This window comes from Leopardus geoffroyi, chromosome C3 (genome assembly GCF_018350155.1).
Source record: "Leopardus geoffroyi isolate Oge1 chromosome C3, O.geoffroyi_Oge1_pat1.0, whole genome shotgun sequence".
Lineage (NCBI taxonomy): Eukaryota > Metazoa > Chordata > Mammalia > Carnivora > Felidae > Leopardus > Leopardus geoffroyi.
Genome location: NC_059338.1, coordinates 137989828 through 138134006, shown reverse-complemented (window position 1 = coordinate 138134006; position 144179 = coordinate 137989828). Strand labels below are relative to the sequence as shown.

At 39.0% G+C, this 144179-nt stretch overlaps 2 long non-coding RNA genes across 2 annotated transcripts; one reads left to right on the top strand and one right to left on the bottom strand.

Annotated features, from left to right (window-relative positions):
* Nucleotides 1–44998: 44998 nt before the first annotated feature.
* LOC123586147 lies at nt 44999–90050 on the bottom strand. Its single transcript, XR_006706627.1, has 2 exons — nt 89741–90050; nt 44999–45191 (listed from the first exon to the last, which is right to left on the bottom strand). It is a non-coding gene; the product is annotated as an uncharacterized LOC123586147 (long non-coding RNA).
* A 778-nt stretch (nt 90051–90828) lies between these two features.
* On the top strand, nt 90829–129069 carry LOC123586146. The gene is made up of 3 exons (XR_006706626.1): nt 90829–91027; nt 105735–105775; nt 128332–129069. It is a non-coding gene; the product is annotated as an uncharacterized LOC123586146 (long non-coding RNA).
* Nucleotides 129070–144179: the final 15110 nt, after the last annotated feature.

Here is a 144179-nt window from a genome sequence, read left to right as displayed (position 1 = left end):
TCTTTTAAAGTGATTCTTTCAATAAACATTTATTGAGTTAGACTTTGGGGATAAAACAGTGATCTAAACAGTCTCGAACTTCTTTAAAAGGTTCACATTCTGGAAAACTGGACCAAAAAAGTCAATAAATTTCAAGGACATGAATGCTATGTAAAGGCATATACAGTGAGAATAAACAGAGAAACCTAGGATACTGGCCTGTTTATATTATACTAAGATTTTCAAATATTTAACTCCACAATGGAGAATTCCTGGAAAGTGAAAATATATTGGAAAAATTGGTCCATCCATTCAGAATAGTTCTTTTTAAGCAATTTAACCAATGATGCAATTACACTGGTGTCACATCATCTTCCAGGCTAATATGCATGGTAGTTTGGAAAATGGCACATACAAAATGATTAAAAAGGTGTCTTGGTGTTATTTATATATACATTATGGAGAACATCAGTAAAAATATTTTAGAGAATATTATTTTTAAAATCCTGAGATTTACAACTATTACTTCAGACTCTATGGAAATTTGAGGCATGCCTAACTGGCACTGAGAAGTATCTGAAATGCATGACATGATTTACCAAGCATGGTGCTCAATGAACATTGTCCCATTCCTCCCTTAATAGTAAATATTAATGCTAGAATATGGTGGTAAATATCACACAAAATGATCTGAGTTCATAAATCAGCAGTAAACATATTAACCAACATATATTTGTTGATTTAAGGAAAAATTAAGGACTTTTCACTTTTCTTGGATGGTCTTGATATCCTCCACACGTCATTTTTCCTATTCACTTAATTGAGGAAGGGTAATAATGTCTTGGGGGGGGATTGTAAACCAGGTATTATATAAATTGTCCATATTACAAAGATAAGGAATTTACCAATCTACTCTGGGGAGTAAACCAACTAGTACTCGAGTAAAGATGGATACTTAATGACCACCAGATTTCACCTACACTGGTGTACATGTGTAGAAATAATTTATGACATAATGAAGACATATATTTTGACCATCTACAGTTGATCATCTGGAGTTAAGGTCTTGATAAGCACGTAAAAGTATAAAAGATGAGTAAAAGAATAATATGAAGTGAAATAGAATAGAAACATCCTTTTTTTTTTAATTTCAGAGCTCATGGATGTCTTTAGACATATCAACCAGAGAAGAAAATACAAGTTTCTATTCCACAGTTCATCCTGATTGTTTCCATTTAATGAAGTTTTGTTATTCCAAACGTGTGTTCAGAATTTACACTCTCAATTAATGGGTTTTATTCATACAACAAAGCCTATCTCTCCTCATGTTCATGGAAATGATCAGTGAGTGGAAAATGGCTCAAAATTTTTAAAAGACAATATTAGAAACTCTCCAGCTCCGTTCCTTCCCTCTTCCTCACTCTTGGATCTTATTATGTAATGTAATGTTAATCAGAAGTTGGGAGTGTTCCAAAGGTCCTGACGCCATGGTTGGGATGTCTGAGGTGGGGAGGAAGAAAGAAGGTGAAAAATAATAATTCTTTACTGTAGCATGAAACTTTAAACTCAATTCCCCTTCTCCTCTTACAAAGCAAATAACACCAAGTCAAGTTGTTTAGTCAAAGTGACATTTAAATGGTGCCTAAGGATAGTTTCTGTGGCACTGAGTTGTTTATTGCCCAGAATCAATATTTTCAACCAATCAGTAGGTGGCAGGAGCTAGCTGAGTCAGGTGGCTAAGACACTGACCCTGGACCAGCCCAACAAAGGGAGGAACGGACTATAGCAAGGCATCCAGCTAAGTCCTTACTCATGTCAAAGGCAGGACCATAGGACCCCCTTAGCCTCCTGCATTTCTCTAGCTCGATCTTTAAGTTAATTTTTCTTTTTCAACATTATGTTTAAAGTTTGAAAGAAAACTGTAATAAAATTGCTGCTCCAATAAAGAAATGATGTCAAAATTTAAAACTAATAATTCTCTGTGATATAACTCTAGAAACGAAATTAAATTGCCATACCAATTGAAGTCTCTTTAGAGTGGAGTACAAAATATCTAACAGGAGTCTTAAAGAGCCACAAGTTAAGAGAGAGCTGAGATCTGAGAAACAATGCTATAGATACACTGCAAAATAAGACACCATTTATTTTTAACTAAATCTGGTTAGTAATGGAATTAAATTCATACTTTATCTTATATCCACAGAATGTACATTTATGTCTCTACATAACTTTATGATTCATGTGGGCCTAAATGAAAGCATTCTGTGACCCCAGTGGCAATGCACAGTGGAGAAAGGAAGTGAGTTACATCGATTTATATTTTCATTACTGAGAGAACTAAGAGAGTAGTATATGAAAATGATATAGATAGGCACTTGGAAGACAGTCCATGAAGTAGCAATACATTGACATAGTAACCCACATCCCAGTGTCTAATCCTCAGCTTTGCTGGTTCTCAAACGCAATTTGGTCAAAAAACCTACAGTCAATTGGTTTCCCAGGCCCAATGTACATTTATTAAACTCACAAGTGACATCAGAACACCAATTTATAAAATAAATATTCTTCTACTGTTGCAGTATTTGCCTTCTCTAGAGTGCCTATTTTCTTTTTTCAAGACATTTTGGGGGCTAATTTCATAACCAGAAGGTTCTTCCTGTAACCAGAGAAGTTGCATGGTCAATAGGGGTTATTTTATTGTAAACTTTGAGGAATGATCTTTGGCCATCAATGGAATAACTAGATATTTTTCTTTCCCCCTTTGGTAATGCTGGATAAACAGGGATAAATTCTTGTTAGATTTTCCTATTCTAGATATATTGTAGGTTACTCTTGTCTCTCTCCCTCCCCCACCCAATGCATAATTTAATTTGTTTCCTTTTACAAAGAATCATACTTTCCTAGGACCAGTCACCCTCATGAACCCACTAACAAGCAACATGTATGTGTATTTCTGCTCTGAATAGCTTTTAGGTTCCTTATTACTAGTGATGCTCTAAGACCATCTTACCTCCAAATTATTAGGAAAACTCATTTCACTCATGTACACTGACTACATGGAAAACAAAGGCAGGGAAACTAAACTTGGCTATAGAGATGATGCATCAAATGGTGTCTCAGCATGATATCCAAGCTAGTCCAATCTGGGAGTTATATTAAGGAAAGAAAAATTGTAGCCAATGGAGATACTAGAAGACAAGCAGGAAGCAATCAATGTATACCAGGTCCAGTGCTCCCAGGCAACAGGTGAAGGTGAAAAACAATGGAAAGAAGAAAGCAGGTCAGACACGACATCCAACAAAATGAGCTGAAATTCAGGGTGAAGTTCCAATCTCAACAGGAGGAATCGAGAGCCAATTAGAGAGCCACAGCAGAATCTCAATCACACTTTACAAACTAACACAATGGAAAAAAATGGAAGAATTTGATTAGATTGGTATACGTGTGTCCAGTGACACCAGACACTGAATTTACCTAGGCAGAGTTACATGATGGTTAAGGCATGGGCTTTGGAGTTAGAGAAACAAACAGGCTATCCTGGCTCCACCACCTACCAGCTAAGTGCTAATAGGAAGCCTCAGCTTTTTCACCTGTAAAATAGAAATTATATATTTCAATAGTAAAGCACTTGGCACAATGCCTAGCACTTGAAGATGCTCAATGAATGATAGATATTATTATTCTAGCTTCCAGTTGAGAGGCTGTTGACAGATTGCCTGCTGTGGTAAGGATCTGTGAGTGTTTCTGAGTTAGCAGGATGAAGACCATGTCTGACACCCAGAGGGTCTGAGGAAGGCAAGGACCAACTGGCCGATTCCTCAACATGTGAAAAAAAAATCATGATGAAGTGTGATGCAAAGGAGAGAGTAGGGGCTTTGGAGGACAATAACCAGAGTTCAAATCATGTCCCTTGCTCTTCCACTTACTAGATATATAAGCAAAATATTTTATCTTTTGAATCATTAAACAATTTTTCATTTGTAAAACAGAAGTAATAGTTACCTCATAGTGTCAAAATAAGAAAGAAATGAGATAATGGCTTTTGAAAGTGCTTAAAACATAGTAGATATTTAAATGTATTTCCCTTTCCTCTCTCTTTCCAACTTGTTCATATATGAAAGAAAAAAGGACATTGTCAGATTTGTCAATGATTGGAAAGTATATCACCTCATGTGCAAAAATTACTCTTCATATGGTTCACATCATTGAAGGATGACTGGAGGAAGTCATAATTGAGGGAGATTTAATAGAACAGGCTATAAATACTAAAGTAGGAGAGAAGTATTACAAATAGTATCAGGAAAATGTTGACGTCAGAGCGGCAGAAGTAGAATATAAAATTTCTAAAATAAGATGCTTAATCAAATGTATGGAGTTTTTTAGTTACAGACTGATGAACACTGGGAGAGGAAGGATATCCAGGGGAACAACTGACTTCGTAATATACATATAAGTTCCCTCCATGTCGTTTCATGGTTTAATAGCTTATTTATTTTAAGTCCTAGATAATGTTTCATTGTTTGGATGTACCACAGTTTATTTATCCATTCATCTGCTAGAGGACATCTTGGTTGCTTCCAAGTTTGGGCAATTATGAAGAAAACTGCTATAAATATCTGTGTGCAGGATTTTGTGTGGATATAAATTTTCAACTCCTTGAAGTAAATACAAAGGAGCGCAATTGCTGGATCATATGGTAAGAGTAGAGTTTTGCTAGAAACTGCCAAACTGTCTTCCAAGGTGGCTGTACGATTTTGCATTCCCACCAGGAATGCACGAGAGTTCCTGTTGCTCCGCATCCTTGCCAGCATTTGGTGTTGTCAGTGTCCCGGATTTTGGACATTCCAAAAGCTTGGGTAGCAGCATCTCGTCGTCATTTTAGTTATCTCACACTGTTAACAGGCAGTCACCATGGTTAGATTCAAAGCGTTATTTCTGCCTTTATCTTCTGTAGGCAATAGTGTGCATTTCAGTTCAGTTCTCTAACCCTTTGCTGCACTGGTTTGGCTTCAACTCAGATGAGCATTATTCAGGGACTAACTGGAGACTTGTGTGAATGTTTCAAATTTCATTTCTGCTCCTTAAGCCTTTGCTGTGTTGCTTGTCTCTGTCTCCTGCTTGTATCACTCAGGGGTTTGACTATGTCTTGTGTGGTTTCATAAACAATTGGAGACCCATTCTTCAGCTTTCTCCCCTGCTATGTACTCCTCCACTCTCCTGCCTGGTTCCTCTGGCCAGAAAGATGGGTTTCTCTTGGAGTTTTAGCTGCCTGTGGGGCTCCTGTGCTGATCCATGGCTAGGACACGCCCTTGGGGAAAACTGCTACAGAAGAAGCCCAGCCTGAAGATTGATTTCCTTTCACAATAATGCTTTTGTTTACTTTTCAGAGGTCACAGGTGGTTCGTTTTGTGTTTTGTTCTGTGTTTTAGTTGTAATCAGCTGAAGGAGTAGGCTGTAGTGGGTTTACTCCACCATATTGGAACCAGAACCAAAACCTTTCTGGGAACTTTTACAATAACACTAATAGAACTAAGGCAAGAGTTGCTGCCTATTCCAATTATTCCAGAGCAACAAAAAAGACATAATTTTCACAGCAAAAGACAGAATGTTTTTTAGGTTTATTTATTTATTTTGAAAGAGAGAGAGAGAGAGAGTGAGAGCAGGGGAGGAGCAGAAAGAGACGGAGAGAGAGAGAATCCCAAGCAGGCTCTGCACTGTCAGTGTGGAGTCTGATGAGGGGTTTGATCTCACAAACTGTGAGATCAAGACCTGAGCTGAAATCGAGTCAGACACTTAACCGACTGAGCCGCCCAGGCACCCTAAAATGATAGAAAATTTTTAAATGCATGACATAATATACAATGACAGAACTTCTATCAACTGGAAAAGTATGGGGTGCCTGCGTGCCTCAGTTGGTTAAGCGTACAACTTTAGCTCAAGTCATGATCTCACAAGTCATGAGTTTGAGCCCCATATCAGGCTCTCAGGCACATCAGGCTCACATCAGTGCAGAACCCCTCTCAGATTCTCTGTCTTCTTCTCTCTCCCTCCCACATGCATGTTCTCTCTCTCTCTCAAAAATAAACAAACATTTAAAAAATTGGAAAAGTATGAAAACTAATATGAATTTATACATATAAAACTAGGGGCACCTGGGTGGCTCAGTCAGTTAAGCGTCCGACTTCGGCTCAAGTCATGATCTCGCGGTTCGTGGGTTCGAGCCCCACGTTGGGCTCTGTGCTGACAGCTCAGAGCCTGGAGCCTGCTTCAGATTCTGTATTTCCCTATCTCTCTGCCCCTCCCCCACACATGCTCTGTCTCTCTCAAAAATAAACATTAAAAAAATATTTTTTAAATACGTATAAAAATAAATGGTTGGACAAAGATACTTAATGAACAACAAATCAGAAACAGCAATAATGTTAGCCATGTAGAATTAATTTATTTTTTCACAGCTTTATTGAGATATAATTCACATGCCATACAATTCACCTTTTTAATATGTACAATTCAATAGTTTTTAATATATTCAAAGGTATGTGCAACCATGACCACAGTCAATTTTAGAACTTTTTCATCATCTCAAAAAAAAAAATCCCATACTCTTTAGCTATCATTTCACCCAACCCTCCAAATCCTCCACCTCCACCCCAGCTACCATTAATCTACTTTCTCTGTAGATAGATTTCCATGTTTGGCACATTTAATATGAAATAAATCATATAATAGGTGGTCTTTTGTGACTGGCTTCTTTTACTTAGCATAATGTTTTCAAGGTTCATCCATGTTGTAACATGCATCAGTATTTGATTACTTTTGAAGGTCAAATCATATTCCCTTGTATGTATACATCACATAATTATTTTTTTTTTTACCCAATTGATGGATACCCAGTTGGGCTATTGCCACCATTTGGCTGTTATGAATACTGCTGTCACAAACATTTATGTCCACGAATCTATAAATATCTCCATTTGTGTAGATATGTTTTCATTTCTCTTGAATATATAACTAGGAGTGGAACTGCTGTGTCATGTAGTAAACTGTGTCAGTTTGAGCAACTGCCAGAGTGTTTTCCACAGTGGTTGCACCATTTTCCATTCCCACCAGCAGCACATGAGGGTTCTGGTTTCCCACATCCTTGTCAACACTTGTTTTCTGACTTTTTGATTATACCCATCCTAGTGCATATGAAGTAGTACTTACTGCAGTTTGACTTGCCTTTCCCTGATGACTAATGAGAATATTTTCATGTACTTATTAGCCATTTGTATATCTTTCTTTGTCCGTGTTTTAATTGGGTTGTCATTTTACTGTTGAGTTATATAAGTTCTTTATATATTCTGGATAGAAGTCCCTTATCAGATATATGATTTGCAAATATTTTCTCACATTCTATGGATATGTTTTCACTTTCTTGGTGATGTCCTTTGAAACAAAGAAGTTTTTACATTTTTAAGTCCAATTTATCTTCTTTCTTTTGTTGCTCATATTTTTGGCATCATATCTAATACATGACAAGTACAAGGTCATGAAGATTTACCCCTATATTTTCTTCTAAGAGCTTGATAATTTTAGCTCTTACATTTAGATTTTTGATCCATTTTGAGTTAACTACTGCAAAAGCCAAGTAGAATTAAACCAAAAATATTACATGAGATAAACAGTCCATTGAAAATATTTTAAGAGTTAATACAGATATAATAACATTGAATTTTTTTGGACAAATTCTGTAACAATTAAATGCAGTTGTTAAAAGGTTAAAACTATACAGATAAGTTTACATAAATATAATCCTATTGATAAATTTTAGCATATAAAGGTTACTCTTTGCCATCAAAGGAAAATAAGAATATAGAGGATAGAAACACTATATATAACGGGTCAAAATTAATATATAAATACCAAATTTTACAACTTAGGGACATACCTTTCCTATATTTGACTGTACACAAAATATTTATAAATATTTATTTAAATTTTCAACCATTGGAGGATCCTGGGAAGATGGCGGTGTAGGAGGACGCTGGGCTCACCGCGCATCCTGCTGATCTCTTAGATTCCACCTACACCTGCCTAAATAACCCAGAAAACCACCAGAAGACTAGCAGAACGGAGTCTCTGGAGCCAAGCACAGACGAGAGGCCCACGGAAGAGGGTAGGAAGGGCGGAGAGGCAGTGCGCACTCCATGGACTGGCAGGAGGGAGCCAGGGGCGGAGGGGCGGCCCGCTGGCCAAGCAGAGCCCCCGAGTCTGGCTTGCAAAAGCAGAGGGGCCAGACAGAGTGTGTTCCGACAGCAAGCGTGACTTAGCATCTGGTAGGTCATAAGTTAACAGCTCTGCTCGGAAAGCGGGAAGGCTGGAGGACAACGGGAGGGAACTTGCTTGCACCACGCAAACACCCAAAGCTGTGCTTCTGTGGATCCATCCTTCCGGCGGGTCTGACTCCCGCCCGGTGCCACAGGGCCCCTCCCGAAGCGGATCTCCGAAGGAAAAGCGAGCTGAGCCTGCCCCTCCCGCCCCTGTGCACCTTGCCGATCCACCCCAGCTAATACGCCAGATCCCCAGCACCACAAGCCTGGCAGTGTGCAAGCAGCCCAGATGGGCCACACCACCCCACAGTGAATCCCGCCACTAGGAGAGGGGAAGAGAAGGCACACACCAGTCTAACTGTGGCCCCAGTGGTGGGCTGGGGGTAGACATCAGGTCTGACTGCTGTCTACCTGACAGCCCACCAACTCCAGTTATACACCACAGCACAGGGGAAGTGCCCTGCAGGTCTGCACCACTCCAGGGACTACCCAAAATGACCAAATGGAAGAATTCCCCTCAAAAGAATCTCCAGGAAATAACAACAGCTAATGAACTGATCAAAAAGGATTTAAATAACATAACAGAAAGTGAATTTAGAATAATAGTCATAAAATTAATCGATGGGCTTGAAAACAGTATAGAGGACAGCAGAGAGTGTCTTGCTACAGAGATCAAGGGACTGAGGAACAGCCAGGAGGAGCTAAAAAATGCTATCAATGAACTGCAAAATAAAATGGAGACAACTACGGCTCGGATTGAAGAGGCAGAGGAGTGAACAGGTGAACTAGAAGATAAAATTATGGAAAAAGAAGAAGCTGAGAAAAAGAGAGATAAAAAAATCCAGGAGTATGAGAGGAAAATTAGAGAACTAAGTGATGCACTAAAGAGAAATAATCTATGCATAATTGATATTCCAGAGGAGGAAGAGAGAGGGAAAGGTGCTGAAGGTGTACTTGAAGAAATGATAGCTGAGAACTTCCCTGAACTGGGGAAGGAAAAAGGCATTGAAATCCAAGAGGCACAGAGAACTCCCTTCAGACGTAACTTGAATCGATCTTCTGCACGACATAGCATAGTGAAACTGGCAAAATACAAGGATAAAGAGAAAATTCTGAAAGCATCTAGAGATAAACGTGCTCTAACATATAAAGGGAGACCTATAAGACTCGTGACTGATCTCTCTACTGAAGCTTGGCAGGCCAGAAAGGAATGGCAGGAGATCTTCAACGTGGTGAACAGAAAAAATATGCAGCCGAGAATCCTTTATCCAGCAAGTCTGTCATTTAGAATAGAAGGAGAGATAAAGGTCTTCCCAAACAAAAAGTGAAGGAATTCGTCACCACTAAACCAGACCTACAAGAGATCCTAAGGGGGATCCTGTGAGACAAAGTACCAGAGACATCACTACAAGCATGAAACCTACGGACATCACAATGACTCTAAACCCATATCTTTCTATAATAACACTGAATGTAAATGGACTAAATGTGCCAACCAAAAGACATAGGGTATCAGAATGGATAAAGAAACAAGACCCATGTATTTGCTGTCTACAAGAGACTCATTTTAGAACTGAGGACACCTTCAGATTGAGAGTGAGGGGATGAAGAACTATTTATCGTGCCACTGGAAGTCAAAAGAAAGCTGGAGTAGCCATACTTATATCAGACAAACTAGACTTTAAAATAAAGGCTGTAACAAGAGATGAACAAAGGCATTATATAATAATCACAGGGTCTATCCATCAGGAAGAGCTAACAATTATAAATGTCTATGCGCCAAATACAGGAGCCCCCAAATATATAAAACAATTACTCACAAACATAAGCAACCTTATTGATAAGAATGTGGTAATTGCAGGGGACTTTAACACTCCACTTACAGAAATGGACAGATCATCTAGACACACGGTCAATAAAGAAACAAGGGCCCTGAATGATACATTGGATCAGATGGACTTGACAGATATATTTAGAACTCTGCATCCCAAAGCAACAGAATATACTTTCTTCTCGAGTGCACATGGAACATTCTCCAAGATAGATCACATACTGGGTGACAAAACAGCCCTTCATAAGTATACAAGAATTGAAATCATACCATGCATACTTTCAGACCACAATGTTATGAAGCTTGAAATCAACCACAGGAAAAAGTCTGGAAAACCTCCAAAAGCATGGAGCTTAAAGAACACCCTACTAAAGAATGAATGGGTCAACCAGGCAATTAGAGAAGAAATTTAAAAATATATGGAAACAAATGAAAATTAAAATACAACAATCCAAACGCTTTGGGATGCAGCAAAGGCAGTCCTGAGAGGAAAATACGTTGCAATCCAGGCCTATCTCAAGAAACAAGAAAAATCCCAAATGCAAAATCTAACAGCACACCTAAAGGAAACAGAAGCAGAACAGCAAAGACAGCCTAAATCCAGCAGAAGAGAAATAAGAAAGATAAGAGCATAAATAAACAATATAGAATCTAAAAAAACTGTAGAACAGATCAACGAAACCAAGAGTTGGTTTTTTGAAAAAATAAACAAAATTGATAAACCTCTAGCCAGGCTTCTCAAAAAGAAAAGGGAGATGACCCAAATACATAAAATCATGAATGAAAATGGAATTATTACAACCAATCCCTCAGAGATACAAACAATTATCAGGGAATACTATGAAAAATTATATGCCAACAAACTGGACAACCTGGAAGAAATGGACAAATTCCTAAACACACACACTCTTCCAAAACTCAATCAGGAGGAAATAGAAAGCTTGAACAGACCCATAACCAGCGAAGAAATTGAATCGGTTATCAAAAATCTCCCAACAAATAAGAGTCCAGGACCAGATGGCTTCCCAGGGGAGTTCTACCAGACGTTTAAAGCAGAGATAATACCTATCCTTCTCAAGCTATTGCAAAAAATAGAAAGGGAAGGAAAACTTCCAGACTCATTCTATGAAGCCAGTATCACTTTGATTCCTAAACCAGACAGAGACCCAGTAAAAAAAGAGAACTACAGGCCAATATCCCTGATGAATACGGATGCAAAAATTCTCAATAAGATACTAGCAAATCGAATTCAACGGCATATAAAAAGAATTATTCACCATGATCAAGTGGGATTCATTCCTGGGATGCAGGGCTGGTTCAACATTCACCAATCAATCAACGTGATACATCACATTAATAAAAGAAAAGATAAGAACCATATGATCCTGTCAATCGATGCAGAAAAGGCCTTTGACAAAATCCAGCAACCTTTCTTAATAAAAACCCTCGAGAAAGTCGGGATAGAAAGAACATAAAGATCATAAAAGCCATTTATGAAAAGCCCACAGCTAACGTCATCCTCAATGGGGAAAAACTGAGAGCTTTTTCCTTGAGATCAGGAACACGACAGGGATGTTCACTCTCACCGTTGTTGTTTAACATAGTGTTGGAAGTTCTAGCATCAGCAATCAGACAACAAAAGGAAATCAAAGGCATCAAAATTGGCAAAGATGAAGTCAAGCTTTCACTTTTTGCAGATGACATGATATTATACATGGAAAATCCGATAGACTCCACCAGAAGTCTGCTAGAACTGATACATAAATTTAGCAAAGTTGCAGGATACAAAATCAATGTACAGAAATCAGTTGCATTCTTATACACTAATAATGAAGCAACAGAAAGACAAATAAAGAAACTGATCCCATTCACAATTGCACCAAGAAGCGTAAAATACCTAGGAATAAACCCAACCAAAGATGTAAAAGATCTGTATGCTGAAAACTATAGAAAGCTTATGAAGGAAATTGAAGAAGATATAAAGAAATGGAAAAACATTCCGTGCTCATGGATTGGAAGAATAAATATTGTCAAAATGTCAATACTACCCAAAGCGATCTACACATTCAATGCAATCCCAATCAAAATCGCACCAGCATTCTTCTCGAAACTAGAACAAGCAATCCTAAAATTCATATGGAACCACAAAAGGCCCCGAATAGCCAAAGGAATTTTGAAGAAGAAGACCAAAGCAGGAGGCATCACAATCCCAGACTTTAGCCTCTACTACAAAGCTGTAATCATCAAGACAGCATGGTATTGGCACAAAAACAGACACATAGACCAATGGAATAGAATAGAAACCCCAGAACTAGACCCACAAACGTATGGCCAACTTATCTTTGACAAAGCAGGAAAGAATATCTAATGGAAAAAAGACAGTCTCTTTAACAAATTGTGCTGGGAGAACTGGACAGCAACATGCAGAAGATTGAAACTAGACCACTTTCTCACACCATTCACAAAAATAAACTCAAGATGGATAAAGGACCTGAATGTGAGACAGGAAACCATCAAAACCCTAGAGGAGAAAGCAGGAAAAGACCTCTCTGACCTCAGCCTCAGCAATTTCTTACTTGACACATCCCCAAAGGCAAGGGAATTAAAAGCAAAAATGAACTACTGGGACCTTATGAAGATAAAAAGCTTCTGCACAGCAAAGGAAACAACCAACAAAACTAAAAGGCAACCAACGGAATGGGAAAGATATTTGCAAATGACATATCGGACAAAGGGCCAGTATCCAAAATCTATAAAGAGCTCACCAAACTCCACACCCGAAAAACAAATAACCCAGTGAAGAAATGGGCAGAAAACATGAATAGACACTTCTCTAAAGAAGACATCTGGATGGCCAACAGGCACATGAAAAGATGCTCAGTGTCGCTCCTCATCAGGGAAATACAAATCAAAACCACACTCAGATATCACCTCACGCCAGTCAGAGTGGCCAGAATGAACAAATCAGGAGACTATAGATGCTGGAGAGGATGTGGAGAACCGGGAACCCTCTTGCACTGTTGGTGGGAATGCAAATTGGTGCAGCCACTCTGGAAAACAGTGTGAAGGTTCCTCAAAAAATTAAAAATAGACCTACCCTATGACCCAGCAGTAGCACTGCTAGGAATTTACCCAAGGGATACAGGAGTACTGATGCATAGGGGCACTTGTACCCCAATGTTTATAGCAGCACTCTCAACAATAGCCAAATTATGGAAAGAGCCTAAATGTCCATCAACTGATGAATGGATAAAGAAATTGTGGTTTATATACACAATGGAGTACTACGTGGCAATGAGAAAGAATGAAATATGGCCCTTTGTAGCAACATGGATGGAACTGGAGAGTGTGATGCTAAGTGAAATAAGCCATACAGAGAAAGACAGATACCATATGGTTTCACTCTTATGTGGATCCTGAGAAACTTAACAGGAACCCATGCGGGAGGGGAAGGAAAAAAAAAAAAAAAGAGGTTAGAGTGGAAGAGAGCCAAAGCATAAGAGACTCTTGAAAACTGAGAACAAACTGAGGGTTGATGGGGGGTGGGAGGGAGGGGAGGGTGTGTGATGGGTATTGAGGAGGGCACCTTTTGGGATGAGCACTGGGTGTTGTATGGAAACCAATTTGACAATAAACTTCATATATTGAAAAAAAATAAAAAATAAAAAAATAAATTTTCAACCATAAAAAAAACTGTAAAAGCAGAACTTTTATATCTTACTTTTTGAAATAATTCAACAAAATAAACACTATAAACTTTCAATATCTTTGAAAGGTTTAACCCTCTCTTAAATAAAATCACTGAAAGAAAATGAAAAACACACTACATCACAAAATAAGAAAGTTCAAAGTTATCGCTGTTGGGATGGGTCAAAAATGCTCACAAAGGTAAATTCATACCCATAAATCCTTTCATTGGTCACAAATGAGAAAGTTAATTCAAATTAAACTGAAGCTTTAAGCAAAGAGCAATAACAAAATCTCTAAGGAAAAATGGCAAAAGTAATTAGAAAACAAATTAAACAATGAAATTGATTATTACTGCCAATTAATTTAAAATTCATAACTAATACATTACATAAACCTCTGTTAAATCTAAATAGAAAAAATACAAATTTTAAAAAGCTATACATAGGAAATCGCAAAATATCATACATAAAAACTTTTATTACAGGAGAATACACAACTGTATGCTAGTAACACTGAAAACATCTAGAAAACATACAACTTTCCATAATAAGTAATTAAGTTAAAAAAGGACATACAAAACAGGTATTATGAAGAATTAAGGAAGTCATCAATAAGTGACCTCCATAAAATGGCTCCTGCCTGTAATGCATATACTATTGAACTTTTTTGAAATTTAAAGAGATAATTTTCATTTAACAAAAAAGATGACAAACTTTGTAACTTATTATGTAAAGTAGATAATACTGATTCTAGGAATTCCAATATTGACAAATCCAATATAAGAAGAGCAGAAGTAGAGAACAGAGCAAACAGAGAAGAGGAAATTATTACTGAATATAAAAAGGCTTCCTAGCGGGGCGCCTGGGTGGCGCAATCGGTTAAGCGTCCGACTTCAGCCAGGTCACGATCTCGCGGTCTGTGAGTTCGAGCCCCGCGTCGGGCTCTGGGCTGATGGCTCAGGGCCTGGAGCCTGTTTCCGATTCTGTGTCTCCCTCTCTCTCTGCCCCTCCCCCGTTCATGCTCTGTCTCTCTCTGTCCCAAAAGTAAATAAACGTTGAAAAAAAAAAAATTAAAAAAAAAAAAAAAAAAAAAAAAAAAGGCTTCCTAAAACTGAAGAGCATACATTCTCAGGAAAATAAAAGTACTGCTAAGCTCTGGGTGATAAAAGTTCCATGCATCCTCATAAAAATTTTAAATACCAAAGTTTTAAAGAATAGTATGAATAGTTGCAGGTAACATTTATTGAACATTAGCTATACCAGCTACTCTTCTAAACACTTCACAATATTAACTTATTTAATCCCCATAACAACCTTTTCAATTAAATAGGACTTTCTCCTATTTACAAATGGAGAATGGGAAACACAGAGGATTTAAGTAATTGCCAAGTTCATACTGATAGTTAGCAGTGAAGCTGGGATTCAAACCTAAGGCAGTGTGACACTGGAGGCCAAACTCTTGGCCATTAAGTCCAAAAGAAACAACAGGTCCTTCTTTTTTTTTTTTTTTTTTTTTTTTTTAATTTTTTTTTTTCAACGTTTATTTATTTTTGGGACAGAGAGAGACAGAGCATGAACGGGGGAGGGGCAGAGAGAGAGGGAGACACAGAATCGGAAACAGGCTCCAGGCTCTGAGCCATCAGCCCAGAGCCCGACGCGGGGCTCGAACTCACGGACCGTGAGATCGTGACCTGGCTGAAGTTGGACGCTTAACCGACTGCGCCACCCAGGCGCCCCAACAGGTCCTTCTTAAAGGGTTGGGAATCATATCTGCATCAGGTTTCTCATTATCACTGGCTTTTTATTTTTTTTTATTTTATTTAAATTTTTTTTTCAACGTTTATTTATTTTTGGGACAGAGAGAGACAGAGCATGAACGGGGGAGGGGCAGAGAGAGAGGGAGACACAGAATCGGAAACAGGCTCCAGGCTCTGAGCCATCAGCCCAGAGCCCGACGCGGGGCTCGAACTCACGGACCGCGAGATCGTGACCTGGGTGAAGTCGGACGCTTAACCGACTGCGCCACCCAGGCGCCCCTCACTGGCTTTTTAAAAGACACCTCTGGTAGTAGTACAATTCTAATGCTCTAAGGGAAAACTATTTTTAATTGTATAAAAATACAATTTAGCTGTCTACCCAGCTAAACCATCACCATTTCTGATAACAGAATGACATTTTTAAGCATAAAAAAGACAGAAATTTTCTTGCCATGCACATTCTCGTTACTTAAGGGTGTTTGCCACAAAAATGAAAAAAAAAAAAACAATTCATGGAAAGGGAGAATTTATCCCAAGAGAACCAACCCAGGATTTAACACAATATCCCAACACCACAACAAGTCATTAGAGCAAGTAGGTCACTACAGAACAAGATAACTGATGGTTGTAAGGAAGAAATACCTGGGATAAAAAAGTACATGATTCAGTAATAGCATGATTAAGAAGATGGAAAGACTTGAGTGTATTACAGATATTTTATTACAGAAAAAGAACGTCCAGAAGAACAAATAAAAAAACAATACACAAAGTCATCGTCTAAATGTGAAACAAATCAGAATATGGCATAATTTAAAGCAAATAATAAAATGTAAGAACATTCTATCCATGTTACCAACAATAGGATCTTTCTCCTTAAAATGGACATTGCTTCAATTTACATGAGAGTTGATATACTGGTCAAAGCTGATAGAAAGTGAAATTAAATGATTAAAATTTGCAAAGGCAATCAATTGAAAAACAAAAATAATAATACAGTTGTCTGAACTTGGAAGGATAAGGGCAAGAGAGAGGGTGAAACTAGAGGAATCTATCACAGAGTAAATACTTTCTACCAGCAATTAACCAATGAAAAGAGAGTACCTTGTAGAATTATAAAAATAAATGTTAAAGGTGTGGGAAGTAAAACTGACAATTGGGGTGGGGAACAACATCCTCTTGCTAATATTGCTTTAATTGAGAAGGACTTCATTAGTGAAACACTTCCCCCTCTCTCCACTCTGGTTCCTGTGTTTCTGAAGAAGTGGACACTAGCATAGCTCTGCCCTCTTTTGTCTTTTCTCTCTAAGCAAAAGCTGTACACTGAGAGCTTGCATTCCTCTGCATTCTCCTCCTGTTCTACGGAAAGGTAGAGACCTTTGGTGGTCGAGCACTGCTTATGACTGAGTGGGGAACTGTCTAGTTCTGGGGAGCAGTGTTAGGAAGACCATTTGCCCACAGATGTAAGCCACATTTCCTACATCAGTTTTAACACTTATTGAGGTGTTACTTTAGTCCTATTTTACTAGGTAGATCTGTTTCTCAGTTGCTTAATAACTCAGACAAGTGTAAGGGTGTTATTTATTGTCTCCTTTTAAACCCTAACCATTGGTATCTCCAAGGAGCTACACTATTATCTGTGGGTGGTGAGATTTAGATTTCTGTAAAAATGTTCTAAGGACACCACAATGGCAGAGAAATGTTAAACTTCGTTTAGTGTTCTCATTAGTGATAATATTAGCATCTTCGTATTGCAAAGAATCTTTATTTGTTTTGTCAGATAATGAAAATAAGAAACTATGCTAACGGTGTTAGGAACCAATAGCTTTTACTGAAAAAAGATCCAAGCATAAGATCCAAGAAGTTAAAATTCATATACTTTTTAATTGATATTAGAAATATTGAAAAGAACTCATTGTATCTTTTCAAAAATTCATATTTTGTTACTTTTGCTACTTGTCTCTGTCCATTGAAAAGACCCAGAAGCAAAGACTGGCAATGTCTTTTCTCAAGAAAGTAGGCTTTGGTTATGGAGAGTACTCTGAGCTTATTTCACTCTCATCGTTCTTGCCTTCCCCCTGCCAGGCTCCCAGGAGTTTCTTACTCTCAAGCTAGTTCACTTCAGCCGGCAGCAGTTAATCAAAATTATGATTTGAGTGTTCCTACCCATTAATGGCTCTGGCAGCTTCAGCTACAGATATGTAGATCATGTGTGTGTTACTCTGGATGCCCCTCTCTCTCCAGGTTTCAGCATGGCAATTTGCTCTGCAACCCAGTTCTCTGATGAGTCCAAGGAAACTCATTCATATTGTTTGTCCAGTTTTCTTCTTGTTGTAAGGATGGGACTGACAACTTCTAAGCCCTTCACACGTTGGAACTGAAGCCACATGTGACTGCACTATTTGCTTTTGTGTGTTTGAAATCTGTCATCTTTAAAACTTAGCAAGAAAAAGATGGAGGGGCGCGTGGGTGGTTCGGTCAGTTAAGTGCGCAACTCCTGATTTCAGCCCAGATCATGATCTCATGGTTTGTGAGTTTGAGCCCTGCATCGGGCTCCTTGCTGACAGTAGAGAGCCTGCTTGGGATTCACTCTCTGCCCCACGCTCCTCTCTCTCTCTCAAAATAAATAAACTTAGAGAAAAGAAAGATTGAGGAAGAAGATATAAGAAATTTCTCTGAAAATAACCCCAGTGCCTGAGAAGCAGTATAACAATATAGTACATTGATTAAGATTGTTCTATCTTTTAAAACAAGCATGCAGATTCATGTAATATTATTATGTGATATAAAGTCTTAATACGGTATTCAAGTATATACGAGCTATAGTCATGCCTGTGTAAACTATGTGCACATATAGGAAAACAACTGAAAGAAAAGACACAAAGTATATTGATAGGCTTCCTATATGGAGTGTGTGTCTCATTTAACATTCCTTATTCAGCAAGTGCTACTGATCAGAGTGCTTCCTGTCCTTCAGGCGCGTGTTACTGGGGGGAAACACTTTAGAAATACCCATCTAGAGCCACTGCTTCTTCCTTTGGCATATGATTGAGACTTCGGTGGTGTTACTACCTTTGGCTGTCCTGAGCACAGTTGCATTCGTATCTTCTCGGCAGTACAAATAGGGATAGTCAACCTGTTTACCCCAATAAGCGTAACACAAATCTGTAGCTGTAATTAGATTTATTAACGAAGGGCCCCCGCCCCTGTAAGTCTGTGTTCTTAAAATTTTAAAATTTCCCACCGTTTCAAATATAATTCCTTTTTCTTTGATTCAACTGAACACATATCTGCATCACGACTGTGTGACAGGCTCAGTGACTGGATTCTGGGAGAAATGAAAAGATGAAGAAGCAATGTCTGCCCACAAAGGCTTCATAATATAACAGGTTAAGAGAGAACTAGGCAAATCGCTAGCAAACGAGGTTGGATAATACTTAAAAAACAGGAAGCGATTACATCCGGAAAGTCTCTGGGAAAAGCAGTGACATTTGTCATGGGCCTTGACTAATAGACAGAATGTGAGCAGACAAAGATGTGGAAGGGTAGGATTTCTGAGAGAGAGCCCTGAGCACAGACACAGAACCAGCACAGTTTGAATAAGCTTGGAAAGCTAAAGTGATTATTCTTTTTATTGATCGAATTTAATGACTGAGATTATTTTGTATCAAAATCCCAAAGCAGCCACTTGAAGAAGGTTTAACAATTTAGTCACTTTGAAATAAACTTTACCATGAGCTCCAAAAACTAAATACGTTTCTCAATTCCATCCTGAATGGAATCACACAAATTCAATCTGAGGTATATTATAGAAACAAATGAAGAAGAATTCAGATTAAAGTTCCCAAATCCTGATCCTTATTCCTTCGTTCAAATGACACCTACCGTTTCAAACAATGTGTTCTCTAAATGCATTGTATTATGTTACCACAGACCTAATAATTCTTGCTTAGAGTATGAACACCTTGCAGAATCTGAAAAACACCAAGAAGATCTTGGAGCTGGGGTCAGTGAGGATACGGAATAGCCGGAGATAGGCAGACTTGGGCAAAAATCTGTTGTCACATTTTCCACACTTCAATTGCTAATAAAAACTTGGTAATGATGGCAGAAGTCTTTTCTGGAAACACTTACGACATCGGTAATGACCCATACTGGGGAGATAAATCCAGTATGTAGCCATGCTTAAGTAAAAGAAATTCTTATTACCTCATTTGTCTACTAATAAGTGTGTCTTTGGAGGGTTCTTTAAATATTATTGATATAGTGAGTGATAAAAGAAGACTGTTATTGCCTGAAAACACTGAATAACTTACCTTCATTATAGCACATCCACTGGAGGTTTTTCAGTTTGCGTGAAAGATAGAGTTCAGAAAAGTCTGCTTTTATTATGAAGAAGAAAATCATGTCCTTGATAATTTTTTTAAATCATCATTATTAAAAGATTTCAGCTGCCTTCTTTTGTGTAGTTGTGATGTCAGCTTCCAACATCTAATTTAATACAATCTGTGTCTCTTCCACCCTCTTCTTAGACTTTGAGGGATGACGTACCTTGACTTAGAATTTATTCATTATTTGTCACATATTTGCTAAATCCTAATGTATGTCCTGCAGTATGCTGGATGACAGGGACTCAGCTGGAAACAGTTCCGACAAGAGCCCTGCCTGCTGTCAAGTTCTCATCCCAGCACTACCAGTACGACTCCAATATCTCTCTTAAAGTATAAGCTCCAGCACCTTTTCATACTGCCTTCTCTCCGGTGTTAGCACAAGGCCTTAATGCAGGTGCTTGCTACATATTTACTAAGTAGAATTTCAACTTACATTTTCTATCTCACATTAGAGTTGATTGTGTCCTAGTATCCTTCCTAAGCTAGTGACTGAGGAGAGACAGGGTGGCAGAGAAGAGCTACTCTTCTGCTGAGACACACAGCTAGACTACATTTTCCAGCTTCCTTTGCAGTTGTGACCACATGACTAAATTCTAGTCAGTAATGTGTGAGAAGTGACACTCTCGAAGTGTACCACCTGTGAAGCTAGACATAAAATCCTCTCGTAAGATACCCTCCATGCTGTTGGATGCTGACCCCCTCAAAGTCGTCAGGAGCCAGACGAGGACACAGAATTAATGTGTGGAGCAGAACTCTCCTACTCACCTGAATCTGTCTTGGACTGTTGATAGAAATGAGAAATAAACCTCTATTATGTGTATGCCATTAGTTGTTTTTAGTCAATTTGTTAGAACAGCAAGGTTATCCAAATTAATAAATGTCTTTGCACATTGTACAGAATAAACTTTAGAATGCTAAGTGATGGGACTGAATTTAGAAAAAAGGTCTCCTCCTCTGGTGTCAGAAACCACTATTGTCTACAATTGACATGTGACTGCTTTGACTAGAAAACATCAAGCCCCAGAAGTCACAGGTTTCACCTTTGTTTAGATGCTTAATAGTCAAGTAAGTGATAGCAAAGGTGAATGATGATTTATATGAAGTACTTTTTTCCTCTGTATTATAAATTCACAGTTGGGAGAGAAAACTGAATGTATGTATAATCTTCCCAGGCTATCATAGGCTCACTGTTGACACTGAAGTTTGTCTCGACCTAACCAAGATACTTGTCAAAATTTATCAACATATCTATTTACTTCTCTTTTTACCTATAGTTCTCTTCACCTTCTACTAGTTTACCTCAAAAGACTAGGAAGATGCCTTTCAGAGTCCCTTTCACTGTATCCAAAATACAATTAAATGTATTTTGCTAGAAGTAAAGATAAAGCGGACATATCACACATGCACACACACGCACATGCACACACACACGCACACACACACACACACACACACACACACACACACGCAGGATAGCCCTATGCTAGCTCACCAATAAATGACATATTACTCTCTAAACAGAGAAAAACATTTATTTCGGAAAAGACTGCATATTTTTTCTATCACTTTGTGATTTCAGAGTAAGTGGATATGATTTAGCTAGAACACTTGGACCAGAAAATAAATGACTCCTGCTCATCCTGTGGGTGCCAACTACGTTCAAGCATGAGGGGTTGCTGGCCCGCAGTGCCAACATACAGCACCTTCGCAGGGAGGCCAAGGCCCTCATGCTCCAGCAATACCAGACGGCGCTCCGATGAGGCGGGCTGCTTCTGGCAGGTGGTAGCACAGGAGGTAGTAAGTGAAAGCAGCTCAGCATAAATAGTTCCAGTGAAATACAAGAATAATATTCTGGCGTCCTCGACTCATTTTCTCTCATTCATGACTCACAATAAACGCATATTCTGATGGGCAAATGGCTAAACTACCCCAAAGAAATGAAGATTCATCTCTAACCTCTAAATGGAAACTCTCCACTGATCTGGAAACCTTTCCCCCTCAAGTTAAGCAAAGTTTGAACAGATACGATTCTCTCCTCATTGACCTTGGAAATTTGTCCCAGGCTGTCAGCCATTCTGGTCATCTCCTCTAGACCAGCTGCTGTCTTCCTATCAAGGGGGATTTGGAGCATTCCATGGGTCAGAAGAAGGTAATGTGTTCTGGGCCATTTCTAATCCCTGGAAAGCCCCCGGTGTATAAGATTGCACCAGCCAACAAGAGAAAGAGGGGAAGACACAGAGAGGCAGAGACAAAGACAGTATTTGACCCGGGGGGGGGGGGGGGAATGAAAAAAAAAATAGACAACAAACAAATTAAAAGTGTAATAACTCTAAGAATTAGAGTTTCATGGGTGAAAAATGTAATTTCAGGGTTTTACTTCAGGGAGATAAAAATGAAAATTTACAGAGGCCCTTCACATTTATTTTTTTTTTTTAATTTTTTTTTTTCAACGTTTATTTATTTTTGGGACAGAGAGAGACAGAGCATGAACAGGGGAGGGGCAGAGAGAGAGGGAGACACAGAATCGGAAACAGGCTCCAGGCTCTGAGCCATCAGCCCAGAGCCCGACGCGGGGCTCGAACTCACGGACCGCAAGATCGTGACCTGGCTGAAGTCGGACGCTTAACCGACTGCGCCACCCAGGCGCCCCGAGGCCCTTCACATTTAAAATACATTGTGTTGAAACTTGATGATGGGTGAAAAAGAATTATACTATCTGCTCTCTAATTTTTCACAGATTTGAAAATTCCCCCATGAAAATTACAAAAAAAAAAAAAAAACTACTTAAATAGTCCACACCGATTAACAAGTATTTCTCACCCATTTACCATGTTTGTAATTCTATTTCTACTAAGTTTCATTTTTCAAAAATATTCCTATTTCCACAGACATAATTACAAAGAGGTTATATAACTCAGCAACAATAAAATCCCTTGGTAAGCGAGAAGGGGGAAAATTTAAAAACTTGGAAGAAATTAAAAGTTTCTGGAGTGACTAATCATGAGCTGTAGGAATTGCTGGGAGTGGAGTTGTTTCATTTAGAGCTCCAAAATTTGTCAAGAATTCACAATTTGTATCCGTGTGACAGACTAAATGATACAGGGCTAGGCACTGAAAACAACTGCATGGAATGGAAAACTCTGCCTTTTAATCTACACTGCAAAATGTACCAGGTCTGTTCAGGTAAATAGGCTCCAAAATGATAAGCAGCGCAAACATCAGAGGCTTTAAACCTCGTTCTGTTTAATATAGGTCAGAATTTCAAGTTTGATTAAATTTTGCACTCCCCTGTGGCCTGATTTCTGTTCAGCCTAGACTAATTACTTTCAGGACCTTGCTAATTGGGATGACTATCAAAGACAATTTATCGTGTGGCTCATTTTTCGTAATATTTTCAATATTTAGTGTTCAATATTTATCAAGTTATAGTAAATTAGATTAGTTTTCACAAAAAGTCAACATGCGGTTCCCACAACATAGCATTTCAAGGTCATCATTGACCCTCCAATCTTCAAAAAACCATTTGAGATTATGTTACTAAATTCTGTATGTAATTATAACTTGGCCATAGAGAAGTTTTTCTCCATAGGGATTCCTGGTAAATTGCTCTTTCTTGGCATTCTTTTTGCCCATGAAATGAGGAAAGCTGAAGTAATTCTTCCTTTAAATTGAGATGCCCCTTGAGGTGGCAAAAATCCTAACAATGTGGGCATAGCAATCAGTAGGAAAAAAAATGACCAATAAGGGACTTTGGTCTCAAAAGTTGAGAAAACATATTTCTACACAAACCTACCACTGAAATCAGACTTCGAACTTCCTAGGTGATGCCCCTCAAGTACAGGGGGATGCTGCCACCATCCGTCACTCTTAACTAAACATCACGGTATCCCAGGGCTTCAGAACCTGAGACCCAAAGCCTGAAATTGTTGGAATATTTATGCTACTCTGTGATAGTCCTCCTGGAAAAGCAGGTAATTGATAAGTGAATGACCTCCTCAGACAATTAATGAAATACACACATCAAACACTGGTTTAGTAAGATCATATGACTCCTGAGGCTTCACTATATGCCTAGAAATTTATATCCAGGATCCCATTTGATCCTACCGGCACTGTAAAGCAGATGTTCTTATCTCCAATTTTATAATAAGAAATTGAAACACCGAGATATTAACTAACTGGTCCAAAGTCATAAGCGGCAGAGCCAGGATTCAAACTTAGATGTAGTAAATGCTGTTGGTGCCTTGCTGATATCCTCATAACCCAATCATTAACTTCCAATTCTCAGTACAGAACTGCATTTCTTTTCCTGGTGATTTCTCCTATGTCTGTTGTCTGCTTTGCCAGCTCTTGAAGAAAGCCAGAAATGTCTAGGAAATAACTACCCTCAATGACTGACAGGAGCTAGTGTACAAATACCCCAGCTCTCCCTCCTCAGGGGGAGTAACACTGGCTCCTGTTTCCCTAACGTCATCAAGCTCATTTCCTATACTGATAACTTATTTGATAGCATGCCCTTTACTACCCAAACGTGTACCCCCACACTTCCACCAGGGTTTCCTGGGATCACCTTGCAAATAAACTAGTTATCCAAGAGTCTACTTCAGAAGTAACCTAAAATATGACACAGAGTCTGTCTGATTCTAAGTCCTTATGATTATTCTTTACTCTTTATCCTTCCACACTGGGAATATGGCAATTCAGGAGAGTGACAAATGCCCAGGATCTGACATTGTTAATAATGGAGAAAAATGGTTGTTTAATACACATAGTCTTTCTTATTGGATAGTAGGCTGCTTAATGCAACGGCCTGATCTGTTACACCATTTGCACCTCTGTAGTCTGGCATATCGCTAGTGGGTCCAAAATATTTGTCACTCTTTTTATTTCCAAGGTTGATTATACACACCAGAGTTGGGGGAAAAACAGACATCCCCTTTCCTCCTTGATTATTTCTAGCCCTTTCACTGTTGACACTACATATTTTATCAGAGAGGTGATTATTCCCGGGGGTTAGAAGACCATTTTTTCATTCTGGTAGTGTGAGGAATTAGGCTTCCCTGTTACACCTCTAGATTAGGAACTCACTAAATATGTGTTAGGCTTGAATATAAAGTACAAACTGATAACAGACACATGAAAAGATGCTCAACATCATTCAATCATCAGGGAAATACAAATCAAAACCATGATGAGATACCACCTCACACCTGTCAGGATGGTTAAATTAACACAAGAAACAACAGGTGTTGGTAACAATATGGAGAAAAGGGAACCCTCTTGCACTGTTGGTGGGAATGCAAACTGGTGCAGCCATTCTGGAAAACAGTATGGCGGGTCCTCAAAAAGTTAAGAAATAGGGGGCACCTGGGTGGCTCAGTGGGTTAAGTGTCTAAGTCTTGGTTTTGGCTCAGGTCATGATCTCATGTTTTGTGAGTTTGAGCCCCATGTCCTGAGTTTGAGCCTGTCTGGGATTCTTTCTCTCCCTCTCTCTCTCCCTGCCCCTCCCCCCCCCACCTGTCAAAATAAATAAATAAACATTTTTTTAGTTAAAAAATAGAACTACCTATGATCTAGCAACTGCACCACTAGGTATTTATCCAAAGGATACATAAATACAGATTTGAAGGGGTACATGCACCCCAGTGTTTATAGTAGCATTATCAACAATAGCCAAGCTATGGAGGGATGAATGGATAAAGAAGATGTTTGTGTTTGTGTGTGTGTATGTGTGTGTGTGTGCAGACACACTAACAATAGAATATTAGCCATCAAAAAGAATGAAATCTTACCATTTGCAATAATGTGAATGAAGCCAAAGTATATTATGCTAAGTGAAATAAGTCAGAGAAAGACATACCATATGATTTCACTCAGGTAGAATTTAAGAAACAAAACAGATGAACATATGTGGGGGCGGGGGGAAGAGAGAGGGAAACAAACCATAAAACACTCTTAAAGACAGAGAACAAACTGAGGGTTGATGGGTTGATAGAGGGAGGTGGGTGGGGGATGGGCTAGATGGGTGATAGATCACTGAATTCTATTCCTAACAGCAATTTTGTACTGTATGTTAATTAACTGGAATTTAAATAAAAATTTTGAAAAGAAAAAATATATACACAAGTTGAGATTAATCAAAGAAAGATGATTTGGGGTCAAGAGAAATTTATTAGAGCCGCAGTGGTCTCACAGAGAAAGAGAGAATCCCAGGTAGGCTCTGTGCTGCCAGCACAAGGCCTGACTCGGGGCTGGATCTTATGACCTGTGAGATCATGACCTGAGCCGGTTTGAAGAGTCGGATGTTTAACCGACTGAGTCACACAGGTGCCCCTAAATCTTTAAGAACTTAATTGTGCCCTTATTTTGTGTTACTTAGTCTGTTCTGCTTTGAGGACTCATAGGTGGGCACCACACAAGCTGTGGCTCTTAGAGTCCCCATTCCATTGGTGATGGCAGATTATAAACCAACAGTGATGAGAAGTACACCTGGAGAAATACAAGAAAAGTGAAGTGTTGAAAGTGTTCTGTGATTGGGAGAGGGTGGGAAGCATTCTTTCTGTGGTTTATGGGGAAGTGGAAGGATCTGAGAGTCTTCACAGAAGGTGACAGTTGAGCTGGATTTTGAAAGACTACAAAAGTAATTTATGAACAGAAAAAGATGAAATAGTATGGGTGGTTTTGAGGAGAGAGGTTTAACCCAACATTTGGCCTCTAAGGAGGAAAAAGAAATATTTCCCCTCAAAAATCAAATGTTTGGAGATGCAAAGTTACTTGTTTTCCTTCTCTTAGCTTGATTGGTAACTTTTTTAAAGGTGGGCAAGAAGATGCTAGATGTCTAAGACACGCCTTGGTGACCATAAATGCTTTTATCTAATCATTCATTCATGAGACACATATATATCAGCACGTGCTATGTGTCCAGCACAAGGCCAAAGACAGTGAAAAGAATGCTACACTTGGCCTCAGAAGTTTCCTGGAGTTCCATTTGTTAGCTCTGTGACCTTCAGCAAATCATTTGGCCTTTCTATGAGGTAAGAAGATTGGACTAGATCACATTACTGGGATTATAAAAGTCCTGTCTAATTCTAAATGTTATTGATTCCTTGAGTCAGCCTGTATTTCCTGGGAGACTGAAGCTCGAGGCCCCTCTTCTTCACTGTGTGTTTGCCAACTCTCTCGTGAGTCTTCCCTCAGCTCCTTCTCAAACACCCCTCCTCATTCCATAAATCTGCATACGAAAGGACCAGACAGCTGTAGCTCTCAACAGCTTTGGTTTTCATCACTGCCTGTGTCATCCTGCTTGCTGAAGCTGCTTTTTAAAGGGGCCAAGCCTCCTTTAAACAATTCTAAATATTTTTGAAGTTACGAACCAGAACACAACAAGCTTACAAATAGATAAAACAGTAGCGTTTTCCCACAGGTGGTTATACTAACAAGAGGACCTCTCTGTGGGAGCCATTCTGTGATGCTGGCTGGTCGTGGAGGGGGCCAGAGCAACACTGGAGAAGCTATGGTAATGTGAATCAGAGAAGCTCCAGGGAGAAAGTCAGCATCATGATAGGAAGCAAGAGAAAGGGAAGGAAACCCACCTTAAGAGAGGACATCCTGCCTGCCACGCACTCTGCCAGTTGTGCTATTTATATCAATTTAAATTTCCCCACACGACCGCAAGAGTCACAACTGTGGTAAGCAATGATACTTAACTGAAAAGAGATCACTGCTAGAACAGCAAAACTACTCTGGTCTTGCTAAATATAAGGCAAAGGCAGAGGAATAGATACTCGCACACTCACATACTCCCTGTTATAAATCTTCTTCTGCTAGCCTTACTCCCATGTCCCATCTTAGGTTATGTCACTGATTTAGAGATGATGAATTGTTCTCTGGCAGCTGAGGTAAGCATACAGGTTCCAGGCATTGCAAAGAAATAGCAAGACAATAGAAACAAAACCGCCAAATACATCAATGTTTTGCTTAATATTAATACGAGATTTACATTTCAAAGTCTAAAACTCACAGTTCGAGAATGATCATTGTCTTTGACAGGACCTTGAGACACCACTGCCAGAGACTCAGTCCTGCAACTTATACCTCTGCCTCTTCCAATTGCTCTGAATAAATGGTATTTTCCTTTTGTGACAGTGAAATCAGAACACCTCCAAACTCTAGGCACTTCATTCATTCATTCATTCATTCACTCATTCATTCATTTTTACCAGCAAAGAATTTTATTTGGGAACAGCAGAGAATTACAATCCAGGACACTCAAGCTACATCAAAACCATAGGTAAGTCCACAGAACAAAGGAGAGGAGACTCTTTTATTTACAAAGAAGGGAGGGAGCTGAAAGAAATTCTTGTGAACTAAAAGTCCATAGAGGAAACTGGGAGTCTGAAGTATAGTGACTTCTCATTGGCTGGCCTGTGTCTGTATCTCATTGGCTGGGCTGTTGCCAGGGCAAGAGAAAACCTTCCTTCCTACACCTGGGGTTGTAAAGGAGTATCCCCTTGCATCTCTTCCAGTTGGGTCTGCAGCTGACCAGGAGTGCTGGTCATGAGAGCTCCCCCTGCTGGCTTCCCAACTCCATTCTAAGGAGGTCTTTGATTATTTTTCATACAGGTCTGGTATCATTGCAATGTATTCTAAAGAAAAAATTCTGACACCTTTTCTTGATTGATTTCCTGCCACAGAAGACAATTAATTTGGGTTTATTTGCCACCTATAAAAACAAACACCTAATGTCACAGGAGGACAGGGGTAAAAAGGGAGGCTGAGATTTTACTAAGTGAAGGTGGCACCTATTGCAGTGTGCAGAAAAGAAGGGGACCAGCACCTTCCTTGTTCAGGGACACAGTATGGATGATGCCAAGGCTCAGCAGGCCAGCTGTCGAAGCAGCAGGTGGCAGGGTATGGCGTAGCCATAGGGAATGGGCATCAAATGCCTGGTGGGCATGGACAGGTTCACATTTTCTTCCTTGGCATCTTGTTCTGGGGGGAAGGGACTGTCTCTTCTGCAAGGGCATGATGTTGATGAAAGAGTAGGGGTTGACTCTTCTTGGGACCCAAAGTGTAGTGGGCTCCACTAGCGCGTCTGTGTCTGTTCTCATCCTGATTTCACCTCCCACTGCCATCCCTCCAAGCCCCTAATCCTGCTCCACCTCTGCAGCCCGGGATGTGCCCCAGACCCCAAACAAGGGGCACTTTATATTTCCGACACTGATATATTGTGATGTCTGACCTCTTATTGATAAATAAACTTCACTTTTTAGTCCTTTTCATCTTGTTGTTATGCTCACTGACCTATCTCCTAAAAGAGCTGAGCCTTAGTGGAAGAAATAGTGCCATCATATTTTTTTTTTTGAAGGAAAAGATACAGAACTTTATCAAGAGTTCAGCACTTAGAGCTATTTTTATTTTTTTAATGTTTATTCATTTTTGAGAGATGGAAAGAGACAGAGCATGAGTGGGGGAAGGGCAGAAAGAGAGGGAAACACAGAATCTGAAGCAGGTTCTACGCTCTGAACTGTCAGTACAGAGCCTAACACGGGGCTCGAACCCAAGGACCACAAGATCATGACCTGAGCTGAAGTCGGACACTTAACCGACTAAGCCACCCAGGTGCCCCAGCACTTAGAGCTTTTAAGAGTGATCAAGTTCAGACTCTGTTCACAGGTAAATAAAAAATACGGTCAGTCACCTATATACTTTGCTTGTATGATAACAGATATTCATGAAGGTTATAGGCTGAATGTTTCTGTCATCATTTTGTTGATGGACATCCCATAGAATAGGACCCATGGGACAGTAGAAAAAGTATAATCTTTGGAATCTAGAGAGCTGGTTTTTAGCCCCAGCTTATCCACTTAAAAGTTGTGTAGCTTTAGTCAAATGAATTGATCTGTAGGGGCCTCAGATTTCCTTGTCTATTATCAAAAAGAAAGAGGAAGGGGTGCCTGGGTGGCTCAGTCAGTTAGGCATCAGACTTCAGCTCAGGTCATGGTCTCACAGTTCATGGGTTCAATCCCCATGTCAGGCTCTGCACTGACAGCTTGGAGCTTGGAGCCTGGAGCCTGCTTCAGATTCTGTGCGCCTCCCCCTCAAAAATAAATAAACATTTTTTTTTAAAAAGGAGGAAAAGAGAAGGTAGAAAAGGAAGAAGGAGAAGAAAAGAACAAGGAAGGAAAGGAAGAAAAATAATGAGAATAATAATATACTCATATAACCTATAGGGTTACAACTCACAACTCATTGAAAGCAGTATATACAATGTAAAATGTTAATAAATACAGCATTATTGGTAAAAATTATACTTTAGATATTGTTAAAGTCTTCTGCATATTGAAAAAAATCCAAGAAATAAGCGATGCTTCCTAGAATAATTAGTTAAATCATCACCTTCAGATAACAGCAAGATCTCCATCCTAGCACAACTGCAGTTTGCATTTGTTGGTGGCAGTGTAGGTCTGGCTTTCTGGGGCACTCAGCTCAAACCCACCCCCTCTAAAGAATGTCCTTTTTCATCAGCATCTTTCACAGATTACAGATTTCTAAGTTTGAGTCTTCAGACTTCCTGTATCTTGAAGTCCTGCATGGGTTAGAACACTAGCCATCAGACTGTACCGTAAGTACAGTCCCGTTGACAACAGCCCCTGAACTGAAATAGTACCTGATGAGTGTATGGTGACTGTCTCACTGCACACTGGAGCTGTTAGTTATGGTTTGGTATTTGGTAAAGAGAATATGAATCAGGACATGGAGTCTTGCAATAAAGAGGAACTAATGGAGGTAATTAGGAAAGAACACCTGTCGGTGAGAAATTGTAACCTCTACATTGGCCATAGCCAGCCATTGCTCCCAATTGTTATTCACAACAATGGAGAGCCTCTGGACTGTGAATGTGAGCAATGATGGACGGCAATAAAATTTGCAAATGAGTTTTCACATTGTCTAATAAAATTCTATGACTTTGTCAATCTGTGTTGACACAGACCTACACAGGACTAGATGATAAAACGTTGTAATGGGAAGCTAATTGTTTCCTCGGGTTTATGCATTTGTCTTTTATCTCTATGGTTCTAGATGCAAATTCTGGCTTTCTTATAAATGACCATGAGGATAGAAGTCAATGTTGAGTCCCTAGTGGTCAAATACCCTATTGCCCAAACCATTTCAAGACAAACAGGGCTACAAATGGGCAGCAAAATGAAATCCCCAACACATAAATCTGAATATAGGGGTATGTGGAATCAGGGTAGCCTCAAACATGGCTCAGAATTGTGCATTTTATTTTCTTCCCTGTTTTTCAATTCAAGTATCATTAACATACAGTGTTTTATATTGATTTCAAGTGTACAAGAGAATGATTCAACAATTCTATACATTTCTCAGTGCTCATTGAGATAAATATACTCTTAATCCCCTTCATCTATTCCCCCCACCCACCCACCTTCCCTCTGGCAACCACCAGTTTGTTCTCTCTATATAAGAGTCTGTTGCATTTCTATACACTAATGATGAAGTAGCAGGAAATGAAATAAGAAAACAATGCCATTTATAATTGCACCAAAAATAGTATCTGGGGCACCTGGGTGGCTCAGTTGGTTGAGCGTCTGACTCTTGATTTTGGCTCAGGTCATGATCTCACACTTTTGAGATGGAGCCCTGTGTAGGGCTCTGTGCTGACAGCCAGAGCCTGCTTGGGATTCTCTCTCTCCCTCTCTCTCTGCCCATCGCCATTCATGCTTGTTCTCTCTTTCTCTAAATAAATAAATAAATAAACATTTAAAAAAAATACCTAAGAGGGGTGCCAGGGTAGCCCAGTCAGTTAAGCGTCTGACTTCAACTCAAGTCATGATCTCACAGCTTGTGGGTTTGAGCCCTGTGTCGGGCTCTGTGCTGACAGCTCAGAGCCTGGAACCTGCTTCAGATTCTGAATTTCCCTGCCCTTCCCCCACTCACACCCTGTCTCTCTCTCCTTAAAAAGTAAATGAACATTAAAAAAATTAAAAAAAAATACCTAGGAATAAACCTAACCAATAAAGTGAATGTTCTGTTCTGAAAACTATTTAAAAAAAAAAAAAAGATGAAAGACATTGAAGATGACAAATTGGAAAAATATTCCATGCACATGGATTAGGAGAACAAATATTGTTAAAATATTCATATGACCCAAAGCAATTTACAGATTTAATGCCATCCCTATCAAAATACCAGCAACATTTTTCACAGAACTAGAACAAATTATCCTAACATTGGTATGGAACCACAAAAGATCCCTAATTGCCAAAGCAACCCTGAAAAGGAATAAAGCTGGAGGTAATGCAATCCCAGATTTCAATATATACTACAAAGCTATAGTCGTCAAAACAGTATGATACTGACATAAAAAGAGACACAGATCAATAGAATAGAATTGAGAGTTCCAAAATAAACCTATGTTTTTATGGTCAATTAACAACTAAGGAAGCAAGAACATACAATGGGAAAAAGATAGTCTCTTCAACAAATGGTGTTGGGAAAACTGGACAGCTACATGCCAAAGAATGAAATTGGACCACTTTCCTACCATAAACAAAAGTAAACTCAAAATGGATTAACGACTCGAATGTGAGAACAGGGCATTGTAAGTAAGCTAATAAACAAAAATTGGATACTGTCACAGAAGTTTTAGATTAAGGATTGCTTTATACCTGTTCCAAAGATGCCATCTTAAAAAAAATAAATAAGAGCAAATAACATTTTACGCTTAAATTAGCCTCAGAAAATAACATTTTAAAAGTTTATTTCAATTCACAAATAGCTTTGGAAGTTGTAACCTGGGAAATGGAAATGGGGAATAAAAGCAAAAATTCACAAAAGAAGACCGTTTTTGCAGATATGCCTCATATTTATTTGCCTTTACATGTTCAGTAAGAAACAGCTGAAACAAACAAATAATTGTGGAGGGAAAGGGGAGCAAGGAGAAAAGGAAATTATATCTATATACACATAAGCTCTATGTGGTCAAAAAATTTGTTTAGTTTACTTGATGGTTACCAGAAGGGAGGTGGGTGGGAGGGATGAGTTAAATAGGTGACAGGGATTAAGGAGTGCACTTGCTGTGATGAGCACCAGGTGTTGTAGGGAAGTACTGAATCATTATATTGCACACCTGAAACTAATATTATACTGTATGTTAACTAACTGGAATGTAAATAAACTTAAAAAAAATTTGTTTAGTTTGCTACTCTACTCCCATTGGCTAGAACAGGGCAAGCTTATAATAAATGTTTGGTAAATATTTCCTAAATAAAAACAGCATATCAAGTTTTGTCTTGTTGATTAGTAGACAAGATGTTCATCTAAGTTATCATTTTTAATGCAGCCTCAAAAACTATAAAATTGACAACTCTCTTAAGTGTTCATTCATTGAACATCCCACAAGCATGGACACATAAATATAGTATAGCTACCTAGTCATTTTCTATATTAAAGGTGAGAGGAAACATTATCTATTGAAACAACTACCTACTAATGTCTGCTTACTAAGTATGTATCTATTGCACTTTACTTGGAAAAGTCCTTTATTGATCTTTGCTCCATTTCTCTGAGATAGTAATTGAGGGTTAATTATACTTTCTTCTAGACTGTCTCATAGAGGCTTATGGAATTAAAGCTAGTAGCATATTTTGGATTTCTGGAAATAAATTAACATAATAATGATTTTAGAAATAAAAATTTAAAAATTGAGAGAAAATCACACTCAGATTTCACAGACACTTAAATCTCATTAGCATCAGTTTTGAAAGCATTTTAACCAATGGAACCATAGTTCACAAGTAAATATAAATCAAGTGTGGAAGCCAAAATTACTTCTAATTTCTTATTCTCCTTTTGTGCCAAAATATATTCAAAATCAAAGGATAAATTTATGGGATACTTAAGTCTTTCCTGACTACACAGATTCAAAGTTCTTGAGTAAATTAACTATGTTGTAGGACAGAAGAATATTTTGTGTAGGATTTTCACAGAGGATTTTTAAAAACATTTAACAATTAAGATAACAAAAAACATATGACAAATTATCTTAAGTAAAAATAAATATGCTAATACTATAACAAGACATGAATGCATATGATATATATAATATATAATTTTCACTGTGGTTGGAATTTATAAAAGTGAAAATTTGGAAAATTTATACACAGACTCTCATTAAGGGAGGTTAAGTGATGACAGGTTCTTGGAAAGAAAGAACTGGCAAAGGTTCTCAGCCCAGCCCCCTTCCAGATTATAAAAGACAATGAGGTGCCCCCTGAATCAAAGAGGAAAAGTAAGTCTCTTGAATCCAATCAGCACTTAGAGAAATCTCTCAGCACTTCTGAGGACCTCTCTTTGTGGGTTCCTTTCCAATTTCTCTGGACAGGCAGATGAACATTAAATTATGGAGAAAGGGAGAAATACATTCAGTATGTTGGCCTGGAAGACAGTCGCCACATGAGTGCTTACAGAAGGCAGGTCAGGAATATGAAAAGAGTGCCCCACCTGGGCATGGTGGGGGCTGGCCCAGACCAAAATTGCCCAGACTGTAAATCCAACAGAATTTGCCTGGCCTCTACTCTTTGGCAGCCCTGCCTTGAAATGCAATATCCAGTCAAAGATAAGGAGACTCTTTATTCCTATGAAGAGAGATTCCAAAATGGTGGAGATATATATTCAGAGCAGCTAGAAGAACACCGCCTTGAGAACAAAGTCCCTCCTCATCCTACCCAACTAACAAGATGCCACTTGCATGTTTCTCCTCTATGCCTACAAGGTGACCAGTGCTTTCTATGAAGGCTCTAAAACTTCGTCATCACACATAAGAATAAAGTTCACAAGCATTTGTCTTTTCTAGCATCTCAAAAAGCTCTTACTCAGGCACAAAACTTACTCTCTAAACATAGCTATGATCATGTCACCCTCTTATGTAAAAACCACAGGAATACTTGCCACTCGTTGAGGAACCATATGCCTTCATACATGCAGGCTTTCGCACAGGATGTATCTCCTGACTGAGACACCTTTCTCAACCTCAAGGCAAATGAGGTTCTCTTCCTCATTTGGCCTCTCTTCCTGAGATCTTCATCAACACACATTTCCTCCCCTGCCCAGGTTCAGCAATGCCTCATCCTGAGTGTACATATAGCACTTTGCATCTATCCCTATCCTATCTGAATTCTATCTGAATTCAAAAATTTATTTATGTGTTTAAATAATAGCTCTATTGGGGCGCTTGGGTGGCTCAGTCGATTGAGCGTCCGACTTCGGCTCAGGTCATGATCTCACGGTTCGTGAGTTCGAGCCCCACATCTGGCTCTGTGCTGATGGCTCAGAGCCTGGAGCCTGCTTCGGATTCTGTGTCTCCCTCTCTCTCTCTCTCTCTCTGCCCCTCTGCCGCGCACGCTCTGACTCTCTCTCTCAAAAATAAACAAACATCAAAAAAATTAAAACAATAGCTCTATTTACTAACTTGGTATGACCTTGAGCAAGTTATTTTACCTCTCTTGGTCTCAGTTTTCTGATTGTAAAATTAGGAGGTGGAATAGTTAGTCACAGTTATATTTTGATGCATTGTTCTTGGTCCTATGTTAGACTTTTAGAATAAAGTGGTGAACAAGACTAGAGTTTTTCCCTCCTCATCTTATATCCTACTAAAATGGAGAAGATGACTAAACACATAACAAACATGAAACTTCAGATACCATTGGGAAGTGCCACGATGAAAATAAAAGAAGGTGATGCTATAGATGGTGACAGGGAGGGAGCTTCTCTTGCCAAGGTGGAAAGGGAAGGCCTCTCAGAGGAAGGGAAACTTGAGTTGAGAATGGAACTGAGAATAGATGGAGCCTTTGTACCCACATTCCAAGTAGAAGACACATCAAAGAAAGACCCTATAGCAGGCATGATCTGCATGTGTGCAAGGAAGATGAAGCCGACAGCAGTGACTGTGGTCAGTTAAACATGGGGGTGGGGAAAGGTGAGGTCAGACACATGAGCAAGTGGCAGATCACATGGGACCTTGAAGGAGTTTGAGACCGATTCTGCTACAACAGTAAAACATCAGACAATTTTAAGCAGTTGACATAATTTGCTTTATACTTTAGAATGATCAATCTGGCTACTATAAGGTGGAAGGATTTTGTGGGAACAGGTAGAAGATGAAAAGCAATTTAGGAAGATATTTCGATAATATAGGTGAGTGATGCAGCAGCTTGGACAGTGTTGCAGCAGTGAAATTATAGAAGAGTTAAAATGAATCACCCAAGCTACTAGAGTAAAGGGTGAAAAAAATAAATTAATCAAGAACGATTGCTAAGAGTCGAGCCTGAGCAGCTGGATGAACATGGAGGTAGAGAAGGCCTGGGCAAAAGAGTGTATTTGACTGTAGAGGTTTCAGCCTTGTTAAGACTGAGAAATCACTGGACATCTGAATGAGGATGCAAAATGGGCTGTGGACTAGATGAGTTTAGAGCTCACAGGAGAGGAACTGGGAGTTGGCTCTTGAATCCGTAGTCTCCTCTTGAGAACCATCAGAATGTTGACAGAAAAAGCCATGGAATTAAATGAATTTGCCTAGAAAAGAGTGAATGTAGAGAAAATGTAAGAGCTGAAGAGAAAATGCTAGGGCCTGTCAATATGTTGATCGAGAAGAAAGCATCAGTAAAAGATGCGGAGTAAGTGGAGAGGAAGTGAGGTAGGAAAAAAGGAACAGGCATATGTGGTGTCCTAGCTCTGGATTAAGAATGTGGTCCAAGAAGAGAGGCAAACATTTGCTGTTGAATGAATGAGAGACTACTGAACATTGGCTTTGACAAGAGGTAGGTCATTGTTTTATTAGTCTTCTTAGGAACTATAATGTCTGACAGTTCCGAGAGCCTAGTTGATATTCGTGGTCATAAAATGAGTTTTGACTATCCTGATGGTGTCATTTTCTCCATCAATGTTCAGCTACCCTGGTTAAGGTAAGGCAGGATGAACTGTTGAGTTTAATCAGGATATAGGCTTGCTTGGCAGAAAGTCAGAATAGGTTAAAGTTTCTGCTGATATCTAAAGATTCACAAAATAAAACTGAAGTTTTATTTTATTTGAATCTAAAATATCAAATGAACTTTTTAAACTACCCTTTCATAAAATTATCCAAATTAAGGTAATTTATGACTGCATACAAAATTTTGACAAGGAAGCAATGAGAAGAGGGATTTTTAGCTATCTTGCATGTTACTAAAATTACAAATATTGGACTAAGAATATGGATTATTAATCCAAAACAAACAGCATGGTTATTCTTTCAATATTTTCCACTTATATTTGGCTTCCCTTCCTTTTCCAGTTTCAATCCTTGGGAAATTTAACAGAATGGATTCTGGGGGAGGTGGGTGACAGGATGGGCTAAACAGGTGATGGACATTAAGGAGGGCACTTATTGGGATGAGTGCTGGGTATTATATGTAAGTGATGGACTACTGGGTTCTACTCCTGAAACTAATACTACACAGTATGCTAACTAACTTGAATAAATAAAATTTTTAAAAAAGAATAGATAACAGGAAAAAAAATTAAAAGAATGGACAGGACTTGATGTCCTGCCAAGTGTGGCCAAGAAATACCCGATGTCACAGTTAGAGTTGCCATAAAAATTCTTTTAAAATAAGACAAACGCAAGGAATTTATATATTAATAGAAATTATTTATCCCAGTGAATAATTCAAAGATTAGCTATTCCCCTAAACTCTGACATCTTATAGAAGGCAGCATTTGTCTTTTTTTTGTTTCATTTTAGGAAAATCTAAAATTAAAACCTACTTTAAATTCTAAAAATAAGTGGTTTAACTCCTGAAAATTTATTCACTCACATTTTAAACTCCAACATACATATTTCTAGACTTGTAAACATATTTGCATTCTTTTAAATTTAAATAGAAATAGATTTGTTAAAATCCGGTTCTCTGAAATGTTCAGGAGAATATCATCTGGCTTGATTTTTATAAATTACATGTAATGTTTTTAATAAAATACTATGGAATACATGCTACTTTGGAACAAGAATTAATGATTGAACTCTTTTCTCACAGACCATTAATTTTTTCACAGTGTCCACGCAGTGGACAAAAATAAGTAGCTGTCAGTTTCAGTATGAAGCAGTGTTTAACTCTTGCTAAATTCATTTTGTCATAATAAAGAAAACCAACTTGAATCCCAAACATTACAAGTGACAAAACATTTTAAGGAGTGTTCATTTTGTATGTAGACTGCACCTGAAGTACTCTGCTTTAATCTAAATGAAAAAGCCAAAGTGGAGTCAAAAGTTATTTACTGTTGCTTCTTCCTTGACATTTCTAACAGGACGTAACAAGCTGGTAAAAAGGGAAGTCTGGACAGACAGGCCTCCCTATGCGTGCATTCAGTGAGCTCCAGCAGTATTCCTCACACAGGGCCAACAGCAGCAGCATCTCAACAAGAATAGCAGCAATGCCTTGCATTTATACAATGCTTTCTAGTTTACAAAGTGCTTTTCATATTGGGTTTGTTTCTTTTAATGAGAGGGAAAGTTATGTGGAGGATTTTATTCCCTTAGAATACAGGAGACTTTTGGCAAGATTTTGAATCTTTCCTCTGTGGCCAATTAGTGACAATTCCACTTTTACAAGACAGCCGTCTCCCTGTCCAATTTGACAAGGCAAAGCAAGAAGACTGGCACTGAATTCGATGCCAACAGTAGTTCAAAATCTCACCACCATCAAAATAGGAATTCGGATGCAAAATTCCAGGGCTTGCTTACTAGGCTCTGGCCGCCACAGAGGCTGAACCATAACCAGAGTCCACTTCTGAAAGAAGCAGGTCGATGGCAGAGTAATTGGTATAATATCTCTGCAGAGGAAGTCTGGCAACACAGTTATGATGAATGCAAAATTGCACAATTGTGTAATCACGTGCATACCATTATGTTTGCTTCAACCTTGTTTATAGCAGGAAAAAAAATAGAAATGATGATATTAATCAATAGGCAGTGAGTTTACAATAGTTAACTGGAGTACTATGTAACCAATAATGAAAATACAACAGAATGCCATCTGGGGATGGATAGAGTAGACCAGAGAGTGTAGGACCTTGTAGGCTATGATAATGCAGAATTTGGACTTTTTCTCAATGTAAATTAGAAAGCCACTGGAGATTTTTGAACATAGGAGGGACAGGATTTGACTTACATCTTCAAAAGATCGCTCTGACTCAGGGTTGGAAAGAGACCAGCAGGACTGTGGGAGGAAGAGACGAGGATGTGCCAGGGGAGGGTTATCATGACTTAGAGCAGGTACTACCAGCAGGGAAAGTGGGGAAAAGAACCTAAAGTCTACAAACAGTGAAGGTCAGGAAAACAGGATTCTCTAATACATTGGACATTGGGTGTGTGAAAAATTAGAGTCAAGGAGGACCCTCAGGATCTGATTAAAGAGATGTGTTTATGCACGAGTAAACCAAAGTACAGGAAAATGCACCCTCAAAATACCAGGGTTGTTGCTGAGTAATTGGTTTAGAGAAGATCTTTATTTTCATCTTTATACTTTTGTTTGGGATTATGCAAGGAACATGTGTTACTTCAATAATTTAAAAGCTATTTAAAAAAAAAATAAACTAATGCCAAAGAGAATAAGAAAAAATTTGCCCTGGTATGTATTTCTTTGGTCAGCCACCCCTTGATGCATGACAACCAAACCCCACAGAGTAGCAAGCAACAATTCTGGAATATGAAACAATATCTGACCCCCAACCTGCCCAGTTTTAGGATTCATAGCAAGTTGCATCTCTTTATCTGTGTCTTTTCTAACTGAAGGAGAGAATTCACTAGGGCCTCCCACACAATGAACCTGAAGATTAACACCACGGAGTCAGCACACCTGCCAACCAAACCACATAAGTAAACCTCCATCTGTGTAGTGAAATGACTCATTCTTATTCTCATTAACCCTCAGAGTTAGCATATTTGAGCCTACCTCTCTTTCAAAATTTTTATTTTGTTTATATTTTCATAGGCCTTATGACATACATACTTTTTTTTTGGTAAATCACTTTGAATACTTTTTTAAACATGTGGGGTAAAAATAAATACATACATAAACACTTGGATTTTTTTTCTGCACACACCCCCCACTCCGTTCCAGGTATATGTGCATGATTTCTGTCTTATTCAAAATCATGCTCTTCATTCCCCTACCTGCCTCCCTCCTTACTGCATGGTTGTCAGAAGTCATGAGCAGACCCATGCAGTTAAGAAAAATACTCATGTAAAGATCTGTATACAGCGCTGAGCCATTTGGAGAAAAGGTACAGGCACATCTAACACACAAATAACGCACTGGCCCTGAGGAGCCATGTATGAACGTGGACAGATACTTCTTCAGCAGACACTCAGCACAATGAGCATGGGTGTACCTCTGCATGCGAATCTCTTCATTCAGCAGTGGAGATTAACAAAACGTGATCGTTCCCCCCATATTGTGACACAATGCACTACAAGATGAACAAAATTGCTTTCGTGGCAGTGGTGGGTCTTCAAGCACTATACAGGAAGACTCCTGACGTCTTGCATAACACCAGATCCCTCCTGTTTCCTCACACATTCCTTCTCCACTGCAGCTGCACTGTTCACTTTCTGTCCTTCAACATGTGCGTGCCTGGAACCCAATGAATCGATGGTGACTGCAAGCTGTGTTTCTATGATGGGGACTTTTGCATTTCTAGCTCATCTCATGGCGAATATTCGAACACTTGGAATTTAAGCGTGCAGTCTGTGCATGTACTAAGCATGTGGCTTTCTGCATATGTCTGCACATCATTTTTCAGGAAACTCTATTTCACACTACACCAGCTTGATGAGTAGCTGTTGTTCACACCCACTGAGAAATAACTCCATGTGAGAATAATACCTTTACAACTTTGAAATGTCCTCAGACAGACTTCTCATCTCCAGGCCATCAACCTGCTGTGAACTCTCATCTTGACTTTTCACACTTACAGGCAACAGTCATGCAACATACTGTCAAACAATATGAAGGTTTGAGGAAACGTGAAGGAGTGCAAAATTAAATCAGAGCCTCAACATCTTTTTAGTTCAGTGTGATTTTTATAATTAAAAGAAGTCCGCTACATATACAACTATATTCAAACCCAGGGTCAACTTAAAATTTCCACTCTGTCTTCGAAGCGTGTTTACATTTCTGATCCTCATCTATATTCTGTTTGTTGAAAGTTGGTATATGAACTCAGCATCTGAAGTCCCTGTCCTCAAGATGCTTTCTACCTACATCTTCCTCGAAGTAAGTATTCCTGGTCAAAAATCTCAATCTTTACTTTAAGCCACAATTACTATGATACCAAGGAAACTGAAAGCCAGTGTGTGTATGGTTCCAACGAACTGAATTTTCTCTTTGAGAACCATCCAGAAATAATTTTACCAATCCTGTTTGTTAAAAACCCAGCAAAATGTAGGCATTCAATAAATATGTTATAGGAAAATATAAATAAGCAACTCTTTCATTCCACAAATAATCACTGAGCCCCTGAGATGTACCAGACTGTGTTGTGTTGCATATTCAAAAGTGAATCTAATGTGAATCTGGACCTAAAAGAAATCCACTCATGCTCAGTAGAAGAGCTGACAGGTTGATTATACTTTCCCTAATTCAGCAGGAACATTTTTTAAGAAGGGCTAAAATATACACATCAAACCTCTCATTAATTTTTAGTTAACCAGAAAGTTCAGCCTAGTGAAAACCAGCTCACTCTTAGTGCTTAATTCTTTCAGGAATGCCCAACTTGCTCAACATCTGGAACTCAGTTCAATCTGACAGATGTATTGAGTGAATATCTAGACTCTGCACAGGCCAGGCCCTGGGGATGCAAGATGGGAAGAAAGAGGCTGGGAGGAAGAAGAATGAGTTAATGATAGTCCACCCCCAATCCTGGGATGGAAAAGTGAGCTAAGAAGTGTAAGAGGAACAATAGAAGAATATATGAGATATGGGAGCTGATCGTGGGGGTGACAGAAAGTGACAGGGCACAGGGGAGTGCATTGGGGAGGCTTCTTCCATATGGGGATGCAAACTTAGAAGGTCTGAATGGGCTGGGCCACTGGGAGACTGAGTTGGTTAAGCTTTTGACTCTTGGTTTCGGCTCAGATCATGATCTCACGGTTTGTGAGTTTGAGCACCACATCGGGATCTGTGCTGTCAGTGTGGAGCCTGCTTGAGATTCTCTCTCTCCCTCTCTCTCTCTCTTTGTCCTTCTGCTGCTCACTCTCTTTGTCTCTCTCTCTCAAAAATAAATAAATAAATTTTTTTTTAATTAAAAAAAGAAGAAGGTCTGAATGGGTACTAACCCAAGACATCTTCTAGAAGTTGTTCTTAAAATTCCCAGTGTCAGTTTGTTTCCTTTTCATTTGCCCCTATCCTGAAAGGTCAGTAAAAGGAAAATATAATAAGCCAAATCTTCTGAGTAGCTTTATTCTATTTAGTAAAAGTTGTCATAATTATACATCTTTAATCTCTGTATTTACAAGATGTTTTTGATGTAAATTATAGTTTGGATGGGAAACTAAAAGAATTGTGTGTGTAAGTGTATACATAAAATACACATCCTTGACTAGATAGGAACATCCTTGACTAGATATTTGCTTATATTTGCTGTTAAACATTTAAATAATTATCGATGCCAAATATTAATAAGAATAGTTTCACCTCTAATTTAGAATTTGTACATAAAGTTTAAGAAATGGCATATGGAAACATATAGCCTTGGGACATATGTGGTCAACAAATGAATGGAATAAGCCTCATGGCACAATCACTATAAGACTTGCTTCTAGATAATGTTTCTTTCAAATTTCTCAACAGGAGTGACATTTTCTTCCCCAGCTTAGCTTGGGAAAATGTTTTAACGTACTTTATGATACATGAGTAGACACGTATCTCAGGAAAATGAAACTAGTTATCATCATTTATGAGTTTAAGAAAGCCATGTAAGGTAAAGAGAACCAAATTTCCCAATTAAAAATTAAACCAGTGAAATTTCATAATAGTAAAAACTGAGACACTGTATGAAATGGTCATAATGTAGTCAACAAGTCTTACGAAACTCAGCATGTGAGCTGTTTTACCTGTGAAAGATTTCCAAACGAACTCTGCACACCAGGATGGAAAGTGAGCCAGGAACCATGATGCCATTTGCCTGTTGCCTCTCCACTAGTATTGCCAGCCTCAGCACAGCCAGAGAGACAAGAAGTGGTAGGTGTCTAAGACATCCCTATTAACTGACTAATAAACTCTTTGACTAAGTTCACCAATAGTTATGTCCCCTAAAAAAAGGCAACAAAATGTGGGGCTCCTGGGTGGCTCAGTCAGTTAAATGTCCGACTCTTGATTTCAGCTCAGGTCATGATCTCATGGTTCATAGTATCGAACCCCACATCAGGCTCTGTGCTGATGGTGTGGAGCCTGCTTGGGATTCTCTCTCTCCCTGTCTCTCTGCCCCTCCCCCGCTCATGTGCACACACTTGCTCTCTCTCTCTCTCTTTCTCTCTCTCAAAAATAAATAAGTAAACTTAAAAAATAAAATAAAAATAAAACAACAAAATGAAAATACAAACTTTCCCATTAGAAATGTAGAGATACCAGGTACTTCATGAAACAAGTGATTCTACTAAACAGATTCTCCTCTTGTACTTAGATCTATTGACCCCCAAAGGCATGAAGGAAATAATTATGAGACAATAATTCTCTTAAAATTCTCAATGCTCCTTATTAGTCCTTCTGTGGTAGGAGTGAATTATCAATTTTTCTCAAAGGAGACATAGAAAAATTTCCAGTAAAAAATTTTTGAGAACTCAGAGTGGGTCAGGTAGAAGTAAAGGGCAGTATTGGCTGGTTTCAGTTTCTGAGTTACTTATCTACAATTGATGGTTGTGATAAAACCTGTCCATTAGAGCAGGATGTCAACATGATCCTCTTTTCTAATATTTAGCTTTTAACAAAGATTGATCACAAATTTTTCTTTAGACAATTTTGTAAAATAATCCAGAAATTTTTAGCTAATAGACACTCACTAAGAAACTTCTCTTGCTCAGCACTGTGTGGGGTGGTGGGATATACAGCAGTGAGTGGGTTGATTGGCACTCTGCTCTCAGCAAGCATCCGATGGGACTGCTAGGCACTCATGGCCACCACTAGATCTTTACTGTATTAGTATTTAGAAAAAATATCCTTGCTTGTAAACGAAGGGTTTGACTTACCTGTCACCTCTTTCCAGCTCTAAGTTCCTTTTATTCCTTTGACACTAGGAATGTGCACAGTGCTGGAGATATAGATGATTAGCTCATCAAATGATTAGCTTGCCTTCAGGGAGTTGAAGAACCAGGAAGATCAGAAAATATGTATCAATCCAAGAAAGTATCTGTTCTATTCCATAATTTGGAAAATGAGAAATTCCCTCTCTCTTTCCAATCTGTCATTCACCTCTGCTTACCCCTTCTTTTATTCTGATTGATTATAAAACCTGCACTTTGGTTATAGGGACATAAATTAATAGAATTACTGTGCTAAAGATTACTCCCAGTAAATGATTCTTGCATCTGCATGGTTTTTCTCCCTATCTATTCCTATGAGTTATTTCAATGATTCTCAGATTTTTCCACAATTAATTTGCTCATAAAGGGACATAATTCCAGCTAACACTTAGCACCTCCTAAAGTATATCACTACTAGAGTTCAAAACAGTGCTAGATGGCCACCTAAGTTTTAGAGATGTCTAGTTTATCAGAACTGAGCTGAAGAAATAAGCTGACCCTGCCAAATGATGCTTTCAAATGATAGAGGCATAACTTTGCAACTTTTTCCTTTGGTATTGGTTGAGTCCTCTCCTCTGTCACTTGAAAATGACAATTACTAAGAGACTATAGATCCAAATGATAAACACCCAGCACTGGGGAAGTAGCAAATCTCAAGTAGGGACCAACCCAGAAACCTTAGGACCATATATACATATATTGTATTTTTTACCTCAAAGAGGAGCACTATTTGTCCCTCAGTCTATGATTTGCAGCCTTGAAGCCTGTTTCCAAGTACTGCATCAGAATGATGTATTCAGGAAGTGATACACAACCACCAATGGGGGTGGCATCTGTTTCATAGTAGTGTATGTCTCTTCCAGGCCATATCATTTATCTGAAACAGCAGATATGGAGATATGGATTAGAAAACATGTACTATTCTTTGAATGACTAGACTGCAGAGCCACTTGGAGATTAAAACAGCTATCTAAAGTATGGATCAAGTGCTTAATGACAACCAATAATCTGGGAAGTTTTGCAAATGGAACTCTCTAGTGATCCTCAAAAATATCTTTGCTGTAAAGCAAGATTCTTTTCTACAAATTCAATGAGTAACTTTTCCAACAATGATCTTCTGGAAAATACATGGGGATTTGAATGTTCTAAAGAAATGTTATTGATCAAAAGGATAAAACTTCTCTGTTTTATAGAGTAAGAAGTATTTTATGCCTTCTGAGCTTATAAAGACCACAAATTTATGTGTCCACATGGATAGTTTATAAGTGTACCTGTTTTAATATCTGTGAGATCACACACCAACATTAAAGGATAGCAATATAAGAATATGCCAGCTCTGTGTCTGGCCTCGTTCCTTGTAATAACTCATGACTTTCATGTGCCATTACCCATTAGCAATTCCTTCTTCAGTTCATCCTACATATCTCATCTATATTGGAAACACAGTGATAATTTCATGTTCAAAAGAGGTAGGAGGCCTAACCATCACGCAAGGTTTCAAAACCATTTCTCAAAAAACAGGGATATGACACGTATGAGGCACCCCAAAGAACAGTTTCTTTTGGTGAACACAATGTGCTCAAGATTTTTAAAGCCCAAGTAACCAGAAAACAAAAAAATAAATAATTCCAAAGAAAAGACAGATTAAAAAAGTAAACTTACCATCCCTCACCATATTTATTCTAGTAGGGAACCAAAGCTCGACATAAGTTGTCATCTTCCTCCATAAAACCCTGCCTTAGGAAAGTTAATTACAAGATCCCACTGAGTCTGACATGTAGTGGGATAATGAAAACACTTTGGTTCTGGAGAATAACAGTACAGTACACAGTGTTCACAAACAGAATGAATAATTGAAATCCAGAGCTTTTATGCTTCAATGAAAAAAAAACAATATTTCATGGCACATAAATTTATTCAGCTTATTTGCATTAAGGTTGAATGATCAAAGCACTGTCCACAGGAAAATAGTGATGGTACCTTGATTTAAGTGTGATAAGCATTCATAAATATTCTTAGGAAGCAAGATGTACCTACATTTAATCAGCACTTATTAAAATTTTATTCCCTATAGTTATTCAACAGGATCTGTGGTATAAAAACATAATTACAAAAATCAGATTTGAGCTCATTTGACAACAGAAGGGTTTTATGGTGACCTATCTCCAAATGTTCCTATTTGTAATTAAATGCAGCGATCAGCAGTAAGGATTTTGAAGCTGTTTTAGTAGTTCCGCTATTCTGCTTAACATGTGGCACCCGTAATAATTAAAATGATACTAACACATGCACAATTTTATGGCCCTTATGGTGCAACCCATTATGCCAAATAAGGGCCTCTGTTTTCACAGCATACTGCACATGGTCTCATTACACCCACTTTTCTTTTCCTGTCTTCACACTAACAACTGTTAAAGTGAATCAACACACGAAACGTACTATAACAGCTTAGTGTTTATGATATGTGTGCTGTTAGTCAGTGAACAGGAAAATCTAAACATTTACTGTTTATGTAAAGAATAGCGTTAGTGTTAGCGAATTGCTCGGGTCTGCTTACTTTATTATCTAGATCACAAACGTAATGATGGGTTTCAATGGCATCTATATTTTCGCTTTGTTTTGTTTTTCAATGCAGATGTCTATAAAAACCAGAACAATTTAGCATTTACATATCTTAGAATATTTCTTCTCAACCATAAGATAATTTAGGGATCACTTAAAAAAAGATAAATAAGTCAGTATGTCATTCCCTTAAAAAAAAAAAAAAGGAAAAAGAAGAAGAAGAAGAAGAGTGAAATATTCAAAGGTATTTGGAGATGATTTTCCCGACAACATTCTGAGGCTGGATCTGGTTTACCTAAGGTGTTAAAAAGCTATAAACCATTTTTATGTGGTTCCACACTAAAATTTACAAGAAACTGGGAATTTGAGATCAGTGCCATTTTATCATGAATAATTTTGTAATTAAGAAGCTCCTCAAAGACCTCCTACACTCATTTTACAGTCATCAGTTCCGAATGGCGTTCAGTCTTTTTGTTCTGGGACACAGTCCAAAGTAGGTCCCATCGGCAGAACACCAACGGATTGGGCAAAATCTCATGTCTGCATTTTACACTGCCATTTTTCTGAACATTAGTCGAAACTTCAGATAAAGAATAACAACCTTTCTTCATTTTTTTCTTTTTAAGTCAAACTCAATTCTGTCCATTTAGGAATTTTGCCGTATTGGCGATAAATGCACGTAAGCTGAGCTGAGTAGGCCTTGAATGCTAACGGCTTAATAGCTCAATTGATTGCAAAGATACAAAAGAAAAATGCTCACAGATTGCAGCCTTCACATGGTTTGGCTGCGAGATCTCATCAACAGTGTGACGTCGACCAGTAGAGAACCATGTGGATGCTGTATGAGGACCATGCGCTCGTTACAGAACTGTGAAAATTTGTGGGACCGCAAAATGAAAATTATCAGCCAGGAAAAAAAAAAAACAGCAAGATGAGAAGTGGTGGGGGAAAGCAGCTTGAGAAAGACCTAACACATTCTTCTATACAAGCTCCTTAGTAGAAAGACTAAGAACATTTAATGTTATGTAAATATCACTGTAGGTCCAACAAATCTGTCAGAGCCCTAGCAACCCCAAGCTCAGAGTGTGCCACTCAGACACCACATGGGGAAGATTTCATCCCTGTCAGGGTGCATTCTCCAACCCTACTACTTGCAAAAACAGAAACACACCCTGTTTCAACAATTAAAGAAGGCATAAAGCTTTCTATCTGAACTTGAAGGAAGTTGCATTTCACAAGCCCTATTCTTTGATCAAAATAAGCATTTGTGATCAGCATTAGTGTTTACTACCCTATGATCAAAAACAAATAACCCACTTTGTTTGTTTCTTACTGCAAATGAATTAAATTAGAAGCCATTAGGAGGACTTGCTGTTTATATCCTTGTTTCGGCAGTGGTAGTATTTGAAGTTTCCTGCGGTAAGTTCATTACTCGTATTTTGTCCAGAATTAGTGAAGCGTGCTGAAAATTGCTAATGACAGATGTTTCTCCACTCTGTCACACTTCTTGTATCATTTGATTTGGAAAGCAACATACGGTGTTCTGCTCTATCAGTATGTCACAGACTGTCTGTAAACAGCTGGTCATAACTCAGTTCAGTGAAAACCATTACTTTCCAATGAAGGGCTGGACACCCTCCAAATTGCATTTTGGCATGGCCTCGGCTGCATAATGCACAAAGTTCCTCTGTTCAGAGGTTACCTAAGGAAGAGTTCTTACTTTCCCCGTTTGTTTTTATGTTTCAGAAAACCAAAGTGTTTTCTCAGCAATAGACAGAAATCAAGAGAATATGAAAAAACATATAATGATTATATGAAGCACTCAAAAAAATCTGTGAATGGTACATTGCAAAAGACAACAAAAGTGTATCTTATCAGTTCTAGTTATGTCTCCAATTAAAGGGAGCACGGATTATCAGGGTCAAGGTCCACAAGATGATATATTTAAAAGTCCTCTATAGAATAGTCGGTGGTATTTGCACACAACCATGTGGCTCTTTCATGATATCTAGTCACAGTGAGAAGTACTAAAATCATCCCTCTGTCATTTATACAGTGGTGAAATTCAGAGAAATTGTTCCTGCTTTTTTTTTCCTGAAACTCATCAAGACGAAACCAAATATAAAAATCATGTAAGTACAGGGCCACACATCCTACTTTTTAACATGATATTCTAAAATATCTAATGCCAACTTATCTGAATAGTCAGTATATATTGAACACCAAGATCATTAGCAACACCTTTCAGAAATTATGGAATTTTGTCGTCTCCCCATGGAAATAAAATCTCTCATTGAAAGCCTCTGGATAGAGCAGAAAGATAAATAGAGATATTGAATACCTTTAAAGCCACTTGGCACTTGACAGATTCATGGAGGCTTTCTGACATACATGAAGGATCTAAACAAAATGAATTGAGTCCATTTGAGGGACTGGATGATAAAGGAACACGCGCATCTCAGCTCAGCACTCATTCAATCATATATCCATCAACAAAAATCAAGTACTTACACATGCCAGACAATTGCTGGAGATACTCTTAGGGGACTCTTCTCTATGCATGAGGGCAAAGGCTAATCCACACTGAACTCTAAAAGTATGCTTTTTCCACCTGGGATACCACGCTTCCTTGTAGATCAGGCTTCCATATCACCTCTCTGAAGCCTTCTCTGACTCCCCCAGGCAAAAGGGGCCACATGTGGATCTTCTCCACACATTTCTGGTAACTCTACTATAGTTTTACACATACGGTAAAACTGGAGCCCATGAGAGAAAGCAATTCATCCTGTGAGAGTCAGGGGACACCTCAGATTAGGTGACATTTTGTCTGGGTCTTGCAGAATGACTCACATGTGCAAAATAAACATTTTAGAACATCCCTATTAAGAGATACACAGACACACACACACACACACACACACACACACACAGAGGTGTCCTTAACTAGTAAAAAACAAAAAGCAACACTTTTTGAAGATCAATTGCCACGAGGGTAAAAGACAAATTCATGAGAAAATTCCAAGAAATAAAAAGTATATGCACCGTGATGAATCTCTTTAAAACAAGATATTTTACCTGGATTTATTTTTCTCTCTTCTAGGCCAGAGGTTTATTAGGTATCCTTTATCTCTCATGCATAAAATCAATATATCCTGTCCATGAAAGGATGAAGGATTCAACAATTGGCCGATCTTAAGTGAAAACACATGTACTTGAAGAGTCATATCACTTAAAAAATAAAAATGTAAAAAAAAAAAGTCATATCACTAATTAGACCACTGAATACAATTGGTTTCCCAAAGCATTAGTATTGCAAAGTAATAAGTAAAGGGTATTTCCATATGGTTCTTAACATGAAACCATTCCTGAAAAGTACTTTACATTAGTCTTGCGTATATTAAAAAAAGAAAAAAGGGGGGGGGGGAGCTGCCTTACTGTGGGATGTGGCATTCCTTTTGAATAACAGGCTCTTCACAGTTGTTATATTGTAAGTTTCCTGGCTTAGCTTTACCTGCCCAAGTGAACTAGGCTGCACCATTAAAAAGTTTTATCATCTGTAAACACAGTAGCAGGAGTTAAAAATGGCATTTCCCCCTGCCAGTAGCAAAGGGCTTATTACCTTATTAAGGAATGTAACCAGCTAAGAAAACCTGATTGATTCCTTTAGCTGCTCAAAGCTGATGAAAGAAAATAAAAGGGAGAAATGTTTTCGTTGTTATCCTTTTTCCTAACCCTCTCTGCTCTCTTTTTTTCTTCGAATATTTCCCTCTATTTATGGTGAATCCCCCCACCCCCACCCTATAGAGCAACTCACTCCTTTGCCTCTGCTGACGTACTTAGTGAAGGGCTATTGCTTTCTTATCACAGAGAAATACTCTCACATGCCATTAAAAGTAAGTGCCTCGTCGTTTTTTCAAAAGATGGCACAGGAATCTCTGTAGACTGATTATGCCAGGTGGCAATAATACAAAAATTAGGACTTTTGCATGAATATTACAAAGTGATTTGTCTTCTTTTTTATCATTGGATTTGTTTTGTTATTTCAATGATGGCCTTTTATTCTTCTTTTTTAACTTCCATTGATGGTCTTTTTTTTCTTCACTGTAAGTAGTGCTACTTCTAAATATGAGCTATGGCTCCTAGAGCAGATGGGTGAGAAGAGAAATAATTTCCACCCTATAACTTGTTAGAAGAGCTCAGTGCCTTGCCAGTTGGCCAGGAGTTTCAGTACTCAAATACAAAATACACAGATTCTCAAAGGTTGGTCCTCTATGTGGTTCTTATTTGAGTCTCTTGAAATCCGTATAGGGCCAAAAAATTATTCATTGAATTTTTGACTAATGAAAGTTGCAAGTTATGGCCAACATCCTATTGGTGGTCCCCTGTTGTCCTTCTGATCAAAACCTTGGCCAGAAAAAAAAATGCTAACATTTCTGTCCAATATATCTGAAGAAATCAAGGCCACCAGTGGACATTTTGCCTTAATGAACATATTTTTTTTAACCATTTCAGTAAAGAAATGCTTTGTAACAATACACAACTAGAGCTTTACAAGAAATAGTAGTAGCAAGGATGAGGAGGCATAAAAAATTATTTAGTGTGAAATATGTAAAATTTGTAGTGGCATACTGGCACCTCCCAGTTTGTGGATCAGAAGATAAACCAACACAGATTATCCCTGATGGGACAACTTAATTTGATTGCATTTTATCCAATTCCATTGAACCAATATTTATTGAGTGTCTACTAAGTGCAAAACTGTTTGCAAGGCATTAAAAGAAATTAAAGATTAGTATATTCTCATGTGTGGAAGAGTATTCCTAAGGAGGCTAATGGAAATACTTGAATAAATTATTTAAATTGTTACTCAAATTATTCAAATAAATAATTAGAATACAAGGCAGTACTATAGAAGTGCTTTGTGTGTGTGTGTGTGTGTGTGTATGTGTGTGTGTGTGTGTGTGTGTGCATGTATATAAAATCTTTAAAAAGTGTTAGTATATTTTATAAGTTCCAATTTAGTTAGCTATATCCCCATTTTCCACCAAAACAATACAAATACCCTAAGTCCCTGCAATTAAATTACAAATAGCTTTTGATCATTTAGGGCCTGATTAATAGAGTGCCTATATAATTTATCATCCAAACAAGGACACTTTGAGAGTGAAAAGTGATGCTATTAATAATTATGCCAAGTCAGTAGGAATAAACTAGGATTATCCCAGACAAACAGAGACATATCACCCTATTGATTACCTAATTTTAGTGTGACCAAGACTATACTGTTCTACTTTTTCTGCTTCTTCCTGCTACCTGCCTTTAGTATTCCACAAAAGTTTAGCCAGGAGTAAATTACAATATTGGAAAATCATATATATTCATAAAACTTTTAAATATTTAAAAATAATTTTTAAATATTTTATATTATTTTGAAGTATTTAAAAATTGTTATGTTTCTACAAATAAATGTTTTTAAAACATTGAAGTATATATGGTAAGATAAGGAGAAAAAGTAGTAGTGAAATAATTCTTTTGTAAATGCCTTTAATTCAATTTCCCCCACTTAGGAGTTATGATAAATTCATCCAGAATGTCCCTTCCTACTTCTCCTTTTCTCATTCCCACTTCTCCTTTTAGTTTTTTCCTCCAATTCTAACATAAAAGATTATTGGTTGAGATAGGACATAAGCCATGCATGCAAAATTACAAGGGCATGGCAAAGGTTTGTGGCAGACAGGTGCCTGGGTGGCTCAGTTAAGCATCCAACTCTTAATCTTGGCTCAGGTCTTGATCTCAGGTTCTTGAGTTCAAGGCCCGCATTGGGCCTTCACTGGGCATGAAGCCTACTAAAAAAAGGGGGGGGGGGGAAGAAAGAAAGAAAAATGGTGTGTGGCAGAGGGAGCAGTCCAGTGTTTTTGTGTCCAATCTGAAATCCAGGTTTCAATGGCAAAAATATACGCAACAAGGTAAGTCAAACTGAAAAAAGACACAAGATCAGTTCCTTAGGAAACACTTAAGGAGAGCTTTTAAACTGTACCTATAATGAGAAGGAACTATTCTGTCAAAAACAGAAAAAGCAGAAGGGCAGAGCTCTAGGGAGGCAACAAGTCATGGGGGAAGTGGGGAGCATATATGGAACATGGATGGCAAACTCAAGTGCCTACAGAAATGGGCAAGTGATCCAGGCACAAGATGGTCAGGAACACATTATGGAATGGTGTGGACTGTGGCAAATTGTGGAGTTATGGTCTAACAGTGGCAATAGCTACTCAGCAACAGCCAATTATTATGTGAAACTGTGGATCCAGTGTAGCCAATTCTGCCAACTTTCAAGAAAAACTAGAAAACCAAAATTAAAAAAAAAAAACTTTTTATTTAATGTGGCAATGAAATCAAATGGAAGCTCTGTGAAGCACACCTGGTCCTCAAGCCTGCCACTCTGGGACTTCTGCAAGAACATCTTTTACTGGCACATGGCTGCAGAAAAACAGGACTTTCCCTCCCATATACAGGCATATTTGCTTTTGTCCTTTCACAAAGGAAATCTTTTAAGAAGAATGTTTGTGTGGATGTGATATACAGGCCAAATTTGGAATATTGTATTTGAAATGCATGTTCACTATGTATTTTTTTAAATGTATTCTATCATTTAAATGTGAAAAACTGTCATATGGACAATTAAAATCAAGTTGAATAGTACTTAAATGTGAAGTTCCCTTCAAGGAGTCAACAGTTCTATGAATCTTAGTCCACTTTTCTTTCTGTTAACAAAGTCCATTTCTATTCGTTCGTTCATTCATTCATTCATTCATTCAACAAACATTTATGGCACATACATCCTAGATACTTGGCTCTATTTGAGGTGTTATGCATACAACAAAGCACACAAAATTCCCTGCCTTCATAAAACTTACATTCTATTGGGGAAGAGAAACAATAATTAAGCTTAAAAAGCAAATTATACCACACATATAGGGAAGGAATATAGTTTTCACTGGACTGTAGGTGGGATTCAGGTTCAGAAGTTTCTGTTCAAGTGTCTAAAACTAAAATATGATCTGGCCGGTGTTTTGACACATTTTTAAATGTTAAAACATTAAAATAATATTGTATCACAATCTCCAATATTCTTTAGGAAGTGACATAAAATGTTTAGAGCACTGGAAGATAAATAAGGAAGTGAATTATTAAATAAATGATTTAGGAATAAGAGAAGAAAGACTACAATCATGATATTACTATCATTGTTATATTACAATACATCATTCAATCATTTTCTAAAGTTGATAAAAATATTGCTTAAGTTCAATCAGTACAGAAAAGTATCAAGAAAAAAAATCATCCAGAAATAGGTATCGTTAGTATTCTACGAATTTCATCTCTGTTTATATAGAAGGATGGATGGATAGATGGATGCTTGGATGGATGGATGGATGAATGGATGGAAGGAAATACTGGATTTTAATAACTCTGATCCAACTACACGTACATAGTGATGTAGATATGTCTGGGGTTAAAATCTTGCCTCTGCCACTTTCTAGTGAGTTTATGTGACTTAACCACACTGAGTCTCAGTTTCCTCAATTGATAATGAAGAAACTACTTACTCATAGTATTTTTATGGGTATTAAAGAAAGTAATCAATACATAACACTTAGGACAGTGTCGAACTTACTAAATGCTCAATAAATGGTAGCTGCTTTTATTATCTGCTTCGTTAGCTCGTTAATGATACTGGGTTGATCCTAAAACTATTAAGTCTGCTATTTCCCTTTCCTTCTCATTCTGTGTTTCATCATCATCTTTGAGCTATTTATTTTCTAATTAGGTTGTTTTAAAGTAGGAAATGCTCATGAAGAATTATTTTTAGTTCCTTGCCAGATCGCATTCGGTGATCATTTCTTCCCTCCTCTCCCTCCTCCTCTTTGGAGCACTCTTGCCCTAGCTGCCTTGCTATCCCTTTTCATGTGGCCCATGCTTAGGTCCTCATTTCTGTTTTCTATTTTCTCTGCTATGGCATGAATGATTTCCCTTTGATGTGTCTTCTGTATCATCCGTGTTCTGTTCCTTTTCCTCACACTAGGATTGGAATGCTGAGTGTTCAGTGTTCTGTGCATCCTTTCATAGCCCAAGCAGGGTATGGAGGGAAGAGGAGGGAGGAACAGAGGCTCTGTGCAGACCTGGCTGGGGCACTTGCTCTCTGCTCTTCCTTCTTAGATTTCAGGAAATGATCTGCTGTACTTGGGCTCACTCTACCTATACGGACTGGAGAGAAGGAAGAATCTCATTCCTGCAGGGATGCTCTCTTACTTCAGATTATCTCCCCATTCAGTATGGAGTCTGGGGGTTTTCACCACCATCTGATTCTGGCCCCATTTTTCATCCCTCATTTTTCCAGGCTTTACCCACAGCCATTTCTCTTAATGCTTCTTCCTCCCCAGAGAATGTCAGCTCAGTTAGCACTACTGCTGTAAAATTCTAAATTATGCCTTAACTGATCAAGGGTACCCTTGTTTGCTTTTCTAACAAACAGTGCCCTCTTCTGCAAAGAACATTCATGCAAGAAAAAGGATTATTTGTCTTACTTGTCAGTGACAGAAAAACAAACTTAGAAACCAAATGCCCAATAATAGGGAATAGTTAACAATGAAAGGAACATCCTCTCAATAGAATATAAGGAACTATTAAGAATTATATTGACAACAAAACCTTTAACAATATGATGTCAATTTTGTAAAATTTATTTATACATTTGCTTATTTATTGACAGCGTGGAAAAATATATTAAAATATTTAGATTGTGGGATGATGGGACATTTTTGTCTCTTCCATGTTTTATATAATTTTCAAAATTCCTAGACCATATGACTTAGAAAATCAGTAAGAAGGATCCATAAAACATTATTTAAAGAAAAAAAGTAATTTTGTCCAGTGTGGCATTTTCAAACACAAATTAAGACAGAAATATATAACTAGAAAAGAAGCACCCTCTCACACCAAGCCTGAATCTCATTTATTTTTCTTACAACACATACACTTAAACATTTACTTGTTACTAACCTAGGCATCATAACCCACAAAATATGAATAAGAAAAGCCCTTTGTATGACAAAAGTTTCAACTCTGTGAAACCGATGATGACTTTTAGTAAGAACTAACAGATCTCTGCCAATATAACCTCCTCTCCATTTGTCATGCAGCTAGCTATTTGTGCTTTCAGAGGACTGTTTTTACCCTGAGGGCCAATTCCATTTAAAAAAAGAAGGAGAAGAAAATATGCAGATGAATTTTATGATTTTCCTGCCTTTTTCTACCTCCTGAAAATCAAGTCATGCAATGCCAAGGCTCTACCTTTTAGGGGTAGACATAGATTGCCCCCACACATATGAAAAATCTCAGACTCTGCCCAGTCATGAAGAAAGCTCCTGCTTGTCCAAAGAAAGGCATGAAATCAGGAGTTGACAGAGATTCTCATTCAGGAAAGAATTGTCACCATTTTTGCTGTGCTCCGGCCAGAACAACATATGGCAGCCCAGCTGACAAATATAATCTTTTCCTCTTTTTTTCCCATTCCACATGCACATTTCATTTGTGGAATATTAAAACTTCACACAAAGTGCCTGTTAACCCCTTGGCACCACAGCATCCCTCGTCTGGGATGTGCTATTTCCCAGAATCCTCCCATCCAGCTGTGAGAGGGTTAAGGCCAATAGAAAGAGAACATGTGGTCAGAGGCCTTCTGACTTCCCTGCTTACAACAGGAAGGGATGGCTCTCAGCATTTGCAGGCGGGGTTGTCTTTATGTTAGGAAATTCAGAGCTTCCTGGCTTCAATATAAAGGCCTCATTGCCCTGCATCCCAGATTTCCATTTCCCAAACCAAGGTATTTTCAGACACAGTTGTGCTTGCATCTTGCTGTCCATGGGGGGCCCCGGGCAGGCCCACTGTCCATTCCATGAGCACACTACTGGCCGAGGTCCTAAAGGAAGAAAGCCTGCACATGGGATTTAAATAGAAAAAGTGACTTCGTTCACTTCACTGCCTCCCCAGATACAAGCACTGGGTTCAGGTTTAGATATCTTTGTTGACAGAGGCAGGGTAAGAGGGCTGTTCACACTCACTCATTACACTGCAGAACTCCCCAGGCAGCATAAACACACTTCCAACAAAATGTTTCTACGTATGTGTCAATGTATGACTTCTCTTTCCACTCACATCTTTATATTTTGTTTTCCTTCTTTTTATTATTTTATTTCATTATTTTTTAAATTTACATCCAAATTAGTTAGCCTATAGTGCAACAATGATTTACTCACTTAGCCCATTCCTCCTCCCACAATCCCTCCAGTAACCCTCTGTTTGTTCTCCATATTTAAGAGTCTCTTATGTTTTGTCCCCCTCCCTGTCTTTATATTATTTTTGTTTCCCTTCCCTTGTGTTCGTCTGTTCTGTGTCTTAAAGTCCTCATATGAGTGAAGTCATATGACATTTGTCTTTCTCTGACTGACTAATTTCGCTTAGCGTAATATCCTCGAGTTCCATCCACGTAGCTGCAAATGGCAAGATTTCATTCTTTTTGATTGCCGAGTAAGACTCCATTGTGTAGATACACCATATCTTCTTTATCCATTCATCCATCGATGGACATTTGGGCTCTTTCCATACTTTGGCTATTGTTGATAGTGCTGTTATAAACATGGGGGTGCATGTGTCCCTTCGAAACGGCACACCTGTATCCCTTGGATGAACACCTAATAGTGCAATTGCTGGGTCCTGGGTAGTTCTAGTTTTAATTTTTTGACGAACCTCCATACTGTTTTCCAGATTGGCTGCACCAGCTTGCATTCCCACCAACAATGCAAAAGAGATCCTCTTTCTCCGCATCCTCCCCAACATCTGTTGTTGCCTGAGTTGTTAATGTTAGCCATTCTGACAGGTGTCAGGTGGTATCTCATTGTGGTTTTGATTTGTATTTCCCTGATAATGAGTGATGTTGAGCATTTTTTTCATGTGTCGGTTGGCCATCTGGATGTCTTCTTTGGAGAAGTGTCTATTCATGTCTTTTGCCCATTTCTTCACTGGATTATTTGTTTTTGGGGTGTTGAACTTGATATGTTCTTTATAGATTTTGGATACTAACCCTTTATCTGATATGTCATTTGCAAATACCTTCTCCCATTCTGTTGGTTGCCTTTTAGTTTTGCTGATGGTTTCCTTCGCTGTGCAGAAGCTTTTATTTTGATGAGGTCTCAATAGTTCACTTTTGCTTTTGTTTGCCTTGCCTCCAGAGACGTGTTGAGTAAGAAGTTGCTGAGGCCAAGATCAAAGAGGTTTTTGCCTGCTTTCTCCTTGAGGATTTTGATGGCTTCCTGTCCTACATTGAGGTCTTTCATCCATTTTGAGTTTATTTTTGTGTATGGTGTAAGAAAGTCGTCCAGGTTCATTCTTCTGCATGTCTCTGTCCAGTTTTCCCAGCACCACTTGCTGAAGAGACTGTCTTTATTCCATTGGATACTCTTTCTTGCTTTGTCAAAGATTAGTTGGCCATACGTTTGTGGGTCCATTTCTGGGTTCTCTGTTCTGTTCCATTGATCTGAGTGTCTATTTTTGTGTCATATATTTTGTTTTTCACTTAGTAAAATTGCCTAGCATAAAATAAGGCACTCATCTATTTGTTAAAAAGTTTCAAATATACAAAAATGCAGAAAGTAATACATGACCTATATCCATGGATTCACCAATGAATCCATTATATTTGCATCAAATGACTCTCTCCTTTTTAAAAACTAAGATAAAATGTTTCAGGAACATCTGACCCCACTCCACTTCCCTCCTTAACAAGGTTAACAACTACTCTGAAACTGGTATGTATCATCCCGTTGCAAATGTGCTAATACAGATGCATGTATCAATAATACATGCATATGAGTAGTTTGTTTCTCCAGTATTTTCCATGAGTAGTATCATGGCATATATAATATTTACATATATTTTGCACTTAACATGTTTCTTTGTGCAATTTATTCATGCTAATACCTGCAAATCTAGGTCACAATTTTAATTGCTCTATATTTTCCCATAATTTCAATAAACAATACTTTATACATTCCCCTAATAAGAGACAGATTATTCCATGTGTTTGCTATTACCCACAATCCTGCTTTGGCCATCCTCAATCACATCTCTTACAGACGGATGCCATATATTCTCTAGGGTAGACACCAGGAGATAGAACTACTGAGTCGTAAACTCAGCTTCTTCAGTTTTACTAGATTGACAAATTATTTTCCAAAGCAGTTATATCAGTTCTTGTTTTCATCATAAACTATAAAGTTCCTGTTTCTCCACATTCTTGCCAAAGTTTGGTGCTATCAAGCTTCTTCGTTCTTGCCAAACTGGTAGATAGTAGCCTGTTGTTGAATTAGTTTTTAGCTCCCTTCTTTTTAGTGGGGCAAAGCAGCTCTTCTTATACTTATTGGACATTTGTTTTATCTTCTTTGTAAATTGTCTTTGTTTATTTTTCTTTCAGACTGTTTGCCTTTTTCTTAAGGATTTGTAGAAGTTGTTTATAAATAAAATCATTATCATCATTTTCTCCAAGCCAGTCAATAGCTTATCTTTTTACTTCATTTTTGTATCATTTCTGCTATATGTAAAGTTATTATTATTATTATTATTATTATTATTATTGAATAATAATAGTCAAATTCACCCATGCCTTATACTTCAAACTTCTTTTGCCTTATTTAGGAAATTTTTTCCCTACCACAATGCTAAAAAAATATACTATCCTATTTCTTATACAGTCGGCTTGGCTATAGTATTTGTTTTGAATATGCAAATTTGTTCCAAGACAATTGGTATAATTAGAAAAAATATGAGCATAACACAAAACTCCAATTTGCTTATGGCAATTTTGTCAGCAAAAACACTAGGTGAATGCAGAGAAAGACATGCAGTTAAATCAAGCTGTGTTGGAATACACATAATATACACTCACGCGTACCTCAAACATCTACCAGCTACCTCAGTTCACAGGTATGCTACATGCCACACCTATCCATGCTTGGTGTTACAACTTTCCATGAAATTTCAGATAACCTACTTCACAATAACTCATCAGTGGAACTCTTCTGATGTCCATTTCACAAGCAACCTATCCATTTATTTCAAGGTAAATTTCCACATTTATTGTAGTATTTATGTATTTTGTAACTATTTGACACAGGAAAAACTATGCTTCCAGTTTTTTCCTTTTTTTTTGTCAGTTTTTGAGTATTGCCTTTCCATCCCATTTCTCCCTAAGTCCTATACTTTTAATTGTGAGATTTTGCATTGTGGGGTGGTTTTTAGGAACACATATGTTGTGGTATAACAGAACTGATTTATGAGATCTGTAGTCTTGCACATTAAAGTCTTCAGTCCATCTGGAATTTCCTTTTATGAAAATTGTACTGTACTATTGAGATCCATTTTTTCCCATAAGGAAAACCACATAACTTCCATTTTAATTATTACATGTTTCTTTTACTTTTCTTGTCTCATTTCACTAGCTAGGACCTCCAGTAAAATTTTGAATTGAGACTAAGATTAATAATAACAGTGAATTTGAATGTTTCTCAAGCTTCATGATTTAAAATATTTGCTGTAGGTTTTGAGGATATGTTTTCTCAGGATAATGAAACCCTCTTTTATGCATGGTTTACTAAACAAGATTATCATGAACCATGGTTGAATTTTATCAGATACTCTTTCTGTATCTATTGAGATGATCATATGGTTTTCTCCTGTAACTTCTTAATATAGTGACTTAAAATAATGGATTTAATGTTAAACTATCCGTTTTCTTTTGATAAAATATTAACTATGAGATAGATATTTGTGATATATATATACATATATGTTTGAGTATGTGTATTACACATGTATTTTTTCCATAGTTTTATTTCAATATAGTTTACAAAAATAAAATTCACTCATTTTAATTGTACAGGTTGAGGAGTTTGGAGATATGTATGTAAGTCATGTGACCACCAATTTAATCAAAACATTCCAAATCCCCAAGTTTTTATCTTCTACAATGTTGCTACAAGGTGTCTAGCTCTGATTTTTTAAAAATTTTATCCTACATGAAGTTCATTGAACTTCTTGGAACTATAAGTTAATGTTCTTGACAAAACTTGGGACATTTTCAGCCTTTATTTCATATGATTTTTCTACACAATTCTCTCTTCTCCTTCTGGATCTCTAATAACATGTGTTGGAATTATTAATATTGCTTCACAGTTCTTGAATATGCTTGTTTTTCTTTATATATATTTTTAAAGTTTTTAACGTTTATTTATTACTGACAGACAGAGTGAGACTGAGCATGAGCATGGGAGGGGCAGAGAGAGGAGGAGACACAGAATCTGAAGCAGGCTCCAGATTCTGAGCTGTCAGCACAGAGCCCAACGTGGGGCTTGAACCTACCAACTGCGAGATCATGACCTGAGCTGAAGTCAGACGCCCAACCAACTGAGCCACCCAGGCACCCCTTTCAGCGAATACATTTTTTTTCTGTTTTTTGCATTGGATAATTTCTATTAAACTACCTTCAGTTTCATTGATTCTTTTCTGTGATATTTCAAATATGTTTTTAGTCCATTTGGTGTGTTTTTATTTCAGTTATTATAGTCTTCAGCTCTAAAATTTCCAATTGGTTCTTTTCAGTTTCTATTTTGCTTGTTGTAATTCCCTATTTATTCTCTTATTTTATCATGTTTTGTTTCAATTACTTGAATGTATTTCAATCTACATCTTTAAATGTAAGATTTGCTTTGAAGGTTTCATCTGCTAAATTCAATATCTGGACCCACTCAAAGCAAGTTTCTATTAACTATAATTTTTTCCCTTGAGTAAGGCTCATAATTTCCTATTTCTTTGGATGTCTAGTAAGTTGGTCAAACTTGAAAGTGTACATAATATACTGGAAGGACTATGGATTCTGTTTTGTTTTTCTGACAACTGGAAATTAAATTCCTGGATTCTAACTGAAGAATTTGTCCCTCTGTTGTATATAGTCATTGATGCTTTTGCTTAGGTTTTTCCCCCAGTTTCTAATTTTTAGCCTTGCCCCCTAGCCTCCCTTTGAGTAGTTTAGTGATCATCCAAGGATTTGGGAAGAGATATACTCAGCCTCAGCTTTGTGCTGGTAGGGAACTCAATTTGTAGAAGTCTAAACTTACACCCTCACCAAGAGCATTTTGTTTTTCGAAGATAGACCTCTATCTTTGTGTGCTTCTTCTCTGGGCTCTTGGGAAGTTTCTCATTTACATCCATAATTTAACAGTCAACTAGATATTTGGGAAGAGTTTTTTTTTCTTTTTTAAGTCTTTGATCTATATTTGAGATATGTGTTAAATTCTAAGTTGACAGGAATTTTTACAGTATTTTGAAGGTGATATTCCATTGTTTTCTGCATTATACTGTTTCTAATTAGAAATCTACTCTCAGTTTAACTTTTTTTTTTTTGCTTTTAGAAAAATCTATCTTTTCTCTCTGGCTACTTTTATAATCTTCTCATTGTCTTTGGGGTTCTGCAGATTCACTATGATATATTTATGTGGTGGTATTTTTATTTATCTTGCTTGGAATATGTTGTGTTTCTTGAACTGCTATTTCAAGTCTATAATCAGTTCTCAAAAATTCTCAGCCATTGTCTTTTTGATAATTGCCTCTTCTGTTTTAGTCTCATTTTTGGAACTATTACTAACTATATGCTGATCTTTCTAATTCTATTCTCCATATTTTTGAAACTTTCTTTTACATTTGTATCTGTTTATCTTTCCAAACCATATTCTGGATAACTAAATTAATTATTTGATTTCTATTTTAGATATGTCTTTTAGTTCACTAATTTTTTCTTCAATTTTCCTTAGTTATTCTAATAACTTATCCATTAATTAACTGATTAATTTTGTTTTTCTGGTGATTTGAATCATGCCAATCATGCTCCACCACACTACGGCTCCAAGAAAGTGAAAGTCTCACAATTATATCTCCATTATGTAGCACAGAGCTACCCATTTGCAGATGCAAACTGACTAACAAACCAGCAATTGAATCTTAAACAAACTCATTTTCATTTATAGAAATGTTATTTGATTTTCTGTTTATTTATCATAGTATTTTATTCTTTTCTTATGTTCTTGATTCTTCTTTTATATCTTTAATAAATATGCAGTCACTATTAGATTATTCTATGAAGGCTGTAATCTTCCTGGTTTGTGTGTGTGTGTATGCATGTTTGTTGGCCAACTTTTGTTCAAGATGGCTTCTTTTCTTTTCTTTTTTTTTTTTTTTTAATGTTTATTTTTGAAAGAGAGAGAGAGACAGAGTGTGAGCAGGGGAGGGGCACAGTGAGAGAGGAAGACACAGAATCTGAAGCAGGCTCTAGGCTCTGAGCTATCAGCACAGAGCCTGATGTGGGGCTAAGAACTCGCAAACCATGAGATAACAACCTGAGCTGAAATCAGACACTTAACCGACTGAGCCACCCAGGCACCCCTGGCTTATTTTCTTATATGTCTTTCAATTTGAATTATGAGCTCATCCACTTCGAAATGTTATCTATGGAAATTCTGTGTGATACGGGTTGAGGAAATGTTCCTCAAGAGTTTAATGCTTGCTTCATCCTGGTACCAAATTTCATGTTGATTTTTTGGCTTCCTAAATAATGCCAATAGTATAACTATAAACTCCAACTCCTCATGAAGTTCAGTTTTGGGGTTTTAGGTTCTTATCAATTTATTATTATTACTATTACTATTACTATTTCTAGACTGAAAACTAGTTCTTTTTGGTTTCCTGATTGCAAGCATAAAACTCTTCCATAAGGTAATGCTCCCTACTGGAAAAATTGGTTAAGCTGGAAAAATGTGTGCTTTATGACTTTGAGAAGTTGAAAGCACATGACACATTCTTCTGATTGTCATCTTTGTGGGCACTTACTGTTTCTATTGAAGTTCATTAGTGTGCTATATTAGCTTGTGCCTAGACATGAGGTACAGCAACGAAACAAACTTGTGAAAGAAACATTTCTAACATTCTAAACATTTCTTGGCTAAACCTCCCATTTATTTATAACTTGCATATATTTTCTAAGGTCTTGATATTATTCATTTTATAGATGTCTCAGCTGTTGAAATAGCTGAAGAAGTTACAAGATATTTGATGAAAAGGCTCATAAAATTTTGACATTGTGTGAAGCAAAGCCTTTGGTTTAAAAAAAAAAAGTCTTTGATTAAAAAAAAAAAGCTAGAATGGTAAAACAAGAAGATATGTCATGCCTTGTTCAAGGCCAGCCATATTCCATATTTTTCATAACTAACAATACAAATTTAGTTAAAAACTAGATCCAATTTCAGCAAACTGGGCAGTTTATTTATTTGAACATATTTGATCTCTACTGTTTATTAATTTCTTATATGAGAGAAAAAAAGGAAAAGTAAAATTTAGTTCAAAACCAATGATTATAGGGGCACCTGGGTGTCTCAGTCAGTTAAGCATCCAACTCTTGATTTTGACTCAGGTTATGATCTCGTGCTTTCATGGGTTTGAGCCCTGCATCAGGCTCTGCAATGGCAGTGTGGAGCCTGCTTGGGATTCTCTCTCTCTCCCCCTCTCTCTCTGCCCCTCCCCAATTCACGCTGTCTCTGTCTCTCTCAAAAAATAAACTTAAAGTACTTAAAAAAAAAACAACAATTATAATGATCACAAATCTGGTCAAGTACCTTGACTGCTGAATCAGTACTTCCCATCAGTATACTTATGAAGACTCTTGAGTAACAAAATCACTTTTGCTGGTACTTTTTACCCATTAAACATTTTGCAAGTGTTTGAATTCTGTGGTAATTGGGGCCTGTTGCACACAGAGAAGTCTATGAAGGAGCCAGTCCTGCATCACCCTCAACACATACCTCTCACCACTCAGGGAATGTGTAGATCCACACACAGGATCACGAAACATCTCTGCCTTCTGCCTCCAACAGTCTTGGTTTAGACCTGTTGTCCCAGTATAATTATTAGTGTCCCCTTTCACACTCAAAATTATCCCAATTTGGACAGTAGTTTGTGTAGAAACCCACACATCCCATCTTAGAAACTATGTTCTAACACAGTGCCTGGTGAGGAAAACTTAGAAGTTTTCTGGTAAGAAAGCTACCAATCAATGCTAGTCCTTCACAAAAGCAGAAAGTCACCTGGGAGCTGATCCTCTTTAACTTATCTGCACAGATGAATGGCCTCTCTTCTTTGAACACATATTGAATATGAAGTCACCCAAAACCTTGGAGGAAAAGCAAAATGGGACTCTTTGTAGCTTGTCAAAGACTGTCCCTTAGGCTACCCCTTTGTAGAGAGGGCTGGATACCAAGACAGCAGGTAAGTTCATATAAAGATCAAGGGGTATTTCAAGGGGAAAGAGATTAAAATTCTGACCTTTTCCTTTTTCAGACTCAATCACATTGTATTTGTCTGATGGGTTAGAATGTTTCTAGCTGACTTTGCCTGGCAAGAAAGGAAACCAAGGGCCCCAAAGAGGGACACTCCACACAGGGGCAAGTAGTCTAAACTGGGGACCTAGAATCCAAGCCAAGTCCTATACTATAAGTGGAAAGGTAGATGCCATACAGCAGCATGATATTTGTATTTTGGGTATGATGACAAATCATGTAATATGTAAATTCAGACCTTTAACCTCAAAAGCCTAAAAGGGAAGTGGATAAGGATGGACTAAGCTGCATCAGCTTTTGGCTTTCAGCAGCCTGAAACCCAAAGCCATCTACAACTGGAACACACCGAAGGACTGATATGAATTCTTAATTCTCTCCTTGCCCAGTATTTGGAAGTGCAAGTCACGTCTTAAGACTAAGTAAATGCCTAGAGGCCTTGGGTAATTTAGAGTCACAGAAAAGCACAAGAGGCAGAAAATGGACACCCTGCTAGTATAAACAGATGAAAGGGATTTAATAATTAATTGGGAAAATAAAAGGGATATGACAGTACTCTTGCCAAGAAAAAAAGATATCACTCCAAACCAACATAGTTCATATATGACACAGTCAGAGCATTTTCTAATGTTTAAAGAATAATCAGTTCATTCTGACGAATGGAGGAAGCCTCTCATCCATGGTACCTGGAGCAGAAGGGACACTGCTCTAACCAGCATCTTTAACGCCTAGCTCTCCCTATCAAAGTCCATGAACAATGTGACTTAGAGGCAGCCATATGGACAGAGATAGGCATTTATAGAGACATTTTCAACTCTTGACAAGAAATCTGCTTGTGAAAGAAAATAAGCAAGCAAGGGCTAATTAGTAAGTGTAGCACTGGCTCCTTAATTAAAATCTCCCTTTAGATTCAATCTATTCCATGGAATGACATTTAATAATACTGAGCTATAGTTATGAATGAGTTTCCCCAAATGTCTTCATCTTTGATTAAGATAAGCATTGCCCATAGAGAAACAACCTTCCCAAGTTAAGTCATCTATAAACGGAGCTTTAGCAAATCTTCTCTTTATTCTGGAGCTCTGGAGTCCCAGATATCCTGGGACTACTGCCTAACACAGGGTATTCTGAGTGAACATTTTGCAAAATGCCACCAAGCAAGACTAGGTACCCAACACCATTGCCATACACTTTAACAGTGAGAATATGCATACATGCACATATTGGCATGTATACATGCGTATAAAGCAACAAAAACCATCCCTCCCCTTAGAGAGCTACAACAGGATGACAAAAAATAAGTCCTTATTGTACCTTCAAGATAAGACTGACATTTTCCCATGACATCTTCTGAAACCATGATGATCGATATGGCCTTGCTTCCACTAAAACATTTTGTTGAGGGTGGGTAACACAGTAAAGGAAGAAAAGAAACAGTAACAAAGCTTTGGGTCAAAATGATTTCCTTTATCCGGAATTGGTTGCTTTTGAAAAATAACATTAATGCCCAGATATTTTTTCTATACCTCTATTGCACGTCATTTCCATTGTTGTTCCTGGTGAGCCACTTGCCTGAGGAACCATGGAATTTCTGGGACAACAGAGACAACTGTATTTGCTATTTGCAATATGTGTCCAAGGGTATTCTGCCTTCTGACTTCTGACACATTCAAGACTGGTCAGGCTTTATGCTTTTGGGCTAAAATCTGGCATCAAGGATGATTTTATTTTGCTGGGATTATAGTTAGTTGTGAATGTGTCTAGTTAATGAGATCTTTAGGATCAAAATCTATGTTTTATTAATTATTACATCTTAAAATAAACATCTGTGGAACTCAAACTGGACCATTTTCACCATGATCTTCTAACTAGTCTTCAGTTACAAGTGACAGAAAACCTAACCCAAATGGTTTATGCAAAGAGGCAATTTATTGGTTCATAAAATTGATAAGTCTGGTAATAGGATTAGCTTCAAGCATGGCTGAACTCAGGAGCTCGAATGAGTCATCAGAACTTGATTTCTTAGTTTAGTTCTCTTTTCCTTTGTGTTTTGGGCGTTATTGTCTGGCAAATTCTAACCTTTTGAATGCAAGATGGCTCCTGAGTCTTTATATTCCTGCCTTCTCAAATTGAATTACAGCAAAATAGAAGAAGCCTGTTTTCTAGTGTCCCATGAAAAACCTTGAGACTTATTCTAATTGGATAAGTTTAGGACAAATGTTCACCCCTGAATTCTTCCAAATAGCCAGAGATGAGTACGTCCACTAGCTGAAGCCAGGACAACACTCTATACAGAGGTGTCAGGTTATGTGTCAGCAATATGGCACCATTTTCCCTCTTTTATGGTTTCCCCCACCACAGATTTGGAAGCTTCGGAGCTACATTGCCTGCAAGGCTCCAAGTTAGGTCCTGACAGCGAGGGAGAACTAGCCTGAGATTAAAAGCCAAAGGAAATACAAAAGCCATCATTTCTCCCAGGCAGCAACAGGTGGGTGTGTGGGCTTTGGCAGTGGGTGGTTGTGAGATTCTGATGGCTGCTTCCAGGCAGCTTCCTGCAAATCATTAAACTTTGACATGGCAACTAGCTGAGATCATTGCCAGAACTTGTGTGATTGTGGCATTTTTTTATTTCCTGCCCACGAGTGACAGTTTTCCCTGACACTCACTCCCCCCTTCTTTCACTGGTTTCAAAAACCTCTAATTCCTGTATTAAGTCCTTCCTGCTTGAAGTGCCTAGACTGGTTTCCAATTTCTGATACCTCTGTTCAGATGAGCTGAGAGTAGAGCGTTGGTACATCTGCAAACCAAATCCTGACTTGTAAATAGGTGGGAGAATGAGTGGCAAGGAAATGGAAATAAAAGTTCACTCCATTTCCCTTCAGTAGCATAATCCTGAGATTCTAGAAATCATAGGGATTGCTTTTACAAAACACCTCAGTCATATGGATTAAAAAACTATGGTAGTTTCCATTGTTTACCTAATTTGAAAGAGAGATCTCAGCCTGTTTTTCCTGGCCCCTCATAATCATGTCATACTTCTCTTTCTTACCCTAGCATTCACCATCCTTCCACATGTTCTACAGAAGAAAGTAAAGAGACTAGATACTACTCTTGGAACATACCCTAAATTTCCCTGCTTCCATGCCTTCCTTCCTATCATTCTTTCCTTCTAGCCTCTTGGTTTAAGATTTCCACAAACCCCGTATCTTCTTTTTACATGTCCCTCAAACCTCAAATTATCCTTTCAAATCCTCCTCCTTGTCTTTTTCTTCCTCTTCCCATTTGTCACCAGCAAGGTGAACATTTTAAAAGCACTTACCATGTGCCAGACAGCATACTAGCTCTTCACATCCCATAAACTGAGTTAATCCCACGTGATAAGGGCTATTGTTAGCCTCAGCCTATAAGTGAGGAGCTTGAGGATTAGAGAGGTTGTATCCTTGCTGCAAAGTCTGATGACAAGTGGTAAGACTACTACTCAAATCTAGGTCCATAGCTCCTAGTCAGAGAAATTCCCATCTTCCCTGAAGGGCCGTGTAGAACTTATATTCTACCTTGAATATGAAAAAAATTAATGAGTCAGTTTATTTGCCAAGGTATTTTGCCCAAAGGGGGTGATGAGAGGCCCTCAAGCCGCAAGGCTCAATGCTCGGCCACCTGCCACTCCTACCTCGCTATCACTAAGCAGCTTTTGAGACTTTTCATCCGGCTTTGTATCTCCAAAGCACCCATCTCCTCTACACCCAGGCCTCTTCTCCCTCTATGTCCATTGTCCCAGCACCCAATAACTTTCTTCAGATAACCTCACCTGTGCCTGACACATGAATTTTTTATGCCAAATGAATGGAATAGCAGTTTATTATTAACTATTTAACAGACTGCATATCTGAGCTAAATATTGTCAGGTCAATTTGCTGTTTTGATATTTGACCACGGACTTCCTTTCAACATAGTTATCACGTCAGATGCTTGGCTGTAGCCTCCTTAGATCTAAAAATCCAAAGCAAGTTTTAAGAATAGATCAATAATATATTAAGTCTATCTATCAGCTTCACTCTTTTTTTTTAATTTAATTTCTTAAATTTACATCCAAGTTAGTTAGCATATAGTGCAACAATGATTTCAGGAGTAGATTCCTTAATGCCCCTTACCCATTTAACCCACCCCGCCCTCACAAACCCTCCAGTAACCCTCTATTTGTTCTCCATATTTAAGAGTCTCTTATGTTTTGTCCCCCTCCCTGTCTTTATATTATTTTTGTTTCCCTTCCCTTGTGTTCATCTGTTCTGTGTCTTAAAGTCCTCATATGAGCAAAGTCATATGACATTTGTCTTTCTCTGACTGACTAATTTCGCTTAGCGTAATATCCTCGAGTTCCATCCACGTAGCTGCAAATGGCAAGATTTCATTCTTTTTGATTGCCGAGTAAGACTCCATTGTGTAGATATACCACATCTTCTTTATCCATTCATCCATCGATGGACATTTGGGCTCTTTCCATACTTTGGCTATTGTTGATAGTGCTGCTATAAACATGGGGGTGCATGTGTCCCTTCGAAACAGCACACCTGTATCCCATGGATAAATGCCTAGTAGTGCAATTGCTGGGTCGTAGGGTAGTTCTACTTTTAGTTTTTTGAGGAACCTCCACACTGTTTTCCAGAGGGGCTGCACCAGCTTGCATTCCCACCAACAATGCAAAAGAGATCCTCTTTCTCTGCATGCTCGCCAACATCTGTTGTGGCCTGAGTTGTTAATGCTAGCCATTCTGACAGGTGTGAAGTGGTATCTCATTGTGGTTTTGATTTGTATTTCCCTGATGATGAGTGATGTTGAGCATTTTTTATGTGTCAGTTGGCCATCTGGATGTCTTCTTTGGAGAAGTGTCTATTCATGTCTTTTGCCCATTTCTTCACTAGATTATTTGGTTTTGGGTGTTGAGCTTGATATGTTCTTTATAGATTTTAGATACTAACCCTTTATCTGACATGTCATTTGCAAATACCTTCTCCCATTCTGTCGGTTGCCTTTTAGTTTTGCTGATGCTCAATAGTTCACTTTTGCTTTTGTTTGCCTTGCCTCCAGAGACGTGTTGAGTAAGAAGTTGCTGAGGCCAAGATCAAAGAGGTTTTTGCCTACTTTCTCCTTGAGGATTTTGATGCTTTCCTGTCCTACATTGAGGTCTTTCATCCATTTTGAGTTTATTTTTGTGTATGGTGTAAGAAAGTCGTCCAGGTTCATTCTTCTGCATGTCTCTGTCCAGTTTTCCCAGCACCACTTGCTGAAGAGACTGTCTTTATTCCATTGGATACTCTTTCTTGCTTTGTCAAAGATTAGTTGGCCATATGTTTGTGGGTCCATTTCTGGGTTCTCTATTCTGTTGCATTGATCTGAGTGTCTGTTTTTGTTTCATATCAGCTTCACTCTTGTACTGCAATTGATGCCTCGTGGCTTTAAAATGAAGGATATCGGGGCACCTGGGTGGCTCAGTTGGTTAAGCGTCCGACTTCAGCTCAGGTCATGATCTCACAGTTCATGGGTTTGAGCCCCATGTCAGGCTTTGTGCTGACAGCTTGGAGCCTGGAGCTTGCTTCTAATTCTGTGTCTCCCTCTCTCGCTCTCTGCCCCTCCCCTGCTTGCACTCTCTCGCTCTCTCTCAAAAATAAACAATCATTAAAAAAATAAAAAATAAAATAAAATGAATGATATCATTGAGTGTAGTTAATGCAATACAGTGTTATTCCTATAGAGTAGGACCACTAAAATCTATTTGACACTTCTGCCTGGACCTGTGATTTCCCCATGAGAAGTGCATTTTCCAGCCTGCATTGGTAAATTAGAATCTGAGCAGAAGTGATGTGTGCAACACCTGTATCACTTTCTTAAGAAGGGATCTTTGCCCTGCATTTATTTTCTTTATCTTCCCTGAGCTGAAACACAGATGTGCCACCTGCAACCTGATGAGGGCAAGCCATTTACTCCACCCAGGAGAGCCCACTTTGGGGCATTTATATGGTCCCGTAAGAGAGAAAAATAAGCCTCTAGTTTCTTTCAGCCACTTTAATTTCTACCTTCTTTGTTTAGAGATTTGTTTAGAGACTAGGCATCACCGTAACAAACAGTAATCTACATGGGCTTCAAACAAAGCAGAGAATCGTGTTCCCTCAAACTGAAACCCACTGTGATCTCATATAGCAGGAAATATGAGGGTTGATCCTCATTTTTTTTGCAGGTTCTGTATTCAAAAATTTACCTGTTCACTGAAATTTGTGTGTAACCACAAAATCAATACTGTGGCTCTCGGACAACCATTCAAAGACATAAGCGGCATGGAGCAGAATCTGAGTTGTCCAACTTGCACACTTCCCACTGAGGTTGAACAAGGTGATGCTCTGCCTTCTTATTTCAGCTCTCAGCTACAAACAAGTAGCACTCATGGTGTGTGGAGTGCCACTTTTTTCACATTTTGCGCTTTTTAGTGGGAATTCCACTGTTTAAAATTGAAATTAAAATTCTATTGCCTACAAATGTAGTGCTGCAGCATGTGTCTAGTGCTTCTAAGAACAGAAAGGTTGGATGTACCTCACAGAGACAATGCTTCTGTTGGATCGGCTTCCAGTAGACATGGGTCTTGAGCTCAATGTCAATGAATCAACAACATGTATTAAATATATATGTCTTTGAACAGAAACACACATAAACAAAGTTGCAAATGACTGACTGATGAAAAGTTGTAACCAGAGGCTTGAGGGAACCTAACCCTCTATTTCCCCTAAGAGTAATCATTCACTATTCAGTAATTCAGCATTCATGGCTGCTTAGAACCTAACTACCACGAGAAACAAGAACTATGTTTAATAGCCTTGCCCTCTGTATCTGTAGTGATCATGAGATTCCATTCTCAGTGACACTTGCAGGTAAAGGAAAACAAAACCAAAACAAAAAGCTGGTACAAAAAGTACCAGCTTTACTTCTACATGTGGGAGCAAAGGGGAGGGATGCTAATTAACAGCAAATAAAAAACTTGTTTGCCTGCATTATAGACTTTTTTGAGCAGTAAAATTGAGAATATAAATTAGGCACAGCCATCCTACCATCTCCAACATACTCGTGATAGAGAAATATAATCGAGAAGAAACACCAAGAGGCATCTGGCTCAATCCTTTCTTAACTCAGAAGAGGAAAACCAATGCCCAGGTGCCCAGGACCACACCACTGACTAGCTGGTACTAATGCAGAGCAAAAACCCAGGTCTCCCAGCTCCCCCAAAAAAGGTCTGTACAAGGCTTGCTAGCTATGGTCACAGGAAGAGAATGGAGTCTTTTGGTGCAATGAAAGGAAGCAGACAAACTGAGCACTGGAAGGAGGGAAAGTTGGATGGAGAGCCAGGACCATTTGACTCTAAGTTCTTATGTTCCTGACTTGGGCCTTATGTTCCTGGCAGTCAAGCTCTCACCTCCTATTTGAAAGCAAGACAAGAAATACTCCTGGCCATGGCAAGACCCTGAACTAGTGCTGAATCCCTGCATTTGACTGTTTCTTGGCCGATGGGTTTATTTCTCTGCAGCACAAGAGCTGTATTGAGTCAGACGCCTGACCCTGAGCTCTTCTCACCACCCTCTTCTGATCATATAATGTTGGCAGTCATAAGTGGCCTAGTTTTAAGGACCCAAACCTCTTCCTCCAACATTATCACTTGCCCCATCATCATTAAGTACTTATTACATCTAAATAGTAATTTCTTGATTATAAAACATTCTATGGTTTTTTTTTTTTAACTGCTGAAGCATAGTTATTTGATATATAGATTTTTCCAAAATGACTCCCTGTCAGGATGTTTAAGGATACTCATCTCGTGGAAGGAAAAAGATGTGTGTTCCTGAAGATCAAACCAAAGCCTCCCAACAGCATTACCTGTCATGGTAATTACCTGTGGGCCAGGAGGCCTGAGAAGGTAAGTTCCCAGAGGCCAAGAACCTACACACTGAGCACTTGACTACACACAATTGATATCGTGTGGGGATTTTTTTTTTTAATACTAGGCTGTATTGTGACTTCAGCATTCTGAAACAATGTCTGTGCAATGCCAAAAACATCCAGATGGAAGTGGAGAACTCAGCCGCCACCACATGCTTCATCTGCACCGATGTCTTATGGAAACAGCCAGCACAGATCTCTGGGGCCTGGAACAGTTGCTGGGCAAGAAGCCAGAGGGGAGAAATATTGCCAATATATGTTTAAATTAAATTAATTAACATTTATATAACTCTCTACATTGTATAAGGAACTTTTATCAAATATAGTGTCTCATTGAATCAGAACAACCACCTTATAAATTAGCTATTACTATTTGCTGTATTTTACAGATAAAAAAAAATTTAAGCCTCAAAAAAATTTAGAACACACAGTTGCTAAAGAGTGGAGCCATGACTCGAACCCTACCCATGGAGTCTATAATAACGATTGAGGACTTACTACATGCCAAGAGATTCTGACAACAATGAAATCATACACTTGTACCATAATTAATACCTTCTACCTAGCTATGCTGTCAGACAGGGAAGGCAGGCATAAATGTTTCATGTTGCATTATAAACCTGGATTTTATATATCTGGATATCTGTCTATATACATATTGATATCCATATCAATCTATATCCATCTGTAATATACGTGTGTGTATATATACTTTATATTCCTACAAAGTGGCAGGAAACAAAAAAGGAATGCAACAGAAATGGAAGGATAACTTGGATCTATTTGAAATCCAGTGGATTTGTTCTGTGAGGCCCTAATACAGCAAACACAAGCCCAGACAGGTTTCCCATACCTTCTTAGACTATCCACACCTAACAAGGCATATGTTCAGTGAAGACAGACAATAATAATCCAACATGTTTGTACAATTCGCAAGTTGACAACGTGGGGCAAGTTGCCAATTTTGCATTCCTGAAGATTATTCTAAGTAATGGCCCTACTTTGATGGTATTATGCTCCAGAAAGAGACTGCTGGGTTTATTCTTGTTTCTAGAATCACCCAGATCAACACAATTCTGTTTGCACTTTTTTTCACCAATATATTTCTATTCACCTCTCGGTCCTCATCTTGGCCATATGTATCCATGAGAGTTGCTTGATTTTAGGGGCGAAAAATAAAAAAAGAAATGCACAGCAATGCAGCACTGAATTTGGAATCACCAGTTTCTACAGATTGAAAAGAGGAGGACCAAAGGTCCCTTTAGAAAATAAAGGGAAGTGATATCACATGAGAGACAGACACCACAGCCATGTGCAGTGAGTCTCTGGAGTTTCCTTTTGAATAGGAGATAAAAACAGGTGAATGCATGAAGGATGCAGCCATTTACATGGGTCCTAGGCAAATGCAACTTCCTGAAGCCTCATATCACACTCAGATCTCATATTCAGGGCAGACGGGCTTTTCTAGGTCGTTAGTCTCCACAAGTTACACTTCCACCCACTGTGAGATAAGTTTTGATGCCAATCAGATATTCACAGATGTCTACACTCAAACCCCTGCCTGGACTTCCAAATTCTACCTATTCAACAGATTCGGCGGCAGGGGGGCGGGGGGGGGGGGAGCAAGATTGTAAGTTACATCTAAGCAGACAGATTTGGGGATTATTATGCCCTTCCTATGCTGCGAACTATATAACTCAATAAGAACATATGATTCATGCCCTATTTACACAAGCATTGTATTTTCAGTATCCAACGTAACATGAATTATGCATGTTGGGATTTCATAACTTTATATAATGCTGCACATGAAATAGGTGTCCTAGGTCCTTCTTGGAGTTACATCTACAAAAGATTTCAATGGTAAACACTACGATCATCTTTATATACTGTAAAACACAGTGTTTTACATCAGAGGTCAGCAAACTATGGCCAATGAACCAAAGACAGCCTGCAGTTCATTTTTGTGTGGCTCAGGAGCTAAGAATAGTTTTTATAGTTTTAAATAATTGTTTTTAAAAATCCAGAAGAACAAAACAAAAAAGTAAACATAATCAAATAAAACCATACAACAAAAGACCATATCTGGCCTGTAAAGCCAAAAATATTTACTATCCAGTCCTTTACAGAAAAAGTCTGGTAACCTGTTTTAAATGATAAGTTGCAAATAAAACTATTTCATTTATAGGGGAGCCTGCCTGGGTGGCTCAGTCGGTTAAGCGTCCGACTTCGGCTCAGGTCATGATCTCGCAGTTCGTGGGTTCGAGCCCCGTGTTGGGCTCTGGGCTGACAGCTCAGAGCCTGGAGCCTGCTTCGGATTCTGTGTCTCCCTCTCTCTGCCCCTCCCCTGCTCACGCTCTGTCTCTCTCTCTCTCAAAAATAAAGATTAAAAAAATTATTTCATTTATTTACCTTCTTTTATTTAGTTTTTACTGGATTTGATTTGTTTTATTTTACTTATTTGGTTTAATGAGGTATAATAATACTACATAGCTGAGCTTTGATCTCTTGCTTTTGACAGTGGCCGCATGAGGGGCTCTGGAGAGGACTCTGAAGTAGCCCTCCAACATGGTGGCAGACAGGATGCTATTATCAATTAGTGAAGCCTCCATAGATGTAGGAGGCCGAAATGGGGGTATTAATTCCACAAATTGCCCTCCTTGCCTTAGGCGAGATTTTTAAAGCGTAGTTATATTTATATATGCAATTAAATACGCAGGGGTAAGAAACAAATACATTTAACAATGCAAGACTACATAAGCAAAGCCAGCCCTAGCCTGGAATACATCGTGCCACATGTTCACTGCGTGACTGAAATTAGCTTTGCAGAGCTGCATAAATTAAATGCTTGCACCCAGAAAATTCAGGTCATTTTTTTCAATAGGGCATCTCCACAAGTGTGGGTTGTAGCTTAGGTACTCTAGAACCCCAGAGACTCTACATTTGAGCTTTACAATCAAGTGCTTAGATCATTTTAGCAAATATTCATAAATACTGGAGGAGTGTTACAATAGCCAAGGATGGCCTGGCTGGCTGTTTCCTTATAGCAGATTACACATTTCCATGTGCCAACTCTCTTCCTCCACCTATGGAGGAAGGGAAACCAAACTCCAAAGAGGAAGGCCACTTCTAGAGTGTGCAGTTATAGGTGGAGGCCAGTAAATAAATCCCCTTTCACTATGACAAACACATAAGCCAGAAACACAACCTCACTGTCATACTTCAGTTTCAAAAGCACAACATGGTATATTTCTGTGGCATTGCTTCAAAATGTATTACCTCATCAATTCATTTCTGAAAAAGTCAAAATAGTGGAGGCAGTCTATTTTGCCAACATTTTGAATCAAAGCTGTTTTGAGTTCTTCAGGCACCAGAAAGCAGCCTTACTTAATGAGCTGCATCCTCACCCAGCATTGGTGCAGTTTTTGGGTTCAGAACTGAACATAACCTATCTATTCATTTCTTCATTCATTTACCAAATACTAATTAAGAATGGGCTAGCTGTCAGATACTCTATTCAGCTTCTGGAGACACAAAAACAATCAGAACACAGCCCCTGGACTCAAAATCTAGGAGGAGAGGTAGATAAGCAAGCCATTAAGGGGCAGGCTACGTGTTGTGAGGGGAAAAGCTTAAGTTTCTGTAAGAACACATAGGAAGGAGGAGCCCTTAGCCCAGGCCCATGGGGACAGGGAGTCAGGAAAGGCTTTCTGGAGGAATGGAGATCTCTGCTGAACTCTGAAAATCAAGAAATGGAACAACAGGACTTGACTTGTACCAGTACCACGTGTTCTCGGTGCGAAACACATAGGACACTCCAGGTCTCTGGAGAGTAGCAGGAACCACAAGAGGAGCATGACACACATGACATGACTCAGGGTAGGACAGCTATGGAGCAGGGACTGGGCCATGTCTTAATGGCCCAGTCGATTTTACTGCCAATTAACTTAATGGCACACTGTGTTCTCTCCTCAAGAAACCTATTCTTAGGGTTGGGACATAAAGACTGTAGCATAAAGATGTAAAACTAGACTATCACAAGTTCTGGGGAGAGTATATGTTCCAAAGACCTCCCCCCTCCCACATCAGTTTGCTAGGGTGTCCATGATAAAGTATCACACATTTGGTGGCTTAAACAATGGAAATGTCTTATCTCACAGTTCTGAAGGCTAGAAACCCAAAATTGAGATGGTGGCGGGCATGGTCCCTTCTGAGGGCTGTGAGGGAGAATCTGTTCCATGCCTCTGCACTCACTTCTGGTGTTTGCCAACAATCCTTGGCATTCCTTATAGATGTTCTCCTTTGTCTCCACATGACTTTCTCTCTGTACGTGTCTCTTTCTCTTGGCTTGACATTCTTTTTATAAAGACACCAGTCACAGTGGATCAGGGGCCCACCCTACTCCACTATGACTTCATTTTAAGTAATCACATATGCAATGCCCCTATTTCCAAATAAGGTCACAATCTGAGGTACTGGAGGTGAGAACACCCATATATGAATGGGGGGCGGGGTACAATTTGACTCCTAACACCCTCATTTAGGAGAGTAAGGGAACTTCCTTTCTGCCTCTCTCCACAAAGTAGCAGCAACAGTGACAATCCAGTGCCTACAAGTGTAAGGGATGGGGTCCAGACCTCAAAGCTGGGACCTCAGAGTTTCAGGGAACTATAGGGAAAAGGCCAGGATAAGGATAAAAATCTCTGTCTTTCAGCTTCAAGCCCCTAAGTAAACATTTTTTCCTCCTTGGCATTTTACCTGCCCTAGTCAGGAGATCACAAAAAAACATCATGAGGCCCCTCGGAAGTGAGTAGCTTCTCAATGTATCCTGTACCCAGCAATGAGGTCAGGTAGCCCTCCTTCACCATGCAAAGCAGGCTCTTAGCTGTTGTCGGGTCAGGAGGCACAAGGCTGGCCCCTGGAAGCAGAACCTCCAGGCTATGTGAGGATGGGAAAGGAGGACAAAGGAGAAGGAAGAAGAGCGGAGGTCATCCGGTTGTGTCCTGTTTGCGATGCTGGAGCCCACGGCCGAATGTTATTTTAGAATTTGGTGAGTCACAGCGGCACAGCATTGCCTGCCTGCAGCCACCCTCCTACCAGTGGGGGAATTAGGCTAATTATGTCTCCAGGCAGGTATTCCCCTAGTTTTAGGGAAACATAGGCATAAGTACGAAAGTTGCTGTGGAAAGGAAACTGTGGGCCATGACAAGATGGCAGGTTAGCAATGAAGGACTACCCCAAAGGCCTGTGCTCCACAGAGCCCCTGCATGCCCACCTCTGAATGAGCTGTAGAAGCAGGACACAGGAGACCTCAGATGGGGTCACTTAGGAGGCTTGCATGTTACAGCATTGGCTCACCTAATCCCAACCTCCTTATTTAACAGATGGGGAAACTGAGGACTCAACACACAGAGACTTGACTGCAATCCCCCGGTAGGAGAATAACAATAAGGCCTATCACCAAAGTTTCCATTCCAAGCTCTTTTCACAACATCATTCCACCTCAAACTGCTGGCCAGCCTGTATTAGTTCACTATGGCTACCATAAAAAGCACCACAGACCACATAGCTTAAATGCCCAGAACTTTATTTTCTCAAAATTCTGGACACCAAATGTCTGAAATTAAGGTGTCAGTGGAGTTGGTCCCTTCTGGGCCCACTCTCCAAGGCTTGCAGACAGCCTCTTCTCCCTCCGTCTTCACATGGTCTTTCCTCTGTGCCTGCCTATGACCAGATTTCCTCTTCTTATAAAGACACCTATCATACTGGATTAGGGCCCAATGCAATGACCTCACATTTTTATTATTAAAGTTTAAAAAAAATTTAATGCTTCTTTATTTATTTTTGAGTGAGAGAGAGACAGAGCGTGAGCAGTGGGGAGGGGCAGAGAGAAGGAGACACAGAATCCGAAGCAGGCTCCAGGCTCTGAGCTATCAGCACAGAGCCCGAGGTGGGGCTCAAACCCACAAACCACAGGATCATGACTGAGCCAAAGTCAGACACTTAATTTAGACACTTAATTTGGCTCAAGACTGAGCCAAAGTCAGCCATCCAGGCGCTCCACAACGACCGCATTTTAATTTAATTACCTTTTTAAGGTCCTATCTCTGACAACAGTCATGTTCTGAGATACTGGGAGTTAGGGTCTCAACATATGAACTTGGAGGTGGACACAATTCAACTTGTAACACTCCACCAGAGCCTTTCTCCCAGGAGTTCCCGCTCCATAACTAGCCCTGCTGGTGCCACATGACCCTGCCCCTGACAAAAGCTGACGGGACCAGGGCCACTGAGCTCCTGGTTCCATCTCCTAAATGTGTTTATTGTGACAGCTCTGCCAGTGGAGACAATGGGCTGGACTAATTCAGGCTCTTTGGGGCAGTCTGAGCTCAAGACATGGGGAGAAACAGAGCAAGATCCTAGTGAGGCAAAAGCGAAAGGAGCAGGCACAGAGAAGTAAGCCTACAAAAAGGTGAGCTCTAGGGGAGAACCACATCTCCTGCCACTGATAAAGAGAAAACAACAACAACAACTCTGGACACCAGAACCAGGCTGGACTCTAGATGAACTTCCAATAAATTGGTAAGGTCTCCAAGCTGTGCTTGAGTTTTGAAGCTGCCGGCACATGATATTCCTTATTTCGAGGGGTAACGACATTAAAAGCAATCAACAAGTCAACATAACCAATACCTGAAACACCATGGTAAACCAAAAGAATCCTACCTTTTTTTCTTCTTTGCCTAGGAATGCATGTTACCTACAGATGAGAAAGAAAGAAAGAAAGAAAGAAAGAAAGAAAGAAAGAAAGAAAGAAAGAAAGAGAGAGAGAGAGAGAAAGCAAAAACAAAACCCTGAACATATGTTTTCTTTTTTTCTCAGAGATTGTGGAAATCATCAAGGGTTGAAGCATAGCTGAAATGGTCCTTAAAACAAGAATAAATGGAAAGCAAGAGCCTGGGGCAACAGTTTACACAATGGCCTCACAGTAGGGGACTACATTCTTTCTATTGGTGTCCTGAGTTGTGTGTAAGATAAATCTGATTTCAAATGTAATGGAAAGAAGAAGGAATGGTGAATCCATTAAAACAAACTTACCAGGAATGTCCTCACAGTTATATTCCTCACTGCCCTTTTGAGAACATTTCAAGACCGAGAAATTTCAAGAGTCTTATGGCATTTATCTCATTTTTTCTCGGTCACCCCTTTACACAGCAGTTTGACCCTTTTCATGATAGGTTTTTAAGCACTTAAGATTCCACCCTTTGCTATTACATTGGAAAGAAGGATTTTTTTTTTAACTTTTTAATATTTTTCCTTTTGTTTATTTGTTTATTTATTTATTTTTGAGAAAGAGAGCAGGGGGGAGCCAGAGAGAGACAGAGAGAAAGAATCTTAAGCAGGCTCCATGCTCAGTCTGATGTGGGGCTCAATCTCATGACCCTGAGATCATAACCTGAGCCGAAATCAAGAGTTGGATGCTTAACTGACTGAGCCACCCAGATGGCCCAATATATTTTTCCCTTTTAGATTAAGCTCCCTGTTTCTTTGGCTATATCTGTTATTCCACTCTAAACTTACTTCAATTTGTCTTTATCTTTCCAATAGCCACGATCCCCAAAACACTACAAGATTTCAGAGTCATTAGTTGCAAGCCCCCGTGGGGCAGAAATTAAGCTCCTGATTTTTGTTCTATTTTCCCACTGTGTCTGTGCAGCCCCCCTCACACAGGAGGCAGAAGACAAATGTTCCCTGACTCATCCTTTCATTCGGGCTGTTTCTCCCCCAGGACAGTGGGAGTGTTCACATACCTCACAAGCAAAGACTAAAATTCGGGACCTTTCTTACCTTCTAAATAACGGTTACATCATATTTTTGTAATATTCCCCTGCTGACCTGAAGCCAATTTACTTCTCATGCCTGTGTTTCTCCATCAGCTCTGGAAAAAATCCAGATATGTAACATAAACTCTTCTCTGACCCTAAATTTGCTTGATTGCCAATGGAAGGATTGGAAGCTGGTCGGAAAAGGCATCTTAACCTTGGCACTATTTCCTCCAGCAACTTAGACACTCCTTTTTAAAATTAACAGTTTCTTGCCATAAGATGCCCAGAAGGTTTCAGTAGCAAAACCACACTGACAATAGCTGCAGGGTTAGCTAAGCAAATACATACTGTATCTCCTATGGGAAGGGGAAGAAGTCTGTGTGGATTAAAAAAAAAAAAAAAGAAAAGGTGACTTTTTCTAATCATGCCTAAGTATCCCTTTTTTGTAAAACAGTTGAGCTGTTAACTTCTATGCTAAGGCACGTATGCACTTTGGAAAGGTAATTTGAAAGCGAGTTGAGCCATGACAAATAGGGACAGCTGGCCTAATTGAATCATTTGATCTAAGACAGCTCAACTTGGTTATCCTCACTGCAGCCCACACTGATATTAGCGAGTGAATCATTAGCCATGAAATCATGTCGACTTTCCCGACTGCAGCATTCTTGACATGACAGCGATCGCAGTCTGCCTTTCATTATAGCCCCAGTAAGTTCTTTCTTCTGTCAGGAAAACAACAAAGCAGCTTGGAAAACTTTTAGGCTCGGCTTCAGAAAGTCATTTGCTCCAACATGCCACATAGAGCATTTCAAAGAAAGACAGGGCGTGAGTTAGCTACAGGAGCAAGCTAGGTGCACCTAAGCAAGTTCAGCCAGGCTGGACGCCCTGAAGCCTCTCCAGCATCCATACCTGCAGGTAAAAGGCAAGAGCAGCTTTCTTTTGTAAGCACCAGTTTATGGTCACTTGGGAAAGTGGACTTTAAATGGAGTAATGATAAATACTATAACACTTGACCTACAGACATCCCTAATGGGAGTCTTCATGTAGAGAGGACATTCCTGTCATCTTTAATTTAGTTTTTGCAAAAGGAAGGAAAGGGGCAAGTCCCTCTTTTCACTCTATTTGTCAAAGGTGGTGAGGCATCTAAAAGGGCTCAAATGGAGGGACCAGTCCACTGAAATGTGGAACAAATCTTGGGTCTTCCCAGCACTCAAGCTGTATCTCTCTAACTTGCCCCCTCACAACTAGACTCCTTCTTAGGTCCTCCTCTCAAGACTGCACCTGAGGGTGCATTGGCCTCAATTCCAACCACAGGCAGAGACTGGGACAAAGGCTTGTGAAGATCCAGAGGGGTGAGACAAAGGAGAGAAAGCCAACACAGGATGCATCAGCCTTTGCTGCGAGCAACTCTGCTTGATCCTCTGGAGCCTTCTGAGAGGTCTGTGAAAGGCACTTCAGAACTGCCTGCAAGGGGAGGAAAGGAGGAAGCACTTACTTGCTCCTGCTCCCTGTTGCAAAGATGACCCCACAGAAATTAACTCCTTGCACTCCCAGGTTACACACGTGTGAGCTATGAGCGCTTTCCTTGGCTGTCGCCCACGAAGCATCAGCAACATCCAGTACAGCCAACCAAAGCACCATCCAGCTGCAGCTCCACAAGCCTTGCAAAAGTCTGCCTAAAACTGGCCTATCAGCTTAAGAGGTGGGCCAATGAGACTTTGAAGAAACTGTATTGATAAGAATTATCAGAAACAGAAGTGTAGCTCAGACGCAGCTCATGGCAGGTAAAATGTAGACAAATTGATACATTCAAAGATCTACAAGCAGTGTCCGGATGGCTGAGTGGTCTAAGGCACCAGACTCAAAGATCTACCAAAAAAGTCTGAGTAAACAGTGACATTTGCAGATAACTTTGATGCTGAAAATGACATTAGATTTAGAATGGAATACCAAGACCAAGAAACAACTGATATGGCTTACTTTTACAGCTGTCTAAACAGTAGGTGAATCCAAAAGGCAATGGCAGAAATTTTGTAAAATGAATACTGAGTTGGAAAGCACCCCACACTGTAGGTGTTCATGTACATGTAATGGGTACAATAATCAATCTGAATCACAAAACTTCAGAGACAGAAAGCAACTTGGAAATCATGTCCTCAAACCTTCTTTTATTACAGGAAAGAAAATCAAGCAACTTCAGCAGCAAATACACTGCTAGGTGGTGGCAGAGTAGATTCCTGAACTTAGACCTTGCTCGCTCCACTTGCCTGTGAACTTGGCCTTTGAGATCAGTTTTACCATCTCGTGGCACACCAAAGAGTGACTGGACATCTAGAGTGGGCCATTTTGTAAACCCTACCCCCAAAATATTTTCATAGTAACTGTAACATGAAACAAATAAAGATAACAGCCAGAAAAGAACTGAAGACAATTAAACAAATTTTAATGTACTACATAAATGTAATTTTGCCAGGAAAAAAAATTTTAATTTTAATTAAAATAAATATAGTACAAAAAAAGGAAAAAAGCACAACTATTTATTCAATGGTTTTAAAAACATTTCTAATGTTTATTTATTTTTGAGAGACAGAGCGTGAGTGGCAGAGGGGCAGAGAGAGAGGGAGACACAGAATCTGAAGCAGGCACCAGGCTCTGAGCTGTCAGCACAGAGCCCGACATGGGGCTTGAACTCATGAACCATGAGATCATGACCTGAGCAGAAGTCAGATGCTTAACCGACTGAGCCACCCAGGTGCCCCTCAATGGTTTTTAAATATTCCTAACAGTTTTAACTTTGATCCATTGGCTACAGTTTCATATAATAATATTTTATGAAAATCACTGTTCAGTAGGTAATTTATAAATTTTAATGAAATTAAAATATCTGGGATGCCTGGCTGGCTCAGGCATAAGAGCATGTGACTCTTGACCATAGGGTTGTGAGTTTGAGTTCCACGTTGGGTGTAGAGATTACAAAAAATAATAATAATAAACTAAAAAAATAAATAAATAATATAATGTCTGTAAAAGGTACAATGTAAGAATTATTAAACAGTGCCACTTACATAACTTTTTATTTTCTTGATTTTTTAAATAACTTTAAAGTAATTAATTTTAAAATATTTTAATTTAAAATGCATATTCAGATTCAGTTAAATATTTCATGCAAGCTAAATTTGTCTTTATCAACAAAAACCTATGCTTGCCATTTGCACTCAGTTTTACTCTTTTAAATTGTAAATACCAATAAAAACACCAAATTGTTTTTAGATGATAGAATTGGAGAAACGCAAGTTTTTTTCTATATCTTGACAATCACTTCACTATTATTTATTTCTAATCTACTGTTTAAACTCAGGAATATGTCAAACCCTGGGGACCCACATACCTTCTATACCCACAGCAAGCTGGGACAACTCTGAACCAAAGGAACATTTGCCTGAGATGAACACGTATATAGATGACTCCACATGTTTTGCAGTAAACTACATAACCAGAAATTCTTTAAAAAAATTTTTTTAATGTTTCTTTATTATTGAAAGACACAGACAGAGCATGAGCATGGGAGGGGCAGAGAGAGGAGGAGACACAGAATCTGAAGCAGGCTTCAGGCTCCAAGCTGTCAGCACAGAGCCCGATGCGGGGCTCGAACTCATAAACCCCGAGATCATGACCTGCCTGAGCCGAAGTCAGATGCTTAACGGACTGAGCCACCCAGGCGCCCCAGAATTCTTTAAATTAAGTTTCGTGTAGAATACTGCTTATTAAAGGATAAGTAATAGCAATATACTAATTTAATTATTATTTAAATTCAACAGTAATCTCAACAATTGTTAGAACTCAGATCATAAGTTTTTTTTCAGAGAGTATTTTGTCACTGACATTTAGAATTGCTGGCAAATGGTGACAATAAAAATACCAGCTTTTGGTCAGTTTTATAACTGTTCTTGAATCTGTACAGATGAGTCACCCCTTACTGTGTGCCCTGAATGACCACTCTGTATTGTAAGCGCAGTTTTTGCGCAATGTTCTTGACGAGAATGACGACAGGTTGGCTCTGGTTTAAGAGCACAGGATCCAGTCGAGTACACGCCAGGAGTCTGTTGTCAGGACAGCCCCTTTGTCCTTTCCTGCAGTCTCTCTTCTTTGTACCCATGTTCTGAGATCATGATAGAGCTTTATTTCCCTGTCATCCATTTCTGAGCTTTCACTTTAGCCACTTTTTCTATCAAAAAATTTCTTCCATAAAGGGTTTTGATCCTTCAGCATGTTCACAATGTAAAGACAAAGATAAAGAAGACAACCAGGACTTAAGACTTCAGTATTCAGGGCTTCTGGGTGGCTCAGTCGGCTAAGCGTTTGACTTCGGCTCAGGTCATCATCTTGCAGTTCGTGGGTTCGAGTCCCACACTGGGCTCTGTGTTGACAGATCGGAGCCTGGAGCCTGCTTCAGATTCTGTGTCTCCCTCTCTCTCTACCCCTCCCCCACTTGTGCTCTGTCTCTCAAAAATAAATAAATGTAGAAAAAAAAAAGACTTCAGCATATAAACCATGACTTTTTAAAAATCCCATGCATGCACATATGTGTAGAAACTACACTTCAATGTTGCAGAGCACTGCTCATGTTTAAAAATTAATTAGATTTAATCAGGTCAACTCAACCATGTCCATCAAGTAATGGACTAGGTGAGGCATAGCAAAATAATACTTTCTAATGATTAAAGTACCTGCGAATACATGAGGAATCCAAGAAACAGAGAGGATAAAAGATTCCCCTATAGTCACACAGCAATCAGTTGTAGACTCAGTTTCCTCATCCCCTGCTAGATCCTTTTCAACTTAAAAGCCATGTTCCCTACACACATTACCTACAATCCAGAGTGGGAAATACCATTGCAATACATGAAGCTATTCAAACACGTAACAGTGTGTGGTCAAAGGCTACAGTGAGATCCCTGGAAATCTAGGGAGGTAAAACCTGGCTGGAGATATCTCAAGAAAGGGCCAGTAAAGAAGATGAGGCTTGAGTTGGCCTTAGAAGCTCTTCAAGTTGAAAGAACATGGAAGAAGAATGGGTTGCTCCAATGGGTTGTCAGCAAAGACAGAGGAACTCCAGCATATGAGTGAACCATGGCCAGCAAGCAAGTCACCTCACCCCTTTGAGCCCATTTTATTCCACCTTAAATGAGGAAGGGGTGCAGTTATAATGGTATGGAAAAGTGTTATTCACCAGAATTCCTCATGAGATGAGCCTGTATTTCTTAGAAAGAAATCCTTTGATAAGCAAGAACAGACTCACATACCAAAGACATTCCATTAACTGCTATGTGTAAAATAAAAAGAATTTATGTATTTTTCCTTTTTCTTGAGAGAGAGACAGAGATACAGAGACAGAGAGAGAGAAGGAACAGGGGAGGGGCAGAGAGGCAGGGAGACACAGAATCTGAAGCAGGCTCCAGGCTCTGAGCTGTCAGCACAGAGCCTGATGCACGTTCAAACCCATGAACGGTGAGATCATGAACCGAGCCGAAGTTGGATGCTTAACTGATTGTGCCACCCAGGCACCTCTGTATTTTTTTTTTCCTGAAATGAAAAGGGTAGGAAAGTGAGAAGAAGAAAAAAGAGGGAGAAGGTCAACACGATAGAATGTGGTTATGGGACATAATGTGACCGACCCCTTTCTAATGACCTCTCAAAAGTTCATCAAAGCATACCAAAAAATTATGAAGCGCTAAGTGTGATGGGATTTCTTATAGAAACTGGCAGGTGATAGAGTTCTGCCCAAGGGGTCATGGGTAGAAAAAGACGTAGCATCAAGGATGTGGGAGTCAATTGGCTTCTATGCTACACTCTGTGAGTCGTCCGTATTCACCATCTAGGGCTGCCATAACAAATTACCACAAACTGAGTAGCTAAAACCAACAGAAATTTATTCTTTCACAGTTTTGGGAGCTAGACGTACAAAATCAAGGTACTAGCAGGGCCATGCTGCTTCTGGTAAGAAGAATCTTTCTTGCCTCTTCCTGCTTCTGGTAATGACAATTAATTCTTGGCTTTCATTGGCTTATAAATGCCTGATTCTAATCCCTGGCTCTGAAATCACATGGCCTGCTTTCCTGTGTGTCTCTAGAGGTCTCCAACTCTCTTTGCCCTTATAAGAACACCAGTCATTGAATTTAGGGCCCATTCTAATCCAGTATGACCTCATCTTAACTGCATCTTAACTGCAGCATTTCAGCTGAAAGACCCTATTTCCAAATAAGATCACATTTCCAGGTACCACGGTTAGAATTTCAAAGTATCATTTTGAAGGACACAGTCAACCCACAATAGACCCAGATATATCCCTGAATACTTTGTATGTGCTTTACTACGAGAAGCTCAAAATAGCTGTATAATTGGCTCATTAACTGAGCCTTCGGCTTCTCTTTGCTGGCCCAGAACAGTGGATCTGTGGAGAGCTGAAGGACAGATTTGATGGATCCTTACAATTTACCTATTCTGACAGTATTTAGAGAAGCATTAATTTCAGGTGATAGTTTTCAAGGAAGATTCATCTGTATGTGGGCACATAATGAATAGGCAAATAGTGCTTGGCCTTGCCTTAGAACTTTCCAGATATCTCTCTGGGCACATAGCATACAGGAAGGCTTTTCCGCTCCGTTTCACTTCTTGCCTTTCTTTCTCCCATACCCACGTGGTTGAGGTCAGCTCATCCCAAGTATAGTTGGTACATTAGTATTAATGCTATAAAACCATTACCTCATTATTATACAATTATGAATGATGGCAAAGTTGATCATAGTTTTATTTATCAGCTGTAATTATTACAGATCCTAATCAAAGCCTTTCATAAACTCCAAATTTAATATATTGTCTGGTGGCTTTAGGTCATATGCCTTTCTCCTTGACCTTAAAATTCTTCCAATGTCCCTCTTCTGGCCTTGGGAGAGTCTGATGAATTTTAAATGGTCTTAGATGGCTTGTCTATTCTCCCACATTGCCTTCCACCACTATTACTAATACTCTTTACATATCCACCACTCTTGTCCACTTCTATTTAAACCAGCCTAGATGCCCTTATTTGGCATTCCTTTGTACTCCTGTAACTTGGTGTTTCAGCCTGTGCCATTAACCTAATCACACACTCACATTAACTGGCTTGTCAACCTCTTGAAGGCCCTTGTTCTTCTCTGCATATTTTATAACATTTAGCACTGTGTCTAACATGTGGTAACTGCTCAAAAAGTCTGCGTATCATTAAACTGAAATTGGGAGGATTATTTTCCATCTTTTTAGGCCTGTGCTCTCCTGAATCTCAACATTCTAAAGGCAGTGAAGTTCACAAAAAAGACATACATTTTATGTCTGGCTTATTTAGATGCATAAGTATAGCATCCTATTCATCTCAAAAGAAGAAAGTATGGGGGTGCGTGGGTGGCTCAATCGGTTAAGCATCCGACCCTTGATTTTGGCTCTGGCCATGATCTCATGGTTTGGTTCATGAGTTTGAGAACACTGCCAGAAGATGCTGTCTATGAACCTGAATTGACCAGAATCTTGATCTTGGACTCTCCAGCCTCCAGAACTGTAAGCATTAAATTTCTACTGAAACAGTAGAAAGCTAACCCGTGGTAATTTGTTAGAGCCAAATGGACTAAGATACAAGGAGAGCAATAAGGCTTCCAAACAAGCCCCTTTAAATGCCATGTCACTAATCAAAAGTTAGAAGTAATGGAATCCTTGGCAATGGGTTCAGTTGCTTGCAAATTTGTGGTTTTGTTTCCATTTTCCAAAATGCAAGTATCTCTCTGATTTTCCAGGGTTAATTGAACAATTTGGAAGAGAATATGCCCACCTTTTCAAAGACGTCCAATGTTTTCCCCCAAATATTTCCATTCTTTATTCTTCCCTGATTTACACATCATTTTCTCCTGAACAGAGAGCATGCTGTGTGCCAGCTGGACCTGGACTGCAGTAGGTTTGTTTCCAAAGAAGGTTCATGTCCAGAGCACTGATAAAAGACCAAAGAAATTTGACCAGAATTAGGTTTTTAAGGAATAGTTGGAGTAAAACAGTCCAAATCTGGATTTTCATCATTATATACTGGGAGGTGGAAAAATTGTTTTAAGGGTCAACTGCAACTATCCCATACCTACAAATTTGTTGCCACCTAGAATTTCTATACCTCACATCTTTACCTACTACAATTACAAGAGAGAGAGAGAGAGAGAGAGAGAGAGAGAGAGAAAGGAGAAAGAAAGAAAGAAAGAAAGAAAGAAAGAAAGAAAGAAAGAAAGAAAGAAAAAGAAAGAGTTAATTTGCAATAATCTGTTTTAAATAAGACTGAGTAGTTCTAGTCAATCTTCACAGCATGTTATTATAAACATCACTAATGCTTTGTGATTAATAATGTAAGAATTTACCCTCAGTCAACAACACAAAATACTCCAGGCATTGTCAGTGAGTCACTTTTAAGTTATCTGCTACCCAGGTCCTATTAAAAATCCTGCTGTTAAAAGTTACATAAACAGGCAAACAAAAAATCATCTCAAGGTTACACAGCAGCTTACCTCCTCTTACTTTATCCTTCAACCTCTGTGAATTATATTTAAGTCGCTCATAGACTTGCTTTCCCTGAGCTGCAGTTTTACAAGAAGGGAAATCCATCCGTGCATCTGTTATGAAAATCATGCTGAGGTGAAGAACATTGTCTGTTGTCATGTGTCGCTTCTCTGCCTATACAGTAGTCCCTCCTTATCCATGGTTTTGCTTTCTGAGGTTTTAGTCTCTCGCGGTTAACCGCAGTCTGGAAGCAGATGGTCTTCCTGACATAACAGAAAGTCACAACAGCCTCACACGATGTCACAGTGCCTACCTAGATCATTTACCTCACTTCATCTCATCATGCAGGCATTTTATCATCTCACATCATCACAGGAAGAAGGTTGAGTACAGCACCATATAATATTTTAAGAGAGAGACCACATTCAAATAACTTTTATTATATCATATTGTTATAATTGTTCTGTTTTATTATTAGTTACTGCTATTGATCTCTTACTCTGCCTAACTTAAAAATTAAACATTACTATAAGTATGAATGCATAGGAAAAAAAAAAACATAGAACAATATGTACTTTCTACAGTTTCAGGCATCCACTGGGAGGGTCTTGGACTGTATCCCCTGAGGCTCCTAAGTGGGGGCCACAGTATTCTCCCATTAGCGATTTGCTTCAGAATTCAAGGGAAAGAAAAGCTTTGTTTCAGGTGAGGAAGTGGACTGGCCACTGTACTGAGAAGTCGAACTCCAGTGTTGATCTTTGTTGGCGGACAGCTTTTAAGCCTCTCCCATCTCCCTCTGTCCCTTGTGCCCATATTTGAACAAGCTGATAACAAAGCCCCTTCTTTGGTGCCTGTGGGAGATGCAGACCACCACAAGCACTCAGGAACCTTCATCCAGGCTCAACCCCTAACAATAAAAACTCAAACCAGGCCCCTGCCCTCACTCACCAGCCATTTCAGTCTGCTTGAGAGGAGGCCCCTGCTCTCCACTACACCTCAGTGATGTAAGTAACAAATCATTTCAGACTCTCATGGATTGTATGTGGTGTCATCAGTCTCAACATCCCAAACAGATTTCTGGTGGGGGGGCGGGAGGGTCCCTCCTGCTTTGGCAGCATGACCATAACAACTACCCTCTTTCTGAAGTGAGAACTAGATAATATACATCTCCTTTTTGATCTTGACCAATATAAATACCAAGTAATTATGGCAGACTAGTGTGCTATACATCTGTGGACCCCTCCAAGGCAGGCAGATGAGCATCTCATGGTTTGGACTTGACCTCCGAGACCCAGGTAGGAGCCCCATCTTTGTGCCTTCCTGGAACCCAATACAAGGGAGTATTTACCAGCCTGACTCTCCACTGGGCTGGAGACTCTGCAGGGCAGTTCTTTGCCCATGGTGTTCATCACAGTAGTCCCAGCAGGTAGCACAGGGTAGGCACTGAGCAAATACTTGATCAATCAACGACTGAAAGAATGAAGTTTAGGTAGAGAAGCAATTTGCAAGAAAGCAGGGCAAACATTAGTAAGTGTCACAGGAAAAATAAAAAGGCTTCTTCTGTGGCTTCAAAAATGAGAACTACCCAGCAGAAATCCTAACCTACAGCATTCTGCCACACTGAGCTGCAAGTGTGGCATCTAATTGCTCAGGCCCTACGCCACGACAGCCACCTGCATTGAAATACTAGCACAAATCACAATTTACTTCCCAAAAGTTAAACTTCATTAAATATTAGTTTAATTTAATGTTTTCCAGATTAATTTAAGATTAATTTATAGCCACACATTTGCACAGCCCAAGCAGTATCTCTCCTTTCTGTCATTTCTATCATCTTACAGACAGTAGGAAAAGGGAAAATGTATGGTTAAGAAGTGCCGTGATAGAGTAAGTAGGGGGAGATTTAATTAAACTATTACATATCTTTTCCTCGAATGTGGGGAAAAAAACATAAATTTGCCAGTGAGTACAGTAGCATGCATATCAGGAAGCCTGATAAACAAAAACTTTGCAGATAGGAAAAGTGGTTCTTACAAAATGACTTGGGCTCAAAATCTGACATTGTATTTAACCCTATGTTCTCTTCCTAAGTCTAAAATTGTATATTAATGCCAATTTATTCTTTGTTGGTAGAATTTGTTTGCAAAGAAAATTTAAAAAATTTGGTTCATTAATATTCAATGGCTCTTTTTGTGCATGACTATCTTTTCCAGAATCATAGGATCTTAGTGCTCAAAAAAGCCCTGGGGAATATCTAGTCCTGTGGAGTTCATATCATTTTAACAGGTGTCCTTCACTTAAATGGCATCTTATATATGGAAATCATGGCTTAAAGCAGCTCAAAGCACAACTGCTTTGGTGAAATTGGGAGTGAGGAATCTGAACCTTCCCCAAGCCCCTTCATTCTTAGGAGCTGCCCCCGCCAAGTACTTCATCATCAATTCCAGAGCTCTGCAAACAGTCTGAAATTCACTAATTTAATGCAACTTCCCCATTTTACAAATAAAAAAAAAAAAAACTGAAGTGGGCAGGGCCAAGACACTAGTCAAATTACACTGATAAGCTGTAGCAAAAACCAAGTTAGACCCCCTCCTTCCCCTCCTCACTGCTCTTCTGGCTGCCTTCATGGCACTCAGAGCTCCTTGTCCTGGAGGATGTGGCAGCCAAACTCACCATGCAGGTCTGGGAGAGAGTCTAATGGTGGGTGGGGGAATGTCACAAAACAGGACTCTGTGAGCAGAATGGCTGAGCCCCTGTGTAATGAGACTGTGTGCCTGTGACTCTTAATCACTAAGATCTGCGGATGGTTTTAAGAAAAATCAAATCTTACAGAACTCTAAAAGTAAGTAAAAGTGCCCCTTCTTCCCACCCCACAGGTTCCACATCTCAGAGATAACCACTTTCCTCTTCACTGAACAGATGCAGAATTCTATTTCTAAACTGATCAATATTAGATCGAAAGATGAGGAATTTCATACTGATACTACATTCCATGTATGCTCCCTTTATAGACTTAGTTTTGCATTTTCAACATATTTTTTTAGTGATTTTCTCTTTTCTTTTCTTTTTCTTTTTAATTTTATTTTAGAGAGGGTGAGAGAGCATGCACATGAATGGGGCAGGGGCAGGGAGAAAGAGAGAGAGAGGGAGAGAGAGAGAGAGAGAGAGAGAGAGAGAGAGAATCCCAAGCAGGCTCCATGCTCTGCTTGGAGCCCAACACAGGGCTCCCCCTCACAACCCTAGGATCACAACCAGAGCTGATATCTAGAGTCCGACGCTGAACCGACTGAGCCACCCAGGTGCCCCACATTGTCAAGGTTTTTAACATTTATTTCTGTAATGAATGTACATCCTCAGTGTTTCATTGATTCTCACACATTTTCAGGGAAACTGGAGTTGTTCTGATTTTTGGTTGGTTGGTTTTCTTTTTTTCCCTTCCTCTCTGGAAGCATTCAGAATGTTTTCTGTACCTTCTGTGTTCTCAAATTTTACAGCTTAGAGTCAATGGTAGAATATGTATGTATGTATGTATGTATGTATGTATGTATGAATGTATTTTCATTTATCCTGCTCAGAATTCAATGTCACTTTTAATCAGCAAACTTATGTTTTTCTTGAGTTCAGTTGAAATGGTCTGCAATTATCTTAGGTATTAAGTCTCAATTTGGTGACATGGGCTTAGCACAAGTGACTCCATTTTTTATTTATTCTCTCTCTCTTTTTTTAAACAGTAATATAAAATGTATTTAGTCTCCAGCCCCATTCCCGGCACAAAGCTCCTAAAATCATTGGAATTTCCTAAGTGATTAAGAGTGATAAAAGTGTCATTTATCATTCATAACAAGCTGCTTTCAACCACACCTAAGATTATGTTAATGAGATGACTTTTGGAAAACCCCTCTGGATGGGGTCTGGTTGCCAGAAGAACAACAAGATTAGATGGTTGGAACTTGCAACCCCACATCCCCTCAAATACCCTTACAACACCTCTGGGGAGGGGAGAAGAGATAGAGGTTGAATCAATCACCAATGGCCAATTAGTTCATCAATCATGCCTATGTAATGAAGCCTCCATAAAAACCCAAAAGGACAGAACTCAAAGAGGTAATAGTGAACAAGAATAAATGCACATTCTAGAAGGATGACTAAACTCCACAGGGACAAAAGCTTCTGTCTTCAGAACCTGACAGACCTTGCTCTATGTATCTCAACATCTGGTTGTTAGTGTCCTTGAACATCTTTTGTAATAAACTTGTAATCTAGTAAGTAAATTGTTTTTCTGAAGTTCTGTGCAAATTGATCAAACCCAAGGAGGGGCTCAGGAGGAGGGTGGCAGTCTTATGGGAGTGACCCCTTATCCTGTGGGATCTAATGCCATCTCCAGGTAGACAGTGTCAAAATAAATTGTAAGACACTCATTTAGTGTCACAGAATTGCTTGCTGTGTGAAAAACCCACATATCTGGTGTCACAGATGTTGTGAGAGTTCTGAGGGTGAGTGTAATAGTTGAGAATAGAAAATGGCTGTCTGGTAGCTCAGTTTACAGTAGAGTGTGTACTCTTCATTTCTGGGTCATGAGGTTAAGCCCTACGTTTGGCATAGAGACTACAAACAAAACAAAACAAAACAAAACAAAACAAAACAAAATAAAATTAATAAAATAAAATTAATTAAAGAAATAAAATTAAATTAAAATTAAGTTAAATTAATAAAATTAATTAATTAAATAAAAATAAAATAAAATAAAATAAAATAAAATAAAATAAAATAAAATAAAAAAGAGGAGAAACACAGGAGTGTTTTCTCTTACACCTCAGTCATGACTTTTCTAATTATTCATCATGATCCTATTTGACGACAGTAATTTTAATTAAAAGTACAGTGATCCTCTGTTGTCTATTCATATTTACAGTGTCAGGATCTAGGTAGACTATTCAGAAAGACCACAACAACTGTGTAGGTTGGTTTTCCCAGCAGGCCCCTTCCCTGAATGGAAAGGCAAGTTGCAGAAGCATAAGTGGGTGACTATGGCCCAGAACGGCTTCCCTGAGATGTCTGCACAGGCACCCAAATGAGGACTTTAAGAGAACCTTAGAGTATTTCACTTTTAGGCAGAGCTGCCTTTTTTTTTTTCCTAGCATCTGGTGTAGCTGTCCTGAATTTGCCTCAAATCTGCTCTAATTCCATCTCAAGCCCCCTTCCTCACTTCTAGATTATTCTCACATAGATTACATAGTGTATTTATGGTATGTTAGTCTTGTACTAACCATATACTCAGTAAATGTCACAAACTTAGGGTAATCCCATAGGCTCAGCCGTTTGAGAAATGAGTTCAGGAAGTACCCTGATGACGTCCCCATGCTTCACACTCCATTCCTGGTCTTACTACTGAGTTTCACTCTTCCTTGGGATGTTCTTGTTGACTACAGCTCTTACCTCCAATAAACAGATTTTTCTTGATATTGTTTCTCAATCTGACTCCATCCATTTTTCATTTTATAGTATTTCCTCAAATGTTCTGGTCTGCTATCAGTTCCCTTTCCTTGGTTTTCAATACTGTCATGGTTTTTTTTGTTGGTTGGTTTATTTATTTATTTTAAGAAAGAGAGAGAGAGAGAGAGAGAGAGAGAGAGCATGAGTGAGGCAGGGGCAGAGAGAGAGGGAGAGAGAAAATCCCTAGCAGGCTCTGCATGGTCAGTGCAGAGCCGGACACAGGGCTCATGGGAGATCATGACCTGAGCCAAAATCAAGAGCCAGAGGCTGAACTGATTGAGCCACCCAGTTGCCCCATGGCTTTATTTTTATTCATTATTTTTCAATGTCTTTTCAGTCAGGATATAGGAAAACAGGGGAAATGATGTCTATCAAACACCTGTGCATCTTGAACTATGTTCTAGTATTTTGAAAACTTCAACTGGAACACTGAAAGCTTCCAGAGTTGAATGTAAAAATAACAAATGTGTCCACATACATGAAGCCATGTACCCAGTGACTTGCCAGCTCTAAGGACAGTGAGGCAGACCACCTACAAGCTATCATTAAGCAGGTCAACTCTGCTCACTCAGCCATTCCTCTACTTCCATACAAGTTAGTATTTCACATACATCCCCTACATAATAAATAAGAAAACCTAGCAAAAAGAAGAAAAAGACCTAGAGTCTACAGTCCTGACCAAGGCTCACAAAGATCAATAAACAATCACAAGAGAAGTACAGATGCAGGGAAACTCAGTGATCATCTAGATCAATATCTTATGTTGGCCCACAGGCTACATGAAGCTCTAAGACTTGAAGCTTTTCTCTCAAGAGTATCCAGTTACTAGTGATACACTTAGAACTTGAATCCTGATCTTTTTATATCTAGATTATGGCTTTCTACACCTCTGATTGTCTTCTCTTTATTCCTCTTTTTTCCTTTATGTTTTATTTTTACTGAACAAAAAAGCAGAACAGATACCCTCACCAATAAATGCCTCTCCTTCTATCCACCCCTCTTGCCACACACACTTCTCCATTTAACATTCAACAGTGGAATTCACTGTGTGTGTGATGCCTATGATGTCAGTCTTACTTTGCATGTCAGAGGCACCAATATGACCCACTGACTACTGTTGGGGTGAATTCAATGAATATTCAGCATCTAAGACACAGAAAGCGCTGTACTAAATGTTGCAGGAAATACTAGGATAAGTAGAAACTATTAAGAGAATAGAGAGATAAAGAAAAATGGCCCATTCTAGCGTATTCAATTCATTCAGAGGGCAGGTGGAAAAAGAGAAGTAGACATTGCAAGTGTCCAATGGTGTCTGGTGCTTCCCCCACTCCAGGCACTTCTCAGGGACCTTGCAGTTAGGTAGGTCCAGGTGACTCATTCTGGCCAATGGAGAATATAAATAGCATGTGTCACTTCAAGAAGAAAAACACACAAATGATATTCCAGATTCCTTTTCCTGCTGTGGCAACTAAGGTAACCATGTTATCCAATGGTGCATCTACAAGATGGGGGGAGTGTCTCTACGCCTGGGGCCCCAAGTGACTATGAAGAGACTCCTGACAACCCATATAGGACATGTAGCGTGAACCAGAAATAAATGTTTGTCTTGCTAAGCCATTGTAATTTTTGTTACAGTAAAATTTGTTAGAGCAAAATCTAGTCCATCTAGTGTCCTAATGAGAGGACCCAGTTAAAGAAACCGAGAAGGAGCAGTGAGCAAAATGAGAAGACAGCAAGGAAGAGAAATCATGTGATCATGAAAACTAAAGAAGCAATGGGGAATTTGTCACTAATAAAACAACAAAAATTCAATAAAACTTTTATCCTCATTGATAATCATTCTATCAACCCTTTGTTCTTTAATACAGCTTTACTTTGCTTCAATAATTTCCTTGGATCGAAAAAGCACATGCAAAAATACCTCACTGCAAAAGTATAAACCTGAAATGTGAAAAACAAATGTATATTACAATCAGACCAAAATATTTACATGATGTAAAACATTAAATAAATAAACCGTTAGAATAATCCTATTGAACTAAGCAAATGGAATCCAATAGAACAGCTGTTAATATTATCTTCCTCCATAAAGAGAAACCTTGATGACTCATTTAGAGCTTCATAAATTGTATCTTTTCCCTGCTTGGTATAAATAGGGTTTTTCCATTTAGTATGTTGTTTGGTATATATTGCTAGACTTGATATGCATAACGACATAAGATCCTATCCGTCCATTGTGTCTCCTACACCTGGAAACTCCCTGTCCATCCAAGTACCATGCACCTCAACTAGGCAAATTCACTCAAATAAGCTGAAAAAAATGCACACAGATTAATGGTAATCTACTTCCTCCTATTTATTTCCTCATAAACTCAATTCCAGCATAGCATACTTTTAAAATATGTATATATTATGCATTACAGAAGAATCCTAAGTGATTCTTAAAAAATAAAGCGCCACCAAAACAATTTAAAACTTTTGTGTATTCCCCTGAAATTGCATCCTTCTCCTTTTGTGCGCCTAACCCCCTTGTCCTGATGACAATTCAGAACACCTCTGGCCTTGTTCTCCAGCACTGTAAACATTTCACTGGACCCCTCGAGTGAGCAGTCCTGGTTCAGACTTCCCAAGGAGTTTAACTGAGAGAACCCTTGTCCTAGTCGCAGATCTAGGCACCCTGTGAAGAAGAAAGGCAGGATTTGTCCACTGTCCTTCCCTTTACAACATAGGGGATATTGTAAAGGATAGAGAGCAGTAATATTTCTGAGCATTCTTAGTCTGAAATTGGGCAAAAGAAAGGAGAAAAGAAAGACCCTTATGGCACGTCCACCACACCGTCCTTACTAAAAGCACTAATAATTCTCAATTATCAAAGCATATATTATTTAGTTTAGAGCATGCAGACGGGCACCATGAGCACCTGACAAACTCAGCTCCCGACACAAAACCATGAGCAATGTTTACTACTTCTTAGTTTTCAGGAGAAATTAATCTTCACCAATGATCAGAGAAGCTGAAGGCAATACTAATAAGTGGAAGGTGAGATATTACAGTTCTCAAGTTGAGGCTTCCACATACAGATCTTTAAAACCAAGTTCAAGCCCTTCATTTTAACCATGTACAGGCAAAGCAAGAACAGGATTCTCTGAGAAGGCTTGAACCAGATTAATGCAAACAGAATTGTACCACTCCCAACCTCCCATGTTTCCTTGGTAATGTGTGTAATAATCTAGTTAAAATCAATGAAATCAGAATTTCTTATATTTTGATACCTGATACAACCATATTGGGGAAAAATTGGTATCACCTAGTAAATCTGAACTTGCATATACAACCCAGTAATTCTACACATAGGTATATACCCTAGTGTATAGCCTAAATACATACACATAACTTTTTCACAACTATGAGCTATGTTACAGAAATGTTCGTGGAAGTATTGTTTGTGAGAGGAAAACCTGAAACTACTGAAGTCCACAAACAGGAAACTGGATAATTTTGGAATATTCATACCTGGATTACAATATACATAAATGAATAAGCCACAGGTATACATAGCAACATGGATGAATCTTATAAACTTACCCAAAAAGGGGCAGGTTACAAAGCAATACATAGAGCATAGTTCCATTTTGCCTAACCTTGGCAAAATCAAACAATGCACTAAGTTTATATACAATCGTACAGAATAAAACTCTAAAGAGAATGATTCACACAGGATTCAGTATAATGGCTACTTTGGGAATGAGGAAAGAGAAGGATGTGATTTGGGAGGGGCAAATGATAGGCTTCAAAGAACCTAGTAATTTTCTATTAAGTTGGGTAGTGGGTAAACAGGTTATTAGTCCTTGAAGCACATATGTTACACATACTCCTTTGTATATAAAATAATTTCATATAAAAATGATTAAACTTAGTGTACATAAGAATTCGTGTTTAAAACGTATTTTCACAGACCCAACACTCAGGGAATCTGTTTCAGTATGTTTAGGGAGCAAGGGGACACCTCAGGTTCAGCTTTTTAAAATAAACATCCAAGGTGCCACTGGAAGTGGTCCATGAGGTGTATGTACCACCCCGTGAAAAATACTAGATTAGTTTTCCAGAGTTACCAAGGTTTTTTTTTAAGCTTATTTATTTTGAGAGAGGGAGAGCGTGCGTGAGCAGGGAGAGGCAGAAAAAGAGTCAGAGAGAGAATCCCAAACAGGCTCCATCAGTGCAGAGCATGATACAGGGCTTAATCTCACAAACTATGAGATCTTGACCTGAGCCGAAATCTAGAGGTGGATGCTTAGCTGACTAAGCCACCCAGGCACCCCCTAAATTATTAAGTTTTTTTTTTAACATTTATTTCTGAGAAACAGAGACAGAGCATGACCAGGGGAGGGGCAGAGAGAGAGGCAGACACAGAATCCAAAGCAGGCTCCAGTCTCCTCGCTATCAGCATGGAGACCGACATGGGGCTTGAACTCAGGAACTGCGAGATCATGACCTGAGCCGAAGTCAGACACTTAACCAACTGAGCCACCCAGGGACCTCCTAAGTTATCAAGTTTTATAACAAAGTTTACGGACTTTCTTTTTTAAGTGAAATCTTATTTGAAAAAAACAAACACAAACAAACAAGCCAAAAAAAAACCCAAAAAACAAAAACCAAAACCCAGTTTGTAAAAAGGATCAAAACAGAGGGGTTCTGGTTAGAGTTGGGGAGGAGGCCCCAAGTCTTGTTCATTGGGCATTCCTTTCTCCCATTACAACTGCAGCCTTGAAGGCAGCTCTAGAAGTCCACAATTTCATGACCAACGGCAAAGAAACCCCCAATATCAATCCCATTCAATACATTTCAAAATAAAAAGAAGGAATTATGCAAGTTTGGCTGTGAGACAAAGGCAAGGTGAAAAACAAACCTTGGGAATATTTTAACTAGAATTTATAAAATGTGTATGCTTGTTTGGTTTGATTACACACACACAATTCACACAATCTGCATACGTGAAGGCACAATGTCTGGCACATAGTAGGTATGTGTACGGTTTAAATGGATCAATACCTTGATTCATTCCTGAACTTTGGATGAAATAGGAGTGAAAGTCAGAGACTTGTTATTCTGTGATTCTGACTTTTGGATGTAATTTACAACATAGTACTAGCCACAACTTCTTCCACTGGAATGCTTCCAGGCAACAAAAGTAATGGATTTGTTAAGTTACCCACAGCAAACCACAGCACCCCGAACACCTGCTGAAAGAAAGAGTTTCCTAGCTACAAATGTAGTTTGAACATGCTGTCTAGAGCAGATCTACTCTGCACGAAACATGTAGCCAAAGTGAGAAAGGAATGGAATGGAATATTCAAATAGGAAAAAATAGGTGGGTGGCTACATATTGGTGTAAATGGAACATCATGTAGGGAAATGTGTTCTTTCTTTCTGAATTTACATTTTATACACAAATTGTATAATTAATACTTGGCCATAAGCAAAACTTCATGAAATGGCTTTCAGAACAGTTTGTGAAATAGCGGCCACATACAGAGCCCCTCCCCACCAAATATTGGTTAAGACTTATACACCATTTATAATGGCAAAAAGAACACAGAAGTTAGTATTCTAGGTGAAAACCTTTCTTATAAGCCCATTGGTTTCTGTTGATTCTCTTGGCCTTCATTCAAGAGAAGCTGGCATGGGCTGTTGCCTAGCAACAGCATGCAGTGCACTTTTCTACCAGCCCATGAAAACGCTGTCTCTGGACCTCATGCCATTTAGCACCGTGGTTTTGTAAATGATGACAATCTCTTAGGAACTTTTCTTTCCTCCCTTCAAATGAGTGCCTGAAGACTATTTTAATATTCATTCCTTCATTATAAACATCGCATTTGGCTTAACAAAGACCAGAAAATTAAGAAGGTACATCAATTGGCAACTCCCGTTTCTCTGACACTGACAGAGAAACCAGTAGGAACACATATCTTATTGAGAATTGCAATATATTTCTTTGAATGAACTATAGACTGTTTAATACCATCCATACTAATATTTAATTAATGCCTCCTATGTGTTTAGGATATCATATCTCAACAACACAGACACTGTTCCTATTCTCATGGAACTTACTTGCCTATCCTTGAATCTCCCTAAAGGCTAAATGTTCACCCATAAGAACACATTCCAAATTCTTGTGTATTCCAGCTAAAAAGGAGGTCCTACTTTTTTAAAACCAAGAAATATTTTCAAGCCTAATTCAGATAACTGAAACTCTAGTTGGTCAGGGCCAGCTGAATCCAAGTTAGGAATTTCAGAAAAATCAAGTCAGCAGACAGGAACCCTAGCTGTGTGAGGTACCGTGCCCCACAGAAATGGTAACAGGACTTTTGAGACTCATGTCACATGATCGAGATTCTTGAATCAAAAACAATGGATGAAGGTTTTCAAAGAAAGTATCTCTGAAAGGCCAAAAACTAACTTACCAACAGCTAGGAGAGCATCAAAGGACCCATGTCCATCCTGTATCCCAGCATACAGGTTCAAGGTCACCTAGAAAATATAATGGAAGCTTCATTAAAAACATCCTGTAAGGGGCGCCTGGGTGGCGCAGTCGGTTAAGCGTCCGACTTCAGCCAGGTCGCGATCTCGCGGTCCGTGAGTTCGAGCCCCGCGTCGGGCTCTGGGCTGATGGCTCAGAGCCTGGAGCCTGTTTCTGATTCTGTGTCTCCCACTCTCTCTGCCCCTCCCCCGTTCATGCTCTGTCTCTCTCTGTCCCAAAAAAAATAAATGTTGAAAAAAAAAATTAAAAAAAAAAAACAAAAAAACATCCTGTAAGCCATTCAGTGAGAAATACTCTAAAATCCTCAACAGAGAGGACCAAGAAAGTATGACAATTCTTTGGGAACCCAAAAGAAATCTGGCTATGTAACTCTCCTTTGAAGACTCATATCACTTAAGAAGAAAATTCCTCCAATTTGAGGAAAAACAGAACAAAGCTACCAGCAAATGTTTGGGAGTAGAAAATAAAAACAATATTAAGGAGTCACAATTATTCAGCAAAGCATGAGTTACTAAGACTTGTAGGAAAGGGACAGGGCCACTCAGGTGGGTAGAAAAGTATTAGGCTAAATACCTAGTGATTGTCGCAGAAGTTTATATGACATTATTTTCATTGGAAATACACAAACAGATCTTGAGAAAGTAGTATGGCCTTCAAGTTGATTTAAATATGAACCATCACTATTCAAATTTGTCACAATGTAAACCTAAATCCAAAGAGCCTACCTGTTCACAAAAGACTGGAAGGCATCCTTAGGTTTAGAGCCCTTTGACTGCGTCAGGCCAGAAACAGATTAAATACTTTTTTAAAGTTTCAGGAAAAGAAGAAAAGAGAAGAGAAGAGAAGAGAAGAGAAGAGAAGAGAAGAGAAGAGAAGAGAAAGAGAGACAAAGGGAGAAAATTTCAACAGAAGATTGTGTTATGAAGAAAGTTTTGGAACTGTTCTAGCCTGATTTTCACTTTATTTAATGCCAGCTAAATGCTTTCTCTCCAAAAATTTTTAACTAAAAAATAAAAGAGGCAATACAAAGTTCTCTGAAACCTTTTTCCCCTTCAGACACAAAACATAATAATGGGAAAGTAATCCTATCATTATGCTTACATGATAAGCAATTTCTTTTTTTTTTTTAAGTTATTTATTTATTTTGAGAGAGAGAGCGTGCACAGGAGAGGCAGAGAGAGAGGGAGAGAAAGGCTCCAAGCAGGCTCTACGCTGTCAACACAGACCCCAATGCGGGGCTCGAACTCAAGAACCACGAGATCATGACCTGAGCTGAAATCAAGAGTTGGACACTTAACCAATTGAGCCACTCAGGTGCCCCAAGTAATTTCTTAAAAAGAGAAAAATAGGGGCGCCTGGGTGGCTCAGTCGGTTAAGCGTCTGACTTCAGCTCAGGTCATGATCTCATGGTCTGTGAGCTCGAGCCCCGCGTCGGGCTCTGTGCTGACAGCTCAGAGCCTGGAGCCTGCTTCAGATTCTGGGTCTCCCTCTCTCTCTGACCCTCCCCCATTCGTGCTCTGTCTCTCTCTGTCTCAAAAATAAATAAACATTAAAAAAGAGAGAGAGAGAGAGAAATAGAAAGAGATTGAAAGAGAGCCTATGTCAATTAAGTTCCATGTTCTTGGTTGACAGAAATTACTTTAGTGACATCTCTCATGTACATACACACACTACTTTTAATAGCAAAAACAACATATAATAAAGGCTCTGTATGCTCATTTTTTTAATGGCACTGTCTGCCTATGTAAACCCACATTTACCTGGGTCCTCTAAGCTTAAATTATTGACTACCCCTACAAATATTTCAGAATCCCTCCCTAACACACCTCACAACCCTTGTCTTTTCCAAACTGTAAGACATGCTAGTGATTTCCTCCTTTTTAGGACCCCTGTGCAAATTTATCTCTTTCCTCCACATACTGATAGAATAGTTATGCTGGAGTGCCTGAAACCACAGAGCCTCCTCGGGGTAAGTCAGCCAAATAGCTCTTGTGATAGAAGGTAAGAAGTCTTCCTAGGGGAGGGGACATTTGAGTGGGACTCCTAAAGCCACATTAGCTCTAACACTCTTTGTCAGCTGTGCTAAGTGATAGAGCTGAGCCCACAGGTGTTCTTCATTCACTCAGGAATTTGTGGATTCTCTCACATAATCATAATGGCTATTATATTTTTTAAAAAACACTTCCCTATTGATGTGACTTGACTAGTGAGGCATTTTCTCCCCAAGAGCCCATTCCCCAAGAGGTTGGGTGAAGAAGAGGCCGTGACTCAGGAGTCACCTCCCAAGAAAATTAGTGAAAGGGGATCCCACCCCTTCTGGCCAAGGTGGGTAGTAGAAAGAGGGAGATGGGGAGAGGAGCCTGGAGAAGGGCCGGGGGATTCCAGGGTACCCAGATTCACCCCCTATGCCACCTCTATTATAAAAGGAGAAAACCAAACACAGCCAGTATTTCCCTGTTTTCCATCTAAGACTCTGAGAAGAGATTGCCCCACAGGGTAAGCACAAAATCAGGAAGGACCCGGTTTGGCACCCATAGTTGCCCTCAGCTCCTGTGTGCCATTTGGAGGCAGCATTGTTAGCAGAAGTCACTGCCTGATGAGCTTTCTAGGACTGGAGAAAGGTGACCAGGCCAGGGACCAAAGCCAAGTCTCAGGCAAACCTCAGGAGCAGAGAAAGAGGGGCGGTAGGCCTGAGTCAGCAGGGAGAAGCCCCAAGCCTGACCAACAAGGAACAGACCTCAAGTTCAGCAGCTAGTGCCAGAGGGTTCCCTTTCCCCAGAGGCCTGCACAAAGGCACATACATGCAGGCACACACACACGTTCATCTTGTTCACATGATAAATTTATTCTATAAGACCTAACCCTAGCCACTGAAAAGACTCACCAGTCCCTCAGGCCAAGACTATCACTCACTATCTTGTCTCCACTGCATCTTGTCTACTCTGTGGTAGGATTTATCAGGTATGCATATTTGACTTTACCTTCCCCACAAGCCTGTAAACTATACCTTCTTCATCTCTGCATCCCCAGCTGTAATGATAGCACCTGGCTAAGAGTAGGTCCTCAAAGTTTTGTTTGCCAAGTGAATTTATAGAAATGGACATAATAGAACCTTTCTATCAGGAAAAAAAAAAAGGTGCTTTTGTTAAGACCTACTTTATGCCAGGCTCTGTAACATGCACTTTTATATAGACAATTTCATTTGACCCACTCTCCAACCTGCAGAATAAGTGTTATCATTGTCCTTGTATGAATGAGCACTCTGAGGCTCTGGAAGGATGAAGGGACTCCCCCAAGAATACATAACTAGGAAGTAAAGGGTCAGGGTTAAACTCCATGTCTTCCATCTCCAACAGGAAGACTTCACAACGTCAAAGTTTCTAAATAGCTTTCCACATTGCACTCTAGTAGAGTAGAAATGTCGATATAACACTAAAAAATAATACACATGAACTATGGCTCACATGGAAACTTTGATATCTCTTCGTATGATTATAATTTAACAGCATCAATTCGCATTATTGCTCAAATTTTCTGTCCTGGTGGGTAGCCGATAGGATGAGGAGGAGACTGGAAGGCATGGTGCCAATATCCCCCACCTTGTCACAGGCAGCCGATATCTTACAATAGTTGTTGGGTCTCCATGAGACTAGGATCAAACAAAGAATGAATGTTGTTGGAATCAACTGTGAGGCCACAGCTGCACAGAATAAGAACTGGAGGGTGACTTCAACAAAACCAACTGAACTGTTTTAATGATGGATACATTTTTCAATGAGATGAGCTTTTCCCAGGCCCTACTGGGCGTTCCTCTGAGCTATCATGGTGAGTAACAGGTTTGACAAAGCTTTCCTCCACAACTTTGAGGCATTAGGAGGTTGTCAGAAAACTCACACTTGTGGTGGAGATCTGTTTTTGAAGTTGTACAGAATTACCAATTAATGAGTTCTCGTATTATTCTTTTATAGCTGGGTGCATCTGGATGAGACTCAACCACAAAGGGGCCCAGGTTTGTATATCATGAATTCTAACTTCCAGAGACATATCTGGTCTCACTGTTGCCAACTCTATTTGCCTTTGTGTTCTGGAGACCTGATAACTCCAATTAATAGGATAATTAACAAAATCTTTAATTCTTTTCAAGTAGCTCTTCTTTTAATTACTGCAGATGCACCAGATCCTCTAAGCAGGGCTATAAAGCATTTGGGTTTGTCCGCCTGTGATAAGCTCCACAAGGCAAATGCCCATGTGCCAAGCCATAGGCAGACATGGAACTGTAGAATGGATTACAAATTCTAAAAAGTATTTTATTGGTAGTAAACTCACGCTCAGAAAAGAAAGACAGTTGGTCAATACATAATACTCAAAGGGTCAGCTTGGCAGCTGGCAGGTAATAGATGCTCTTAAAATACTTCTCAAATAAATAATGCTGTTAATAGGCCCTCTACCATAACATCAGCTGTAGTATTCTTCAACTTGCTTTCAAGTTCCCATCTGATATAGATTATAGAGAATAGATTTAATTTGATTCAGAATAATTTTAAAATTTGCCAAAAAATGCAAAGTATAACAAATATCCATATGCCCACCACTCATATTAATCGATGTTAATAGTGTGTCACATTTAAGACTTTTAATAAAAGAAATAACAACTAACATTTATTGGTATTTAACCATGTATTCCAAGTGCTTTACATACATCAATTTGATTAAATCTTAAAAAAAAAAAAAAACCTAGGAGATAGGTTAGTTAATATCTCAATTAAAAAAAACCTTTATTTAATGTTTATTTATTTTTGAGAGAGAGAGAGAGACAGAGATAGAGCATGAGCAGGACAGGGGCAGAAAGAGAGGGAGACAGAATCTGAAGCAGGCTCCAGGCTCCGTGCTGTCAGCACAGAGCTCAACGCAGGGCTCAAACCCACGAACCGGGAGATCATGACCTGAGGCAAAGTCAGGTGCTTCACCAACTGAGCCACCCAGGTGCTCTATCTCAATCTTACAGAGAAGAAACTAAGGTATGAATTTTAAGATTGTGCCAAGTCATACAGATTTAAGAGGCTGTATTAGTTTGCTAGGGCTGCCATAACAAAGTACCAAAGGTGGTATGCCTTAAACCACAGAAATTTATTTTCTCATAGTTCTGGAGGCTAGAAATCTGAGATCAAGGTGTCTACAGCATTTCTTCTCAGGCTTTTCTCCTTGGCCTGTAGACACCTGCCTTCTCCCTGTGTCTTCACATGGTCTTCCCTCTGTGCATATCTGCATCCTAATTTTCTCTTCTTATAGGAACACCTGTCATATTGGATTAAGACTTAACCTACTAACCTTATTTTAACTTAATTACCTTTTTTTAAGGCCCTGTCTCCAAATACAGTCACATTCTTAGTACTGAAGGTTAGGACTTCAACATATCAATTTCAGGGGGACACAATTCAGGCTATACCAGAGGCAGAGCTGGTATGCGTTCCCAGGAAGCTACGACCCAAAGCCATGTCCTTGCTGTCTACAGTAAAGCTGCTTCTGATAACAGTGAAGTCCTCATCGCACACTTTCTCAAACCCAGTCTCCCCATCCCATATCCATTTTCACAGAAGCAACATTCTCACAAAGTTTATGCTACTTTTATAAGTTAACCTACCTAACATGCATCCTTAATATTATGTGTTTCTAACAAGTATTAATTTAAAAATGCCACCCTTCTCCCAAACAAGACAAGAATCTTAAACGTGTTTTAACTTCTCTCCAAACAGCATCACATGCTCACACATCTCATGTTATTGGTGTCTAGTATCCTAACCATCATTTTAACCACCTTCCCCTACAAATTAGTTACTAGTGCCAACATGTATTTAGGCTTAACAGCAGGTTTGATTGATTTCCTTGGTCAGGATTTCTTCCTGCATTTGGGTTCATTTTCCTTGTTGCTAAAGCACTTGCGTGAGCATTTCTCTCAGTGAGGGTCTGAAGGTAGGAATGTGCTATATCTGTGTATACCTGGAAATGTCTTCATCACTCTTACTTGATATAATTCTAGGTTCAAGTTACTTTCCCTCAGTGCTTCAAGATAAGATTCCATTATTTTCTAACATCTATTGTCCCTGGTAATTAACTCCTATGATTCTAATTGTCATATGTTTCCAAGTTTGAAAGTAACCTGGTTTTTCTCTCTGATATCTTTAAGTCTTTTCCCTCTTTTTCCTTAAAGTTCTACAGTTTTATTATGATGTGTCTAGATGTGAATTTGATTCTATTTACCCTGCTTGAGACAAATATCTTTTTTCCATTCTAGAAAACTCTCAGTCATTACCACTTCAAATACTCTCTCTTCTATTCTTTTCATTTTATCCTTCTAAGTCTCTAACAGAAAAAGTTATAGCTGTTCATTGTACCTTCAATATCTTCCATGTCTCTTAACTTATCTTCATTTTCTCTAAGTCCTCAACTCAGTAGTGAGTTCCAGGTGATTAGCCCAATTCTGTTATCTACTCTACTTCACTAGTTCTGTCTATCCCTGTATCTAGACTATCGTTTAGCCTATAAAACAAACATTTCCTTCAAAGGCACAAGTTCTTTCAAAAATCCTCACTTGCCAGCATTCAGTGATAGCTAGCATTCATTTCAAAGAGCTTTGTTCATAAGGCCCATAACACTGTAGTGAAATGATTTCCCCAGATGCAACAACAGTAAAAAATCTAAAACCTATAGTTCATAGATTATCTATTGTATGCATTGCATTCACGGAGAATCTGTACTAAGAATGGCAGTACAGTCAAGCAATGCGTTTCCAGAAATGGTAATGAAGTGCAGCCAAAATAGAGATAATTATTTTAATTAATGGTAATGATTTTAACGGTTGAACATTTTAACTAATTAATTATGATTGATTGCTTGTTACTAATCAGGAATATGATTTGAAGTTGTAATTGAAAAACCAGGAGCAAGAGGTTCTGCAGAGACCATATTACAAGCCTACTGAGATCAGGGGCATAACTTTTGCCTTGAAAACTACTTCCTGGAGCATTCCAGTCCTTTTTACTTCATGTTTCTTAAATAAACTGCTGGAACATGGATTTTAATTCCATGTTTAGGATCCTTTATCAGAAATGGAAAATTGAAGAAATGCATTATGGTACTGGGGCTATAGCTTTTAATATCATATTATTCATCTAAATTTTATTCTTATTAACTTTTGAGTCTAAGTTGTCTTTCTTTAGATAAATACTTTGGATATAAGAAGCTACTCAATTAACTACTCAGATAACACGAAACTTTTTTTATTTTAATAAGCAAATTGACAGAATTAGTTTGCTATATAATTTATATGTAGTACTTTGGACACTGGATTGTTAATCTTTTTAAAATCTGACAAACTAAAAATATCACATAGAGAACAGCCAAAAACAATGAGATAAACTTCTTTTGACTCTTTCATCTATTGTTCTAATGGTTCTGTATAATTTGGCAAGTCACTATCTCCACATGACCTGGGATCTATCTTGAAGTAATTCTATGTGTTACCTTACTATGGTAAGGTGGCTATTTTCATCTAATCCTTTACCATAAGAGAAAAACCATGTTACTCCACTTCTATTTGTTAGATAAGGAGAGGTGGGAAGAGAGAAGGGAGGAATAGTAGAGCGATAATAAGGCATGGTAAGTTTGGAAAAGGGCAGAAGGTCAGTGTAGCTGTGGTACAGGGTGTGAATACAGAAAGTGGAAAGAAATAAGACTGGAGGGGTAGGTGGAAGCCAACTTGCAAAGTCTCTTGTTTGTCACATTGAAGAGTCCTGTGGGCAAGGAGGAAAGGCTGGAGATCACCAGGGAGAGGATGACATAATCAAATATATTTTAAGGAAGGCCATACTGAAGCACCTATTGGAAGACTGATGGGAATGAGGACAGAAATTAAAAAGGAGGCTGTCCCTACAGTCCAGATGACAGACAATGAAAAAGGCAATGATTTGGGGCATTCCTAGAATAGGACTGCTTGGATTTGGTTAACAATTAACTGTACGTAACTATTTAAATAATAATTAAATATATGATGACTATGGAGGAGGTTCAAGTTTGAGGGAAAAATTGAGCTCCATTTGGGACATGTTAAAATCAAGGTGCTGAGGACACTCTGGTTACTGCATGTTTAACCACTTCTTTGCACCTATCTATCCCATTCAACAACTGCACCTCAACAACCTATTGTCCACAGCCATGGTCTCCAGATCATGTATCTACTTTTCAGACTGTACTTTACTCAAAGCCAGAGCCAGGTTCTGCAGCCAGAGGAAGCAAGTCTGAGAGCAGGGCCAATGCCATTGATTGGCATGGGAGCAAATGCACAAAACATTGTCAACATTGGACTATTTTTTTTCCACATCTCATAGTCTAATCACTGACTTTTCAATCACTTAATTTGTACTGCCTCCTCTGGCATTATTTTAATCACAGTCTTTAAAAGCATTGGCTCTGAGTCACTTTCGCAGAATGTGTTCAGAAAGAGTGTCTGATCTCCCTTCTTTTCTCCTAGTAAATTTCAACACCTAATTACCTACAATTGAGTCTCTCTCCCATTAGCCAGCCCATTCTTATAAGGGTCTGATTCCAGATTACTAGACTCCTCCCCATTTTCTCTACACTTCAGTGGTCCAGTTATGATAAATACCAGAACATTGAGGCCCAGAGGACTAGACTCAAAGTCCCTGTTGTTATTGTTTGATCCATAGTCAGGATGGACTCAGGGCCTCTGTGATCATGGAATCTGCAGCTAGGCATCAAGGGACTTAAATGTGAAGAGATGAGAGCTGTGGAATGTGAAAGCCAAGCAATTCCCCAACATGTTTTGATATTAGTAGCATTTGCAAACATTTATCCTTTTCATAATCTTGTACTAAACTCTGGGGGCATAGGAAATATCTTTATTCCTCTCGGGTGTTATCAAGGTTAAAGTGCACTGTTTATATTTCAGCCAATATTTTTTTTTTCAGAATCAAACAGGAAGTGGACACAGAGTTGAAGGAATAATGATAGGTCATCAGCTTTTTTTTTTTTTTTTTTTTTTTTATCTTGCTATAGATCGTCCACTCAGTAATTTACCCTTGGACATTTTTAGTCTCAGGTCAGACTTCCTTCTGCCATTTGGCATTCTCCCAGGCACCATCCTTTTCCATCAGTCAGTGTAAACATTAGCCAAGCATAATTAGGAAGGTAAATCTGCTGTAGAAATGATCATGATTTCATTTAGATTTAACCAATGCTAAACAATGGACAGTCAGTTAATTTTCTTTTCCTGGAAATTCAAAAACAAATAACAGACTCATCATCTAGACACATCTAAACTATGTAAGTTATCCACTGCAGCTTGTTTTTCTGATGATAATACTTTCAATTATGTTCTCATTTCAGTACTAAGAAATGAGTATTTGGGTAGGAAAAAGGAAGGAGCACAGAGATTGAAGGGAAAAGTAGAAAAGGACAGCAATAGAGAGCACTGTGTATCATTAGACTATCATATAATTTAGGTATTTCAGCTGCAAACAAAACTCACTACTTACACTGGTTTGCAGAACTGACAGTCTGTTTTGCCAGAATGATCAACATTAGCAAGCAGCATCCTACTGTTCAGCTGTGGATTTAGTCTGGAGTCATAGAAGAGGATAATATGCTTACGAATAGCACCTCTCAGAGTGTGAAGTGTACCTCCTGGGCTGGCAATCTAACCCTGGTTCTGGCAGGGCCCCAAGCAAGGTGAAGGAAAGGGAGGGAGAAATGAATGAATAATATTTCCTCTTTTGCTCAAGATTTGCCAAAACTAGAACGTGGCATTGAATATTCTGAGCTGAAATACTCCACAGATAGTTCCGTTCATGTGCTGGATCAAAATTGATATGGCTTAGTAAAGTAGAAAAATGAGCACTGGGTGCTCCATCCATATGGTAAAAGTAAGAGCCTGACATCTCCCTTTTCTTCCCCATCACCAACTTTTGCACGTTCCTAATGATGTGCCTTCAGAAGAGATCTGAATCTGAGTTCCTAATCGTTGAGTTTTTAAAAGTTTTCATGGCAAGGTCTTCAGGATCATGATGTAGGCTGGATGTCTCCAGACAGAGCAAACAGTAATATTCTCTTATGTATGTATATAGCTAGCCATACCCACTAAACCACAATGAGTTAAGCATCTCAGAGTAAATAATCTGCTGAAATAAAAGCCTTAATTTTCTCAGCCCCAAATGAATTATAAAGATAATCCATTTACCAATTATAAATATGCCCAGTGGAAGCTATTATGATGCAGCAAATGTGTATCTTATATCCAAAAATGATGTTATTGTTATATTCTGTGATAGGGTTTTCTCTTTGGATCGTCTCTCCAGCAGTGGTAATGAGTTCACACACAGCTACTGACATGCTTTCTTTCCTTGTTGCTGATGACCCAAATCCCCATTTGTTAGATGGTTGGCCAGAATTGGGGCCATCAGAGCAAAACAGTTTAAAGCTTGTAGATTATTGTTACTATCAATGTTAATTTTTTTACTACCAACAAAATTTGCATAGCCTATAGAGTAAGGTTTTTCTGATGATAATACTTTCAGTTAATGTTCTCATATCAGTACTAAGAAATATATCCTACTCTATAAAGCAAGTAAAGCACATCGTATACATTATATCACATGTACATTAAATTGGTTAAGGTAAAGTATTGGTTTCAGTGAATAAATTATTATTAAAAGAAGAATGATTGTAAGGAAGAATTCTTTATACGTGAATGATGATTAAATTGAGTTTATAAAGAGAACCAATGCACTCTTTCTCAAGAGGTTTATGATATGACTCTTAATTTTATTGCTTTAGACTAAAAAAACTTGTATGAAACCTAGAAAACAAAGCATAGGTACAAAGTGATATTTAATTAAGTCACAAAAACTAAATAAAATAAAGTTAGAGGAACTACTCAGCATTCATTTTGAAAAACAATTAACTATGCAGCTATATCAACGTCTCTTTCGAACTCCAGGTTTCAAATAAATAGCTTAGGTTTTTTAAGAACTCAGTGCAAAGAGTGCCTCCAAATTTAAAATACCATGTCACTGTCAGATAGTAACTTACCATTCCTAATCAAGAGTAAACACTAATTAAAAATCTATTTGGTACATTATCCCATGGTTTTAGATAAACAGATAAATGAAAGATGACAAAGTAGGTTCCCTGTTTTGCAAGCCCCAGATACAGGGTCACCAGCTTAAGAGGTAATATTTGACTAGAACAATATAACATTATGAGGATAGAGGATGTGCATTCGGTAATCTGAGGAGGTTCCTTCCAGCTCTTGACTATATATTTGGATAATAATCATTAGAAGAAATGTATTATCTTTTCAATTTGACATTATTATTTCACTCTTCTTGGATTGACAAGACATGTGCTTTGAAGCAGCATGATGTAATAGACTAAGGCAATGAATCTGTAGTTAGAAAATACAGAGCCTTTGCTCTCCCATTTAGAAATTCAGTTTCTTTATAATTATAATGAAAATGATAATAATACTTTACCACATACCTCACAGGGTGAATTTCAAACATACAGGATTATACGAGCGGTGTGTAAAACTTAAAGTCCTATATAAAGGTTAAAGTTGTACATTTATTTAGTTTTTTTTTTAGAATTATCATAATGATAAACATTAAATCAGACCTTACAGAGATTGAGGAAATGCATTTTCTCAATAGATAGCCATGATTTAGAAATGCAATCTGACATTGAAAGAGTTTAGAATTATTTAAAACTAAGAGATGAGGGGCGCCTGGGTGGCGCAGTCGGTTAAGCGTCCGACTTCAGCCAGGTCACGATCTCACGGTCCGGAGTTCGAGCCCGGCGTCAGGCTCTGGGCTGATGGCTCAGAGCCTGGAGCCTGTTTCCGATTCTGTGTTTCCCTCTCTCTCTGCCCCTCCCCCGTTCATGCTCTGTCTCTCTCTGTCCCGAAAATAAATAAACGTTGAAAAAAAAAATTTAAAAAAAAATAAATAAAACTAAGAGATGAAAATACAATATCTGTAACTAAAAGCTCAGTAGGTAAGTTCATCATCAGACTGGACATGTCAGAAGGCAGGGTTAGTACTCAAAGACAGAAAAATATAAAATATTCCAATTGAAGTTCAGGTTAAAAAAAAGAGTAAAGGGGAAAATTATATACGAGAAGCATGCTCAAAAATTCTAACATGTATGCAGTTAGAGTCCTAAAACAATAGAAGAGAGAAAAAGGAGAAGAAATATTGCCAGAAATAATTGCTGAGAATATTCCAAGGACATCAAGAGTCTCAAGGAACCTCAAGCGGGATTAATACAAAAGAAACTACAGATAGTCATTCCTAGTCAAACTCTGGAAAACAAGATAAACAGAAACATCTTAAAAACAGAAAATTATTCAAGGAGCCTGCAAAAGAGCAGCACTATGGCTTATAACTGACTTTTTTTTCCAGAAACTATGAGATCCAAAGAATAATGGAACATCCTTAAAGTTCAGAAAGAAAAATCCATCAACTTAAAATTTTACACCAACTAAAAAAAAATCTTTCTAAAAATAAAGGTAAAATAAATATTTTGCATAAAAAATGAAAATATACAATTAACAACCAGCAGTCATGTTACCAAAAAATACACTAAAAATATAACAGAAAATAATTCCAGATAGAAATACACCAGTAAGGATTTTGTTGAATGAATATAGAACGTATAGAACTTGTTCAGCCATCCAGCAGCATGAAAGATATATTCCTGATAAAGAAGATGGTCAAGCTAAAATATAGAAGTCCTTAAGTTATTGTTGAACTACTGAACCATTCTGGAGCAGACTATTACAGACTTTTTAAGTTAGATAATAAAATTCTTGTTGTTTAATTAAAAAAATATTTTATTTAAAAACACATTTCTTGGGGCGCCTGGGTGGCTCAGTCGGTTAAGCATCTGACTTCAGCTCAGGTCACGATCTCATGGTCCGTGAGTTCGAGCCCCACGTCGGGCTCTGGGCTGACAGCTCAGAGCCTGGAGCCTGCTTCCAATTCTGTGTCTCCCTCTCTCTCTGCCCCTCCCCCGTTCATGCTCTATCTCTCTCTGTCTCAAATAAATAAACGTTAAAATAAATAAATAAATAAAAACTTTAAAAAAAATAAAATAAATAAAAACACATTTCTTTTAAAAAGCCTAAAATTTTTGCTTCTAGCATTATGGCATGTTAGATGCTCTGAGAGATACTCCTTTGGCAGAAAGAATATATTCTGGATAGGACACAATTTTTTTGCATTGCTTTTCTTGCAGGAAGTATGTGAAGACTCCAAGGAACACTTTTCTCTCCTTCCTCCCAAAATAATCACCTGTCAGCTAGTGGGTTAGGGTTTCCCCTGTGTGTACATATTAATATCACCACCGTTTTGTGGATACTAAGATGTGGTTCAATGTTAACATGGAAAAACTAAGCCTGGGATCCTGTGCTAGTGAAGACCAAGGAGAAAGGCTGAAAGAAAAAGTCTTCTGTGGAGGAGAACTATTCTAATTTAGATACATATGACTCATACAGGTTAAAATTAAGCAATGAGTGTATGAATTTTTAAAAATCACCAAGCATTTAAGAATGCACACCACTGTACGTTAAAGTCACAAGAAGTTGTAAACAACAGAATTGGCTCTCCAAGAAACTGCAGATACAGGGTATAGAATATGATAGCATATATGAAAATAATTTTTTAACTGCTTAAAGAAATAAAATGCACATGGGGCACCTGGGTGGCTTAGTCAGTTAAGCATCTGACTCTTGATTTTGGCTCAGGTCATGATCTCACAGTTCATGAGATCAACTCCATGTTGGGCTCTGTGCTGACAGCACGAAGCCAAGCCTGCTTGGTATTCTGTCTCTCCTTCTCTCTCTGCCCTCTCCTGCTCTCTCACCCTCTCTTTCTCTCAAAATAAATTAAATAAGTGTTTAAAAATATATTTAAAAAAAAATAAAATGCACATAATGAATATGAGCAAATAACAAGAAACTATCCAAATGAACAGGCAGATTTGAAAAATAATGCTATATATATGTGTATATATATATAATATAAATATATATATAACTTTTTAATTAAAAAAAGTTAATGAACAGGATAAACAGCAAATCAGGCACTGCTATACATAAAATAAGAGCAATCTGATAAAAATATCCATAAAGTAGCACAGTGAGATAATAAAATATAAAATATTAGGAGGATAAGAAATATGAAGGGTAAAATGAGGATATAACTGATCAGAGACACAAGAGGAAATAATGGGAGAATAGAAGGTAAGGCAATATTTGAAAAATAATGGCTAGAAAGTTTTCCAAAACTAGTACAAATATGGATTCATCGATCCAGGAAGTGTACAGTACCTCCAGCAAAATAAATAAAAATAAATTCATATCTATACAGTGAAACTACAGAGCACCAAAGATCTTTAAGGGAACATGAGATAAAATACACATTGTCTACAAAGAAAGGAAAATTCAAATGACAGAGATTTCTCAGCAGTAACAATAGAAGCCAGCGAAAAACAGAATATCTTAAAAGATGTTGAAAAAAGTAGCTTAGCCTGATTGAGCTGCTACAACAAAATACCATAGATTGAGCGGCTCTAATAACAGACATTTATTTCTTACAATTACAAAGGCTGGGAAATCTGAGAGTAGATAGTTGAGATATAGATTAGATAGTTGAGCCAGCATAGTTGAGTTCTGGTGAGAATCCCTTTCCTTGCTTATAGATGCTGCCTTCTTGCTGTGTCCTCACATGGCAAAGAGAAAGCTCTGGTACTTCTTCTTATAAGAGCACTAATACCATCATGTGGGCTCCATCTTTATGGCCTCATCTAAACCTAATTATCTCCCAAAGTCCCCACCTCCTAATACTATCTCATATTGGGGGCTAAGACTACAATACATGAATTTGGGGGTGGGGGGAGACACAAACATTCAGTCCAGGCTGACAACAAATATCAACCTTGAATTGTTTACCCAGTTAAATTCTTTAATTAAGATAAAATAAATACACTCAGAAGGCAAAGAAAAACTGGGAGTTTACCACCAAGAAATTTATACCACAAGAATTTAAGTATTTTGAAAGAGGCAAATGATTTCAGAAGAATATTTTAAGATTAAAGAAGAATGATAACACATAAAATTACAAACATATGAAAACCTAAACAAATATTTATGTAAAAGAATATTCCTAAGTTAGAAGACTGAAAAAGAACAAAACTAAAATTCTAGGTACCAATTACATTTAATTTGGAGAGGATGATCAAATTTAAATTGTTGTAAAGGCTTGATGTTAAAACTGTGGTCTGCTGATCACCAGCATCAGCATCACCTATAACTTAGTGTGAAATTCAGATTCTCAGGCCACTTTAACAAGAGTCCCAGGTAATTACGTGCACACTCAAGTTTAAGAACTGTCTAAAGTTCTACAATTGTTTTTAAATAGGATTAAAATATTGTGCAAATGTAAATTTAGTTTAGTTTATACGTGATAAAATGTCAAGGGTAATCACCTAAAAATAAAATAAAATAAAATAAAATAAAATAAAATAAAATAAAATAAAATAAAACAAAACAAAAAGAAATTTTAAAAGTACTGAACCCTAGGTCCCACTCCAGAGATTATGATTTAATTGTCAATGGTATGGGACTAAGATCATGATTTTCTAAAGCCTCCTGAGATACCTGTGATGTATAGCCAAAGTTGAGACCCACTGCACCAAGTAATTAAGCTAACAGAAATATTTTCTTATTATCTGAAACTTGATGGGGCTAAATATAAAATAAATACTCTTCAATATGTCCTAAAGAAAACAAAGTATACCCAACTAAATAGCAAACACATATGCTTAAGAAGGAGTAGCTTTTCTATTTTGAGTAATATCTTTTCTTTTCATAATGGAAAAAGAACTTCTGTCCCAAAGAGAAGAAAGGGAATTATGGAAGGTTAGTATCACTGCAATAAAATAGAACAGCTTTTTGGATATTTAGAGATCTGGTGTTTTGGAGCTTAACAACACCTTATAGATGAATGATATAGTTTTCTGAATCTGACTATGTCCTTACTTTTACCAGTATATTGTACATTTTCATAATTTTTATGTTAATGTCTTTCCACTTTGGCCTGAAGAGCTCCTGTCAGCATTTCATTTAAGGTAGGCTTAGTGGTCACGACTTCCTTCAGCTTTCATTTTTAGGAAAATCTTTATCTTGCCTTTATTTCTGAAGGACAGCTGTACTGAGTAAAATATTCTGGATGGCATTTTTTTTTTCTTTCAGCACTTTGACTATATCATCCACTCTCTCTTAATCTGCAAAATTTGTGCTGAGAAATCTGTTGATAGCCTTATGGAGGTTCCCTTGTATAAGAGAAATGTTTTTCTCTTGCTGCTTTTAAAATTCTCTTTGAATTTCAACAGTTTCATTATGAAGTCTCTTGAAGAACATTGAAATTACAGAATGACCTACTAGTTTCATGAACTTGGTTATTCTTTCCAGGTTTGGGGAGTTCTCAGCCTTTTTTTTTTTTTTTAATTTTTTATTTATTTTGAGAGAGAGAGCAGGGGAGGGGCAGAAAGAGAGGAGAGAATCCCAAGCAGGCTCCACTCTGGCAGTTGGATGCCCAACTGACTGAGCGCCCCCCCACCCAGGGACCCCTCAACCATTATTTGTTTAAGCAAGCTCTCTGGCCCCTTCTTCCTCTGTTCTCTTTCTGGGAGTCCAACGATGTATAGATTGTTTCTTTTAATGGTGTCTCACAACTCCCATAGGCTTTATTCATTTGTTTTTATTCTTTTTCTTTTTGCTCCTCTGACTGGATTTTATTTTATTTTTTTAATGTTTATTTGTTTTTGAGAGAGAGAGATCATGAGAAGGGAAGGGGCAGAGAGAGAGGAAGACAGAACCCGAAGCGAGCTCCAGGCTCTGCACTGTCTGCACAAAGCCCAACGCGGGGCTTTAACTCACAAACTGTGAGATCACAACCAGAGCCGAAGTCAGACACTCAACCGACTGAGCCACCCAGGCACCCCTCTGACTGGATAATTTTAAATGATCTGTTTTCAAGCTCACTGCTTCTTCTTCTGTTTGGTCTAGTCTGATGATAAAACTCTCTACTGAAATCTTTCATTCAGTCATTGTATTCTTGAGCTCCAAAATTTCAGTTTAGGCCTTTTTTTTTTTTTTAGGTCTTTTTTTTTTATGTTCTCTTTCTCTTGATTAAACTTCTCACTTTGTTCTTGTATTGTTTTCCTGATTTCATTAAATTGTTTACCTGTGCTACAAGACTATCTCTCTGAGCACCTTTAGAACAATTATTTTTAATTCTTTGTCAGACCATTCATGCCATTTCTTTGAATTAGTTACTTGAAGTTCACTATGTTCCTTTGGTAGTGTTATGTTTTCCTGATTCCTCATTATTCCTGTAGACTTGTGTAGGTGTCTACACATTTGAAGAAGCAGTCACCTCTTCGAGATTTTATGGACTAATTTTGGTAAGGAAATATGTTCACCTGTAGGGGGGGGCATGCTGGAGCATGCTGTTATCCTGGGTCTAGTGGTAGAGCACCAAATGCAGGGATTTGTGGCATCTCCAGGTGCAGAGTCATGTGATTCTTCATTGGCTCAGGACACTGGGGCCCACAACATTGACAACTATGTGGTCTTTGGCAAGTCCTACGGGAGGTGGCAGTGGCTTAAGGACTTTTGGGGTTTTCAGTGGCACCTCCAGATCCACTGGATAGCACAAGGGTAGGCAGCAGTGGTGGCCAGAGCCAGTGATGTGCACACACTTAACTACAAAGACCAGCTGCAGGTGCCTGTGTAGTGGCAGGAGCTGGATGCAGACATGCACACAGTGGTGGGAGTTAAGGTCAGCAGCAAGGGCCAGGGCCAACTTCAGGCACCCTGGCAGCTGCAGGGGCCCTGGCGGTAAGTGTGCACTCTTGTGGCTGCAAAGTCTCACCCTGGACATGTGCCCAGCACTGGAGGCCAGTGACAGGAGTTGGATCAGCAGGGTATGGGGGCATAGCTGAAGAGGCTAGCTCAGGTGAGCCCATTAATTCAGGCCAGTGACAGGACACGGAGTTGGATCTGGGCTCACAAGCAGCTATGGGACCCTGGCTGTTGACAGGCACTCCTGTGATCTCCCCACTAGCATGTACACAGCACTGAAGTCCAGTGACAGGGGTGGGCCAGGGGCATACAGGTGCACAGCTAGGAGGGCTAGCTGAAGGTGAGCCCAGTAGTACAGGCCAGTAACTGGAGATAGGGCCAAATTTTGGCCTACAAGCAACTATGGGGGCCTTGGCTGTTGCCACGAACTTCTGTAGCACGTGTCCCCAAAGGCACGTACATGGTAAGAACGGCCATGGCAAGTCAGGCTGGCAACGTGCAAGTGTACAGTCTAGCCTTAAGCATGCACATGGCAGAAGTCAGCATGTTGCACTCACATAGCCACAGAGGCCTGAGCTGGCTGCCAGTGTGCATCTCAGACTCCAGTTGGGGCAAGAGAGATGAGGCAGTGGTGAAGGAATCAGGCAGCTGGTATTGGTGAAGAATACATGTGGGGCAAAAACCCGTGAAATCTGGTGGGGGTCTGTGGTGCCTTATGAGCCACTGGTTTCTTCAGTGGTGGAACTGCTGGGATCCTCTTCAGAGCAAGTCAAGGGGAACCATGGTCACTCCCACTGCATGGCTGACTGGTAGCCCCTGATCTTCCTTGTTCCTAGCCATCTCTATATGTCTTGGGTTTGCCAGTTTCTGGGTGGGGTAAAACCAAAGCACGTCTTTTATGTGATGCCCCAAAAGGCTGGGGAAGCTGGTTGCTCGCCATACTCTCCCTTTTCTGGCAAGGGGAACGCTTTCTAGCTGGTTAAGTTCCTCTTGGTGTTAAGTTGGTCAATGGGATGATGCCAGCAAAATACACCTGTTCTTCCTTCTCTTTTTGTGCAGTTATTCTCAGGTGTTTTATTCCATTATCTTATGGAAGTTTCTCTCTTTTTTAAATAATTTTATTTATTTATTTAGAGAGAGAGAGAGCACAAGTGGGGCAGGGGCAGAAAGAGAGAATCCCAAGCAGGCCCTATGCTGTCAGAGCAGAGCTGACATGGGGCTCAAACCTATGAACCATGAGATCTGACCTGAGCCAAAATGAAGAGTTGGACACTTAACTGACTGAGCCACCCAGGTACCCCCTGCTGAAGTTTCTTATGTAGACACCCAAGCTCACCCAGAGCTGTTTTTGATTGTGGATAGCTGTCCAATTGTTGATCTCTGTGGTAGAGATGGAAGCTACTTCACCATCTTGGTAATATCACTCTAAATATTTCTAAATATAGTCACTGTTGATAAGGAGTTCTCTGGGCAAACTTTCATTATTAAATGGTTGTTCATAATATTCTCTAGAGCAGCACTGTCCAATAGAATTTTCCACAAAGGGAAATCCACTAGCCATATGTGTCTTCTGAGCACTTGAGAAGTGTTTAGTGTGGCTGAGGCACTGAGTTTTTAATTTTATTTAATTTTAATACACTTAAACTTAAATAGCCACAAGTGGCTACCATATTGTTCAGCGCACTGTGGGGAATAAGCTTAGAAATTTCCTGAGCTTACACCAATGCGTTAACAAGGCATGAAGAACTACAAAGCCATAGGATGCTCACACCCAAATTTGGGTAAACAAGATTAGGTAAATAAGTATAGAGAAGGTGGGGCAGAAGCCCCAGTATAGAGAGGGTGGGGCAAAGCCCCCAATATAGGACATAGGTATATGAAATCAACAAGATTAGGTATTCAGGGCAGAAGCGTCCCCCAATTTAGTACTGTAGCAGAAAACTGCTTTCACAGGAAGGGAGGACCAAGTTAGGTAAACAGGTAAATTGGACTGTAGACCGCTGAGCTAGCTGCAGGTGAAGCTGCTCAGAGTGGAACTGATTAACAAAAGAAAAGGTGCCTTGTTAACCCTGAGGTTACTTGCTCTATCTGTCTCAGCCCCTAGGCTAGCTAAGATAAACAAAGGTGGTGCCTCTTGTCTGATGTAAACAACTTCCACCTGGCTGCCCTGTGCCAGGATTTTGTTTTATATTAGCCCAAACCCCAACCCCAAATATCTTCAAGACCCCCTTTCCCTCACACCCATGAATTAATGTTCACAGATTTATTGTCTCTTTGTGTACGTCCACCACTATGTTTGTAAGCCTTCTGATCCTAATAAAAACAGGGCAAGGGCCCTTATTCAGGGCTCTTGTCTTTTCCCGGACATTAGCCATCTCTCACATTTGAATCCTGCATCCTGCTTTCTTGCTAGACAAGAAAGAACTTTAGGCATAGAGTCTATGACAGTACACCTTGCTACTCAAGGTGCGGTCTCAAAGCCCAGCAGTTTCTATCACCTGGGAGCTTATTAGAAGCTTGGACCCCACACCAACTGACTTTGGAAGGTACATTCTGATATGATTCCTGTGATAATTCATATATATACTGAGGTTGATAAGCCCTGTTTTGGAGATTTTGTTCCTTAAAAGAGGCTATATTAATTGGCTGGAGTTTTGGTTGTTTGTTTTGTTTTGTTTTAGTGTTTTCTCATTCTGAAAGAATAAATCAAATGACTGTCTTGGCCTGAATCCAAGGAGTATAAGACCTTAAACACACAATGTCTTTGTGTCCCAGTTTCCATACATCTCATATACAAATCTCAGTTCCATAGCAACCTATGTCACAAGATTGTGCATGGGATTTTTTTTAGCACCATGCAATTATAAAGTATAATTTGCAATAGGAAATAAGCAACAATTGAACTAGATAATGTTACCTCTGGAAGGGCCCATGCTAATAACATTTAATAATAAGAAAAGTCAGGCCTTCAAAATTCATTTTACTTGATTTCATCCTTCCTGGCATCTCATCTTGTCTCATGCCCCCAACCCCACCTCTGCTCCTTCAAATGCCCCTTTACATTTAGACCAACACATGGACAACATACAGACAGCCACAGATCAATAACTTGGTTGTAATTGGCTGTTCGGGGCCAGTGTCTGTGACATTGCATGTGTTCTCCTTGACCAGAGTTCTCTTTCCTGCCCCCAACTGGCAAAATTCAACTCATCTTTCATGATGCTGGTCATGTTTTTTCTCTGCCCCTGAGCAAAGTGAATGAATCACTGCCTCCTCTACACCTTCATGGTAACCTGTATCTGCTGCCATATGGCACATATCACACAATGTCACAAGGGTTTATCTATCTGTCTCTCCCCCTCACTATGCTATTAGCTCCTTGAAGAAAGAGAAACTACATCTAATTCATCTTTATAACCCTTGTGACCAGCACAATATTGGCGCATAGCTGGAGTTCAATGAATATACAATAAAATAAAAAGAATGGATGTTTCTCCAAGGTCACATGGCTTTGGTCAGAACTGGAACTAGAACCTAGATTTTCCCAATTCCCATCTAGGCCAATGCTATTTCTACTACAGCCTGTTTTAGCACAAATAGCAATCTTGGAACATTTGGGGAAACAACTGTGAGAAAGAGAATGCCATCTTCCAAAGTGACACAGGTCAAAAGGGAAACAAAGCAATGCCACTTTAAAATTCATCCAATTTATCAGAGGCTTCCTGAGAGATTGTGCGTCACTTACATACTTGGTGAAATTAAGTAATGAAAATCCAAAAACGGGATCAGGAAAACAACAAAACCAGAAAATTTGTATTTAGAAATACCAATTTATGCCCATTGGGCTTTGTGAAAAGATGACAGGCAGTTCTAGGTAGTGAGGAAAGTACAAGTTTCATCTGCTGTTTTTTTTTTCTTAATGTTTTTATTTATTTTTGAGAGAGAGAGAGAGAGAGAGAGAGAAAGAGAGTGAGAGAGAATGCCAGCAGGGGAGGGGCAGGGAGAAAGGGAGACACAGAATCCAAAGCAGGCTCCAGGCTCTGAGCTGTCAACACAGAGCCTGATGTGGGGCTCGAACTCATGAACCATGAGATCATGACCTGAGCCGAAGTTAGATGCTTAACCAAGTGAGCCACCCAGGGGTCCCTTTCATCTGCTGTTCTGACTGTTAGTGTGTTAACTGGTTACACTTAAAGTTTATCTGGGTAAATGGCCCAATAGTAATGAAAAATGAGCATGTAAGACTGGACGAGGGAGAAGAGGAAACACGCAAAGATGGAGGGAGGGAATGTATGCAAGTGGTAAGAAAAGGCAGAGGGACAGAAGGAAGGAGTTTGGATGAATAGCTAAAGATTTTAAAACTAAATTAATGGCAAAACTGATTTCATACACACATATTAAGTGGGGAATATTAACAAATTATTAACACATATTAACACATATTAACAAAGGGAAGCTATCCCCCCCACCTTTCTTTCATCAACTATGAAGGGTTCTCTTCCTTCTATTCTTATTTCCTTTTACTTAAGAGTAGGTGAAGAGGCACCTGAGGTGGCTCAGTCAGTTAAGTGTCCGACTTCAGCTCAGGTCATCATCTCACAGTTTGTGAGTTCAAACCCCGCAGCAAGCTCTGCTGTCAGCACAGAGCCCGCTTAGATCCTCTGTCTCCCTCTCTCTGCCCTTCCCTCACTTGCACGCTCTCTCTCTCTCTCTCTCAAAAATAAACATTTTAAAAAATAAAAAGAATAAGTGAAGAAATGAGGTAATCACACATTCTAAAATATTTCTAAACTCTATTCCAGTTTTCAATTGCTACTGTATCAAATTACTACAAACCTAATCGCTTAGAACACAGTTATTATCTTATAGTTCTGTAAGTCAGAATTCCAACACAGATCTCACCTGGATAAAATCAAGGTGTCAACAGCACTATGCCCCTTTCTGGAGGCTCTACCTGAAAGAATCCATTTCCTACTCATTTGGGTTGTTGGCAGAATCCAGTTCCTTGCATTTGCAGGTCTGAGGTCCCCATTTTCTTTCTGGCTGTCAGCTGAGGTCTGTTCCCAGGTTCTAGAAGCTGCCTATATTCCTTGGATCATAGTTCAATTCCCCTATCTCCAATGCCAGCAAGACTGGGTCAACCCATCTCCCACTTAAATCTCTCCTGCCTGTTTTTCCCATTGCATCTGTCTCCCTTCTGCCTCCCACATCCTTTAGTAAGGATACTTGTGCTTACACTAGATACACCCAGATCCAGATACTCTAGAATTATCTCTTTGTTTTAAGGTTCATAACCTTAATTCCATCTCAAAGATCCTTCTGACATGTGAGACAACAAGTATTCAAAGGTTCTAGAAATCGGGGCATGCAAATTCTCCCAACCACACCTTCCTTCACTAGACAAATGTGCATCCGAGAGGGCACTTGGCTCTGTCTGCTGCAAAGACATCAGCTAGGAAACAACTTCAGGCAAGATTAGGGGTGGATTCAACAGTAACTGAATGTACATGCCATCAAAACGTCTCAGGCATTCACTCACATGGTTATTTAACAAAAATTTATTTAACAACCACTGTGGCCAAAAATCCTATGGTAAATATAAATAAAAGACAGTCAAGTACTAATCCCTGCCCTGCAGGAGTTGACAGTGAGGTGACAGGCAAGAAAGTCAAGCAACTGCAATGCCATGTGGTAAGCTGTGTGGTGAAGATATGTATGACGGCAGGGATGAGGAAGAAGCCACATGGAGAAGGGGATTCAGAGGAGGTTTCTAGAAGGAAGTTCATCCTGAATAATAGGGGTGGTACATATAAAAGCTGTGAGCTGTCTGGTGTGATAAAGCGTGGCACATATTTGGGGAAGTGATGGGCGATGGGCATGGGAGGAAGGCAGGAGACAGTTCTCCAACATCATGTATGTGCATCATAGAAAGGAGTCTGGATGAGGCAGATGAGGCAATAAGAATCCATTAAAGGAGTTAAGTAGACATGTAATCAGATTTTCTTTTTTAAAAGATCATTCATGAAGCAGATAGGGATAGTAAATTTGAAAATAATTTCCAACACGTTCGCTCAGGGAGAAAGGTATTTATATAGCCATGTAGAACATACATAGGAGCAGGTATGAAAAGCTGTTAAATGCTACTTCCTCTGTCAGTCTCCATTTGTGAATTCTTTGTGGTAATCATACAGGAACACTGTGAAGGCACATTTTTTTCTCAGGTAAGCTGCTGTGGCCATGTTCCAGGGAGATCTGGAAACTGGCACAGCAGATCTCAAACTACTTCACTACCCACAAACAGAGGATTTCCTTCCCCACACACTCATCTCTGCTACCTCCAAAGCACTATCTGCCATAGGGCACCTGAGTGGCTCAGTCGGTTAGGTGTCCAACTTTGACTCGGGTCATGATCTTGTGGTTCGTGACTTTAAGCCCCGCATCAGGCTCTGTGATGACAGCTCGGATTCTGCTTTGGATTCTGTGTTTCCCTCTCTCTCTGCACTTCCCCCACTCACACTCTGTCTCTCTCTCAAAAATAAACACTAAAAAATAAAAAAAAAAATTAAAAAAAAAAAAAGCACTACTTTCCCTTCCCATAGACCTACTCAATTTCCTGAGAAATGACATCACATTTTAAATCCAGCAAAAGATATTTCTATTCAAAGAAATCCTATACTTCTATAACATATTTTCTGAATATAAAAGTAATATGTTTCATAGTCTAAAATTTGGAAAACTATAAAGAAGTTTGATGTAAATCCTTTCATCTTTTTTCTATAAGAAGGAATACTTCTAAAAATGTGATTAGGCTCTAATGCTTTTTTACCTCCTTTTTTTCTTAACATATTAGAATTATTTTATCCTTATATTTCACTCTACAACATTGTTTTAATGTCTGAATAGAAGTTTTCTGTATGAAATCACCATAATTTACCTAACTGCAATTTATTATCTCCTAGAATTTTCTTTCTTCTTTTCTTTTTTTTGATACTATAGTTAATACTATAATAAAACTATTCTAAGCACCTGTGATTTTCTGAACACAAATAGACTCCTTTTGAATTCTTTCTTCTTTCATGTGCATCCAGAATTTAATTTTTTAAAAAACTCATTAAGGTATATCTGGAGACAACTGTTTGATACTCCCCTCTTAAGAAAAACAAAGGAAAAATGACATGTAAATACTGCCACAATTCTTTTTGGCGAAAGGATAGCCAGGACACAGGCAATGACTGAAATCTGCAGGGAGAGAACATTTTAGAACAAGGGATTAGCAATACAGAGAGGGATACAAATGTTTATTAAGCACCTAGCATAGAACGAACAGCCTCTGTTCTAAGCACTGGGGATATAGACATAGTAAGACAGACACAACCTCACCCTGGCAGAGTTCAGTCTAACCAGGTAGAAACACTTAGGGAAATGACACTAGAGAATGATGTTAAAACCAATGCAAAAATTGCACCTATAAATAATTTTTTCAGGGCTACTGATTTTTAAGCCTCATTGTCTACTATTAATCCTCATCCTTCACAAATATTAATCAAAGTTACCTGCACATCTATACTAGTTTCTTTCATTAGGTCTTAGACCCTTATGCATCAGAGAACATTTTGCCTTCGTTAGGACTGTAATATCTTGTCTTGAATTTTGAAAAATGGCTCCTTTCTCTGATAGAAGGTCATTCAGCATCTATTAGCCATACCCTAGTGGTATTTTTAGATCCCGATTTGCAGGATGGGTGTTTGAGGAACACAGAACTCTTAGCCCCCTGTTGGCATCCTTCAGGCAACCACAATCTTCTATTTGTCTTTTGAAAGATTCCCAAATTCACGTTTCTTAGTGTAAAACATACTGCAAATGAACTAGATGATCTGGTTATCTTTTAAGAGTTAAATGCAATCATCTCTCTCCCTCTTTGCACCACCCTAGGCACTTTTGAACTCAAAAGGCTCCATCTGCAAGGAATATTTGCAAAACAAAGAAGGACAAATGGTGGGGTGGGGGGTGTAAACTTTTTCTGAAGAATGTGCTAAACTCTTTCACTATTTAATAGATAAGAATGAATACTGCTGTTTAACTAGATCCAGCCTCTGAAATATCTAATTAAAACTGATGTGCTTATTTAGTTTCCAATTCATCACAGGTGGGCCCACATTAATGTGAAAATGAGAGTAAATTACCAGCATTTGGCAATCTCACTGAATGTCATTCACATTATTAGCTCAAACCTCAAAATGCATTTTAAAATGTGGTTCACAGGTAGGGCACTGTCTCTCCACACAAACAAAATTCTTCACTGGAGAGTTGATAGAATTTCACTTTAGTGTAAGGAGTTCCCAACGGCAAAAATCCACCTACTCAAAACACTTACCTCTGACCCATAGAAGGTGCACCTCAGAGAAGGTGGTAGCTATGAAGCAAAGCTCCCTCTCTTCCCAGTCACAAATAATCTAGCAAATTTTATGTTATGTGTATTTTATCACAATTTTTAAATGTAATAATATAATAATGGGAACGACTGGGTAGTTTGGCCCAGCTCTGTTCTAGCTTGTCAACCAGAACTTCATATAAAATTCAGTTCATTTAACTTACAGAGGACTTCTTTCCTTGTCGTCCTCACGCAGGATGAGAAAAGGATCACAGCTTCCATACCATCCCAGCAGACGGCCACCTCCCTCCTGCAAGGAGGCCCTGAGACCATCATCCTTTCTCTTTTCACATCTACAAAACGTAAAGTCATCTTCCATTGAATTGATTTTTGAAAGGCTCTTTACAACAGTATGCTGAAATGCGTTCTGGAAATGCACAGATTAGAATCTTACTTGACAAAAGGACAACACTCAATGGCACACACAGTGATTCATTTGTATCTCAAAATCGCTTTTATTTCCCACTTTTTCGACAGCTTCTAAATCCACATAGAAGATAATTTATTTCATCATTAAAGCACCCCACTGTTAGAGGCTAATTTATAAGCAGAATAAATTATTTCAGGGGCATAGAACAGAGGCCAAGGAAGCTCCCACTTTAAACATATACACACACATCCATATCCCCTTGGGGGGAAAGCCCTAAATGGAAATTTGTTTTTTTTTTATCTCAAAGTTCTGAGCCCTTTGACTGAAAATTCATATTTCTTGGCAAAGAACAAATACATGATATGGTGCTCAATCTCACGAGAAGTCTGGGAAATACAAATTAAAGCAACAATGAAGTATCCATATTCAACTACCAGCTTGATCAAAGTTTACAGACCAGGAACATGCTGTGCTAGTGCAGAAGTGGAAAACCCCTTCTCATTCATTGGTGATGGGAGTTTGAACTGCTACAAACTTTTCGTAAAAATGATCTAGAAAATTTTATGTTAAGTGTATTTTATCGCAATTCTTAAATGTGACAATAATAACAACAAAATAATTTAGCAGTAGTTATTATAATTAAATATATCCAAACACATTGGCTCATCTCCACCTCTTCATCTTTGGGGATCTAAAAAATATAGAAATCAATACACTAGTACATAACAACACATGTTTTTAAAAAACCTTAAATGCAGCATTGTATGTGACAGGGTGGTAGGAGACTAGCCAAATACACTGAGGTATATCTATACTATGGAAAAGTTATGTTGCTCATTAACCTGGAAAAATATCCATGAAATACATAGTTAAGTGAGAAAAATGAGTGCAGAGTGTCTTATAAACCACTGTGCTCAGTGGCTCAGAGCACAGACTTTGGAGCTAGACTGAGGGACTTTGCAGCCTACATTTTTAGCAGTTCGACCATACATAAGGTTCTTAATCTCTCCAAGGCTCAGTATCCTCATGTATAAAATGGATAGAAAAAAATGGGGACGATACCATCCATATTACAGGGTTTGAGTAAACACTGACTAAAAAAGGATGTAAATCGAGTATACAGAAAGCCACAAAGAAGGCATTCAGTTAATGCTAGTTCCCTTCTCCCTGTGCCTGTAAAGTGAATCAGTTTTAGAGTTCTGCTTGACAGCCCTCACAAAGAGAAAGCCTGGGGACCATCAACAATAACTTGATTCAAAAGAAATGAGCAGTCTTGAGGTTAGAAGACATGGCTTCAAACCTCTGTTTGGCCACTCGGTGACTGTGCTACCTTCAGTAAGCTTGTGTTTGTTTTGAGCCTCATTCCCTACCTCCTAGTGGTTTGTGTGAGAATTAAGTCAGATGCATGCATGTGCACATACGTGTGTGTGTGCATGTGCACATGCATGTGCTCCTTGCCCCAGAGGTGGTATTCAAAACGTTAACACCTGGTATTGCACAGATACCAACCCCCCCCCAAACTGGAATGATTCCTGACTGCTGGCATGCCATAGGTGCTCAGTAAGTATGTTTTAATTACTTTCTTTTTGTCATTTATTTAAAAAAAAATGTTTGGGGCGCCTGGGTGGCGCAGTCGGTTAAGCATCTGACTTCAGCCAGGTCACGATCTCGCGGTCCGGGAGTTCGAGCCCCGCATCGGGCTCTGGGCTGATGGCTCAGAGCCTGGAGCCTGTTTCCGATTCTGTGTCTCCCTCTCTCTCTGCCCCTCCCCCGTTCATGCTCTGTCTCTCTCTGTCCCAAAATAAAAAAAAAATGTTTGAATATTTAACATAAGCCCAGTACTATGCTTTCCTTGATGGGAAAGGATAATTCTGATACTGAACTAAGTAAAAGGTAAATAATTTTTATGAAAAATTGCAACTTTTCAAAGTCAGTGTCCCACACCCATCCACAGAAAAATCAAACTGGAACAAAACTCTCAAGTTCTTAATAGCAGCATTATTTTAGCTGTGAAGTTCCTGTCATAAGATGCCACTGCAACACAAACACGGAAATCGGGAAAGAGGGGCTGTATGCTAAGTTCACAGCCAAAGGATGAGGAGGGGAATGCTAGGATGAGCTCACTGCGATTGGCAATGGGAATGACACGCTGGCAGCTGCAGGCTCAGAGAGGCAGCCTCTACAATAAAGAGAGCAAATGGACTCAGGTTTCCACATCCCTTCTTTTCACTGGGCCTCTGTTTCCTCCTCACAGTAAATGAGGGCACCAGGGGGCCACATCACCTGCAAGGGCCCTTCTCTCCAGACACTGAGCTGGTCTGAGTTCCAGTCAAATCTGTCTCAGAGTTCTTTTGAGGGTACGTTTTAAAGGGGTGAGGGCTGAGAACAATGAAATTCAGTGTGAAGTCACAGGAAGAGAGAGTCTGGAGTCTGACAGACCTGGATTTGAACCATTTTCACAATGTTCAAACCATCTCTCTCCAAGGAATTAGAAGTTCTGCAGTCAGAAGGGAAAGTCTGCCACTCCATGTGGGCGTAACAGGGCTCCTGAACTAAGCTAACATTAATGGAATGTGCGGTGGCTGAAAAAGAACCACTACACTCCAAAAAATATTGTTTCACTAAATTGGGAGTGATTTTTTTTCTTTATGTACTGAGAAGTCTAGGGCAGTTGCAATGGAATCAAACTCCTGTTATCCTTTTGGCCAGTCACCCTTAGGATGAGTTTGTCACCTCATGGTCATGACATAGCTGCTAGAACTTCAACCAGCATGCATATATTGTGCTGGAAGAAAGGGAGGCAGGGTGATCAACTAACCCAGTGTGCCTAGAACTATCTGGGCTTTAAGACTGAAATGCCCATGCCTCTGGAACCCTGACAATCCCAGGCAAACCAAGACAGGTGGTCACCCCAAAGAGAGAACAAAAGCTAAAAAAGAAGCTGCCAGCTGGGTCTGTCCTGCCATTTTAAAGATCTTTCCCAAAAGTGCTACTCAAACGACTTCTGCTCATTGGCCAGAACAAGTGCACATGGCCAACTACCTAAAGTGTTTCCTGGTAGGAAAAGAAAAGGTGAATATTGAACAGGCAGTCTCTTTCACACCTAGTTAGCCTGGAATGGCACAGTCCATGGAACCCCATATTGTTCCTTAATCCTAAAACTGTGAGCCCAAGAGCATTCTTAGAGTTCTGTTGTAAGTACCTGCCATAACCGAGGCAATGATGACTCAAGAATTTAGCAAATCAGACCACAATTTAGTTGAGAATAGCTGGGGTGGGCCATTCCAACTGTAACTGCCTGGAGGCTCCCTGTGGGCTCTAGATCTCATGGCCTCATGTAAAATGGCCCCAGCAAGGCAGTAGGAGCTGGTTTCCAATGACTCCCCTCCAATGATTGTGCATCTCTGTCTTGCATCTAAGCTCCAGCAAGCAGAAGAAGGAAGAAAGATGCACACTACTACCAGCACTGACAGGGCCCTGATTAGGGATTAAGCTTTCTCCAATCCCATCTCCACCCAACCACAGAGTGTCGTTTTGAAGAATCATTTGTGGTAAATGAAGAGAGAGGAGCTATAAGGGCAAGAAATTGGTAGAAAATAATAGGAAAGAAGTGCTATCGTTTGATGAAGGTAATAACCTTTCTAAACTAGTGTCCTACTGCATTAGATTTTCCATGAAATTATTTAAAACAGCAGGGAATCAAACATCCCCACATTATTAACCTCTAGTGTGTGCTTACTGAAGAAAATCCAAAGGATATTTATGCGTCTCGTGCAGAGGTTGAACCTTAATGTCACAGACTGAAGCAATGAAGCTATGGAATCCTGCCTGCATTGCCTTTTGTCGATAACAGGAACCACAGCTGTATTTCTTGCATTGTGAACATGCAAAATTGTTCTTCAGCCTATTGCGATAAGCAGAATGTCAGTCATCACTTTCTAGCTTTTGGCAGCTTATTACATAAAAGAATAGGTCTTATTTGCAGCTGCTCCTCCCTTTTCAGGGAGCCTTGGTTGGGAGAAACACTAAAAAGTTGATACACAAAGTAGTGTATTTTTTTTTTTTTGAGACTCTTTCCTATGAGGAAACACAATGGCAGGAAAGCTTCACCACCAGAGCCGTGATATTGTTATAATAAACCATTACACCACATACACGAATGAGAACATTCAGCCACAGCTCATCACATTACCTGGGAGTAAATCTGTCACAATGTGAGTCACTGGAGAAGTGCTATGGCCAAACATGTTGAATTATAGCTAGGTTTTAGCATTAATTATAATAATTATACTGTAACCACCATTTCATCATAAAAACTAGTTTCATTATGACATTTTATTCTTTGTTCCAGGACTTGCAAAATTCCCAAACTGCAACAGGAGTTTAAAAATAATGTTTGATCAAGGTTACAAAATGTAGGTTTTTACAGATTTATGGTTTTTTAAAACAGCATTCAAATAAATGGTAATTAATATACAGGAAAGCTTGCTAAAACTGATTGGATTCCATACTCCCTATAAGTTAGAAGGATTTAATTTTTGCATTTTTTGAAGAACTATGCATGTATAAATTATAGGTAGTTGTGAATTCCAAAGCTATAAATATACTGGAGGACCCTGGTGGTATCATACTGAACAGCTGTTTGCAGAGAAAAAGTCTCTCCAGTACCCTGAGGAAGGCACAGAATACTGAAATGTTGGCTAAATGTTCAAATTGTTCGAAGAATGAATACCTCTGAAAACAAAAGGAAAATATGAATGATGTCCCTGGGTTCGTGGCTTGGTCTGAGTAAGCTCTGTCAAAAGCCACTTCCAGGCTTTCTTTCCCCACTCTTCCTTTCTCTACCCTTCTCCTTCTTTCCTTCCCCTCCCCTCTCCTTTCCCTCCTCCTTCCCCCTTCCTTTTCTTCCAGGCAATTTAGTTCAAAAGCTAATAGCTAAAGCTGAGCAAGGCATGTATCAGCAGAGGGAAAGCAAGGCACAGACCATAGTGGCACTAGGTAATGTATTAGAGCCAAGTCTAGTGAGAATGGCACCCATGAGGAGGAAGGTGGCCCAGCACAGGGTGCTGGAGTCCGACCAAGGTGAGGAAGGCATCCATGTAGATAGCAGTGGCCTAATGCAGAGCATCAGACCCCATGCAGCTAAAAGGAGGTGTGACAATTCAGAACAGACTGTCCAAGCTGGCACAGAGTATGCTAGGCATCCTGTGGGTCTGGGAGCTGGAGTGGGTTGGGAGGGAATCCTTGCAGGGAAGGGACAGTGAGGGTGCTATGGTGTCCAGGCCTCAGAAGGTGAGGAGGGCACCCACATTTAGTGTTCAGTGCTATAGCGTGTAGTTCTGAGTCCCAGAAGGGTATGGAGAATGTCCTCATGGAGGGGTGGTGGGGCACAAGTGAGGGCAGGAGGGTGCCTGTGAGTGAAGGCTGCACACATAATAGGGTGGAGCCTGAAGGGCCTGATGAAGCCTTCATTCATGGAGGAGAAGGCAGCAGTGGCCTGGCATAGGGTGTCAGAGCCCAAGAGGGAAGGGGTAGCTAGCATGGAAAGGGCATCTGAGGCCAGGTGACTGAGTCCAAGCTAGGTGAGGAGGATGTTTAGGTAGGAGGGTCCCAGAATGGGGTGTCAATATCTGAGTGGGATGAGAAGAGTGCCCAAATTGGGAAGTAAGCAGCCCGGCAGCAGAGTTAGCACTAAGCAAAAGTTAAGGTTCACAAGAAAGGGTGGCCTAGTACAGCATATCAGAGCCCTCAAGTGGGGGGGGGCATTTATAGATAAGATATAGGGGGCTGGGAAATGGTGGTGGTGACCATCATGGAATATCAGAGCCCAAGTAAAGAGGGTATCCAATACTGGAGTTTCCCGGAGCCAGTTATCTGAGCCCAAACGGGGAGGAGACTAGACCCACAAAAGAAAGTCTTAGTGCAGTTTGTCAGAACCTGAGCAGGGTGAAGGGGTGAGGAGGAGAGTCTGTCGAGTGGGGAGGCAACAGTGACAGTGGTAAAGCATAGAATTTTGGAGCCCAAGTGGGATGAGGTGGGTGTACTAGAGAAAGGTAGCCTCATACTGGAATTGATGCTGAACTCATGCTGAATAAGTATGATGCTCATGGAGGGGTTGGGGGACACCCATAATAGGGAGGCAGGTGGAGCAGGAATTGGAAGGGAGGAGGTGTTATGGCAGCAGTAATATGAGTTTGGCTACAGAAACAGATTGATCAGTAAGTGAATATGTTAAGGACAATGGGAATCATATTTCTCACTGTCCAAGAAGAAAATTTCAAATATGAAAAGGGAGAAAACAAGAATGAAATGTGACATTAGATTGGAATTTGAAATATTGGTATGAATTCATGGTTTTAAATATATTTAGATAGATCTAGAAATACACATGGATGCAAACGTGTGTGTGAGTGTGTATATACCTACACGTATTACCTAGCTGATTCCACTGGGAAGGCCTAGAAATGACACCCCAATAACAATGAGCACACCTAGTACCCGATTTTGATTTGTAAACACAATGTTCTAATTTAAAAAAATCAGAACTCCTTGAAGAAATGGCTGATTCCATATCTGGGACAGGGATATTAAAGAATGAGCTGAAACATGTTTGTGTGTCAGAAAGGACATGCCCAAAAAGTGCTAGAGACATGTCAAAGGGAAACAGTGCCAGCTGGGGTTCCTGCTGGTCAAATCTGAGACAATTTGAGTATCAAAACAAACAATGATAGTCATTTTTAAGTCATTCAATAATAACAGGAATCCATGAATCCATACCTGTGTAAATAAATAAACAACAAATAAATGTATAAGTAAGAAGTTTAACCAGGTGGGGGAGATATGCCTGACAGATACCACCTTAATCAAGTGATCAAAATGAACATCTATGATGAAATAAATCAAAATTATGTGCCACCAGATAAAACGCAATAAGAATAGCACAGCATTACTTCTATGATATTTCCACCAAAGATGTACAGTTTGAGTCTAATCATTAAGGAATAGACAATCCTAAGTTGAAGAATATTTAACAAAATATTTGGACTGTAATTCTCAAAAGTCACATGGATTTGTAAGTCAAGGAAAGGCTGAGGAACTAGTCCAAACTGAAAGAGAATCAAAACACAAAATAACTGGGGCGCCTGGGTGGCGCAGTCGGTTAAGCGTCCGACTTCAGCCAGGTCACGATCTCGCGGTCCGTGAGTTCGAGCCCCGCGTCAGGCTCTGGGCTGATGGCTCAGAGCCTGGAGCCTGTTTCCGATTCTGTGTCTCCCTCTCTCTCTGCCCCTCCCCCGTTCATGCTCTGTCTCTCTCTGTCCCAAAAATAAATAAACGTTGAAAAAAAAAAAAAAAAAAAATTCAAAACACAAAATAACCAAATGTAATGCATGATTTTAGACTGTTATTTTGCCTACAAAGCTGTTATAGAGCCAAAATGCATGTGCCAAAAGAAAGGCACCTGAAACACATTCTTGGAATTCTTTGAACTGAAATGAACTTGATTTTACTACATCAGAGGAGTCATCATGACAAAAATAAATGGACAAATTCTGTCCATTTATTTGTTCTAAAATTACTTTTATATCCAGCTATTTGTAACACTTGCTATTAATGACTCTTTAAGATACAACATAGTAGAAAATAACTAACTAGGGGCGCCTGGGTGGCTCAGTCGGTTAAGCGTCCGACTTCAGCTCAGGTCATGATCTCACAGTCCGTGAGTTTGAGCCCCGTGTCGGGCTTTGTGCTGACAGCTCAGAGCCTGGAGCCTGTTTCAGATTCTGTGTCTCCCTCTCTCTCTGACCCTCCCCCGTTCATGCTCTGTCTCTGTCTCAAAAATAAACGTTAAAAAAATTTTTTAATAAAAAAAAAGAAAATAACTAACTAGACACAAACACACATAATCACCACGCCTGTTATGCATAACTTTTTGTCCTCTGAATAATTCATCTGAATATTAAAAAACTCTCTTACATAATTCACGTGCTATATCACAAAATGTTTTCTAACTTTTTATCTTTAACTCTCCATTTTGAAATAGAGATTTATAGAAAGTTGCAAAAATAATACAGAATTATCTTATGTAACCTTTACCCCATTTCCCACACTAGTCACATCTTCTATAACTGTAGTACAATATCAAAACCTGAAAATTGACATTGGTAAAATGTGTGTGTAATTCTATGCCATTTTGTCACATGCAAGTTTGTGCAACCACCAACACAGTCAAGATATGAGACAATTCTATCACCACAAAGATCTCACTATGGCTACCCCTTTATAGTCACACACACCCACACCCCAAAAATCCTCCCTAAACCCTGTTATCCTTATTTTTAATTTTATCATTTCGAGGATGTTATATAAATCACATTATAGTGTATGTGATTGGCTTTTTTTTTAACTCAGCATAATACCCTTGAGATCTATCTTATTTATTGTCACATGTATCACTAATTCATTATAATAAATCATTATAATTCACATAATAATAACTGAGCAGTAGTTCATGGTATAAATGTACCACAGTTTAACCATTTACCACAATTTTACTATTTTGGTTGCCTCCAGTTTTGACTATTACAAATAAAGCTCCTATGAACATTCATCTATAGAAGGGAGGTAGGGGAAAGAACTCTCCAGTGAAGAAAAAAGTCATTATAAAGAACATTGTTGGGAAAGTTGGAAAATTTGAATATGGACTGTGGATTAGATGTCAGTATCAATGTGAACTTTCCTAATGTTGATAAGTATACTGTGATTATGTAAGACAATGTTCTTACTCTCAGAAAATACACACTAAAACACTTAGGGATGATGAGACACTTTACCTCTTAGTTTCAAATGATTCCAGAAAAATGAGGTAAAATTTAAACAATTCATAAACCTGGATAAAGGTATACAACAGTTCTTAGTACTATCCTTTAAATTTTTAAGTTTGAAACTATATTAAAATTAAAAGTTAACAAAGAAAAGTACTGCCAGAATTGCAATCTGGTTTGCGTATTTTATTCAAAGATTCTTGAAAAGTTGAAAAATGGTATTAGATGTGTGTCCAATACAGAGAATCTTCATCTGTCCTGAATCTAAACAAGTGAAATGTAGTACTAGATGTCTCTTTCTTGCCCTCCACTCTTTTGAAATATTACTACAAAGAAAACAATCTGATCAAAGAGATTTTAAAATTGACGTTTAAGATAAAAGAGTAGCATAGGCTCAGCCAACTCTCTCTTTGGTAACAACACTATCAAAAAGACTATGTGGCACAAGGCCTGGGGGTCTGGCCTCTAGAGCCATGAGACTTGTGTTTGAATCCCGGCTTTGCTACTTACTCGTTGTGTGAACTTAGGTAAGTTGGTTAACCTCTCTGTGCTTCAGTTTTTGCCTAAAAGAAAGTAGAAATAAAAATAAGACCTACTTCTAAGGGGTTTCTTGAGTTTTAAAAGTGTTTACATCTAAAGTGGCTAAGAGAGTACCTGGCATATAGTGAGTTTTTGTTGTTTTTGCTGTTGCTGTTGTTGTTGTTTTGAGAGAGAGACAGAGAGAGACAGAGAGAACGCATGTGCACATGCAAGAGCAGGGGAGGTGCCGAGTGGGAGGGAGAAAGAGAATCTTAAGCAGGCTGCATGCTCAGCACAGAGCCTGACACGGGGCTTGATCTTACAATCCAATCCTGGGATCACAAACTGAGCCAAAACGAAGAGTTGAATGCTCAACGGACTAAGCCACCCAGATGCCACTATAGTGATTTTTATAGAGGAGTTTACTGCTACTAGATGAAGGGATTAAAATTAAGTTCCTGGACAGATACAAACACTGCATGTTACTTTTTTTCTGGAAATTTTTTTTTTTTGCCTCATACACCCCCTTAAATTTGTATCAAACTCCATCTTCTTTTAGGGTATTTTTATTTTCCTGCTCTTTGACAAAATGTTTCTTAATCTTCAGCAGTAATATATCAATATGGAGTGACAGTTTGACAATATGGTTCTCACTTTTCATAGTATAAATTCAAAGACAAATTGTGAACGAGTCAAGTGAAACTTGTAATTCACAGCTGTGAGGTCACACTAGTGAATTATAAGCTTTTCATTATGTCAGAACTGTGAATTACAGAGATTTTTTTTCTGTATTTCCTGTCAAATAATTTATTAGCTACCCCTTTATCACAGGATTTTGCAGCATGCCAGTACCAGAGAACACAAGGACTGTATTGCAGAATTTCCAGATAGAACAATAAGAATTCAGACATACAAGAGGAATATTAAAAAGGAAACAGCAATGATTTTAACCTGTATTCTTTTCAAGTTTAGGGTCACTCCTGATGAGCAGTTAGTTTTCTCTAAATTGGAGCCATCACCATCCGGACTTGAGGGAAGTTATCTTTTTACTGTCTCCTCCTTATTAACACCATCAACTATCATTTCTGGAAAGCCACTAAGAGTATTATTCTATACTGTTTAAAAATTAAAAGGTATTCTTGTTAACATGAACATCACTATTATTACTACTATCATGTAACTCTGGGTAACTCTTTATAATTTGCATAGCACTTTCATGTCTTATTTATTACTCACATTGACACAATGAAGTACTATATCATATGAGTGCAATACAATGAAGTATATACATATATATGTATATATATATATCTCCCCATTCACCAAGAAAATTGAGGTGTAGAAAGGCTCCAAGAAGTAACAGAGGCTTATCCAAAATCATGCCACAACTAAATGTCCAAAGCAGGAATTCTATATTCTAGTTCCAAATCCAGAGATTATTTCCCATGTTGCACTAAACCTCCTTCTCTGTATAAGCATGCATGTATAGTGCAACCCAATAAAATCCTGGTGCTTCCACAGCCAGTTCTCTCTTCTGTTTCACATTTGAAGGAGTCTAGTATTTTAAGGTCATTTTTAAAAGAATTCCAAAACCTGCACTTGCAAATCTTAAAGAAAATTTACTAAGTTTCGATTTATACTGTACAGCCACATCAACTTCTGTTTTCTCTTGTGCCCTCAAAACTCTCCCTGCCATGGGTCAATATGGCTTTTGCCATTTGTTCCCTTTCCCCTTCCCTTTGGTCTCTTCAATCCTGATCCTCTCTCAGTAGTCTCCTGATTCTGCACCATAAGAGCCCATGAACCAAACACAGACAACCACATTCTCCTTGAAGTTCAGGGAGGTGGACAAAGGAGACAAAATGAAAATTATCCTTCATAAATGGTGTTGGGATAGTAAAAGCTTATAACACTCTTTCAGTAATAAATCTTATCCCGGGGCACCTGGGTGGCTCAGTTGGTTGAGTGTCCATCTCTTGATTTCGGCTCAGGTTATGATCCCAGGGTTGTGGGATCAAGCCCATGTCGGGCTCCCCACTGAGCATGGAGCCTGCTTGGGATTCTGTCTCTCTCTCCCTCTGCTCCTCTCCCCCACTTGCACATGCTCTCTCTTTCTCTGTCTCAAATCAATCAACCAATCAATAGTCCATCATATCCCTATTCCTGTAGTTCTTGATCTTGCTAGCTTGAAGATTATATTGATGACAATGTTGTTATGTATGCAGTTAAGTGTGATGGGTAAAACCAATACTTGGCCAGCATCTCTATCCTTATACCTCATATAGGCCAACATTTGTGCAATTCCCTAAGTGTACCATACACTTTCTAGCTTCCAAACCCGAGCTTCCCACCTTTTTAACATTATGACGTGTTGTGATAAACAGTGGAAGTCGCTGCAAGCACAGGGAGGCATCAGTATCTTTGCAGAGGAATAACCTATTCAAAGCACTCCAATGTATTGAGACTCATTGATTGGAGCACTTTGTTCGATGTCTTCAAGCAGGCTGCTTTTCTATTTGAATAATCTTCTTCTTCTCTCCCTCTCACTGCTCTTTCTAGTCAGCTCCTCCTCAACCTTCAAGAAACCACTTATGTTACATCTCCCAGAAGGTCTCCCCACTGCTCTCCAAAGGCAAGGAAGGTCATAGGCCCACAGCTTTTCTGTGCTCATCCTCATCTTAGTGCCCCACATTGACTTTGCATTTAGTTCTACCTCCCACTAGACTGTAAGCATCTTCACAGTAGGAATTTAATTTTATACATTTTATATTTTTAGCACTTATATGGTACCTAGCAAATGTTTGCCACTAAAAAAACTATTATTTAATGAATTAATGAACTCTTCATAGATATGTGATTCTACTTGTCATTGCTGGTCTTGCAATCTTACTCCTAAAAAGAACTCACATCTATCTGATAGTTCTTGCAGGGAATATTCTGATAAAGTCTCTAGGTGCTTGCCCCTTGGGAATGAGCCAGATCTAGTCAGGACATCATGTGCCATGTCATTCTTTCTCATAGCACCCTGTTCTTTGCCTGAATTAAAATTTGTTTTACTGTTTTATTTTATTTTATTTTATTTTATTTTAGAGACAGAGAGAATGGGGGAGGCAGCAGGGGGAGGGGGGTAGAATCCTAAGCAGGCTCCATGTTCAGCACGGAGCCAGATGAGGGGCTAGATCCCAGTACACCGGGATCATAACCTGAGCCAAAATCAAGAGTTGAACTCCCAATCAAATGAGACACCCAGGCACCCCTATAATTTGTAGTAATTTGTGTATTTATTTGTTTAATGTCTACCTCTCCCACTAGACTGTAATCTCAGGACAGTAACTATTTAGATTTGCTCATACATCATGCCCAGCTCTTGTAAGAATAACTAACTTATGGAAATGAATGAATGAGTGAATGAATGGACAAATTAAGTCACTCTTTCCTTAAGTACTGAGATTGCTTGTTGTCACCGTTTTTGGTGGGTGGTTCCTAAACTCTATGCTCCTCCAGAACAGGTGCTATGTATATTCTAGTAAATAAAATGGATAGTTTTCATTTGGTTCAGAATCTCCCTTAAAGCACCAAAGCTGAGAACAATGTAAGATAAGCAATGCCAGGCACTTTAAAAGATGCCAAATACATCCACACAGGATTTGGTAAAAGACAGTAAAATTGGTCCACAGACCAATACCCCATTAATCTATATAAGCAAAAAACTAGGGTTCTTTGGCAGAATCTTGTAGTATTACTGTGTTGTGAGTTTAGTGGGAAGTGCTATGACTTTTCTTTTCTCTTTTCTATGAAAGAGGTAACGAGGGTGTTTCTCCTTTCTTTTGCTGAAGCCAACTGAAGAATGTTTCAAGAGAACAACACATACAGATAAAAGGGTACCTGCAAGGAGAGGACAGCAGCATCTCACTCTCCAAATGGATAATTACTAAGATGTGTATTCAAAGCTCCCAATGTTATGAAGACACTCAAGTGAAGCAGGCTGAGAGAAGCCTTGGATAAAACTGATATATTACTCCTGGAACTGGGGAACGTATGTATACATAGAGGCTGACATCTGTGTCTTCCTGGAGAGCTCTCTGAAAGGGGAATTCTGAAGACAAGCAATTTCAGGGACTGGCCTAAGAAAATAGAGAAAAGAAAAAAGCAACAGTAAGGCAAGACTAGACTGCTCACAATTTATTGTTTGTCATGACAAATATGCATGAGTTTCCCAAGAATCAGTCTTGCTGGGACCCCATCAGCCAGTAGGAAGCCAGTTAGGATTGAGGGGGGAGGGGGGGACCACATTATTAAGTGGCTATAGGGTAGATCACTGGGGGCAGGAGTTACAGAAATTCCCCAGCAGAGTGCATTACTCACATCAAAGAACGATGCCATGGGGGAGTTCCCTTGGCATCCTTTAATGAAGGAGAGTTCCCTCTCTAATGAAACCACAAATATACCCCAAAGAGTCAGCATTTTGGACTACAAATATCATAAACTAAGCAAAAATATCTTTGACCCTTTTTATTTTGTGTACCCTTCCTCTCTAAACTGCATCCCAGAAGAGGGAAGAAAAAGAGGATTAGAAGTGCCCAAAGTGTGAAAAGGCAGCACATACCCCCTTTCCCTGTGTTATAGGTCATGTTGCAGGCAGGAGACTATCTCCGAACTAGACGAAAGACTGAAGTTTTAAACTGGACTGGACTAAGTCTAATATCAGAAATTGACCAGAAAGCTATTAGATCTTCCTGAAGTGTGGAGATGTTGACAAAGGCAGGAAAAGGAAGAGTCAATGGAGATATTAGAGACAATGATTAGAGAAAAATTAAGCCATTTCCTGATTGTACATCACTGAGTTCAGCTCAATCAATAAACCAACCATAAGTGTTAGAGCCCATCTTGCTATCCAGAAGCTTAATTAAGTTTGGTTTATAAATGACTAGCATACTTTTGAAAAAACAGTAAAATAAATCTTAAATTTGTGGTCAGAATGGACACATATTTATGCCCAATTTGCCATTCAAGCCCCTACTCCATTCCTGTCCTCCTCCTTTCCACATCCATGTTACCACCACAACCCTTTCTCCTTCCTACTACATGGAATCCAAGGGGTGGAGTCAGGCAGAGTACAAGGAAAATTACCTGCAGATCATTTTATAAGCAAAGGGCTACAGAAATGGTGATGTGACCTCAGGCACATCAGCCTGTGACTGTGACTATAGGATTCCTGTAGATGTATACTAATCCTTCAGGTAATTTTAAGAGATTTATTTTCATAAAACAAAGCTGATCTCATCACTTGCCTGCTCAGAACTTTTAATTAATAATCTATTGCCTACTATACTACTATAAGTATTAAGCCTTTCATACTCAAATATCTTAGCGATCTAATGCCAAATTATCTTCCCGACATAATCACCCATTACTCCCCCTATATAATATACATTTTAATTAAATAAATAAATAAAAACTTCCTGTGCTTTCATTCATTCAACAATCTCAGTTATGAATGGCAAACCATTCACTCCACAATTATTTACTGATCATCCACTACATGGCAGGAACCGTGCTCAGTACAGAATGGTACACAATCAAATGGGTCCTTTTCCTTCACAAAACTCAATAGATTTGCAAAGAAGACAGACATTAAAACAGTAATTAGATGAATAATTCATTATTGCCATTGTGGTATGTGCTTCAAGTTTCTCAAAAGTGTTGTGAGGATAATGACAAATCTAACTGGGTTATGACAGCCAATTGACATCCTGTCTCCCCATCTCTTGTCAGTCACAGTTGCTTCCAAAGGGCATTCTTAACAGGACCATGAGGCTCTGGGCAAGAGCTGAAGGGAAAATACTGTCTTTCTTCAAATAATTCATCTGCCAGAGTCTCCATGTATGGAAAATGGTCCCCATGTAAGACCTACCCAAGAACTCAAGTCACTCAAGAAAACCTGTGGTTTTCTCACTTTAATTGAATATATACTTATTTTATTTCTTAAAATATTTTTTGGGGCCCTTGGGTGGTTCAGTCAGTTGAGAGTCTGACTCTTGATTTCAGCTCAGGTCATGATCCCAGGGTCATGAGATTGAGCCCTGTGTTGGGCTACATGATGAGCATGAAGCTTGCTTAAGATTCTCTCTCTGAAATAAATAAATAAATAAATAAATAAATAAATAATCTCTCCCTCTGCCCCCTTCCATTCTCTCTCTCTCTCCCTCTCTCTCTAAAAAAAAAGTATAAAGTATTTTTTACTCACCTATCAAATACTTAAACAACATACCACATACATATGCTAGAAACCCTCCTCTGATCTCTGTGTGTCTAAATCATCCAATTTGATGC